The sequence below is a fragment of the Cinclus cinclus genome, chromosome 20, assembly GCF_963662255.1.
Source record: "Cinclus cinclus chromosome 20, bCinCin1.1, whole genome shotgun sequence".
NCBI lineage: Eukaryota > Metazoa > Chordata > Aves > Passeriformes > Cinclidae > Cinclus > Cinclus cinclus.
This window is the reverse complement of record NC_085065.1, coordinates 938,904-1,068,564: the sequence shown is the minus strand read 5'-3', so window position 1 is coordinate 1,068,564 and position 129,661 is coordinate 938,904. Positions and strand designations below refer to the sequence as shown.

The window sequence follows — 129,661 nt, the reverse complement described above, 5'->3', positions numbered from 1 at the left end:
AGCTTGTAAAAAATTGGATTGGCTTTTCAAGAAAAATAGCCCCAAGATAGGTTTTACTGGAATTGTATCTTCAACAGTTGGATGCCAAGAGTTTTCCCCCTAAGAATGCCAAATGGGTAAGTGATCAGAAACAGCATCCATGCAGAGGTATGTTAGGAGGAGGGCTGGGCTCTCCCTGGAACACAGAGTGTGGGTGAGAGAGGTTTTAACCACTAGGCTGGGAAGCAGTTGTGACTCCATCCTCCACACTGATCCACTAGCTGCAGCGGGTGCCCACGCTGCAGCTTGGCAGAGCACAGGTCACCTCCACTCCTGCTGCTATCTCAAGAGCAGGGCTCTAGCTGGGCTCAACATTTCCTCTTGGCTTCTGGAATTTGCTTGACATGCCCCAGGCAGCAGCTGTGGCAGAAGCATGTGTGCTGTGGCCACAGATGGGGACACAGGGCAAGAAAAATTTTGAAGAAACGGAGTTGGAAAGGAATGGGCACCAGAAATGCACAGCTGGGTATGCTCCATGCCCTAGAATCAGAGCAGTGGTTCTCTCGCTGGCTGGTTAATCAATAACTAATTGAGGTGTATCACTACAGTCCCCCTATCCTTTTCTTGATGATTATTGATTAGACAGATGGCACTGGGAAGGTGCAGCTCCTGACAAGGGGTCACGGTACCACTTAATGGAGCACTGCTGAGATAAGCCTGCAGAGTGCCCAGCTCTGCAAAATGAACTTGTTAAAGCTGGGCAGAAAGCAGAGAACCCAGCAGGCCTTCAAGCCAAGATGATGGCTGGCCAGAGAAGATGGGAATGTCTCAGTCCTGGAAGTGTTCAAGGTTGGATGGGGCTTGGAGCAACCTGATCTAGTGGAAGCTGTCCCTGCCCATGGCAGGGGTCTGGACGCGATGATCTTTAATGTCCTTTCCAACCCAAACCATTCTGTGAGTCTGTGATCAAATGCACAGTGAGGAGAGAGGAAGAGTGAGGTCTGTCAACTCACCTCCCTAACATCCACCCTGGGTGACTCTTCCCAGGCCATGTGTCCTACACATGCAGCCATGTGCTTTCCAGCATTTTCTTGGAGTCTGACAAGAGGCAGCAGTTTCTAATGCTTCTCCTGTCCTGTCTGGATACTGGGTTTCACATTATTATTCTATCTCTTCCCAGTCAGAAAATCTATATGTCCTTTCAGCAAATAATATTTTTCTGACACTGAAGAGGCCATTTCTGAAATGCTCTGGAATGTTCTCTCTTCTGAAAGATGAAGACTTCATGCACAGCTCTTCAGAGATCTGCAGGAACAAGCTCTGATGGGGTGATAAATAGGAGCAGGTACCCAAAAATCAAGTCAGTGTGCTCTTGGTCCCAACCCAGACAGAATGCAGTTTTCCTGACATGGTTAAAGTTCTGTTTTGAGAAAAGTAATTCACCATTTCATGATGGTAATCAAGTGCATGATCATGGGAAAATGAGTTATTCTAAAACATGTAACCCTGGAGTGCTCTGCCGTACAGTGACCTGGCCAGAGAGGAGTGACCAGCCAACACCACCCCCTTTTTGAGAACATACAGCACCCAGAACACTGAGGTGAGGGGCTTTGGTGTGAGACTTCTATGTTCCTCACCCACACATATGTATCTATAATGGGATTTTGTCCTTAATGCAATACTCTGAGATGTTCCTCAGTCACAGAACTGTCTCAGCCCTCTCCCCCTTGCAGAGTCACAGAAAGAGAAGTCCTGTACTTCTTTATTCCACTTTTTCCAACCCTAGGAAATCCTCATTGCTGTCTCTTCCTCACACCTCTGCCACACATATCCTGTGCCGTGCACCCTGTGCTGTTCCAGAGCACACAGGAGCTGAGGACCACTGACAGATAAATCTTGTGTGTCTGTCGACAGCCTTCTCTCCATGACTGCACACATCTGCACAATAGTGAGGTAAGAGCTGGGGGAAAGACATGAGGACATTTGGGATTTTGTCCTGAAAAACACATGTGCTTTAACCTGTAGAGGTGCAGCTTGCAGTGAGTGTTCTTGGATCAGGACTGCTGGACCAGCAGGCAGTGGCCATCCCATCTCAGGGAGATGGGTCATGGGGTGACTGTGAGTGCCATCACTGGGACTCAAAACAGCCACTGACAAGGCAAGTGCCCAGGGCTTTATGCAACCCCTCTGCACCCAAGTCCAAGTGCCACATAATGCCTTAGAATTTTCAGCTGTGGCTACATAACCCCACCACTGACCAGGGACATTTCAGGAACATCTAGGGAGAACCCCCAGTGTCCCACTGTGGTGTCCTGGGCACGCTCCACTGAGGCCATGGGCAACACTGCTATACAGATGTAAGAGGAGATCTTGTTCCTCTTAACCTGAAACCATTTCCTTTCCCCCACTGCCCTCCCTCCCCTTGCTCCCTAATTCATCCCTGGGGTTTTAATATCTATTTCTCCAAGTGCCACGGGCCAAATTTACTGCTCACATAACTGCACTGACTTCAATGGAGAAGAGCGTTTAGGGTGCTCCAAGGAGGTGTAAGTAGGAGTCATGTGATGGAATTCAGTAAAGGAAAATATAATCCGAGTGTCAAGAAGAGTTTCCTACCAGTGAAATCTATAGACTGTGGAAGTTTCCCATGGGAATGAGCAGAAACCAAGTTGCTGAAGTCATTTTAAACCAGCACAAGAGAATAGAAAATCAGCCAGCAACTGGCCAGAAGGAAAGGAGAGATGACATAATGCTACTTCTCCGTCTCTTATTTCTGTGGCTGCATTGCTTGGTCCATGAAATTATTTTAACACAACTGGATCGCTCCTTCTTTTGGGGGATGCGACGACCTTTGCTGCTTTGGAAAAGTTGCAATTCCTCTCCCCTGGATTAAATTCTACCCTGGATTAAAGCAATATCCACTGCAGCCCCCATTAGCTCTTATTTCTGCTGCTTTCAAACCCCTTCTGGGGTCTTCTCAGGCTTCTTCCCTGACTTACCCAAGCCTCTGGCTCCAGTCCTGTACTTATTGAGCTGTATAGAGTGGACCAGCCATTGGGAACAGTGGGAGGGTTCATCCAGGCCAACAATTGCATGTAGGGCTATGAAAGGTACCTGACATGGAGCTGTAACTCACTGGCAAGCAGGAGAGAGCCCACGGATGGAAATTTTCCTGCCTTTAGGGTTTCTTCAGGTAGATTCCTTGTGATAATTTGCTAGAAAATCATCAAGGAATGAGTTTCAGCACTACATATTTACATCATTATATATTTTCATCATTCTGTATTTTCATCATAAAGGAATGATTTTCAGCAAGGCACGTAGGGAAATGCTGCTTTCCCTGGTGACCTCTGGCTCTGGTAACCCCTTCCTGCCTAATTTGGGCTCCGTGGATAAAAGCAGGGCTGCAGATGCAGTAGCCATGCCCTGCTACCACCCAGTGGCTTTGGCAACCTCTTGCTCACAGAACTTCCTAATGTATTTATGAACGACGTAACATTTGCTCACTGTCTCAGCAAAGCTCTAGTTTGAGCAAGCTCCTACCTCACACAGTTCCTAAATAATTACAGATTAGAACTGGCTAATTTTTATTTTTGTAAAGCTGTCAGAGATCTATGTTTCTTATTATTGTCTCCTAGGTTGCCAGTTGCATAAATACATATGTAAAACCCCCTTTGATCTCTAAGTATAATGACACAGATTTATCAAATGTTTGCCTTTTTCTGTCTCTTTGAAAAGGCTGATTTGTGGAGTGCAGTCCCTACCTCCCTTCCTCTCTTGAAATATGAAGTGTTTGTGATCAGCCAAGGTAATATTTAGTATTCTGCCAAGAATCCTTTGCACTTCCCAACAAATGAACTACAGCCTAACCAAATGGTTCACATCTGTTTAGCCTCTTCTTTTTAACTAAACAAATTAGCATTAGAATACCTGGGAGGAACACAAGGTCCCTTTCTAGATGACAGAACACAGACAATTATTAGCAAGGGGAGTAACTGTACTGAAAGGAGCAGGCATGGACCTAGCAGATGTTTTCACATCTCCTGTAGTGTCCATGAATGATCTGCACCACAGTGGACACACTGCCACAGCCTTTTGAAGTGGGTGAGGAGTCCATTCACAGTCGCTTTCTGAATGAAATTAAAGGCACCAGTCCCAGTGAGTTAAGTGCTGCATTTAAACCACTTCTAGCAACGACAGGTTTTGCTGGGGGGATGGTTTGCCCCGTAAATGGCTAAAATAAAGGGCATCACCCCACTCCTCCCCACCCACAGGCTCAGGATGCTCAGGAGGCAACAGTTCTGGTTTTATTTCTGTTTTCACTAGTGCTTTCTTATCCCAAGAGCATCAAATCACCCAGCCTCATCACCCTTCCTTACTGGGAAATAAGGTGTGATGGGTTATTTGGAGTGTAGGAGAACACAAGACACAAATGAACATCTGAAAAGTATAGCTGGGATTATTACAGCCTCCTACAGTCTGCACGTGGGCAATTACAAGCTCACACCCCTCCAACCACACGGTGCCTTTCAAGCACCCTTATTCCCACTGGGGTCCCAAACACCTTTCAATCAGAGGCTCAGGACAGGCTCTGGGAAGGAGGCGGGACCTGACGGGGTAAGAGCAGCTCTCCACTGAGCACTCAGTTAATTGGTTTCATCACTGGAGGAGGCAGCCAGAAAAAACACATGTGTTATTAGGGCTAACACTTAGCTTTTATTGTAAATGTTTTGAAAAACAAAACACTCTAAAGCTTCACAGAGATACCGCCATTAATATATCATCCAAATAACAAGTGATTAAAACCAACAACAGCTACTATGAAAATGTGGCTTTGCAGTCGGGAAAATCATTATGAACAGACCAGCGGGGTGCAATTATAAATAAAAACAGCTCTGCAAAGGCTACAAAAGCAGCAATAATCAGTCTGGTCTGTGGTTTAGCGAGGGCTACAAACATTACGGAAGGTGCTATTTGTTACCGGAGCCAGGGACACCGCTCGGTGAAGAGATGCAACTTCGGAAAAAGTCAACAGAGGGAGTTGGGGCCACCGCGGCCAGGCGGGACTCGACCCGCACACGCCGGAGCCGCGCGGAGCAATCCCTGTCCCTCTGTCCGTCTGTCCTGGCCGCCTGTCCTTCTGTCCCTCTGTCCTTTTGTCCCTCTGGCCGTCTGTCCCTCTGGCCGTCTGTCCTTCTGGCCATCTGTCCCTTTGTCCCTCTGTCCCTCTGTCATTCTGTCCCTCTGTCCATCTGTCCCTCTGTCCGTCTGTCCCTCTGTCCATCTGTCCCTCTGTCCGTCTGTCCCTCTGTCCCTCTGTCCATCTGTCCCTCTGGCCGTCTGTCCCTCTGGCCGTCTGTCTCTCTGTCCCTCTGGCCGTCTGTCCCTCTGTCCGTCTGTCCCTCTGTCCCTCTGTCCATCTGTCCCTCTGGCCGTCTGTCCCTCTGGCCGTCTGTCCTTCTGGCCATCTGTCCCTTTGTCCCTCTGTCCCTCTGTCATTCTGTCCCTCTGTCCATCTGTCCCTCTGTCCATCTGTCCCTCTGTCCGTCTGTCCCTCTGGCCGTCTGTCTCTCTGTCCCTCTGGCCGTCTGTCCAGCCGCCCTTCCTGCAGTCCCCAGTGTAAGAAAGGCGGCTCCGGGCCGTCTCCAGAGCGCTGAGCTCTGCAGTCCGACGGCGTCTCCGGTACGGTCACGGCTCCAGAGACAGACTCAGGTCTGCAGGTACCTCGTTCAGCTGCACTCCTTCCAGCCTGCTGGCTCCTCACCCGGGGCACCTCCCGAACACCCGCACGGAGCGATCCCCGCAGGAACCAGGCGATGCTGCCCCGGCAGGAGGGTGGCACGCAGTGCTGGGTGACTCCTGGGGACCAGACCTACCGGACAGCACTCACACCACAGAGGACAGAGCCCCTCCATCCTAAAACAGAAGCGTTTGTCATCAATTGGCCGCCCTGAAGACACTGCCTGCCTGGCCAAGGTCCGTGGGGTCCCACAGGGTGGGGACCGATGCTCTGAGCAGCACAGGGAAGAGATGGCATGGGAACATCTGCCTGCAGATGCTTCCACTACTTCCCAATGCTCATTCCTGAAGTGAGGAAGGTTAATCAGCCTCACTCCCAACATATTGACAGCTCCTGCCAGTCCTTGCTCCTGCTGAAAGCCAAGCGCAGTGTAACAACCAGGCCAGAGCAATCAGATGAGTGAGAAGAGACCTAAATAACATTCCTCTCTGCTTCTGGTCACTGTGTGGCCCCAGCCATCCTGCTTCCCCCTGGCATGCCTGAATTTCCCTTCGGTGCTGCTGGGAATGGTTCAGTGCAGCAAAAGCCTTGGCAGCTCTGCAGCACGAACATCCATCCAAACCTTGGAAATCAGCTGATAAGCTCAGGCTGTTCCTTTCCTCAGTCTGGATGCCATCCAGCAGCTCCCCTGGAAGCACTGCGGAAATGCCTTAATTACTTTATTTGCATTTCTGTTTCAACTTTAATTTGATACAGTGTCTTCTCTCCATGGCAAAAAAAAAAAAATAAAAAAATCCCCAAACATCTCCCAGCCTTTCTCATCAGCAAAAATCTTGATCTTTCTCCTTGGTTAAAAAATCAAAAGATGGGTCTCTGGGCCAGACACTTCTTTGCAAATAAGCTTTGACTGCCATGTGTCCAATCCTGCACCAGAAGACATTCAGTGCTGGAGCCCGTCCTGCCAGGCTGGGAGATCCCCTGGAAGCATGGTCTGGTCTCTGTGCACCCTGTCCACAGATAGGAATCTTACCCTCTTCTCCCTACTTGCTTTATGGGTGAGGAAGATAGGCAAGATGTCCCCAGTCATCCCAGTTAGGGACACTTTGGTCAGTGTGGGAGATCAGATCCCTGCTGTTTCAAATCACCCAGGGCACTTCCCCAAAGTTTGTGTTTCTCTTGAAAAACAGAATCCGGCTACAACCGCAGTTGTGAGGGGCACAGGCAATGTATGCTACAGCACACGTGCCATGAAAAAAAATGTATGAAAGGGAATCTGTAATTACAATAAAGAGTGTTAAAAAGGAGAGCAGGGGGCAGAAAGGACCATGGGATGCATCTGGGACAGCAAAACCAAGGGAAAACCTCAACCACCAAACAGCCGCAGTCCTGGGGGCTGCCCACACTTTGGAGACACACGGAAACCTCCCTTTGGGTACCCCACTCACTGAGTGGGCAAGACTGAGTCAGGTGTCCTACAAAAATGGGAATACAGGCCATGAATTTAGAGCTGTTCCAGCACTAGTGGTGAGCATCAGGCACCCTCCTTTAGAGAACTCTTTTTCTGAGTTCTTGTGCTCTCCCAAATGGGCCATGGCAGCAGCTCCTCACCAGCTCCCCAGAACAGTCCATGCCCACCACACACAAAGCATCTCTTAGGCAGGGGCAGCAATGCTCAAACAAGCAATTGGGACCCACGACCTTACAGGCATCAGGAGAAACACCTTCCCAGAATGGTTTAATGCACCAACCTCAGCCCGCTGCCAAATCAGCAGTTCTTGCTCCAAGACCTGGGGGTGCCAGAAGTGGTTAGGAATGGTAGGAAAACATCTCCACATTGTGGGAAAGCAGTTTGTTTTGCCAACCCTGTGAAACAGATGAACTGTACTTTTTTGAAATTCTGGAAAGTAGCCTGATGTGCTGACCCAAGCTGGAAAACCTTCAATGCAAACAGGTGAAGTCTGGAAGCAGAAAAGCAGAGGTGACGGACAATGGTGCCAGACTCTGCCAGTGGAGCCCAGTGACAGCACAAAGAGCAGTGGCCATAAACTAAACACAAGAAGTTTCACTTCAATATGAGAAAGAACTTATTTCCACTGAGCATGGCAGAGCACTGGAACTCCCAGGCAGGGTGTGGAGTCTCCCTCTCTGGAGACATTCCAATCCCACCTGGACACCTTTCTGTGTCACTTGCTCTGGGTGACTCTGCCTTGGCAGGGCATTGGATGAGATGATCTGCAGAGGTCCCTTCCAACCCCAGCTATTCTGGGACCTGTGAACAGAACGGTTCAGAATGCAGCTCTCAAGCTCACTAGACCTCCTGTTGCAGCCATATAAATCTGTAGTACTCTTTATTTCAGAGGAGACTAAAAAACATTGAGGGAATCATCCAGAAGGGCACAGTCTAAGGGATCTCAGAGAGGAGGGCTGTCACTGATGACACTTTTGAACTTGCAACACAGTTATGACCTTTGACTCCAAACTAACCCCACGCTATTTGGGGTATGATGAACATTAGAAGCAGACTCTGACTTATCTTGGGCGAGGCTGACTCCTGGACACATACCCCTGGGGGACAAGCCCTGCCCTGCAGCACTGACCTTGCCACGATGGGAAGAAGGAATTGCAACACAAGAGGGAAATAACTGACTCAAGGTCCCACGGACAGCACAGGTGGCACCCTGCATCCCATGAGCCCTTACTGGGACTGGCTCTTTGCCTGGTTAAGAAATTCCATGACTCAAAATGCCACTGGGGACAGCCTGCAATGGACCATATAGAATTACCATCTCCTGCAGAGCTGCTTTTATGAAACAGTGCTGATATCTCTGTTTTAATAGCAAAGTGCTCTGTAGACACCCTGCATTTCCAAGGAAGAGGGAGTATCTAATCACCTCTGGAGAGGAACCAGGTCAACATGCTTTCTGTCTGTAATGATAATGATTTCTAACAGTATCACTGTTTCCATTCCTACTCTCCTGGGACAGTCAGAACTGAAAAGGACGTGTGTTTTCTGTAAGCCTTTAAATGCCATGGCCTGGCTGAGTGGGAAATGCTGCTGGAGCCAGGAGAGTGTGAATGTGTGACTCTGCTGGGGCAGATTATATCGGAGATTGATACAGGAAGTGAGAAAAAAAAAAAGCTCAGTGGGGGAAATGAGAAGGAAAGTACTGTGAGCACAGGGATGGGGTTTCTTCACTCATGCTGGAACAAAGAGCAGAGCATTTTTTCCACCAACTGCCTACTGTGCTGGGATGCCTCTCTGGCAGGGGTACCAGGATGCTTGCTCTGCTGGGGTACCACACACAGCTCATACCAGGCCTGGGGCTCCTTGTGAACCTGAGAGCTCAGGGCAACTCCCAACCATGTAGCTTAGCCCCCCACAGCACCCTGCCAGGCCAGTGTGGTGCTCTGTGATCTGCTGAATGTCAGGGCACAGGAGAGAGCAGGGCACCCAGTCTCCCTGCGACTCCTCAAAGCCTTACCCAGTGCTCACCTTGCAGGGCTGTTCAGAAAAACGGGCATGGGCTGACAGAGACATGAGCTGTTCCCTCCTCCAACCACAAGTATCTCCATCCCTATTTTACAGCTGGAGTGCATTTCTTCTACAGAGGTCTGGACAGACTGAAGATCTGAGCCTCAGGGCTACCGTTTTATCCACAAAACCACATAAAAGATTTAAAGTCCAAATAGATAAAAGCCAGCTTCATCCTCTTGAGTCACTGGTTCAGACTCCTCCATGAACTTCAGTGCAGGATTCTGATGGTGCAGAGGTGCCTCCTGTGACAGCAACACTGAGATGGGACCCTCTCAGCTACCAGCAGACCAAGGGCTAGGAGGGACACAGCACACCACCGCTATTTTGTTCACTGCCACATAAAGAACAGGTATTCCATGGTCAGGGGTTGGAACAAGATGGTCTTTAAGGCTCCTTTCAACCCAAACCATTCTGTGATTATGCAGGACCAGTTTATGGGGAGTTCCTGAGTAACCAGGATAAAAAGGGACTAGCAACCATATTCAAGTTATCCAAATGGGATAAGAGAAAAACAACACTGCATTTCCATGCAGTAACTGCTGTTCCAGGTTCAAGGAGCCCTCAAAGCCTGATGTTTGCACAGCCCAGCAGAGAGATGCAGAAAGCCCATGTTTATCTCCTGTGCAAAGCCATCGCAGCAAGGCACTTCATGCACCTCACCTGCCTCTTTCCCTGCAGAATTCAGGCAGCAATATCAGCAGTGCTGCAGGGGAGGACTGCTGGCATTAGTCGTCCCTGGAGGGTCACAGGGACCCTTGGATAAACATTCCTGGGTGACAGAAGACAGTTCAGGATTTTTCATTCTCCATAGTTGGACCAACGCTATTGAAAAAGAGACCTGAGAGCACCTACCACAATATCCATCTCCTGCAAAGTCTTCAGTTTGGCAAGGTGTCTATTTGCAAAGCACATGCAACAGGAAAACTTCCTAAAGGCATTAAAATGGCAGCATATTCTTTCATCCACACCTGACACATGACCAATGTGCAGCAGAGCTGAGAGCACTTTCTAGGTAAAGAAAGTAATTTTTTTTAAAAATAAGAAATTTCAATAAGGTATAATCTTACATTTAAATCCCAGATCCACTGATTCTAAAGCCATGTTTTCCCTCGAGGCCAGAACCACTGGGTGTGGAGATGTTGGTGCAACCCAGTGACCTGCATTTTTCAGACATTCAGTGATGATTACAAAGCTCCTGTCCAGTCCTAAACCCTGTAAATGTTACAAATTTTGTCCCAAGAAATGAAGATTACTCTCTTCAGAACACAACCACAGGCATGTCCTTGCCACCTTTAATCAGAATGGAATTTCTCAGCAGCAGCCAGGAATTGCAACACATCTGAAGCCTGGCTCTATAATGACTTAGGAGAAACCTACAACCCTCCTGCTTCAGCACCACCTTCTGCCTCTGGGGGGAAAATCTGTGGTTCTTTGTGAGCCATCTGCTCTCTTCAGGTTTGTCTCCCACCTAAAGGTTGATGAAATCCTTTGGTTTCACACAAGGCCTTTCCACTCACATGCAATTTATTTTCAGTGCGCTGCTTGCACAACAAATCAGTGTTTCACAAACTGTCCTTACTCTTGCAGTGGTCAAGAACATTGTTGCTGTGAGAAGTATCCTAAAACTACCAAATACCTTTGCAATTAACTGAACCCGACCAGAGTTTCAACAAGTGAATAGTTTAAAACAGATTTTGAGGACTCATCTCTTTTTGGACAGTATGCACTTTATTGCAGAGAAGACTGGATGCATTTTTAAAACAAATTAAGGAGTTGCACAGTTTCCATACAGTTCCACAAAGCGTCACCCACAGTAACTTGAGCACAGTGGAGTCTGTCAGACCATGAGGGAGCTCCATCTTGTCACCTGCAATCACTCAAGTCACCAAATCTTGAAGGCAATAATTTAAGAGCCATGGAAACAGGTAGCCCTGCTCCTGCAAGCACCTCTGCCAGAAAACAGAGGTTAAACCGTGTCACTCCTGATTTACACCAGTATAACTGAGACCAAGTGCCAGGCTTGGATCATGAGAGCAGCCAGGGAAGGTTTTATGTCAGTGTGATGCACCTGTGGTGGCAGATTTGTGACATCTCCTGATGGGCTTTATTTGAGATCAAGCTTGAGACAGTGTCTTCCTTTTCAGATACTGCTATATATTTGGATCAGTGCTCATCCTGCTGCCCAGTCCCTCTTCACATGGGAAAGAAATCTTGGCATGAAAACACATCAAGTCATAACAGGCACTACCACAATAAACTATCACTGTCTCTGTCTGCCCCTGATGCTGCTGTGTTTGGGTGCACACCAGCACCCAAGGTGGAGGTCACAGACAGCTCCAGGCAAGATGAGGGTGAGCCACAGCTGAGCAGCAGGATCACAAGCATGTTAAACTGTGACCAGAAATATTCTTCAGTGTATCATAACAGAGGTAATGCACTTTTCTCAGGAGACCATCCACAATAATTGCTTTGCAGAGACACCGGCTGCATTAGTAAGTGAACATTCTGTTACATTAAAATCCCCAGCCCTTTCTCTGTAAAATATGCTTCCTTACCTATTAATCACCCCCAAAGTGAAGCCTTTCTGAGCCACCACCCATAATGTGACATTAAACACAGCTCAAGCTCTTGATGCCAGTCCAGAGCTTGTCTAAGGATGCTGAGACTCAATGGGCTGGCCTAAGACACATTAACATGGAAAAGCCTTACAACCACCTGGCTCTGGGATATGCTTCCCACCTCCTCTATGCTTCACAGCCCCTCTGCCATAAACAGTAATGGTGATTTTTACCAGCTGAAGATCTGACACACAGGGCTCAAACAGTAATGATGTAAAACCACACAGGAGACAGAAGTTCCCTGTGATGGAAATACAGTAGAATGGCTCAGTGTGTGCAAGGGATATGCTACAGGAGACTGTTTAAATGCTTGTGTGTGTTGTGCTGAAAGACAGTTTTCTTCACTCCTTTAGCACTGTGCCAGGCGTGTGAGAGCTAAAGATCTATTGAGGTGCACGGGAACCTTGGGAAGAGCAGCTGATTGAAAAAAAGTCCCCAAAACTGAGGGCTTTGATGTAATACCAGTGCAGGGATGCCACAGATTCAGAGAAGTAGAGGTCACCCTCTCATGTGCCTCAAAGCTTAAATTAAAAGAAAGGGTGCTTGGGGAGAAGGGTGAGAAATCATTCATTGCTCACTTCTGGATGGCTTCACCAAGGCTGCCAGTACTGATGGCAGTATGTGTGTGCATGTGACTTCTTAACTACCTCAACTACCCTTGAGGACAGAGACCGTGACTCACAGGGACTTTGGAAGGCCATCCCAAAGTGATGTGCTTCTGGCACAGGCTAAATCATAACCTGTGATGAGTTAAGGGGCCTAAGGCCTTGAATGCTTTAAGCTCTCCTGACTATTCCCTTTCAAAAGAAAAGAGAAAATTATCACATGAAGTGGTCGCTAGGCACAAATGATTCTTCTTCAAACAGATTCCCACAGGATTCCCCCTTGCAATTACTAAAATACACTACCTGATGTGTCACTAGGATGACACATACTGACAATTAAGGCAATCTAATTTCCATGGCCATCTCATGACTTCCTCCAGGTAGATTGCCTTTGTCTTCTTTCTCCAGGACTGATTTCTTGCAGGTGAACATGACAAGCAGCAGCATTGGCAAGTGCCACAAACTGCAGAAGAAGAGCTTTCTGGAGCTGCTGCGGTCGGCATCCCTGTAGAAGCGAAAGCCGAGGTAGGAGATGTAGAGATTGATGGGGAGCGAAATGATGGGGAAAGTCCACGTGGTGATGTCGAGGACAGGAGCCACCGTTGAGAGTCCAATTAAGGCCAAGCAGTGTCGCAGAGCCACCCGCCTGCACAGCCCTGGGTGAGTGACAGACATCATACAGTATCCTCCTCGGGAGTAATCTTCCCGCAGACCCCAGCTCAGGGCATTGAAGTGTGGGAACTGCCAGGAATAGAGGATCCCTCCCAACAGTAATGCACCTGCAGTGGGAGAGAGAGTGTTAGAGGGTCCCTGCAGGAGTACCACATACAGAGCTCAGCTGTCACATCCTGTTTGCAGGAGGGCAGTGCTACCCACCTGTGACACCTGTGACACTGCACACTGGTGGCACTGCTCTGCAGAGGGACCGGGCAGCCCCAGGAGATAAGGATCCTCTGGTTTTCATGGTATTCACACAGGATTGGAGCACGGTGGTTTGTCTGGTTTGGGAGCACTTAATTTGAAAAACATTTCAGCAGTTGACTTCCTTCTAAAGAACTACTGCTAATTGGTTCCTGCACCAACTGTCTTTACCTGAGGGAAGACTGGTAGTAATGAAGTGAAATTGGGCAAGACTGTATTCCTGGGAACCTCTAGACTCTACTCTCAGGTTCCTGAGCTGGTGTATCCAGAGAAGAAAAAAGCCATTAGGCAGAGCAATGGTTGTACCAACCAGACGCAGGGAACCCAGCTCAGTGACAGAGGAAAAGGAGGACAAGCTGCTGCTTCTGAGACCTGGGGAAACACCACACCCTGGTAGGCTGGAGCAAGGCTAAATCCTCTGTCTGCCCACTGCATGAGGGAGAGAACTGCTCCTGGTACAGAACAAACACCACCAAGGACCTGGGCATGGGGCAGAACTGGCAGAAGCTGTTAATGAACTAACAGGAGATGGAGAACTTACTCCTTCAAACCAATTGCAGAAACTTCTAATCAGTTCGATCAAGCAACTCTATCCACACCAATTAACTACTTTTACATTTAAAAAGGAGCTATGGAAGCACCACATTTCCACAGCTCTTCCTGGGACAGAGTGCAGGGTTTATTGAAACAGCAGCAGCTCATGTGCTAATTTCAGTGAGCCTCCAGGAGGCCTTCAGACCAAATTCCCTTCACTAATTTCATCTGAAGACCCAAAAAATCACCCAAGGCTGTTGCAATGTTATGAGCATTCCTGGGTATTACTTTTATTTCCCCAGTTCCCAAAGCCTCTGCTGTTGCATTAAAATACTTTCTTTGTATCTCCCTGCCTCCAGGAACTCATTCTCTATGGAAACTTCACCAAATGGAGCCATACATCCAGCATTTTCTTAATGACATGAGAGAGTCAGCAACACTTATCTGCAAACATGCTAAGGTATATAAATTCTTCCCCAACAACTCTGATAAAGCCCAAGTAACTGTGTCCTCTGAATGGTTTCCCAGTTCAGATCTCCTCTCCATCTATTCCTTGGAGCTGTGCATGCCTAGTTCTTGTCTCTAACAGCACAACTCACACTGGTGCTATCATGCAAATAATAATGACCTTGGTTTTTGAAATTGCCTGTTTTCCCCTACCTTATCACCAGTGGAGGAGCTCCCCATTAGACTTCATACAAGGTTTCCAGTAGCTTATGGCAGTAACCACCAGTAGCTTCCAGTAGTGGTGTAAAAGACCCATCTCATTGCTTTTTTTGAATGAGTAACAAATACCCCTTGAGGTGAGTATGTACCTCTGGAAGTTGCTTACACGAAGCACAGAGATAGGACACACATACCTTGGGTGTGCAGCTTTCAGAACAACACTGCCACAAATTCCCGGTGATTTAATAGGAATCACAGGATGGTATGGAAGAGACCTTAAAGATCATCTCATTCCACTCCCTGCCATGAGCAGGGACACCTTCCACTAGACCAGGTTGCTTCAAGCCCTGTCCATCCTGGCCTTGGACATTTCCAGGGATGAGGTAGTCACAGCTTCTCTGGGCACCCTGTGGCACAGCCTCACCAGCCTCACAGGGAAGAATCTCTTCCTCACATCTAATCTAAAAGTATTCTCTGTCAGTGTGAAGCCATTCCCCTTTGTGACTCCACACCCATGTAAATAGTATCTCTCCATGTTTCTTTTAGGTCGGTTCTGGTACTGGAAGGCCACAACTGGGTCACTCAATTTCCTGGTCTATGGCCCAAAATGTTTCAAATCCAGCTACTCAATCCTTCTAAAGTCAATGTTTGGACGTGGATGTTAGCGCCTTTTCTCAATTGGAACTTTTTAAGACAGTTGAAAAATATGTACCCCAAAATTACCAATAATTTCAGAATACCATAGCCAGAAAAATAATTTTGGCCCTAAAAGAACAGTATGTGATTTAGTTCTGCTGAAATCTGAGGGAGCAGCTCTGCTGAAACCTGAGGGAGCAGCTCTGCTGAAATAAACTAAAATTAAACTTATTGAAGGAGTAGTCCTCCCTACATCAGGAGAAACAACAGGGAAAATGTTGCTGTAAGTAACTCTTTAGATTTCCCCATTCTTGTACAACACATTAACAGAGGCAAGATCCTGAACATGCTACACGTAAGAGAGCCGTATTTTTCAAGTATCACATCTGAAGTACTTCAGAGACACTAGCTTGTCATTGTTCAGAACTTAGGTAAAGGTAAGCTACAATTATCCACCAGCTGAAGACTCTCAAGCAGATGAAGCCAGGGCCTAAGATGTGGAGCAGAGGTTGTCCCTGCTTCCCATGGCCCTGGACCCGTGTCTGCATCCCTGTCTTTCAGCTCTAATACAGGTTTTGCTTATTCAGTTGTTCAAATGGTGTGTGCAGCCAAGCTCAAAACACACCCTAAACCTCAAACACACAAAGCCCTTTAACAGCTCCCTAACTATGACACCATTAAAAAAAGTCATCTGGAGAAACTTTTAAACACAAACAGACCAGCTAAAACACTTGAGGCTGGATTCTCATTTACAAAGCTCTGGTTTTTACATGCAAACCTTTGGAATTTAATTGCTTTGATTACATTACAACCATTGAGATAATTGATATTTTACAGAGAAGCTGAACAGCAAAACAATTTAATAGCCCATTATGAGGACTTTAACTGACCCAATCTTTTTGTTTGGTTCCCATGTGCTGGGACATCCTGTAATTTCCTTGGCCTAGGCAGAAATTGTTGGGTTGTCAGAGAATTTTAAGTGCCATGTAAGACTGATGACTTGCAAAGCATGGCACATGGAACAGTACATTTCAGCATCAAATGAGCTCACAGTAGGAATCCTGTCAAGACCAGAGCAGACACTGTAATACTCATTAATTACTAGATGAATGCTAACTATGTCATAATTAAGTCAGCAGTGTTTTTAAGCAGTATTACAGTGAGATGAACTCTGAAGACTAATCTGGTTCCAAACAGAGTTGAGTCTACTCTACGGCCTCTGTGCCATTCCCAACAGTTTGGGAATTCAGCTTAATCATTGCAAATGCTTTTCTCCACGGAGTTTATAATTAAGTGAGCACCAGACAAGGTTGTTCCCAACTGGAACACATGGAGCTGGCACAGGGTTCACAAAAGCAAAGCCAGTTGTTGGAGCAGAGTCATTGCTTGGGCAGCAGGAGACAGAGAGCACCCAGGGCCATCCAGCACCTTGGGGTCTCTTGGCTCCTCCACAGCTTGTGGAAATCTGAGAACAGGCAGACTGACAGGAACTCAGATCTCTGTGCTTTTCTGCAACAGTTCATAAATTGCAAAAGTACCTGGCTGGCTTGGTACTTAGTAAACTCCTTAGTAAACTTAGTAAACTCCTTAGTAAACTTAGTAAACTCCTTAGTATTTCTGGCCAAAATTTTAAGTGCTACTATTGAACCCATTTATGACCAGTTCATCTCTCCAAGTGTGAGAACCTGGGAGAGATGGAGCAGACTCTTAGAAATCCCAATAACTTGTCAGATCAGTCCTGTTTGATCTTGGAAAAACATGAAGTTACCTTAAGAAAACAAGGCCCAGGTCTCCAGAACTCTTTCACTCTTGTTTGCAAAATAGGTATAAAGTATCTTCTTCCTGAGTTCCTATTCTTTCATCTCTTTTCCCTGTCTTAAATCATCTCAGAAGTTCCAGGATTGCAGAGAACCAGGTAGGTCCTAAAGCACCCAAGGAGCTCAAGATAAACAACAGGTTTTATTATTCCTCATGAATTTTAAGGTTAAGCTATTATTTATTTTCTTAAATTCTTCTTCGTGATTTACTTAAATAGTAACAGACTTCCTTTTTAATAAACAAGAACAAGCTGAGATTTTTATTTTATTTTAATAACTTTTTTATTTTAATATTTTTATTTTAATAACTAAGATAAAGCAAAAATGTCAACTGGCATCAAAGAAGGTAGAAAATGGTTCTTTCTTTCTATATATATATTTTTTTATCTAGTGAAATACTGAAGCTCTATAAATTACACTTTTCCTAAAACAAACAGGACCCTAAATTTCACAGTCATTCAGCAACTGCTTGGATGGTTTGCAGTTCAATAAATTTGGGTAATATTTGGAAATAAATGTGAGATGAGACTTCCAAAAGCAACTAGTGACTTTGGGTTTGCAAACTGCAGCAGCTGACAGTCTAATTTTCAGAATTACAAGAGCAAGAAGCACACCCTTCTGAAGTTCTTCTCTTTAGAGTGTCAAGAGGGCCATGTGGCTTTTCATAAATCTTGATTAAAATTTCATGGTTTGTTCCTTTTAGAGCAATTTATGATGATCTCATTTGCTGGATGGTCCAAATCTCAGGTGAGAGAGCAACGTCAGTGCAGAAGCCAGACTAAGTCCTTGGGCAGGAAGAGTGCCTAAGAGCAGAAGGCTGGAAAATGGTTTTTAGGGTGTAAGTCCTTGCAGGCCATGAGCCCTGACCACTGGTTAACATCTGGAGAGGAGAGCAGAGCATTCAGGCAGCAAGAGCTCCTTGTCCTGCCCACGCTGGGCTCATACCAACATCAGTGACACAGTGACGAAAATCTCCAGACATAAATGCCAGTTGCCCAAAGTTCTCATATCCCATAAAGGATAAAGTGTTCAAGTCCATACAACATCTATTCAAGAAAGAGTAAGCACATACAGCTCCTGAGTTCAGTGCCAGCATACCTCTTTCTGAGCAAACTGAACAATCTGAGGACTGCAAACCTACCTTCTTAACCACTAAAAGACAGAAATAATGTTTGAATTCTGCCTGTCTTGTGCTGAGGATGCCACTCTCTTAAGCAACAATTTGAAATATGCCCCTTTCATGCTGCCGATACCTTTCATCATCAAAGAGCTTTATACCTGTTCAATTGACACAGGGAGCCACAGTGATGGTTTCACCTAGGTGAATTATTTCAGCGAAAATGAAGCACAACAGTTTGGGATGGTCCAACTGAAACTCTCAAAATATTTCTGAAGACAGGTTTCTCCAGCAAAGAAAAGTACTTGAGCTACAGGAGGGCACAGGCTGGAGCATAGCATGTGTGGGTGGAAACTCCAGCCTCAGGAGCAGGGTCTAGAGTCCGACCAGCCTGGGCAGGCAGGTGAACATGGGCCTGTCCACACAAGTCAGGACAAACATCCCAGATTACCTACAGGGACTGCTGTATCAACACTGTGCTCCTGAAAACACACTGCAGAGGAACAACATGTGCTCTCTTCTTGCCCTCCTCATTGTTCTGTAAAAGACACACAGTGCTTTCCCTCTGCATAGGGTTCTGCAAACCTCTCAGATCACGTTCAGGCTGCAGACAGGACAAACATTTATTCACTTAATCAATAAAAAGGAACAGGAGCTAACCTGTAGCATCAGTTCAAGAACAGATTTGCTCCTTCTGTCTTTGCTTTGGTGCTGCATATGTATAACAGGGAAGTGGCCAATCAGGCATTAAAATAAACATGGAATAGTTAAATATCAGCTCCAAAACAGATGTTGAAATCTTAACTGCATTTCCCAAAGCTGGTGTTTACTGCCTTGGCAACCTTAGAATGCTGTTTCGCTTAAAGCACAATTTTAGTAATTTTTCCGTCTTGAATAATGTGAAGGAATTTTAAAATTATTTCCAGACATTGGTAGCTGTGACTTAAGAGAGGAAAGCATGGGCCTTTTGTCCCTAGGAAATCGGTATGAGTCTGGCTGCTGTAGGGAGAGGAAGGCTTTGGCAGTGTAAGCTCAGCCTCTCAATGGACTGTAGTCAGGAAACAACCACACACCGTTTTACTTGATAGCACACAACTGGCTCTCTTCCCTTAAAAGATGTTGAACAAATTACTCTTCTTTAATCCAGACAAGGTAGATTAGAGCTCAGAGATTTGACTTGCTCCAGCTGCATCCACCTGCTTGTGAGCACCCGTGCTGTCTCAGGCTGCCTTTTCCACTTTTTCTACAAGAAATTTTAACATAACCAGTCCCAAACTCTTCACCACAGTCCTACATAAGTTTTACAGGATGTTACATTCACAAGAAATGTAGAGAATACATGCTCATAACCTTTATTTTCTGTCTTTTCTTTTGTGCTTATTCACAAGTTTAACACAGTAGTCTTCTCTCCAGATTTTTAACTATGAGCAATTCTGGGGGTAAAGAAAGAAAGAAAGATTTTAAAGTCTTGTCAAAGCCTAGTTGTCCACCTCAGGTTCAACACAATCTTAAAGGATTATTTGGCAGTATTGGTACAAAGATTCACAGTGGTTTGGAGAGTCATGGCCAGAACACACTGTGATGTCCTGATCCATAAGGACTGGTTTATGGGAGGATGGTTTGTAAGGACAGTGCTGAAGGCAGTTTTCCCCAAGGAATTACAGCTGTACTGATTATTGAGGAGTGAAAACAGCCTTGCCTGTCCAATGATAGAGTGGGTTAGCTGGCTCTCAGGCAGGTGGAGACTGCTGCAGTTCAGGATGGAGTCTGCTGGCTGTGCTGTGAGGAGGGACAGACAAAGTAAGGTTGTTTAAGGGACAGACAAAGTAAGATGATGTGTGAAGGACAGATGGTGTTAGGAGGCCAGGTAAGGGACAGGTTGGGGTTAGCTGGTCATACAGAAGGAATAAAGAAACTCAGAGAGAGAAGGAAGAAAGGAGTCAGTGCTGTGTGGAGTAGCTAATGAGGAAAGGAGTCAGTGCTGTGTGGAGCTGCCCTTGAGGAGTCTGCTGAGAGAAGGCATGAGAAGTTTTTAAGATAATAAAGGACTGGTGATGGTGCCACTCATGTCTGTCTCAACAACTACAGTGCTGGTTTGTTGAGCTCCTTGTTGCATTTTCTGTTTATGAAGGAGAGCTGGAAGGTACAATCATTATTGCCTGTGCTTCAGCTTGTTTTGGTGATGGAAAGTGACTGTTAAATCAACTGACCTCAGGACAAGTCTTCAAGATACTGTCCGGATACCATCCCTCCTGAAGAGAAATGTTACCAGATACTTAATTCTTCCCACTGTCTCTAGAATTAGGAACAGGATTGGCTCATCAAAATTTACATCTTAATTTAAATTATGAAGCATTCTCAAACACAAAGACATTTGGGAATTATCTAGACACTAACCTTAACCAAACTGATGTAATTCCCCTCTACTTTACCCACATCAGCACCATAGCAAGACAACAATCAGCACTTCAGCTTCCACTGGAAAATGAAAGTAGATGCTACTGCTTGTGTTGGATGGCACAAGAGTGGCGAAGCAGCCTTGAGAGGAAAAAGGGAAAGTGTCACTTCTAAAGCTCCACACAAGGTCCCTGGGTTGGGACAATGGTCCCGGCTGTCAGTGTGGGATGCATGGCCCAGCCCACATTGTGCCCCGCCAAGGTTACACCGTCATGGAAACCAAGGGCGACGAGGAAAACGCTGGAAAACTCAAAAGCTTCATGGTCAGGGGTTTCAATAGCTGTTTCTTTTGAAGGATGGCACAAAAGGCCTGTGCAGCAGGGGCTGCAATAGACTCTTCTGCAGCAGCACTGAAAGGGAAGGGGTCACTGGCCTTGTGTTTGGCTTGTTCGCAAAACAGAAGGATCCTCAGCATCCACCAGGAAGAGGAAATGAAGATGGCTGTAGGATTTTTCACCTTGAGAGAGTGTTCCTGGCTTCTGCCTTTAATAGAAGGAAGCCAGATGTCTTCAGGTATGCTCACCACATGGAAAAAAACTGTGTGTGTATGGATACACACAGGCATGCACAGTTCTTGGGTGACACACACAACAGGTTATTGCAGCCAAAAGCCTCACAGGGAAACACCTTTCATTACACAGGCAAGGCTGAGAAAATAACACCACCATATATAACTCGCCTCAGCTAACCCCAGCAACAGATGCCATAAAAGAGGAGCCTGTTGGGTAAGGTGAATACACAGCCTTCTGCAAATATGTTTAGGAAGCATTTACCAAAGGATCAGACTCAGCAGAGGATTGCAAGTCTTGCAGAGCTACACAGGGGTTCCTCATCAGCCACCTCTTTCAGGCTCTGGCAGGGCTGCCACTAGCCCGAGGGTGGGAGTCCCTCCTGCAGATCCTCCCGTCCTGATTCCTCTGTGGGTGTTGTGTTTCACACCCAGGGGCATGGGGCTGCCCCATCAGCCACACATGGGGTAAAGAACCAAGCAAAGGGGATGCTGTCTGTGAACTTGTGGGGTTGGTCCCCAGGTGCCTCAACAGCGAACTGCCATTTCTTTTGTCTCTTATGAAGATGGAAAGGAAGAAAAAAAGAGCTCACTGGCTTTTGTCCTAAATTCAGACCAGCTGCTCACTAGTATTGTCCCTCTGCCTCTTTTTTTTTACAGTTTTTACCCCCACAAAGCATACTCCTGGGCCCCCAGCTCCAAGTCTCATATGTCAGTGACATGAATATCTCTGTTTCCTCTGGAACAGACCACAAATTCTGCTCTTTCATCTGGGAAGTGAAACCCTGAAAAGCTGAGTTTACCAGTGGGAGTTTCCAGCCGAAGCCGCCTCTCCTCCAGCAGCAGGATGCTGGAGCTGCCCTGCTCCGGCGGCTGGCTCCCAGACCTGCTCCCACATCAAGGGGCTTTGAAAGCTCCAAGTGCTTAACTGGAAGGGACACAGAGATCTCCAAGCTTATTTTGCATGCAATTAAGCTGTTGTTTTGGTCTCCCTCTTACTGGCAGGCAAGTGCTACACCAGGGAAGGTATGAGAGACTCCAGCCTTTGGCAGGTTGGACACAGGCCCCCCTATTTCCTATTCTCCTTTTTTTGTTACTGAAACCATCCATCTGCCAAATGTCACTAGATGATAAGAACTCCCTGTTTTTAAATCTCCTTTTGTAAATAGACGCTGGCTGACATAATTAATGTCTACCATACAACACAATTTGAATTACAAAGTAAAGGCAATTAAAAAATCAGCCTCCACATGATTACAATTGATACTGAGTCTATAAATTCCATACCCCGAGGAATTATTTAAATTTCTGAAAATGAATGAAAATCAGTACAAGATGTCTTTCAGGGAAATAAGACCAGGAGTGGAGCATTTGATAAATTAAATAGTCTCTTGAGATAAACATTCTTTGGTGCAGCAATACCTATGGCTCCTGGGCCACCGTGGCTCTGTCACACTGTCAGGGCCCTTATCTGCTCTGCCACCACCTACTCAGAAGAAATCCCTTTAGCTGATAAGCACATTAGGTTGAGGAGCCCTGCCTGTCACTTCCATCTCACTGGGTGGTTTGCATGAACTCCGTGGCACCAACTGCTCTGCTCCGTGACACCGAATCCAGCCTTCAGTGCCTGAGCAGAGCACGGGCAGTGGCACAAGTACAAAAGTTCTTGGGCTCCCAGCCTAAGAAGGACATGGGACTATTGGACCAAGTCCAAAGGAGCCCACAACATTGATAAGGAGACTGACCCATCTTCCCTATGGGGACAGGCTGAGAGAACTGGGGCTGTTCACCCTGGAGAAGAAAAGGTTGTATGGAGACCTCACAGCACTTTTCAGGACCTGAAGGGGCTCCAAGGAAACCTGAGAATGACTCTGCATCAGGAAATGTAGTGACAGGACAACAAGGAATGAGTTCCAACTGAGAGAAGGGAAATTTAGATTCGACATTAGGAAGAAATTCCTGGCTGTGAGGGTGGTTATGCCCTGGCACAGGTTGGCCAGATAAGCTGTTGCTGTCCTATCCCTGAAAGTGTCTGAGGCCAGCTTGGATGGGGCTTGGAGTAACCTGGTCTAATGGAAGGTGCCCCTGCCCATGGCAGGGAGTTAGAATGAGATAAGGTCCCTTCCAATCCAAACCTTTCTATGATTCTATGAAAATGAACAAGGCAAAAAACAGGCTGTGGCATTTGGAGACATTTACTCCAGATTCAGTTTTCTGTTCACTAAAAATAACAAGTTTAAATGGACATTAGTCTGGGGAGAGGGAAGAGCAGTGTCAGGGTAATTTAAAGCATGTATGCTTTTATGCTGTGCCTCTTAGTCACCAAAATAAACAGCTCTGTTTCTTTCTAAAAATCCCTGTGGACAAGCTCAGCAGCACTGTGGCACAGCCAAGGACTCTTCTGCTTGTGGATCCCATGCAGGAGGGGGATCTGGCATAGAACAGGGGACACTGCCAAGTTTGACGTATCTTCCTGTCTCTCTGCTATCACTTAAGGTTTTAAGTGAATGTCATTATTTTCCTCCTAGTCTTTCCCTTGTAAAATAAATTTTAAGGTATCTTGATGTACTAGAAAAACAAATTTTTTCAGAAAGAAATAGTCCCAAGAAGGAGCAATGGAATCTGCTTTCAAGGAAGCAAATGTGTTACTGCAGATCACAAGCTGGCAGTTAAGTTCTGCATTAATCCTCCAGATATGTGGCAGTGATATCCATGTGATAAATTACATTTATCATGCACTTCTGACCGTCTCACCTGCAATCACTCCCCCAGCGAGGAAATGTTAACATTTCCCAACTTTCATCAGTTTCAAACAGCTGCCATTAAAAAAAACACAACTTCCCCAAACCCACAACAAAGAATTCCACATCTTCCCAGAGATAACCTTATCTTCTGCTTTTGAAATGGGAGGTTTTCCCTAAATTACGTTGGCACAAAATCCAGGTTTGGGGATGGGATGTTCAATCAGGCTTAAGAGCATATAATTAAAGTTATCTACCAGGGCAGAAATGGAACCAAACATTCCTGGGCAGTACCACTAGATTTGCAAAGATGTATAGTGTAAGAAATTGCTCAGAGGGAAATAAGGCCCTGACACAGGCCGGCCAGAGCACCTGTGGCTACCCCATCACTGGAAGTGTCCAAGGCCAGGTTGGATGAGTCTTGGAGCAACTTGGTCTAGTGGAAGGTGCCCCTGCCCATGGCAGGGTGTTGGAAAAGGATTGTCCTTAAGGTTCATTATGAACCCAAGTCATTCTATGATTCTGTGATTATTCCACAAATTACGTCATGTGTTTGCATCAGTGGAAATATGAGGGTTCCAGATTTCAATCTGTAAATACACAGTACTTGTTTCTTGTGCAAGAAACTGCCAAGGTATTCATCTTTGAAAGTCATAAACAAAACGAGGACAAATGAAAACAAGGCTGCTCCACTCTGAGATACATTGTTATTAGCTCTGAAAGTGGAAAGGAGGAACCATCTCCAACTTTCCCAAAGGACAAGATATCTCACAGCATCCATGTCATGGAACTCCTGAAGGGAGCACACATGGCTGTCCTAACTGCGGTACACAACAGTTCAACACTTAGCTCCCCCACAAATGGTAATGAAAGGGCTAAACTTAAATATTGTTTTCCCTATAACCAACAACATGTACAACAATGTGGATGCTGTGAGAAGATTACAAGGCGAGAAAATTCACAGGAAAATGTAAATTCAAAAACCCACCTCTTTAGCATTGAGAACTTATCTTCTTATTAGTTTCCTGCCTCCCTTCCTTCACATTCCTTTGTTATCAAGTAGAATCATTTTTTTAAAATGAGGTGCAAAGGCATTTTCACACCTCTACCTAAAACTAGGTTAAGCCTCCCCACTAATTACACATTATTAATGAGTTCAACAATTGAGACCACGCTGGTCAGGGAAGGGACACAGGTCTGCACGTTGTGTATGGATGCACACCTGTACTCTGCATGGATGTGATGCTGCAGGGACTGAACTCTTTTATTTGCAGAAGTAGAATGTTTAACACTGAAAATCATAGTCTACAATACCATCCTTTCTTTCTAGTTATTCCTTTTCTCTGTAAAAGTGTTTGTAGGGTTTGTGTTGGGATTTTTTTGTTTGTTTGTTTTCACTTAATACTGAAATGCACTAAAATATTAAATTCCAGTTCCTCTTTTCAGGACTCTCCCCAGGTGTCCTTCATTACAAACACCAGTATTGGCTCAATAACATTTATTTCTTTATTAAGTAAGCTGCCTGGCCTCCCTGATGCAGACTGGGATGTGATTATAAATAGTTTTAACTACACAAAACACACTAGTTATGCACCAGATTATTGTGTTCTGACAAAGTCTGCTTGGGTGGTTTAAAACTGTCATCTTCCACTGTGGCATCATTGCTAGGGATCATTCCCTCCACAGTAGGGCTGGCACAGGGGCACATAAGCACATTTTAGCTGCAAATTAGAGAGGAAGAGCTTCCCTGGGCACCAGTGAGGCTCCCTGATGCCCTCACTGCTGCTGTACAGGGACAGCTTTGCTCTTTGTGAAATAGGTCTCAAAGAACAAGTTGACAAATTAAAGATAATGGCAATCAGTGCCAGTTTAACATGCTGGGCTTTCACTGGCCTCTACAGCAAGGGCTTTTGGAGACATGCAGCTCTGTACTCCAGCTCCTCCAAGCTGAACTGTGCAGGTGAAGCACAGGCACATGAAAGTCATCCTTGGACACCAACTCCACAATTAAGTGGCAAAATCACAAAAAATCCCCAAACAACGTTAGAGTCAAGGTCTAAGAATCTGCAGCCAGAATGACACGGGTCTTAAATACATACATTTTGTTTTTAATTAATTCTACAGGATCAAAGAATCGTTAAGGTTGGAAACACCCTTTCGGATCAAGTCCATCCATCACCTCAGCATCACCACCATGTTCACCATTAAACCATGTGCTCAGGTACAACATCCATGCATTTTCTGAACACTGCCAGGAATGGTGATTCCATCACTACCCTGGGCAGCCTGTTCCAATCCCTGACCACCCTTTCTGTGAAGAAATTTTTTTCCCTAATATCCAGACCAAACTTCTCTTGGCACAACTTGAGGCTGTTTCCTCTCATCCTGTCCCTTGGTCCCTAGGAGCAGAGGTGACCCCCATCCTGGCTACCCCCTCCTGTCAGGGAGTTGTGCAGAGTCAGAGGGTCCCCCCTGAGCCACTTTTCTCCAGGCTGAGTGCCCCGCACCAGCTCCCTCAGATGCTCCTGGTGCTTCAGCCTCTTTCTTAGCTCCATTCCCTGCCCTGGACACGCTCCAGCCCCTCAATGCCTTTTCTGTCATGTCCCCTATTCTCTTCTAAAGTACAGAGCTGCTAATGATGTCTGTTATGCATTCCTTAACAAGACATTATACATATTCTTACATAAAATTTCTAGGTCTAAGTAACTTCCAGAGAAGCAAATATTTGTATAGAAGCAATACACAATGAAAAAAGCGCCACTACACTTTCCATCCTTGCTGTGGTTTAGATCTGTGTGGGAACATGTGGACACAAAGCCAACTCAGACTGACTTTTATTAGGAAGAGCATAAAGAACAGATTTTGCACAAATTCTGATAATTTCTGGTTAAAAGCCTTGTTGTTGAAAGTATTATTCAAGTCTTAAGTATGCCCCCCTGTGGGACGAGTGTACACTAAACCAATTCTTAACAGACCTATTAATTGCTTCAGACTGTTAGTTTGTGGAGCCACTTTGATTCTCAAGTTTCTAGCTGGCAGGAAAAACAAGGCCTGATTGTGTCAGAGTTGAGCTGCTGAAGAGATCAGTGTTTTACAAGGGATGCAAGAATGGTTCACAGTTACTAAAATAGAAATTCTCATTTGCTTTTCAAGAAGGGAGGAAGGAGCATTTATAACTTAAGAGTTTAGCAACGGGTAATTAAGAAATACACCAATAAATTAATCTTCCCAGGATATTTGCTGGCTTGTGGAAAGACAGTAAAACACATCTGGGAATTTTCCAGCTGAAAGTTACTTGCAAGTTGGATCTTACTGGATATGGTTTTAATCCTGAACATGGTTTGAATCCTGAAATTATGTAATATATTCTCCTATGTGAACACCAAAGATGCTGTTTTTCTTCTGGATTTTTTTTTTTAAGATGGTCAAAACACATATTCCATAGGACATGCTGCTTTATCAGCTCAGGTTTGCCCTGAAATACCCGTGTAAGGAGAATGTTACCAAAATTAGCTGCTTTGAAGCCTTACCACAGGATTGCAGAATGGTTTGGATTGCAAGGGAGGGACCTTAAAGATCATCTCTTTCCCTCCTCTGCCATGGGCAGGGACACCTTCAACTAAACTGGGCTGCTGCAAGCTGTGTCCAGCCTGGCCTGGTCAGGTCAATAAGCATAAAGAACAAAGTTTACTGCCTTTTGAGTAGGTTTTTTAGTTACCCTGATAACCACTGGTCCTGATGCAAGCGTTTTATACTCACCAGCATCCAGACTCCCGGTAGCTGCAGTCCAGCCCATGACAGGGGGAATGGCCCCAACAACAGCTCCTACCCATGTGTTGGCAATGCTCATTCTCTTCAGGGGTGTGTAACAGCACGTGTAGAGGAAGATGTTGAAGGCTCCCAGGGCCCCGGTGAGAGGGTTCACTCCCAGTGTGAGCAGGGCAATTCCTGGGATTCCACAGGAGGCGGCAAAGCAGACGGCGAGCAGGGGGCTGTGGGAGACACGTGGCATATGCTGAGCAGGAGCTGGCCTTAGAGAGCGGCTGTCGTCCCTTTCCTCTGCTCTCCCCCACAAAATTAAGACTGAATTTTTGTTATTGTTTTACTCGGCCATCCTAAACTGTTTGAGCCCCATCCCAAAAAAATGCTTTCCAAAATGTTAAAACAATCTCAGTACAGCTCTGCAGTGGAGGTGATTTTTAATCTTGTGATCATTGTGTTCACCAAATAAATCCAAGCTCTGCAGGTAATGGAAAACTGTTCTCCCTTATGGAGAGCTGCCGCTTTCAGCAAATTTTCCTCCTTCATTTTAATTTTAGCAAATTTAAACCTCTGGAAAAAGCACTCAGAGTCTAGAGTAAATTAAAATGGTTGCAGTTTGCCAGATTTTTAACTGATTGCAGTTATGCAACGGATCCTTCAAAATGCAACAGGGTTAGACACAAAATTAGGAAGCATTTATAAGAAAAAGAGTACATTTTGAAATTATATCAATAGGAATAAAGTATTCTTTGACTTTACTGAAAAAAAGTCTGAATGTTCTACACCCCCATTTATTTGATGCACTGTACTTAGCAGAGGAAGCACACCAAAACAATGCTAGCAGCAGAATCAAAACTGGCTATCTTGTAAGCATGATTGAAATTAACTGAATATATTTTAGGTTTGGCTGAAAGCAGCAAACAATAAAGATGCAAATTATCTCTGTGCATTTCTACCGCTCATCAGCTGAGAGTTCAGGGAAGGCTAGAAGCTCAAAACTCCCCAGAAGTGGTTGGAGCTATGTAAACTTCTGCTAATAAATTCCACAATAAGCATTAAAATAGGATGAACAAGGATTTTTTTTTTTTGGCTATGAGAACCACACTTGACAGGCAGCATGATGCCACAACCCTAAGGAAGCTTTAGTTGTGGCTCCTTGTGCCAGATCAACATGTTTGCTGCTGGTGCAGATCTCCTCTCATGTGCCTGTTTGAGGTGTTGGGTATAACAGAAGAGAGAACTAAAAGCCCCTAAGACATCATTTGGTGTGGACAACCTCTGGAAAGGAGGAAAATGCCATTACATTAGCTGTATTTAGCAACCCATGTGGCTAAATACACACTCATAGTCATCCATGTAAAAACAAAATACGTGTGCTTGCAATGAAGGTCTCTGCATGGAGATTAGCTTTATGCCTTTTGTCTAATTGAAAAACATGTAGCCTTTGTGTTCTACAATCCACTCTGCCCTCTGGTCAAATCCTTAACCCTAAAATACGTGTTGCAAGCACCGCTCCAACCTTCATAAGAAAACAAGAAAAAATTGCTGGTGGGGATGAATTTTATGTGAGTTTTATCAGCAAAAAATCCTACGAGTTAGATTTTGGTATTTGTTTGTTAGACCAATACAGTACAGAGATCCTAAATACCTGGAAGAACTAAAATGAGCAAATCTTATGCTAAAAATCTGCCTTCAATTTAAACTAAGTAATTTTATCCAGCTTTTCCAAACCATCAACAGATTTTAGGTAACACAGTGTGCACAGAGCACATTTCTGCTCAGCATTACCAGCCCTGGTGTTACCATTACAGAGATGGGGGGGTACACCACTGCCTTTCACTGACAAAGAGATGTATAAAATTTGAGGCTGTTTTTAGGAAAGGAACCATGCAGAGCTGTGTCCTCTGGTTCTGCAGCCTGTGGTGCTCCTTTGCAAAAAGACTGTACTGCCAGTGGTCCCAATGCCAACCACAAATACCAGAGTACACTGTAGATGTTGACCCTCTGTAGTGAAAACCTGACTGGGCTTGGTTACACAAATCTATCTTGACTGATTCTTGAATAAAATACAGTCAGACAGTAAACACCAAATTCACACAATACAAACTCCCGAGGTGACAAAAGACCAGTGTGACCCTATGAGGCTGGGCTGCCCACATCCACCCTGCAGGGCTCACAGACATAAATGAGGGCACAGTTTGATCTAATTCAACAAGAACATTTCTCACTAATCAGGAGTGAAGACTTATCTATGTGTCTCCAATTCAAATGAACACTACCCACCATGAGCACACCAGCCCTTCATGTCTCTTCTCAGACAGGAAGGCAAAGGGTAGGAGTGCAAACCCTTCCTCCATGGATGAACCTTGTTTTGCCTCTCCCCCACATTGCTTCCCTGCAGCACTGCCAGCCCTCACTGCCAGCCCTGATCCCAGGTGTCTGCTGCCTTCATTTCCAACCAATGGATGAGAAAAATACCTTTAAAAAATAAGACTTTATCAAAATGGAGGGGTGAAGTTATGTGGCCAAGACCTTCGAAAGATTTGCAGTGATCCTGGCAGAACACATTTTTGCTTCTTAGTTTCTTCCTTTTTTGCCTCTTTAATAGAAGTTCCTGGAGGCACAGTATGTAACCATAGAATCACAGAATGGTTTGTGTTGGGAGAGACATTAAAGCCTACCTTATTTCAACCCCTTCCTGAAAGGCAGGAACACCTTTTACTAAACCAGGTTGCTCCAAGACCCATCCAACCTGGCTTTGAACACTTCCAAGGGTGGGGCAGCCACATCTTCTCTGATCAATTTGAGGCAGTTTGACCAGCGTCTACAATTGTCCGAACGCTCTCAGGGGAGGGCTTAAAGTCAATGGTGTGGTTCCTCTTAAGCAGCTGAACCACTTTACTTTCAGATATCCTGAAAGCATCACGTTTTCTACTTATCTCTAGTGTTTCCTCAACAAAGAAGAGTAATTGTTCTGACTTACAAAGACCTGTTCCTAAAACTCAAACTGAGATCAGAAAGTCGAACTGTGATCTGATGACTCAGCTTAGTTATTTCTGCCTCTTAAAGTACTACTTGGCATCACACAGACACTGCAATCAGAAATCAAGATTTTCTTTCATGGTGAGACATGAGGTAGAAGAGAATTCAACTCAATCTCATGTAAACTTGTCATGTTTATAAGGTTTAAGAGAAATACAAGCAATTCCTCACTGTGAGAAAGAAAATATTTGAGAAAAACGTAGAGACATTTCAGTCACTGATGATGCTCTTTCTGCTTCAGTGACACTGCAGATTTTAAGATAAGACTGAGCCTAGGTTTAAATCACAGCAGTTTAAAGGATAATCTGATTTCAACTAGTTTATATCTAGGGATCATGCATGTCCATGTTCACGTTGTTTGTCAGTACTCAGGTACACGGGTTGACGTTCGCTGATTTGATGTACTCTCCATTGCCAGGCTGCCCACATCTCATCAAGGGACCACAGGAGACCAGCATTTTGTCCTGGAGCAGGAGAAAGGCTGAAACACTGAGCTGTCACTGAATTTACCCCACCACCTAATGTTCACACAACTCAGCCTCATGCCACCATGCAGCCCATGTCAGCCTTGGGTAACTCAGAGCCAGGGAATTCTCACATGGTGCTCAAAATTGGCTGAGGGGTCTTTGATGGTTTCCTCCTTCCTTGAACCATCCCATGCAGTAAGTGCAGGCTGGTGACAGATGCTGGTACATACGCCTCATTTCACTTGGGCGTTCGTGTTTGCTGAGGGAATCGCTCCCATGGGAAAGAAAGGCAATCTTCCACTGGAAAACTGGCCAAGGAGCTAGCTGAGAAAGCAAACATCTTGAGTAAGAAACTAGGTTTTATGATGGATTCTTGGGAGGAGTTGGTTTCAGTTATTTGGCTGATTAAAATCAGGCTTTGGAAAAATGCTACAATTGCCAAATGAGTTCTCTTCAAATTTCAACTCTAAAATACCCAGTATGTCACCATGTAGGGAACCTCCTAAAGGCAAACCAAAACCTAGTAGTTTTGCCTCATCCCTTTTTTCTCCTTTACTGACAACAAATATCTCAAAATCTACCTAATAAAAGTGCTAAGACATCCACCTTTAACTAAAAACTTTTGCGAATTTCAGCTTGACTTGTGAATAATCAAATGTCTCCTGCTGCAAAGGGAGTGTGTTGTCATTTCTTTCCCAGGGAGCTCACCCAAGACAGCCCCACCCCAGTCACACTCCACTGAGAGCATCCAAGAGGCGCACTGGAAGCAGGAGGAAGGCCCACCCTCTCCTCCTTCAGCTCTGGAGAGATGCTGTTGTTTGGGTTGAGGAGGATTGCTCAAGGACAGCCCAGAGCTGCTGGGGGGAATGGGAACATGCAGGAGGAATTCCAAATGGGTGCTATTCAGGTATCTCCTGCACACATGACCATGAGACATCCACGTGAACCCTCATCCAGAGAAGTGAGGAGGCCTTGGATGATGAAGCAGCATATTTTAATTCATGTAATAAATTAATTACATCATGCAATAATATAACCTCCAAACCAGTCACCACTTACAGATGTTCTGGTTATACGTAAATAATGAGCTCACACACATGTGCAGGAAATAAGTTTATTTAACAGGCTCTGGAACCATGGATAATAGTACTTACTGACTCACAGTCTTACTTGGAAAAATTAAGAGGCAAAAACAAATTAAAGCATTTGCCCATCCATAAAATTAATGTAGTATTTTACCTATTCCACAGCAACATTAGCAAGTTTCATGTCTGTAATGATCAACAGCAGGACTACTTATACAGGCTTTTTTGTGCTGTCTTTGCCAAAACATTTTGTGAAGACAACTGTCGAAGTAGAGTTTGAATTACAGTCTAAAAAACAGTGTTAAAAATGGGGCAAAAGTTAAATGAATTAAAAAAAACACAAACAACAAAAAAAAAAAACCAACAAAGAACAAGACACTATTCCCTCTTAAGACCTATGAATACTTGAAAATATGGAAATTCCTGTATCAGCATCTAATGCTTTAACCTATTCCTGTGAATGGACTGACACTCCCATACTAGTGCAGACACAAAGCACATATGAATCCTGAATGGGTGCATTCATTCAACCAGCAGTTCTATGCAATCCATGTTCAGATGTTATGTAAATATATAAGAAACTTAATTTATGACCATGTATTAATGGGAAACTGGGCACACCAAACATATTTACATAAAACCAGGTGAAGTATAAGTGCATATATTTGAAAATTAAATTCAAAGCCTAATACCAAAGGTAATAAACCCTGTTTTCTCCCTGTCTGTCAAAAACCCTTCATAGACATGTCACTCACTTCTAAAAGGGTAAACTAAAAAAAAACCCAAACAACAATGCTCTTTTGTTTAGCTGTAGCATGCCTGGAGTACCTTAATGGATTGGAACATTTAAATTCCCAGTTGATTATTCTGTATCAGATATCGTTAGTATGGGGGACAACTGTCCCTCAGGCCACAAGACCATGGATCCGTTCTGCCAAATGCAGGGTGATGCTCTAAAATAAGCAGAGCAGGGATGGTGAAGGAAGAGTCTAGGCATGGGCTTGTGGGACGGGGGAGGGGGGGGGGGGGGGGGGGGGGAGTGGAAAGAGAAGAAGCTTTATTTAGAGTAATTTCCATATCCAAATGAATACATACCCTTGTGTTCCTCTGTGTGGAATTTTAGTAACAGCAAATACTCTGCACAGACTCTGCCCTTTAAATAAATTGCAATTTACCTACTTTTTGATGAGACAAAAACTGGGTTTGGGTTTCGGTGAGTTTTCTGTGACATCCAAGAAACAGGTTCACCGAGACCACTGTGCTTCTTCCCCTTGCTCACCCACAGAAATAGTACTAAATTATTCCTGACTTCAGCACCTTCCAAGGTAAATAATGCAGGTAAATAATGCTCAGATAATAGAGGTGAGACTGATGGTTCAGATTTATTTCAATATTGCTACTCTGGGCCCAAGTTCTATCTGCATATAGTGTGAAACCAACCTGTTGTAATAAGAAGAGGGACAACCTAAACCAGGTTCCTGCCCAGACAGGCTGAAAGTAGCAGGAGCTCAAGAGAAGGTATTTTGGCAGACAAAGAACACAAGTGTGATCTTCATCTGCCACTACATTTCACCATCACAAGATGAGATACAAGTCCAGTGCTGTTCCAAAACCATAATTAAAATCAGATTTTAGGAGGAAGCATCATAAACTGCTTATTATTTCTGGAATCTCTGGGTACTAAAAATGTCCCCAGACTACTCAGTATGAAGCTGCTGGAGACAGCCCCCTCCTTTTTTCCCTAATTTTTTTCCAGGTCAGCAGTAAGTTCTTAAGGCTTCTAAAGCCACTTACAAATTCAGACAAAAGCATCAGTCTGAAGGCTTCACCCTCTTCCAACAACAATGAGAGGTTACACAAACAGAAGTTCAAGTACCACCCGCTTTGATGGTTTCTGTGGCTGCAGAAGCCCACAGCCATGAAAGGGAAAGGATGTCCATGGACATTTCTACCTACATCCATGTAGAAAATCATACTCCTCCTCTGCTGCTGGTTTAGTTTTGCTCATCTCCTGGCATCTTCTCAATTCCTGTAGCCAGGTAACACTAAGAGTTGCTGAAAACAAGTCCCAGGGCAGAAGCTATGCCTGTGGCCAGCATGACTGTCCTACGGATACTGGGCTATGGCTTGATCACCTCCCTCAGTGGGAGGAGCATCAGCCAAAAGTATTTTTTTAAACTTGGATTTATTTTCTTTAACTGAACTCTGCTCAGCAGCTTTTAGAGATCCACCAGAAAAATTAGGAAAGGCCATCAACTGCAGGAGTTAGAGCAGGCAATCCCATCCCATCTGGAGAAGACAGAAAAGAGCCGAGGATGTTACGAAGACAATAAGGAGCCTTCCTGCTCCCACAGCTGAGGTAACGGGGATGCAGGTCCATCTACTTTCAGCACACATCTGGACTGCATTTGTGTCATTTCCAGCCCTGCTTCCCCTGATGGACAGATACCTGGAACTGGCACTCAGGTCATCTGCTGGTGCAAGTGCCGCCAACTCAGCTGACTGCAAGAAAGAAGCCAGAAGGCTGGAAAAGGCATATTTTGCCCCAAATAGCAACGGTATTATACCTGAAATTATTTTTGATGGAAGGTTAAAAAAATCCCCTCACACAGTTTCTATGTTCAAGGTAAGGCCCAGAGCATTTAAAAGAAATTAGTAATCATGGCAGAATGCTGAATAATAGCAATCTACCAACTCCGAAATTAAATTTTAACTTTCCACACAAATCCTTTCAGGCTGTGTACTTATATATTTAGTAATAAAAACCATATCCATGACCACTGTCAGCTGTAAAAGTTCTATCATAATAGAAACACTACTAATGAGAACTGGAACTGAAACAACATTGCGTGGATCAGTAGGCTTCATTGTTGATGACTTTACCTTTTTCTTTACAAAAAAGATTAGATAAAACTCTGAAAGAGCTCTACTGACAGACTGAGGATGTACCTGATAGAAAAAAACCATCCACACTTTGATGTGAGATTCTGAATCAAAGTGGTTACACGATGACCTGATCTACTGGGTGGCATCCCTGTCCACGGCAGAGGGGCTGCAATTAGATGGTCTCTAAGGTCCCACCCAACACAAACCATTCTGGGATTCTGTAATACATCATGACCCCTAATTAGTATAGTTTTGAGGCTGCGGTTTTTAAGGACTCAAAGCAAAATATTTTTACATTTAACTACAACTTTCAATTACAGATTGGATTAGTCTCAAGGAAAGATTTCTTTCCAATTAAAAGGAAAAAAAAGAGCTGTGACACTGGCTGAATGGACATACTGCCAGACCTCTATTTCTTTCATGTATTTCTGATTCAGCATCGCTCAGCAGCTTCACTTAACACAAGCAATTCATGCTCTCACTTTTTGATACTCTCTTTTACAGGTACGTTGTGGCTGAATGTTATGAAAAGCCCAAGAACCTGCTGACTGAAACTTAAACTTGCAAAGTGCCAGAATTACCTTAAACCAAACAATATGTACCCATGATCTAAAATGGTACTGTTTTAAGGGAGAAAATGTTGAGAAAGATCTTAATAGCTATTAATTCTCTTTCAGTCACACAACAAATTTCATGAGTCATGATAAGGGATGAAGGATGATACAGTTTCAGACTAAAACATGAGACTAAACTATATTTTTAATTGAGAATTCAATTTTTCTCCATCAACTGCAAATACCAGAATACAGCTGGTCTATCATTTAACGCTGAAGACAGACAAACAAATGGGGAGATTTGTCAAGTCCTTCTTTCTTTTCTGTAATGAATTTTTAAATTTTGTCTTCACAAGTTAAGATGTAGTATCTACGTTCTGTCAGAGTCTGGCATTTCATCCCCAAAAACATGTTTCTGTGGCAGATCAGACTCTACATGTACTACAAATATTGATTTTTATATAAAATTCCCTTTAAGTGGATGTACCATGATTTTTAAGACTGCCAGAACACACTTGCTGCAATTCTGCCCACTTGTGTTTGTGTCTTTTTCTGTGATTTGATTTCTGGTAATGACTATGATAAAGGTGTTGCTAATCTCAGATTGGACAGTACTTTTCCCCAAACGTGAAAAAAACAAAACAAACCGAGACAAGTAATGGAAAAGTTCTAAACCTAACTTGTAGCATAAAATCTGAGCTGAGTAAGAATTCAGTGTTAAGAGGAAGTATGACAGTGGTAGGTACTCCCCAAAAATTTAAGGAGCTGGGTTAACAGGGAGCATTTAAACACACTTGAACACCACACCAATTGTGTCTGCAGAAAAAGTTTACAGACTCAATCCTCAAGTAAACCTCTTTAAAATTCAAATCACTCTGAAAGGAATCACCCCTAATACCTTCTCTTTGTCCATAGGGCCCAACCAGGACCATCAGCCCCAATCTGGACGTGATTTTGAATGACAGCTGGACCATCCACAGGGAAACAGGGAAGCATTCAATGAGTGATGTTTAAATCTCCCAAGGAGTGTTATACAGTGAGAACTTAGCATAAACAGAGTTCAGTGATGGATAAACATCTATTATTGCTGGCTAAGTCTCATCATGGAGTTGCCTTTTTTGAGTTTTGCCTCTAAATTGCCACCAGCTCTGACTGTGCCATCAAATATACTTGCTCAGAAGTGTAATTAGTGTAAATAAACACAGACTGGGATAAAGTACTGCCTGTGTCAATTCAATTCTCTCCCAGAGAAGAAACAGTCCAAGCATGTAGCCCAGACTGCCCTGCCACAGGTGTCTGTCATTGCATAAAAGCATAATCAACACTGTATTTTACACAAAGTCGGGGCAATTTGTTCCCCTCACTCCTCAAGAACCCAAGTGGCAGATGTTCTATCTCCCCTGTCAGATCGAGGTGCTTTAAAACTATCATAAACAAACACAGATGATTTAAAAGAATCATTTCATCCTGAAAGGGACACATCTCTCTTTTTTATGCTTCAGTAACTCAAAATTGGCTTGATTGATTTTGCTGAAGGTTTCGCTAAGGTGAGGCAAGAATTTCAACTCAGCTAAGGAAGGAGAGATCAAGCCTAACCTCAGCATTGAGGTTTCTCCTACACATCTTCTGCTCTCATTTTGACCGGTTTAACTCCCTGCAAATGATACCAGGATCTGTTTTTTTCATGCTTTCAGAAGCCTGCCCTGAGGTCTGAGCCCAAGTCTGGGATGAGATAGCTCAGTGCACTATAGGGAGACTTGCAGTTCAGACAAAAATAAAACCTTTATGCTGCCATTTGTTATTAAGCAGACACTCCAATTGGGCCTCATCACTTCACTTGGAAGTAAAGAATTACAAATGAGAAAGACCTATACTTACAAAATGTTTATGCATTTATTGCACTTGATATCCACAGCAGAATGTTAATCATAACAACCCCAAGCAACCCTGTGGAGCATCAACACGCTTGTGGTATATGGTTTTGTTAGGTAGGAGTGAAAGGGTGACTAATAATATTCAAAGCCTCCCCGCAGTCATGAAAATGTAAATATTTTTTTAAAGTGCTTACAAGACAAACCTATAGTAAATCTGAAAAATGTCCCCCATAATATTTAAACTACATCCTCCTCCTTAATCTAACCTTAGAGCATGGCAGTTAAGTGATCCATTCATTCTACTTCAAAATCTCAGTTCTCTCTTTGTTTAAGAGCCAGACACCACCTGACTAACAGGATGGATAATTTGGTCTCTCCAGAAACATTTTTTCTGATTTAGAATGATTAAATATAACATGTGCTTCTGCTGAGCCCTCAGCCAACATTTGGAAAGCAGCAGTAAAGAAGTCTCAGGCCAGATCTCAATCCCATTCAGAGAAAACTGATGTTCAAAGGTATTCATCAACCTGCTCTTCAAAAAATTGAAGAGAGAAGACAGTCCAGTCATCTCAGCATAGGAACACTTTCTAAATACATTTCCAGGAGCAATGTAAATTAAGCAATTAAGTTATTCCGTACATCAAAAGAGACCAGGACAAGAAACAAAGGTTTGCCATGGGAAGAGGATGAGTCTCCAGACACCAGCCAGCAGAAGAGCAATGGAGCAGATTGAGCCTGACAAATTTCAAGTTCAGCCAGACCCTTTCTGCCCATCTGCAGATTCCCCTGCACCATTGACAACATGCCTTTGACACCCACAGCACAGGAACACTCTATAGAGAGCTTATCTGCCAAGTCTCATGTCAGAGGTGAAGAAGATGAGGATGGCTGTATTTTGGGATTCCTGTATTATTATCTAGGTAGATTACCTACAATCACCATCTGAAGTTATGGGCAAATTTTTTTTAGGGGAAAAACAAAATTACAAACCCTTCATATACCATCAAACTGCATTAATAGAACATAATTATTGTCACACAGGCAGCAATAGGAGTCACTGTGGCTCCTTTCCAGCATTATTTATACTTTTTATTCCTTGTGAATTTACATCCCTAGCAAAAAAAAAAAACTAAATAAAACATACCAAAGTGGTTCTCCACATATCTCAACCTCAGCAATGCAGCTTTTCTAGTCACAGACACCAGAGAGCAAGCACCTGTGCTCACACAGCTAATTAAAGTGCAAGAAAAACCTCTTTTATATCTGACTTGAGGAGCTGATAACATGTAAGTTACAACTTGTATGAGACATGATAAACTCTGTCCTTCACAGAGAGAAATGCACTTCTAACATGACTAACTGTAAACAGACCTCAGAGTATAGCAGCTTCTAATCAGAGGCAGTTCCATAATGGACTTGTTGAGCAGTGACATTTCCTACACCACTAGGCACAGGGTGAATGATGACGCTGTTGTGGGTAAACCAGATAAGGTTCAATACTAATACATGGAACAAAGTGTTGGGGTTTTGACTGCATTAAGCCAGAATTTACTAACACAAACCTGAAATGTTTGACAGACATGAGAAGAAGAGCCATCAGGAGAACACTGCCCTGAAGGTAGGGAAAGGATCCTGGGCTTCGAGCTTAAATATTGTTTGTTTATAAAAACTCACTTCAACATCACCTTTGGAGAAAATGACTTATCACTAGTCAATTAAAGAAGAAAAGAGGCAATGGCTAGAGTCAATGTCCAAGAGGCTCATTCATATCAGACACAAAGATGGCAGGATTAGTGCACAATAGCTCGGCTCCCTCTGGCTCCTGTGGCTCTACCCCCCCAGCGAGGAGCTGACATGACAGGATAAGACAACTCCATTAGGAACCCCTATCACTTCTCTGCAGTGCTCTCCACAAGCAGATGGAGCAGTTATTTAGCCAAATGCACCGTGACTCCAGCTTTATACATGAGCATGTGGGATGTTTCCTAATGTGGGGCAAGGCACAATGCACTCTGATTTATCAACTGTCCCACATGCAATTAAAGATTCAGATAAATAATTTGGGCGTAAATTTTTTCAGGCTGAGCTGAAAAGCGGCAAGGCCTGAGGGGTCAAGTGTTTCTGAAAGATTTACATTTACCAAACAGAGCTGCCTGCAAAGGAATGTCTGTGTTGAGCTGTGGCAGAATGAGGCCTGAGCAGGAGTGAGCTGCAGAACCAGCGATTGCTTCATTTCAATTGAAACAAATTTCAATGTGAAGTTAATAAAACAACCCTCTTTATTGCCCTAAGAAACAAAATAGATATGTAGTTAGAGCCATATAATTTCCTCCTAACACACATTTTGATCTGAGGATAATGTGCAGTATCACCATTTATCTGTGCATTCTACAAAAGGCCTCTAATACCTTAGAAGCATTTAATCAACATCCTATGCAGGCAGTGCAGGCAGAATAGACAATTGAGATATAAGTATTGTCATCCATACTCCCTTTGGGAGAGAGACACCAGTAAGCATTATATCACTGCATTAGGCTATCCTTTGATGTGGGTTTTATTCTTGTAAAATTATGTTTTAGCCCCAAGGCCTCTCCCCCCCCACAACTCTCTGTGATATGGCTATGCCAGGAAAAAAAATTTAAAATACCCCACTGTTCAAAAGGCAAGAAGTACATTTTTACAAGCAATTTACATGTCAGAAATAAAAAGCTGCCTTTTAAATTTCTTGTTTACCAAACACAGTCAATGACAGCTCCTGAAAAACACAGGGTAGAAAAAAAATGAAGGCAGGAAGGAATGCATTTAGTTGTTTTTAAATAATAAAGCCCGAATACAAGCAGGAGAAGAAATTCTTGAAAAGGCTGCCATGATGGTGTCTGCTTTGAATTGTGCCCTGTTTAAACAAGAGGAAAGCCTCCCACTGAAAAAAAGAAACATTTTTATCACTGAAAAAGATCTCAGGGCAGTCCCTTTAAAATTAGGTATTTTCTAAACAAAGCATCAGAATGTTCCCCTGCAGGGAATGAACATCTGATCTCTTAAAAATTATCATTCTTGAAGAACTATAGATTTATGGAGTTTTTGTTTTATTTGTTTTAAGCTCAGTAGAATGAAACCTGCCTGAAATGACCACCCAAGGGAGCAGAGCCACTAGCTAAGCAGGGGATGAGTTCTAAAGGAGACCCAAAGTTATACCAAGACCCTTGGGGAGGTTTAAAACCTCTGAACTAAGCAGAGCTAGCAAAATACTTAACACAGGTCTCAGTGTAAGCCCTGGACATGGATTTTCCTTCACTTACATCCATGCAGCTCCACTAACATCAGTAGGAATGTTCCTGATTTACATTAAACAAAGAAACAAGCTAATTACCCAGGATTATCCACAGTGATTACAGGAGAAATTTTGTTTTAAAATGCATTTCTTCAGCGTGAACTGGTTTTGTGACACTTGTAACAGTAGGTCTGCTATAGGCAGCAAAGTGGAAAAACTTAGCTTTACATAGAAATAGTCTGTCACAATGTGCTTCTGAGTAAATAAAATTTCACATGTTGCAGTTTTCTATTAGTAATGAACATCCAACTTCCATATCTGCAATTGTGACTACAATTCATAAATCTAAGCTATTGGTGAGAAACAGTACTAGCATAGTCCTTTTTGGTCTGACTCTTCAAGAGTTTGGCTTACTTGTAGTTTAAACAGAGCCAAGTCAACACTGCACTCAGAAATATCAGTAAGTAGAAGTGTTACTGCCTCCATTACTGCAGTAACCATCAACTGTGAACATGAGAAGTGGAAAGCTCGCAGACAGAACAGCTCCTTGGGCATTGCTAAGGGAAAAGGTTAATGGGATTCTTGGAAAATATATTCATCAAACAACACAAAGATTTATTTTTGTTGAAGCATTCACTGCATTAGCTGTGTTGTGCCGCCTTCTGTCATTTTAATAGACTTAAACTTCTTAAATGCTTACAGAAAAGTAGCTTGAATACCTATAATCTGCATAAGGAGAATATCAATAAATTCCACAGCATGTTAGTTTTATCATAGAATCCCAGAATAGTTTGGATTGGAAGGGACCATAAAACTCATCTTTTTCCATCCCCCTGCGATGGGCAGGGACACCTCCCACTGACCCAGGGTGCTCCAAACCCCATTCAACCTGGCCTTGGACACTGCCAGGGTTGGGGTAGTCACAGCTCCTCTGGGCAACCTGGGCCTCACAGGGAAGACTTTTTTTCCTAAGAACTTACCTAAATCTACTCTTTTGCAGTTTGAAGTCATTATACTGAAGGGTTTTGAGACAAGATCTGGAGCAACCAGGTCTGACCTCAGAGCTGAGACTGCTGTGAGCAGGAGATGGGTCTTCATCTCTCCTGAGGCTTCTTTCAGCCTGGACCACCCTCTAAAGCTCCCTGAACAATGCTTCATGGTCCAGGTAAGCAAAGGAGAAGCCCCAGGCCCACTTCCAGGCAGCCAAAGCCAAAGCACTGGGTACAGAAAACAGCTGTAAGTTGCGAAATAGTGCAGGAGCAGAATTGAACAGTGTCTACATGGCTGTGAATTGGTTATTTAGAACATACTGCTCAATGTCTTCTTTTCTTTCAAGATGAAAAGCCATTCCTTTACAACTATGAAGACCTTTATGAGTGATTAGCACAGCAGATCCAGCAGTACTCCAAGTTTGTCTAACTTTCACTTTTTAGGAGTGTGTGCAGGTAAAGGGTGATCAAACCTGTCACTTTGAACAACATAACAGAGCAGGACACTTGTCACCCTTGAGGCTGATCTCACTCAGCTACTGCAGCTCATACCAGAGACTTATTAAAATTAATCTGCAGGAAAAATAAATCCATTACCTTAAAAAGCAAGGGAATAAATCACACCAACAGGAAATCAGGAAAAGCTGCTGACACTTAAGACAAATCTAAGATTGTATGAGCACATGACATTTTTTCTCATCAATGACACAAATTCATAGAAGGAAACAGTATCAGCTGTTATTATAATGCAGAACACAAATAAGTTAAATGAGTTTAACACTGCAGCCCAAGTATAAAGAACGTCTCAAGCTGTTTGTATTTCTAAACAAGACTTGAGGGGTCAGAAGAGGGAGGAAGACATGTGGGCAGGCAGGATGATGGATGGCACTCACTGGCATGCTGTGCTTGGGTCTACTCTTGTTTTTGCAACAGGATGTCTCTGATTACTCTCTGAATAGAGAATGAGGATGGTTACATCTCATTGCACAAAGAGAACATTTTTTCGGAGCCCTACAAATTAAACAGAACATTATAAAGCAAGCAGTCAATGAACTATCTAGTGATGTTTGTCACAAATCTCCCAACAGCGTCAGATAATTCCCTGGGGACACCAGAAGTGGGTTTGGGGGATGGCAAATAAGGTAAATGTGCTCTTGGCCCTATGCTCAGCAGCCCCAGCTCTGCAGAAGCCATCTGTATCACTCTTTTATGGATTGTCCAGCCCAAATATATAAAATATAAAGCAGGGCACAATGAGCCCCTAAGTGATTGTCTCAGCCACCAAGATGATGCAATACTGAGACTTCACGAAGGGTGGAGAAAAATTACTTTTCCAAATCCCATCCTTCCAGAGATCTTTGCAGAACTGGTTCCTGGCTCACAGGGAATGATGGACAGGCCAAAGCTGCCCAACTGAGACATTTCTTGAATGTCACCAGTAAGAGAACAATACTGTCTCCAGCCAGACCTCCACACCTCTAAGTGCAGCCCTGGCCACAGAGCCTTTCTTTGAAAGCTACTGAGGCTCTGCCATTGATGACAAAGGAAACTGCAAGTCCTCAGAAGCTCACAGAAAAGGGTGACATTGAGGGTTTGGGAACCACATGAATGCGTATGCAGTGAAATGAACCCCTGAGCAGGACTCGTGGCGTTTTCTAAATGTGAAGGCTCAGGCTGAAAGGAAGGGGAGAAATGTTGTTGGAAGCACGATCACTTAGAACAGACAACTGGTCTTAACCCTAAACAAACTGAGGGCTGAAGCTGCAGAGGCCACAAAGCAGAACACAAGGAAACAGTTTCTCTACAAAAGCTTAACATTTCCTAAGGAGTCACCTCTGTGAACTACCTTACTTAAAATGGAGACACCAGCACATCCAGGGACTGCATGACACACTAACTCCAAGAACCTCTCACTGGGGTTACCAGGTTGATTCTGGCCTACATTCAAAGCATGTAAGAATTCTCTTTGTGATGGCACAACCTCTAGAAAAACTTTCACTGGCCTCAGTGCAGTTTTCAGTGGGCAGAAGTCACATCAAAGCCAGTACTCACAACCTTTCCAAGGAAGTGCAGAGGCAACATGATGGAGAGTTAACAGCCTTCTCTCTTCAAAAAGGACCTTAGGACAAAAACTGCTACCCATATTGTCCAGTTATGTAACAACGACCATGCCAAATAAGTAAAAAGCAAGGAAAGCAAGAAAAAGAGAATAAATTTACAAACAGTGCAAATGAAGATGGATTAGAAAATGATGTCTTATTTGCACTGGATAGCACAGATGTTGTAACACAGCCGAATTAAAAAAGCAGCAAATTTTATGTTACATGAAGTAGCAAAAGAAAAAAAAATGTCAAAAATGTCAAATTTTGGGCAAGAACTCCCCAAACTCTCTGGATTGTTTCCCAGAGCCAAGACACCAGTCTCTTATGTACAATTTATCCATCCCTGTCTTGTCTGGTTTTGACTGGTTTTAGCATAACCATCTATAGGTTTTATTTAATCAGCCAGGAAGGAAAGAGTTCAAGGAACACCAGGAAATATGTGGCAAAATACAGCAAAGTTAGATCATTTGCACTGGATTATTTTCCTCTGGCACACCACAGAAGAAATAACCCCAGACAAGGTCTGCATACTCCATGGTCTGCAGGGAGCGAGAGCAACATTATTCAAGGGAAGCAACACTTTAAAGAACTTTAAATTAGCTGTTGAGAGGCAGGTAGACAGATTGATGAGTGATTGCCCAATGTCCCCAACATTAGCATTTTGTGGTGAAAGCAAATATGAAAGGGGGGAGTAAAAAAATCCATGAAATACGGTTTTGCCAATCTGTGGTGCATTCAGATGACAGTGAAGTTCATTTAAGGACACTGGAAACATAAAATAAATTGCTTTCTCTGAATCCAAAGTTGACAGAAATGTTCCTAGTTTTATTTTTTAATCCAGAAGCACTGCAAGCCATGCTACACAACTACAGTAAAAATAAAATAACAATAATAAAATTAAAATCCCCCCGTCATTTTTCTTCCTAATAAAAGTGTTCCTTCTCCCAGGGCCCAAGGACCACATGCAAGGGAGGCAGAAGTGCTGGTCCCCTGAACCACACAATTAAGTCAGACTCACTGTATATCCAACAGACGCCCTCACTGCAGTGGTCCCTAAAATATGTTTTTAAGTAAAATTAACTCGGGAATCTGCAATTAGCACTGCCTCTGAGAACAAATCAGAACAAGTTTATTGAAGTGCTCTAACCATTTACCACACAGGTGAATTTACCCCCAAGGTTCACCTGAGTATTTTGTCTCAGTTTTCTTGTAATTTCATCTATCATGCTTTTTTTCAGTCCTCCAAAGGTGATGGATAAAACACAGAAATAAATAGGACCAACTGTTCACAGAAGCCTAAGGGAAAGCATAATTTTGTTATAAATACTCTTTGGCACAAATCACGGAAAGGCAATACTAAAATTGTTTGTTGAATCATTTATGAATTGGGCCTTCAGTTTCAGTTTGCAAATAAGTTGGAGGATTTTTATTGATGTTCTTTTTCACTTTGCTTTTAGTTGCCAAACAGCCTTTAAGAAACTGAACTGATAGATAATCAAGAAAACAGAAGGAATGGGGAACTTTTTTTTTAAAGGAAATTCCTATGCTAATGCAGGACTTCTTTTTGTTGGTGGGACGAATTTTCTTATAGATGATGATAAACTTTATGATGACAAACTAATTTCCTATGATGCCACAATTGTGAGTTTTCAACGAACTAAACATGTAGAAGCAACACACGTTTTTGGGTTTGTTCATAGGTGGGAAATTTTTAAGATTTATTTTTACAAAACAAAAGTTCAGTGGAACGTAAGTGCATGCTGCCACACCATCCATAGAGTCATCACACATGAAAAAATAAGCAATATGAAGGGAAATTCTACTGTATTGAGAAATTCAGTATTTTACAGCTGTGAGCACCCAAACTCCGCACATGAAAGATATAAACATGAAGAAATAGCAAGGAACGGATAGGTGCGTTTCTTTCTTAAGTGTTTTGTCTCAAAGTGCTACTTTTCATCATCTGAAGAGGGAGAGAAACTTGGAAATAGATAAAAGATTTACTTCTCCTTAGCCAGAGCAGGTGTGCATTGCCTTACCTGATCTGCCCTCGCACCAGTGGTCTGTTTTTAGTCCTGTTCATATTTGAGTCAAACGGAACCTCAAAGAACTGTAATTAAAAAAAGAAAGCAAGAATCAGAATGAAAAGATACCGGAAAACATGCCAAGCATGGAATGTCCTGTCTGCGTCTGCAGGTGCTTTCATCTCTGTTTTTGAAGGTTCAGGGACACAATGAAAATGGTAAATGGGTTTTATGGAGCTTTGATAGTCTGTGTTGACGCTTTTGACATCCTCTTAGAAAGAAAATCACCCAGAGGACAAAAATACTTTGCACAAGACCCCAAAAGTTCATCATTTGAAGTGCAGTTTGATTCCAAGTTCTTTTCTCAACAGGTCGGACACATCTTTTAGACGTACACAATTACATTTGCAGACACACATGGAAATAATGGAATCGTTATGGTTGGAAAAGATCTTTAGTATCATCCAGTCTAACCAGCACCACCACAGTGTTCACCATTAAACCACATTCTCAAGTGTCACATCCCCGGGTTTCCTGAACACTTCAAGTATACGGTGACTCCTCCACCTTCCCCTGGCAGCCCCTTCCAATGCCTGACAAGCCTTTCAGTGAAAATATTTTCCCTAATGCCCAACCAACACCTTCCCTGTCCAGCCTGAGGCCGTTCCCTCTCCTCCCGTCCCTGTTCCCTGGAGCAGATCCCAAATCCCCCCCGGCTGTCCCCTCCTGTCAGGGAGTTGTGCAGAGCCAGAAGTTCCCTATGAGCCTCCTTTTCTCCAGGCTCAGCCCCGCCCCCACCAACTCCCTGACCAGAATTTTATATTAATACGAATTGTCTTTGAAAATGTTGCACTTCTGGTCTTTAAAAGACAAACACTAAGGTTTTTTCCAAGATCAACTACCTTGCCATAACCCATAACCCACCCCAAAAATCAATCAATTCTTGTAAAACGCTACTGGAACTGCTCTGAGCCTACGGTTGGAGCAGGACAGAGTGAACACACCATATGGTGTTATTCAATGTCACAACCCAATCTGACTTTAAACATGGCCTATGGGGAAAATTCAGGCCGCTCTATCTGCCCACTCGGAATTCCCTCAGGCTTCTGCAGGATCTATTTTATAAGAATATTACTGGAAAAGCTGAATGCACTTTGCCATCCAGACAAATCTAAAGCCATTCAGTTTTATGTGTGCAAAACAATAATACAAGTAATAAGCACAGATTTACTTACAGAAAGAGTAAAACCTATTTACAGAACGAATATATTTTACGGATGTTACGTCTGAGGGCTTGAGGTGGGATCTCAATTATAGTGGATATGCAGGAAAATTACCACAAACAAATCATAATTCCAAACAGACAGACTCGCAGTAAGTTCAGTGTCTCCAAACTGCAGACAGATTTTAGGTGATCCTACAATAAAGGACTACATGATAAAATCTATTCTAGCAAGCTGATACATTTTATGCTACAAAATACTCAATTAACAAACATTTCCATTTTGTCAGTCCATGTCACTGGTCCTGCAACTTACTGAGCACTCCCATGGGAATCCCAGTGGACAGAGACCATGGGAGCAGCAGGAACCTGTCAGACCCCTCCGGCTGTACATCAAAGGAAAGATGCTCAATTTCCAGTCACAAGATGTTTCCACGAACTATCTATTTCATGTACCTTGACATAATGACTATAAAATGAATGGCAATCTCTTCCTTCCAATTTTATTATAGATATTCCTCTAGCAAACTCAGGCTGCTCAGCCAGGAGTTGGGAGGAAGGACGGACGGAAGGAAGGACGGACGGAAGGAAGGACGGAAGGAAGGAAGGACGGACGGAAGGAAGGAAGGAAGGACGGACGGAAGGAAGGACGGACGGAAGGAAGGACGGACGGAAGGAAGGAAGGACGGACGGAAGGCTCATACATCTTCTGCTTTGCCTGAACTCTGTGGCAGAGCACTGGGCAGCTCCTATAGTGATTTTTAGGCAGCTGACAGGGAATTTTTCATTCACTATTTGCTGTGGCTGATGTGCAATGATTAGGGTCATTCCCAACAACTACCAGAGCTGGTGAAGAACCTGGTTTGGAAGAAAAGCACTGAGGGGTCCTTGACCTCCACCTTAAGCTGGAGGGACAGGTCAGATCTTCTCAACTACAACACTACCCTGGAAGTGTTAGATGCTTCACAAAGAACCTCCAAGATACAGACATAACTTCCTTTGGAGCAAGGAAAGCACCCCATTCCGAGCTGAAACCAGCTGATTGCTTCTGACAGCTCAGTGTTTTGCTAATGGTTTCTTTCACTGTTATATTTCAGAGGCGATTATGGCAAATGAAGAAAAAAATTGCATTTGGCATCAGATAGAGAGAGCAATACAAGGGAAAAAACTCTATAGGGCTAAAGTCTGTTCTCCAGAAAATATCTGGCCTACAATTACTTTTTTTTTTGTAAGCCACAGGTTTTATTTCTACTTACAAAGGTCTGATTGCTCTGAGTTACTTCTGGTTTAAACTTGTGCATGTGAAGAGATTTTTGCTTATTTGACAGTATTTAAGTTTATGCATAAAGGTATCTGTGTGCAATGGATAAAAACAAAATAATGTGCAAGTTTTAAACTCAATGTGTCTCAGACACAAAATGGCTACAATGAAGAACAGTTGAATAGTCAACACCTGAACAAATTTAAACTTACGCAGTTGGTTATCAATATAAGCTGATGATGCCATGTTTACTGTATCAAATATTTCCATATATTTAATATTGTAATCAACCTCTGAACAGAATATAAATTTTGAACACAAATTTCCTCTGCTGACTTAAGTAGTCATAAATGTCTGTGTCTATTGTATACAGAGATGGTTGCTCCTGAAATTAAGACTACTGCATGACTTAAGACTGAATTTTTCTGCTTTTTAAAATCTGACAGTTGGAATAATCTGTTACTGTCAAGCATATGTATACAGCATGTCACCGTACTTGCAACTGAACTAAACTTAAAATCCTCTTACCTGCAGTGCCCTAGATTCCTTCACTGAGCTAGTTGCCATTCCATGTCAGAAAGATGGCATTTATCCCAACTTTCCCCATTTTGCTCCCAGTTGTTCAGCAAAATTCTCCCTCCATTTGCAATTATTTTCCCCTTGGTAATCTAGAAAAAGTGAGAAAAGCCATGCATCTCAAATATCATTCCATAAGAATGAAAGAGTGAAGTCAAACATATTATCTCATGCCAGGCCAACAGAGTCCTGCCTGTTTCAGGAAACAGTAAATTCAGTAAGATGAAGTCTAGATAAATAAATATTTTAGAAACACTCAAGAGGCTTTTTCCTCAGGAAGTCTGAATGCATCAGTTCAGCTGGACATGCAGAATATTATCTGCCCTCAGTATCTGGGAAACTGGCCACCAAAAGGGCAGACTGAGGGTTAAATCTACAGCATCTAAAAAGTCCTGAGTGACAAAACTTGGCAACAGCTCTCAAGAACCTAACCTAAATTTTAATCAGTATGCATGAACATTTAAAACATGATGATGGCAAAAAAAACCCAACAAAACAAACCAAAACCAAAAAAACTCAGGCCAGCCAGTACTCTGTAGTTTATTTCTCTGGCAGGCTTATCGTGCTTTTTGTGCAGAACTCATCTCATTAATATACAGTAATAAACATCTCACAATTCCTAGCAGAGCTATCACATTACTGCTCAGAGCTGTTTACACCCATGGGCTTTCTGTCCTTCAGCTTCTTCACATTGGTTTTCACTTCGTTTATAAGTGAAATGTTGAAGAACATTTAATTTCCAGCTAACTCTTGGAACCAGCAGCACCTGCAGAGGGTGGCTGAGCACTCAGACCTTCGGAGGGCTAACAGACTAATAATTTTCTTAAGCCTATGTCAAGATTCCTGTAACACCTTGCAGATGCAGATTATACTATGCCGGCACCTTCAACGCTTTTGATAGGGAAAGAGGACAGCGTATCCTGTGCCTCTGCAGGCAACTTCCACACCTTCCATCAGTCCACAGAATCACAGAAATCTCCTAAGTGGGAAGGGACCCACAATGATTATCAAGTCCAACTGCTGCCTCTGCACAGACATCCCAAGAATCCCTCTCGGTGCCTGAGAGTGCCGTCCTAACATTCCTTGAGCTACAGCAGCCTTGAGCTGTGAAAATTCCCTGGGGAGCTTGTTCAGTGCCCCAGCACTCTCTGGGTGTTGAACACCAAGATCACCTATTAAGTTTCCCAAGACAGTGGCATGACAATTTTCAGTTAATTAGGGCAGTGGAGTTCTGAGCACATGCTGCACTTGCCATCCATGGTCCTGCAGGAGAGATCTCATCTACTGAATTACAACAGTCCCACACCTTTACTCCTGTTCACATAGAAACACCAACAGAGTGCACTGAGAGGAACAATATGCTGTAGAGTTTATCAAACAGATCTGCCACACTTCAGCTAATAAACATCTTTCATAGACCATTTGGGATTTCGAGTGTATCAAGGGCCAGCCTGGCTGCTGGCCCAGCTCTAAACGCTGACACATGGTAGAAACAGCAGCAGCTGAAACAGGCAACTAGTGTGCCATGTACTGACATAACATTTTACTCTAATGCTAAACACATATTTACAGCAGGACCGATAATCCCAGGAACGTAAAGATGGAATGGAACACTGCCATTAAAAGACAATTTAATTCAAGGTAACTCTGAGATCCTCCCATTGCAAAACCACCTCTGAATCAAAGCAGGCTTCCATGTGTTCATTGCCATCAGAATTGCCCTCTAGATCTACATAGTTCTCTTCAAAGTCTCCCAGAAGGGCAGTTCAGGTAAATTTTCAGCACTAGTGAGTGAAGCAGTCACCTCCTCCTGCTGGGCTCCAAAACCCTCCCTGTACTGTACCACATGGGGAGGTGGAGATGAGCTATAGGTGATGGCCAAAGCTCCTCCTCAGCTAAAATCTCTTGCTACAGACCCAAGCAAACATTAATACAGTACAAATAAAACCCACTACAGCTAGATGCTCCACTAGAGCACTTCAACGAATATCTACAGCCAGAGGTGAAGCAGGGCTGCATAGGGCAAGTCTTGCAAATATTGATCTGGTTGAGTTAGGTGTTCCTGGGGTTCTCCAGGTCCCCTGAGCTACAGTTTCTCTTTGACTTGTACTTTGAACAGAGCTGTTTCTCTCTGGTTTTCTTTGGTATTGCCCAAGAGCAAACAGTTAACCAGAAACACCACTGAAACATGCTGGAAGCCAAAAAGGTTCATGAACCAAGAAGAAGTAGATGGACCAAAACTGTGTGGAAAGCACAGTGGCAGAGCAGACTGTGGATATCTGGGCAATAACCTGCAGTTTCCTGGGAAGGTGACATCCAGAAAGCCATTCCTTTCACAGCTGGCCATGCAGCCCCCAGATTCATCAGGTTTCAGCACTAGCCTTTCACATGAAGTCTCCTGCTTTTCCCACACAGTCAAAGCAAAGTTGCTTTAAGCAACACTGGAAACCCACCAGCCCATGAAGCATCAAGTATTCTCCTCTGAGACTGTTCTTCCTCTCCACATTACCTAATTATTTATATTCCTCATGTTTTCAGTTATTTTTCTTACATTGTCATAAAGTAATATATAATTACATAAATGGAGAAGAAAAACATAACATATAATTAATGGTAAGTAAGATCAAAATCAAGATTATTGTAGATTTCCTTCTGGTTGCCTTTCAATCACTTTTATATGAAAACGATAAAGAATAATTAAAGCATATTACAAAAGTCTTTTTATTCAATTGTACACAGATGTGACTAAAAAAAGTGGAGGGAAGGATTTTCCAAAGCACTCATGTGCTGACCTAACACAATTCTCACTGAAGTCAATGTCAGTATGACTTCAATGAGAGCAGAGACAGACCAACACTGAGTGATTTCGAAAATCCCACCCTAATTGTGCAAACAGGGAAAGGCTTTGGAGACTGCTGGCTTGGAGATTGTATATTTGAGTATCATAAAGGGCACACAGCACCTGTTTGTCTTCAAGATATGAAAATAAAGCAAGGCAAATATTTTAAGGATTAGAAATAGCATTTTTTTCAAATCACTATCTGAGAAGCCTCTGGCTGTGAAGTTCCCAGTCTTACTATAGATCTGCTCTGATATTTTCCATCTCAAAGAGGCTTCTAATTAAAAATGAGATTGATGCAAGGCTGAACAATGTTACTTACAGACACAGGAGGGCAGCTAAACCCTAGACTGTCATGTCCCACAAAACTGGAAAGGTCTGCCACATAAAGGATCTAACACAATTCAATTTTTTTCCCCCCACAAAAGACTCATTCATATTATTAGCCAGTGTTTAAAAGCCTGTCGCTTTGCAGATGGAATACAGCAGGAGGAAATGGCTAAGAAAATGTTGATACTTGTGACTTCAGAGATTTTTAGGATAGAGAAGACTCACTGGGATGCACCCATCTGACCTGCTGGACTAACAACCCATCCTGCCAGATCTGCTTTCAAGTGCTCAAGATGTGATGCTGTTATTCTCTTGACCATTCACAAGTGTGGCTTTCCAAGGATTCCCAGAAACACTGTCCCCAGAACAGGGCATTTTTTAGGCTTCACATGGCATTTAGTATTTCAGTATCCTTAACTGGCAGCAGAGGCTGGAGCCGCCAGCATTCCTGGCACAGTGCTCCGTGTTTGTTTTCAGCTCATCCAAGTCCTTTTAGTGGCTCTGACAAACAAAAGAAGTGGTTACTGAACTCTTGCACCTTGGGCCTCTTCCTCAGCACTTTGGCCAAACAACATCCTTTGCTGATACCACAAATGCCATTCCAAGGAGCTTGAAAAGCTTATGGCTGTGATAACACAGAATGTCACAGCAATGTGTCCCTAATGCTGCTGCTGCTGCATCTCTGAGGCTTGTCACAGTGAGGGGTCGGGATGGAGGAGAGGATGATGGACACATCCTGAAACACACTGCTGGTAACTAGGGAAGCCCAGCTGGATAAACCCCTGGCTCTGCAGGTGTGGATGTGCTTGTAGCACTCCCTTGAGGAAAAGCGGTGAGGGCGGAAGAAAAGACCTCGGGCCTGCTGTGTCCAAGCCTGCTGCAAGGAGCAAGGAATTACCAATAATTAGGGAATATATATCTTCTTCACAAGTTAAATAATATGGCATGTGTACCAAAATTCTTTATCTACTTTATTCCACATTTAAAAATTTTCCTGTCTTCATTTTGAATCAAGTTTGCTAGTACCAATGCATGAACAAGTAGCTCATTTAACCTCATTTTTTTTAATGCACCTGATGCCCAACGCTTGAAATGGGAGAAAATACATGAATCTCCTGGTTTAGTAAATGAGAAACAGGTCAGGTGAGCACCAGTGAGCCTGGCTCTTCTCATAAAAATCATATTTTGCTAAGAAGATAGCATAATAAAAATGAAATAATAATAAAATAAAAGCAGCCTTATAAGCTGTTCCATCTTGGAAACTGCTGACTTCAGGAGCTACATAACTAGTGTATTCCCAAGACCTCACGGAGGTCATGGCTTCAGGGGAAATGAAAGCTGGATACCACAGACAGGCTTCACCTTACGTGATCCACACTGGAGAAATAACCTCCATGGGAAGGAATACTGCTTTCCAGCCAGTTGCCAAAGACTAATAATATTATATATTTACCATCACCAAGTCCTTTTTATTTAGCACACAATTAATGCATCCACAAACAAAGCCCCTTACTCCAAGCTTTTCTTGAGCCCCTGTTCCAGGAGTACACTTGTCTACCAATGCTTTTGGGCTCCTTGATCAAAGGAGGTAATTTCCAAGTGCAGAACATGCTGGACTGAACATCTTCTGATCATTTCAGATTTTGTTGCTGTTGGGCTCTTCCTTTTCAACTTAAAACAAAAACTGCTAAAAATGTGTTTCAGTTAGATGAACAACTCATGCCCTTCCCTTGTGCTCACCCAACCAACTGCACCCACAGAATGACCTTATCTGGCCCAAAATCAGCTAATTTCCCTCTGGATATTTCCATTTTTTCATCTGTGTTACTGGGCCAGGTCACCCTGGACACAAAAAGAGGAGAGGGAAAGGCTAAAGCTGCTAGACAGCTCCCACCTCTGTGCTGGTGCATCACATACCCCAGGAGAGAAGAAGCACACAGTGGTGTGTCTCCCATTGAGGGGTTAAAGCATTCTTGTTTTCCAGGGTCATGGAGACAAAGCAATGAAGCAACATTCATTTCTGCTGCCCTGGAATAAGAAAGGAAAACTTCACTTCCCCACACACACTTCCACAACCGAGCTCTGATCACCCCACATCTGTTCCCTACTCCTGCAAGTTTTTAATGATGAATTATCATAATTAAATAGATGTCGGAATGATCTGACATCTGTAACATGGTTTCTTCAGGAACTCTTTTATTACTATGTATTTTAAGAACCATTATTAAGGCTGAAGAAAAATACCACCTTTATGCCAAAATATCCCCTGAATCACTTTGCAAAGACATTTTCTTCAAGAGATTCCTTTGCATTAAATAATATTTTCACAATGCCAGCATGCCATGAGTGCAGCATATAATTTAAAAAAGCAAACAAAACTTCAAATAACAATCTCTTTGCTGAAGATAGGTATTGTACAAGGTCAGTATCTGGTTTAAGTTACTATATGTCCTAAAATACATCAGGCCAGGTCCTCTGGACACAGTGCAGCTGCTTTGAGCAATACTGCAGATAAAATCTGATACTGAAGACGGCTTAGACAAATTCCTGTGCTGGAATAAAGTTGTTACTCAGGAACTCTTGGGGAAGTACTTCTGCTGCTCAGTGCAGTGCTTAAGTCAATCAGGAGATCCCGAGTCAACCAGGAGACACAAATCTCCTCCAGAGGACTGAGAACAGAGGCAGGAGCGGCAAAGACTTTATTTCCCCCTAGTAACTACAGCAGGATCCTAAGCTCCTGGATTTAGCCAGGGCAGTTGTAGAAGGAGCAGGTCACTCAAGAGCCCTCCAGACCATCAGTATCAGCTGCTTTCAGTCCCCTGTCACTACTAGAGAGCTATAAAATCAAGCGGCCTCACTGTGCTCTGCTCTTGCCCAGGAGATTGCAGCAGGGAAGTAGGAAGGTGAGATTTAAATCACTTCCACACATCTCCTGGCTCCAACCCATGTGTCCCAGATCCAGGTCATTTTAATCAGCTTTTTATAAATTGTCACTCAAACTATTAGAATACTAATCCACCTCAGTGTGCTTCCTGCCAGGAATGTGAATATTAATCCATAAACTGCTCTCTTATATCACACGGAGATGTGCTGGTTTTAACTGCTCATGGCTGACATGTCCTATTAGTAAGGCTTTTTTTCTTACAAGACAGACAAAAGTAGCATTGTGCATACAGCAGCAGCTTGCCTGCTTTCAGGGAGGCAGTTATTTCAGTAGGTACAAACAAACTGCTTGTTCAAAATATCTTTTCATTTCAGAAATAAATTAATCTTTATACTTGAAGTTCCTGGCATCTGTGAAAGAGAATTTGCTTTGGTCTGTCCATATTTGGCAAAATTAAAATCTAGCACTCCTTCTGGGCAAAATATTAAAAACCTCAAAGCCCCAAAACCCACAATGGATGAAATGCAGGAATGCTGTAACAGAATCAGTAAAAAAGTTTAAATGTGACCCAGGGTGTGAAGTGGCACAGGCCTTTACTGATGTCCCTGAGCAATGCAGCATGCTAACATTGTCCAAATGTCACAGAGCTGATCTGCTCCACTTACACACAGCTCAAACCTCCTAATAAAATCATTCCTCAGGAATTACTGCTTTTATATATTAGGAGATGATATGAAGGAGACCATCAAGTCATATTTTTATATACAGCACACTTAGGGAATTGATCAAGTCTACAGGAGAGAGTTTATAACAAAATTTAAACCCAGCTTTGTCCTGTTGTTCCGATGTCTAAAAGGAGAGCAAGAAAACCCTAAGGGGCATTTCAGGATTTACACTGCACTGGCAGAACAGCCTCATTGCTCCCCTCCTCTGTGTGCTCCAGAGTCAAAAGGAGCCCAGTTTCTAATATACCGAAGAGTTTTAATTGTTAGGGGAGAGTACCACAGGCACATTGATGAGTGCAATATTTTAACTTCATTTGTATGACAATGGGTTAATTTAGTTTTAAATCTTGGCAATAAAACAAATTAAATCACTCTCTCCCATCTGTATAGAACTTATCAGAAAGACATCAACATATTAATAATTCATTTTTTTCTTTTATTAATTTCACAGATATTTGATGTGGCAGGCCACGTGTGGTATTTTCAAGGCATTCTCTCCTCCTAAGCTATCACAACTTTGCAGATCAAAGGACAAGGAAGAGATACTCACAAGTATCTATATATAAAGACTCTGGTCAAGCCTAAGGACTTTGCCCATAGGAGGTTAGTTTTGGTAAAGGGTTTTTCTTCATTAAAATATAATTTTATGCAGAATGTGTAGAACCACCAAATAAAGCAACAATACAATATAATAACAAATATCCAAGGTGTAGCTAATCACTTAGCACCAGCTTTGCAGTAAAATCTAGTAAAATCCAGTAACCATCTTTTCTAAAAGCAAAATGCACCAACTGGGATCATGAACTGGGGATGACCATTACTATGCTCTTCTCTGGAGGACTTGATGACAAACCTGTACCCTGAGAAGTCACATTACAAAAGACATCTCAAACACATAACTAGGTCTCACCTTTCCTTTCCCTTCATTAAGAATGAAAGTGAAGCAAGAGTCTCACGATGACCCACTGAAAAGCACAAACACCCAAACTTGTTGCAGGGTCATTACACCATCCATCTTTGTAAAGCTGTCAAAAAATGTTTGTCATTCCAATACTGCTTGCATCTCCCAAATGCTATGATAATACACCCATCAATCTCAAAAGAGTTGAAAAATAAATAGTTCTGAGGCATGTTACTAAGAGGGATTCCACACACTATTAATTTTAGCTTGGAAACCAATTAAGACACCAAATCAAACTACCTTCCCTCTTTTTAAGGTATAATGACCTATTCACTTGCGTAAATTTATTTATTTTGTGCCAGTGATCCTTTTGAAAGCCTTAGAAGCTTAAACAACATTAATTTTAATCTGACTTCTGGCAACAGGAAGATTTTTGCCAAAAGGTAGACAGAGAGAATGATCCTGTTTCATTCCTATCTTAGAAGGCTATTCTTAAAATATAAGCATAAAAATAAATATAATGACTTATAAGCAAGACTTGTTCTAAGCACTGCATGAGCATCAATATGTTGTAATAAACTAGTGCTTTCCACATGAAACCTGGGGTAGCTTTTGTTCCCTTCAGCCCCACTGCAGCTTCTTGCTCACAAGTGTTACAGCAACACTTTTCCACATCAAAGCATGTGTCCAAAACTGCACACAAGAAAAGGGTTATTAAAGCAAGAACTCCCTCTCCAGCCAAAGGGCTCAAGCTCCTGCAGCTCATGCCATGGATATTACCAGCAAAAAAAAGCAGCAAACTCCCAGCAGTTTTTAATATTGACACGGAAATGCCACTCTTCTTGTCAGGTCTGTCTTCCAGGTGCCTTAAATGTCACCTTTGTTTGCTAAGTGTTAGTCCAATATGAAGTTTTCTGAGTATCTATTGGGGAAAAAGAAATAACCAACCTTGCACCTCAGTGGCCTGATTTCTCCCAGGTGCCAGTATCCATCCATTCACTCAAGAGCTTCTGGGGACTACTTCCCCATTTCCAGCTCCTTCCTGTTGGTGCCACCATAGGGATGTGGAAGACTTGACTACATGGGTCTTGCTAAAGCTGGATGGCTGGGACCAGTGCATTGTTCAATCACAAGAAAAAAAGGGGAAAAATCACCTGGATTCAGAAGGACACTTGACTGAGGCACTTTGTGCAAGGTGTTAAAGCCAGACTGCACCACGGGAGTTTTGGACATTGTGTTCACCTTCCATAAAACTAAACCCAAAATCATGAAAAGTTCTTTGGTGGTGATGGAAGTGCTTTATAGTATCTCACCCTGGATCAAAACCTTTACTTAGACAAGTAAGAATACATACATAAAAAAGGGACTTCTTCCAAGGACATGGAGGGCCAGGACAAGGGGAAAGGGCTTCTCAATGCCAGAGGGCAGGCTTACCTGGGCTATTAGGAAAAAATTCTTCCCTGTGAGGGTGAAGAGGCCCTGGGATAGGTTGCCCAGAGACGTTGCAGCTGCCCCATCCCTGGCAGTGTCCAAGGCCAAGCTGGACAGGGCTTGGGGCAACCTGGGATAGTGGACGGTGTCCCTGCCATGGCAGGGGGTAGAACTGGATGAGCTTTATGGTCCATTCCAACCCAATCCCCAGCCTGGGATTCTGTGTAAGAAGAAGAAAACAAAGGACTGGCAGTCTGGCATCAAGGAACCACTGATCATTGCTGGCAAGTAGAGGATAAAAAAAAAGAATTTAATTTGCTTATCCCTGAGCCCAAATCCATATCTGGTGCCACCCAACACATACATGCACCTATGGAAAAGGAAAATCATATAAAAATAAAACCATAAAAACAGTTATTAGGTCCTCTGAAAAGAAGAATTGCAAAATCAAATCGCTCACTGCAATGGAAACTCTTGAAATTAAAAAAAAAAAAAACAAACAAAAAACACATTACAAATTGAAACTTAAATAAATATTGCCATATTTCTATGGCCAAAAATATATGGTGAAACATCTACTTTTGATTGGATTCCAAGTTCTTCAGTGAGGAAAGTGCATGCAGATACCTGAGAAACACTATCTTTGCAATTCCAAAACAAACTTGTAACAAGTAGTTCTTACTCCAACACAAAACCCATAAAACACATTCCAAGAAAAAAACAATATGCTTAAAAATTCACATCATATTAAGGTTCAAATTAATTTCCCTATGTAGGCAAGTCCTTAAATGTATCTCTTCATTTAATTACATTGTAGTTCCTGTGTAGACAAGTCCCAAGATGCTCTTACATGATAATAAATATGAAGTTAAATATGAAGTGGTGAAATGAATTGCACCATTCAGTAATGCTCCCTATGAACTAAGATTTATAGAGGAAGCATGAAATAAAATGATCAAAGCACATGGTTACTATATCTGTATGTTATTCTGGGAAAAAAAAATTCAAAATAATCATTGAAAATTATAAATAATATATATAATATAATTATAAATATTTATATTACCAAAACTGCTGCAGAAGGGAATGCTCAGCCCACCTACTTATTTAGTTGAAGCATTAAACTTAGAAAGAATTCTAAGTGCATTTTACAAGTCATTTAAACATTGAACAAATCATGAAAATAAGTGAATCGTGGTTTAGTAAACACAATTTTTTTATTAGCTCTACCCTTAGGTGCTTTTCTAAAAAGTGAGGTAAACTCTTATTTTCACAATGAAAAAAAAAATCCAGCTTTGAAAAACAATCAGAAATTACACAAATAGACCCAGTTGTGGTCTCATGACCAGCAACTAGGAAAAAAAAAAAAAAAAAAGGAGTGCCATGAGGAAAAAGGAACTTTGCATCATGTGCCTTGTCCCAGTGGAACACTGGGCATCCGCCCCCGTCACACTCCTTGGCAGTGTCTCTCTAAACATATGCTCATACAAATAAAGGTTTAAAATATATTTTCTAAACTAAACCATACCCAAGGGAGCTTTGGAAGACTGCTCATAGGCTTTACAAGCACTTCATTTACGCACCACCATATGCATTTATATATAAATATTTATAGTTTGGCAGCTCCCTCTCCAAACGCGCACAGGTTTTCTCTGTTGGGTTTCATCAGTGATATTTCTTTTGAATTTCCACATTTGCAGATGCTTTGCTCAGACAGCCTTGATGGAAAACAGTTGCCTATTGGCAAACAGGCTGCTGACAACTAAGCCAAGCTTCTTAAAGGAGGGGAGGGTGACCTGCAAATACTGAGATGCCACAAAAAGACCTAGTCAAGCCCCGAGCCTTTCCTTGAGGTGTTTCTCCTCTCACTGCAGTGTACTGCAGTCAAACCTCACCTTAGCCAATCATCCTGCTGCCTAGCACCAATCAGTTCTTAGCAAACACAGCCTTTGCTTAAAGAAAGGAAAGATAACATTGCTCCAAGAAGTTATAGACTGCAAAACAAACAATATTTACAGATACAGAAGTGTAGAATCACAGCATGGCTTGGAAAGAACCTTAAAGCCCATCTTGTTCCAACACCTTTCCACTGGCAGGGACACCTACCTCTAGACAAGGTTGCTTCAAGCCTCAACCAACCTGGCCTTGGACACTTCCAGGGCTGGGGAGTCCACAGCCTCTCTGGGAAATGTGTGCCAGGGCCTCACCATCTCTATATAAATATGTTAGAAGGGCTGTTTATCCTGCTTCACTGCTCAAAATAAGGCAAAGACAAAAAACCCCACCATTATTCAATTTTGCTGTATCCTTCTGTCTTTCCTCCCCACAAATATTATAAGATTATTATTAGATTATTATAAGATTATTATAAGATTATAAGTAGCATTTTACAGAAGATACTCTTTTAGGAAAAGAAAAAAGGCAAGTGGGACCAGGAGTGCAGGAGACGTATATCTGCACCTTCCCTGAAACTCTCTGGATACAGAGCAACAAACACAGAACTCTCTGTACACAGAACATTGGCATTTCCACCATCACCAAGCCATGGTACTACAGGAAAGCAGCACAAAATCAAACCAAGTACAAACCAGCAAAGTTGGCATGCAGCTCCATCTCACCCCTGTGGGGTTCCAACTCATCCCTCACCTGGATTTCCACACTGCGCACAGTCCATGATGACAGATTTTCAGAAATGCCACAGCCAGGCTTTGCCTTCTTATCCAGAGGACAAAAAGTAATTTCACTGTGCATTCCCAGTGGAATAACTGTAATAAGTGTAATTCCCAGTGGAATTCCTTAATGACACAGTTATCTATTTCTAGGGTAACATCAGATTACAGGGGACTTGGGTGTTATCTCAATACAAACTGGCTGGGGCAGGTCAGCACAACCAGCATGGGCACACCAGGAGCTGCTCCTGTTCCTGCCCCAGCAAAGGCAAGTTCAGGCACATTGTGCTTCACCCATCCCAACACTCACATCATCACCACCTCCCCAAGGAGAAGCCGCACCAGTGCTTCCCAGCCCTGTGCTAGACCAGACAGTGGTTTTATTCAGAGAGTGAGTTTTCTTTAGACAGCACTGGAATTCTTCCAGGCGAGATAAAATCTATTTTTTTTCCATGCAAAGAACTAAAATACTCATCAAAACCACAAAACCTCATTTATGTTCTGATGCTCCTCCTCAGGCATTCAGTTTTGGCCACTGTTGAGACAGAATTTCTTTGTTCTGACCCTGAATGACTTTCTCAATGCATCTTACAGGTGAAGGGGGTTCCAGCTGCTGCCCTCCCACCCACTCCTTAATTAAAGATGCACAAGTCTGACATAAACCACGTTACCGATTAAAACTGGACAGTGATACATGAGAAGTATGTATGTGGATAGGTTTTGGAAGATGTACTGTTGGCAATTATTTTGGTGTTTATTTAGAATCTTTAAATTGGTTTAAAATTGGTAACAAGAAGAATTACTGCTATTTAACAACTGAAAGAGGAGAAAAGAGCAAGGAAACCCATTTGTCACTTGCAAATAATTGCCAGGAATTGTGGATCTCTTTAGGAACGCAACTAATTACAAAAATATTTTCTAAATAACATGGAAAGGAGTTCAAAGAGCCATGAGAAGCAGGAGCAGCACCCTTGTCCTGACACCCAGAGGCTGCTGCTCTCCCAGACATCAAGGCACTAACACAGTCAAGCTGCTTCCACGGTCAGGTTCACCCAAACACCTTTCCATCAAATAATCAGAGAGGCCTGAGGAATATGCAAACCTAAGCAGTTTTATGAAGGAGTTTTTCCCTTCTTAAAGAGTCTCAAGACTTTTAGTCCAGAAGGTCTTAGATTATCAGGCTACAGCCAGACTAGTACAAAGCATCCTTGATGTCTAGACCAAATGAAAAGATTAGCAGGTCTGCCCCAGTGCTGATTCCACCAGGCTCATACTATTTTTCCAGTGGATGCTTTCATAATTAAATATCAAGTAACAGGAGGCACTTTGACATTTATGTCACCCTCACCTATGAAAACAACATAAAGCTTCTTTGCATTGAGAACTGTAAAGTATTAAAAAGCATTCTACGGCTGTAACAGCAACCTGTCAAGCTGTAAAGAGAAATATAGATTTTAGTGAAGGGGATCCCTTGGGAATGCCACGTATTGGCAAAGCAGAGCAGCAATCACATTATGCCTGTAACTAATATGGACAAAGTGGAACGAGTAATAAAAGCCAACAAAAAGCAACCTTCATTCTGATTAGCAATCACAGACGAATAAGGCTTCAATTGCAATTTAAAATTAGGTGGCATGATCAATCACTCAGGTCTCTGCAAGCAGCAGCTGCGGGCACCTGCAGAAGAGGCACCAGGGACACCCTGGGGATACAAGAGACTGTAGCTCTGAACTCTGCCAGGGAGCACAGCTCCTCAGACACAGCAGTTGTGTTGATCTGGAAGATGCGCAAAACCCAAAACCTCGAGCACAAGAAAGGGGCTCAAGGGAAGCTTCCCCAAGCTCCCAGTTTTTATCTAGTTGATTCTCTTGGTCCAGGCAAGTGCATCAGCTCTTTGGACTGAAGAAACATGACAGGTTTTAGCTGTTTGGAATAGCTATTGCTCTGCATGATGCAAATACATTACATTTTAAATTCAGCCCAGGGCCACTCACAGGAGAAAAAATCCACAGAAAATAGATTTCCAAACAGAATGAGTCCTCATTAGAGGAATAAACAGACAAATAATGGACCTACTGAACAACTTCCATACTTTTTTGGTAATTTCACTGAAAGAAAAGACAAGCTAGGCATCTATGGGAGATTTTTGTTTCAAACAGCTGGGTGTAAAACTCAAGCAGGTTACTCAACCTTCCTGTGGAAGCTGAACAAAGAGAAGGTGAACAAAGTGTTAAATAAGTGGATGGGGGTCACACTACCCCTGGAGCACAGGCAGTGATACCCAGGGATCACTGGTTCATAAATTGCTGAGAAGTTAATGATACCTGGAAACCTTCATCCCATTTCCAGCTTAAATTTACACGCAGCTAATTTCTGCCCACTCATTCTTTTGCCAACACTGCTCTCCAGCCACAGCAAGGTCCTTTTCCTCCTGGTACTTACCCCTGGACATATTTCTGGAGCAATCAGATCTACACCAGCTTTTATCCTGCCAGGCCACAGAAGCCAAGTTCTTTCAGCCACCCCTTGTAAGCCTGTCTCCTTGTTCCCTCTCACATCCCAGCAAGTTCTTTTCAGCACCTGTTCCCATTTGAATTAATTTTTCTTGCAGAATAGTGCAGTTTTACAGATGACTATCTGCTAATGGCATTAATGGTTCCCAGCCTCCATGGAAATGCCTCGCTTGAGTCAAGATTGCATTTGCCTTCTTCGCACTACTGCACAGTCATGCTCTAAGAAAAGGAGACTTTTTTTTCCTTTTCTGATCCTTCTGCCTGAGAAACCTTCAGGCTTGATCCAAGAGTAGATAAAACTTCGAACTAAAAAGCAAAAAGTTCAGCTTTTGACCTAGGTCAGGTGTTAATAACCCACAGAGTGATCCTAAATAAGTCATTTCATGTTCTTATTTTTTTCATTCCCACACTTACCTATTTAAATCCGAACTCATTGAGGCCAAGCAATACCTCTTAATCTAAATTACCCCGGTGCCTTAAAACAATTGTGCCTGTGGCTGGAAAAAATCCTCATGCCTCCTAAGCTCAAAAGTTTCATGAAACTATCTAGATCTCAATTATTTTCCTGGTTTGTCATTGTTTGGAAAGACATGTATTTTAATGCATAGCCACACAAGTATATGTAAATAAAAAGCAAGCTGCTAAAGGTGCAAGCTGCTAATGGCTCACTGAATTATGGCAAAATCCAAAGGCATTTCCAGGACCTTGCAAGTTTTCCGTTGTTTTTGAGAACGTGCCCATAAACGTCCATTACTGAGCAATCTTTGGCAGACTGCAGTGGCTGTGAGATTTACTGAAAATCAGAATTCAAGCTGAGTTTGGGGAGACACTGAGCACTTTGCAATGCCTGCTGAAAAACCAGAAGAGTCAGGGACAGCACTCATCAGGATTACTCCAGGCTCCCAGCAGGCTGTTCCATCATAAAAATGAAATTATGAAGAAAGGATGATCTTCAATATTGTTCAGAAGTTTTTATAAATTATACAAGTTAACAGTCAGTCAGTCAGTCATACAGGGCCCGACAGAGGCCATGGCCCTTCCCTGGAGGAAAAGCCCCTAAGTCAGAAAGCTCACAACTCCCCTGCCCTGCCCTGCTGAGAGAAAGCCCTTAGGCAAGCCCCTCTCCCGTTTATGGTAAAAGAAAAGTTTCTCCCACAGTACCCTTGGTTGTATATAAATGTTTTGTACCCCATTAGTCCTTTCCCTTTGTTCTGCCCCTGAACCTTGGCCCTGTTGCTCAACCTTGCCCCTGCTTTCCTCATATAAACCACTCAAGACCTTGTTGGTCACTCTTTGTCCCTGGGCCCCTCTGTGGAAGAAGAATAAAGATCTCTGTGGGACCCCACATGAAGGCCCCTGTCCCTTTCTTCAGCTCTCCCACAGCAGCTCTCACAAGAGCTGAAATCACTCAGGCCAAGGCAGACGTGGCCGTGTGCCTAAGGTGTGTTTCTCAAGATGCTTCCTTAGGAAGGTTACAGCACTCCACCACCCTCGCCCGCCACGACAAGTCATCACGTGGAAATATGGAAAAAGTGAAAAAACCCCTCGGCATTAGAAAAAGCCCTCATCCAAAGGTATATTGAGGAGAGGAAACCAATCCTTCTGGACTTGCCATAGGGCACAGGAGATCTAAGCATTATCAGTAATTGCAGAATCCCAGAACGGTTTGGGTTAGAAGGAAACTTAAAAATCACGACATGTCAACCCCTGTCATGGGCAGGGACCAGGTTGCCCAGTGCTCCATCCAACCTGGCCTTGAACAGTTTATCATAAACAAATCATATCCTACCAATCAATATCCAGATGGGAATTTAATTTCTCCTAGGAAATTAAAGCAGCACTACCATCACTCACATAGGTTGTAATTTAGGCACACACACAAACCCCCCCATAATTCAGACAACTGAAACCCAGATTAGGTCTCCACCAAATGCAGCCTTTAATACTGCTAATTAAAAATATAATAGTATGTGATGTATAATTATACTAGATAGAAACACTTCTGAATTAATAAAGTTTTAAGAGCTAATACTTTGAGCGGTTTTTTTTGTTTTAAGTCATTTAAAACACAAGTTGAGTAGCAATAGCCAGCAAGGAGCTTTGGAATTGCCCAAGCTTTTGCTGGCACTTGCACCAGCACCTGAAGATGAGCATTACCAAGAATCTGAGCTGAAAAGACCCTTCCTACTCACAGAGCTGGGCAGGATTTCCAAATGACACATTAAAAACAGAACACATATGAAAAGATTTAATTTTATTATTGGAGCAAAAATGTATCCTGTGTGCTATTCATGCCATGGTGCTTCAGCTGTAACAGAGGGTTCAATCCCATCCTCAGCCCAGACATACTGGAGATGCTGAGGAACTCGGTGGGAGCAGCACGAGGTGCCAGCAGCTCTGCCCAGCTCCTGCAGCACAGTGCCTGGTACAACTGCAACACATGCAGAGTGTCTCTCTAATGGTAAAATAACACTTCTCAGGATGGCAGGAACATTGAGAAAGAAGCTTAAGGAGAAGTTTCAGTGCAAGATTTTAGTGAAGGAAATGGCTGATCCTCATCCTTCTTACTTATCATGCCTACAAGCCCCACATTTCACAGTCACACTGTTACACTGCCCTAGCTTGGTGCTTTTGTGAAAGGGCTATTTGATTTTAAAATACACTCAGGACTCTAGTTGTCTGCCTCAGCAATGTAGTGCCCTGAAATATGGATAAAAAACAGAGCCATGCAGCTCCCCACCACTTGTCTCTATGGCTCATCTCATCTTCAGTATTCACCCACATTCACAGTTATTAATTTAAATGCCTGTAGGAAAGAAAAGTCTGTCAGAAAACCTAACACCAAGTGCCTGCTGTGGGAACAACTGCAGAAAGAGCCAGCAGACATCCCAATAGGTATCACCAATGGGATAATCCCAGTACGGCAACCAAAAGCTCAGCCAACCCTAATCACAGTGAAAGGTTAGAAATTAATTACACTGTAATGACAACTCAGTGGTTTGGGCATCAGCTTCCAAATAACTGGACTTGTTGGGAAGTCAACAGTTGAGTTCCAGGCAAGGGAGGGCCAGATAGTATTAGTGTTTTGAAAAATACATCATTTAATAGTGAAACACAACTTGTTCTGCCTGTTTTTTACAGAAACTGAAATGAATTTTTCTAACTGGGTCTTTCTGTCAGATACATGACTGATATATTTGGTAGCTGCAGAATTTCATTCCTTTTCTCAAGGTATATAACAAGATAACCACTCCACTGTGGATATCAGGAATGATTTCAGGAAATAATTTTTAATTCTCATTAAATGGAAGATTACCTGAGCAGTTGCTATTATTATGATTGGCAATTAGCAATTAGCACCAGACAGTCATTTAGAATTTTCAAACTCACATACAAATATTAACAATTTGTCAAGAGAAAGCCATGTGTTATTCCCATTGCATGGGAAACAAATTACAGAGTTCAAGTGATCTCTGCCTTTACAATTGAATTGGGAAGCTTATACAAGAGTTATGCAAATAGGACATTGGGGACAGTTTCAGTAGATTACAAATTATTCTGAGTCTCTGACTCCCAAACAAAATATTCTTAGTCTGAAGTCTCTTACATACAGACTTTACTACAAAGGATGAAAAACTTAAGAAACTGCTCAGAGGAAAACACTAATAAAATTTTATAAAGAAAAATCACTTGTAAAACCATCATTATTAAGAATTATACTTTGACTCCAGGCAGAGAACTCAGCTGATGTAAGTCTATCCTAATGCCATTTAATTGAGTTATAGAGAGGTAAACTGCAAAAGAATCTGCTCCCAAGCCTACCAGGAAAACAATCCCTGCTCACATTCTCTGCAAATGCTGGTCACTATAAATACAGAATAAATATATAAGGATGAGCCACAGATGCAGGGATTTGGATGGACTACTATGTGCTCATAAGTACAGATATAATGCTTGAAGCAATTAATGTATCTTTGTACCATGGGAAACCAACTTGCCCATGTGAGTCGCATTTCTAACCTCCCCATACAGCCAAGAGAAGAACAAATAAGAGTCTGGGTTTGGGAATGCTTTAGAAGTGGAAATAAACACTGATTTCCCAAACCTCTGCAAGAATCCAGGCTAAGGCTGAAGGTGCACCTCAAACACCACCAGCCTTGGTGAGCAGAGCCGTGTGGGCTCCTCCTCCTCAGTAGGAAGGTTGGGCTCTCCAGCACGGCCATGGCAGACCCATAGAGGAGCCACTCGTGGGCTTGGGATGCAACCCGTGCTCCCGGGCTGATGCAGAACCACAGCACCAACATCATCTCAGGCCTCCTCCTGGTGCTTCTGCTATGTCAGAGAGCAACAGCTTCCCAGGGAGGTGGGAAAAGCTGCTCTTTTAACAATAACTGACTGTGGTACTTCCAGTAAGCAATAGCTTAAACAATACTTTTCAGACGGAAGCAAAACATCTGACATTTTGTCTCTTTGAATGCCTAGCAAAAAGCTGAATTTTGGAGTACAGACAAGTTACAAACTGAACCACTGATGAATAGTAAGGAAAAAGCCTATACCAAGGGATTTCTCAGCAGAAGAATTATATACTAGACAAAAATAAAAGGATATACCATATGTTGAGTAATAAAATTGGCAAACCTAGTAAGGTTCAAATACTGCTATTATACACATCTGGGCAAAACGGGAGGAAAAAAAAATCATTAAGCAATCTGAGAACCCCCAAACAAAGAAACTGTAAAATTCTGAACTGTAAAGCAAAGGAAACACACTTAATCCCTCAGGAGTTTAAGTATGTATTTCAACTGGGTTATACCATCCCTCACAAGGACATGGAAGCACACAGAAACCTAGAGACACAATATAGCCACTGTGCGCTGCGGGCACAAAGCCAACTGGCTCCAGTACCCACCAACCCTGGCACCTGTTGGGTTTATCATCAGCACATGCATTACCTCCTTGGGGCACCCAGGGAAGAAAAAGGTTCAACCAAATGCCCATTTTCCAGAAAAATGCAGGATTGTGTACTGACACTATTTTAAAACAGGATTTCCAGCTGCAAAACAAGGCACCCTTAATGCTGAAGTTGTTGTGACTTTTGTGTATTTCAAAGCAGTAAGCAGACATACAGAACCAAGAAGTTAATAATATCATCCTGGCCTTGTGGAGCTGTTTCATCTATAACCACAGATGTAGCCTCTTCCTGGCCTCCCCTGAGGCTAATTTATTTATGAATGTTCCTATTAAAAATAGGACTACTTATGTAGTCGCTTTCACTGCAGGGCGAGTAGGGGAGGCAGGATAAACACAGTTTAATGAATAAATGTCTTGGGACAAGATATCTCTTTCTCTGAGTATGTAAGGTCTGGATTCACCCTGCCAGGCTGTTATGGGATGCCCTATTAACACTCCCAGCATACCATGTAGGCTGGGTATTTTGGGGGCCTTGCCTTGTTGGGTTTTTTTTTTTTGCAACTCAAAAATTCTGTGCCTACATCATAAGTTTAAAAGGAAACTGCACACTGGGAGACAGCTACTACTGCCTTGGATTATGATATAAATAATAACATATATTTCTAATGCTACATCAACACAAACTCCTTTTTTCAGTTTGTGGTTTTTTGTTTTTTTGTTTTTTTTTTTTACGGAGTGGTTTATAAACTAATCCAGTGACTCTTGGCAACCTGGAAAGGTTTGTAATTGACAGCATTCTGCTTGTTATTAAAAAGGAGGAGGAGGGCATTGCTCTAACAGGCAAAACAGGGTAAGCCAAAATGGGAGCAGGATATGGGGGAAGATTATAGCTCATTTCAAATTGTACTTTGAGAAAAGGGAGTCTGGGAAGATCAGGGGAGATGGGGGAAAAGAGAATGAATGTGGCTGTCCAATAGCACTGGGTGAAGCTTTCCAGAACATAAGAGATGGCATGCAATAAGCAATGGAAGAGCAAACTGTGGTAACATGATGTAAAAGGACACACAAAGGTGGCTTTGAACAATGCCAGGGTGTGTTCAGATGAGACAGGGCTAAGATTCCTTTGAAGGCCAAAAGCACAAAAGGGAAAATCTCCACCATGCTTTTCATCCCTACAAACTCCTGTTCAGGGCTTCTGGCAATTCATGTAGTAGAACTGGAAAAATCTCTAGCCACGAAGAAAAGACCATAATGGAAGATCTTCATTTAGGGGATGAGCTGGCAATATCCTGACAGCTTTCAGCAGCTGTACTCAGAGTCCCACCACCCGCCTGCGGCCGCCCTCACTCCCCTGCCTGTCATTCTCAGCCCATATCAAATGATAGAGAGATGGGGCAACCTTGGCAGCCCGCGTGACAGGCGGGCAGGACTGGGACCACAGGAGGAGCTGCTGAAAGGTCTGAAATTGCTGATGTGTCCCACAGCATGAACGATACTTGCCATGCATAATGGATAGGATGCTGAGTATTTTCCCAGTATTTCAGTTGGCCTGTGCACTACTTGATGCCTGCTTCTCAAAAAAGGAGGAAAAGAATAAAAAAGAAGTAAGTCCCTGTGAAATTCTATGATGTGGTATCAGAACAGCTTCTGTGTTTTGAAAGAGTCAGTTGTGTGTTGCAACCTTCCAGAATGATGGGAAAAGAAGAAGGAGGGCAGGGGAAGGTTCTTCTGTTTGCAGTGGGACCTGCCCAAAGAAGGGATGCACCAGTCCTGGTGCCACTGGCATGGACCAGATCTTGAGGTCACATGCTGAGCTTTTTAGTGCCTCAAAATAAGGCATAACCACTTTTTATTTAATATCATGTATAAGAGATAAAATACAAACACTACCTAAAATAGCCAACACAATTAGCAGCAGCAGCCAGGAGCTTGCTTACTGCCTGAAATCCAATATCCAAAACAACTACAAGAATCTGTGAAATTTCATAGACAGTTCAGGATCTGACCAACACCAATAAAATAATATAAAGCTTTTCGCATTCTCATAATGGATTGGAAAATAACTTGTATAAAAAAACAAATTAAGCAAACAAAATTGAACTCAGGCCTTTCAAGGGGAATACTAGCATTTGTACTTCCCAGTTCAACAGACTCACCGGAGCTGTAGCAGCCCTTACCCTGCCATTCCCAAATAAAGCAAATCATGATCTGAAAAGTTTGGGGACCAGTTTTTACATTCAAGGTTCCAAATATTTGATTCAAACAACTTTGCTGGAACTGGAAAAGCTGCTCTCAGCCACGCGTGTCTCGTGCTCTGGTTACACGCTGCCGCGTCTCTGCCCCATCCCCTGCTACGATGAAAACAGTCAAAAGCACTGGGTTAAAGGATCAGAGGAATTATTGGAAGTCTCCTTGTGTACCACGGTAGTTTGGACAAGTAGCAGATACTGCAAAAAACTGATTATTGTTTGTTTCCACATAAGAGGAAACCAGAGGTTTTTAAATTAAGCCCAAATGTAATTAATTGCATGAAAGTTATGAGGAAATGGAGTCAGTACCACATACTAACACTTAAATTTATAAGCAGTGGAAAAATACACAGGGAAAACACATTAAATCCTATATATTAATGTAACAAAATAAGGAAGGAAGTGCTTAATAAGTTATGCTTTTTATGCCATCCAGTTACCCAAAACAATATTTAGGACTCCAGATTTTCAAATCCAAATCAAATAAAAAAAACTCACAAGAGCAAGGTTTAGGTTGGATCAGTGTCACAATGTGGAAGGAAGGAGAACAGAACAGATTTTGAGAGTGATAAAATACTAAAAACTAAATTAAATTTATATACACTACCACTCAAGTTTGAAAAATGAACTAAAAAGAAGAGTAAAACAGCACCAGGCAAATACACGAGATTCAAGATTCTAATAATAATGTTCCTTGATGATGCAGAAGGGAAAACTGATTGAATTCACAATGCCTTTTTGTGAAAGCTCATTCCCTCAAGAAAGTATGATATGTTTATGATATACAAAATACGATATTGAATTTTTTTCTTTATTACAGACACACAATTTCCCATATCCTGAAATGAAGTAACACACACTGTTAAATCCACTCCTGTGCATTCAAAGCAATCCCAGCTTATGGAGAACATATTTTGGTGTTCAACCATTGAAATGATGATCAAAGATATTTTAAAGGACATCTCATCGGCTGTTCAGCCAAAACAAAGACTTCTTTGGCACTTATTTTCCTAAAATGCTTCACCTAATGCATTCAACTCTGCATAATTTAATTGATCTCATGAAGTTTTCCAAGAGGTGATGCTTCACTCCCAGAGATAATCTTCAAGTTGAACATAATACTTTATATTACTGTTCTTCTTATTTTTTCCATTTTCTTTTTGCTTGTTCTCATTTTGTAAGATTTCAGAAAAATGCAAAGAGCACGTGATGTTAAGGAACAGGAATCGTCAGAGGATTGCTAAAATATTTGATGACTGTGTCCTGAGGCTGCTACAAATATTTTTAGTATATTATTTGTATTGAGTGAAAGCACTGTTATTTGATTCAAGTGCTGAAGATTACTTGATGCAAAGCCCTGTAGGTATTTCATTAAAGACAATAATAAAATACAATTATTATTGTGCTCATCAGGTTTCCAATTGTCAACTGCAGTGAAGAAAGACTCATAAAATTCCCAGATGCAAGATACTAAAAGATCTCATATATAAGGACCATTTGCTAGTGGTCTTTGTTTTACTCCATGACATTTTTCAAGGCTACTTTGGACAGCTATTTCCTACATATCCTTTGCAATAGAAGAAGGTACAGGAAACAAAGATTTTAAGATAAAGAGGGAGCACTATCCCTAAACCCAATCCCTGTTAGCATCTCCCTCAAAAATGAAAGCACATGAAATCTGGTCAGTCAAGAAACCAGAGCTGTAGATGCCTTGCAAGAGCACATAAGAGCAAACAAACAAATCTGTTGGTTTCAGGAAAAGGAACGTGTAGGAGGAGGAAAGAATATTAGTTACCCTGCAAGGACCATTTGCAATTGGAGTAGGAGCAACTGTGAAAGGAAATACTGTAGCTCCAGAGGTCCCCAGAGGATTATAAATCTTTTGGCCCTTGGGAGCAGGTAAAAAAAGTATTTCAATCATTAAATAATGAAGAACAGTGTTGAAACCTTCCTGGTGATGGCATGTGCGATCACGTGTTGGCCAGACAGATGGAAAGTGATTTACAGCCAAGGCTTTGGTGAGGAAGGAGATTTCTCTTTGTAAATACAAGAAGATGTATCTAACTAAGGAGTATTAAAAATCAACATGTAGATTTGGATAAATTCACTAATCTTGCAATAGATTTTATCATTTTAAAGTTCTTGGCCAAGTCACTGTGGTTTCTTCAAGAGTTTTATGAGGTGAGGGAAAAGGATGAATGAAGTTTTTCAGCTGTAGGAACTGCAACAGTTTCAAAGGTTGGTTTCAAGCTAGAAAGGAATTATGTCAAACATGGCACACCCTAAAGAAAAAACTGCTAATTGCAAGAAATAATATGGGAGAACAGCAGCTTACCCATTAAGCAATTCTTTGTTGTAGTCAGCTGGAAACAGTTACAGACTAGCAATGAAATTATGTAGAAGAAAGAGCTATCAATAATATATGATCATCCATAAAAGAATTCAAAGCTGAAAGGAGGCAATTCAAATGTCAGTTCAAAAGTAAATTAAAAGATCACTCTGAACTACACTTGGATTGGGATTTATGCCTTACAACACGATTACAAACCCTCTCCACTACTTCACCACATAGCACCTTCACAGTATAATCCCCTGCATACAATCATTGCAGTGAAATAAAAATATACAGATATAATAAATTGTTTATAACAAAGCAGAACATGTGAAACATTAAGCGGCAGATGTTGACAGGAACAGTAGGTTCTTATATATTTTTGAGAAATGCTGCAAGTTGCTGACAGAGAAGATACAGAACAAAATTCTCCTGTTAGCTAATGGAATTCCCAGAGCTCTTGCTCAACAAAAAGGGTTTGGTTTACTTAAAAAAACCCTGTAGTTAAAGACACTTTTCATACAAGCACATATTCTAATGACCTGATAATGAATTATAATTTTGACTAAATTATTTACCATTCTAATTAAATTTCACTGCAATACAGGATTTTGGCTATTGATTTAACTCATCTAAAGCTGAATGACAGATGATTTGACTGCAGGCAACAAAATCTCTTGTTTTCAAGAGTTTTGTATACTCTAAAAGCCCTAGCCTTAAAAACAAACTTTGCTCACACCTTTCAATCACTGCCTAGAAGAGACAGCAGTAGTAATCTTCCCCTCAGTAAAATCATTTAGCCTGTAATCTGATCATATTTCTGGGTTGAATTGCATTGATTTTTCAAGATTATAAATTTTACAGATATCATTGACATAGCAAACATGTTTATGCTCCCTCACATCCATGCTTTCTTCCTGGAATTTCTTAAGCCTTCTTAAGCCTTGATAGAAAAGGGAGTGGAAAAACAGATGACAGGAAAGGTGCTACTGAAGTTACACTATTGGCTTTTTGCTCTGAGATACAGAACCTATAATTTTCAAATTTTGTATCAGTGAAAATCAAGAGAAATAATCTCATATTAGCCAGACTGGGAAGGCAGCTTAAGCCATTTTATTCATTATCTAGTTTCTTATGCAAACTTTCAGGAAACAAACATAAAAAGATATATTTGCGTTTTCTAGGTGTTCATAAAACATCAGAATGAACAATGGGTAATAAAACCTGAAGGAAATCTCACATAGAAGAGCACATGTGAGTAACACACATATTTAACTTCTAAATAAAACCACCAAAAGTTGGTGGGATCCAACAGTGGCTTAAAGACATTAACTTTGTGGAGCTGTATCCTGCAAATACTCAGGGATAAGCAAGCAGAGCTGTTTTCTGCAGACAGGGTTACCCTCTGCCATGACCTGGCTGACAAGTTCTCAGCACTGAAAACGTAGTTGAACACTATCATACACAAAAAAGACCCAACAAAAAACATTTTGTATGTATGAAATTGTTGTGTTTCCATAAAACCTTCTCGTAGATTTACATCCTTCTCAATACAGCTTACTTGCAAAAAAAAATTAATGCAGGGTGTCTCTGCAGCAATTAGCTCTATTGCACAGGGGGACACGTCCACGGTGCAAACCATGATTAAGGGCCAGAAATTGGATTGATTTTTCTGTTAGTTTGATTGCCTACAGCCACCTTGCCATCCAGAATGGTGCTCCTTACCCTGCTTACTACCCAAGGAACCTCAGCTTCTCCAGGAATATTTGTTTATACAACACAAAGCTGCGCTGCCATCAATTCCTTGCAAAAATCCAAAACTTAAATTTATGCTGTTCATTTAGGTGTTTATTGCTAGAAATGGGCACCAGCACTGACACGGGCTGGTCTAGACAATATCACCATCAAAAGTAGAACCTTCACTGCTCTCCCCGATAAAATTACAGCCACATTTTAGAACTGATTTTGAAGCTCAGCAGTCAGTGTAAAACCTTCGTGTTAAAACAGACAAAAGGCAGGGTTAAGTCATACTAATGCAGAGCTCAAAACTCAGTAGACGTTTCATAAACAAGAGCTTATGCCCCATCCCTAATCAAATCCAAGCCCTGGATAACACTACTAAGAACTGATGGGTTTTTTCCCCTGGTGTCTCCCATTTCAAATGAGAGGAATTATTTTACAAGCCACACAGTGGATTTAACTGAAAATATGTTCTACATAGGGCAATCACAGCTACCAGTAAAAGACGAGGGAGAGAGAAAGAAGAGAGGGAGGGAGAGAGAAAGAAGAGAGGGAGGGAGAGAGAAAGAAGAGAGGGAGGGAGAGAGAAAGAAGAGAGGGAGGGAGAGAGAAAATCTTTCATGTCCATCAACTAAGTCCCAAAAATCCAGTCAAATCAGCAAAAGCAGGTAGAGAAATTTTTAAAGTAACCACTGCATTTTGTCTGACAAGGTCACCAGAGCGAACAGCACAACAACCAAAGTTATTGAACTCTCCTGACAAACACAGTTATTCAGTATTATGTATTTTCTTAACCAATCCTTTTACCAGTATTTTACCTTTCACAAAGAAAAGCAAAAGGAAACAAAGAAAGCAATAGAGAAAAATATGAAAGTTGTGTCAGATATATTAAAATTTTTAAGTAGAATGGAGCAAACTAACAACAAAAGGAAAGCTCTGACTTCAACAAATCAAATATCTTTTAAAAAAATTAATCCACATTTATTGCAAAGAAAATATTTAACACTTTGTGCATTACAAAATGCTCTTACTGAACCCTCCACTCAAAGACACATATTTCTCCTCTTCTGTCAAGCTTCATTCTTCCTACTGAATCTCAATCCTCACTGAGCCAAATATTTTTTTGAAATTTATCTCTACTTGCCTCCACAAATGTATGGTTGTCTGAAAAGACCTTAATGTTCTTACAAGGACAAAGATGCTGAATAAATACCAGACTGGTTTTTATTTATATGAATGTTTAAAATAGCTCTTAAAATATTCGAGGAGAGATGATTTTTATTTATAGGTTAGATTTTTGTGTGTCACATTTATAAACAAAAGGGAGAAGGGAGCAAAGCTCTGCTGTTCACATTTGGCAGCCGGCAGGCATCATAAAGGTGTGCCATATCAGAATAGGAAAGACCAAATTATAATGTTGTATTTGCTTGTATCTGACTTCTCTCTCTCTTATTATAGCTAAAATTCTGTGTTGTGGCCCAGGATTTTCAGGGCAACACATACAGCTGAGAAATCCTCAGCTGAGAAATCCTGAGCAGCACCATGGCAGCTCAGAATAAGGAATTAGAAAACATGACATTTGACTGGCAGCAGGTAACAAGGTGCAAAAGCTGCAAAGTTCCTGTAGGTAGAAAGAAAGCAAAGCAATGTAGTGGAAGAAAAAATTCCTGACAGCTCTGACACTCGGGACCTATTTTTCTCCTCAATGCACATGTAGTTCTGCTACGAGTATAATGAGAGTTATGCACGTAGGTAAAGAGGAAAGGTTACTCCACACAATCAATTGCCCAGCCACCCTGCTTTAAAAATATTACAGCAAAGAAAGTATAAAGATGTTTTAGTAGCTTTTTAGGCAACTAACCTGTTTGGGAAAGCCTCTAGGTCACTTCAAATTAGAAGTAGGAAAAAGTAAATATTTATAACATTGCGTTGAATGTCTAATGCCTAAAATCAATCACTTGTCTACCCAAAAGATAACTCCTCAACTTCCAGTACCCAAAGTAGCAGCTACATCAATCTAACAGAAAGCAAGGATAAGAGGATTGATTGCAAAAATTCAGATTTCAGTGATTAAAAAACATTGTTGAATAGCTGAATTACTCATATGCCTCCATTTAATGTCATCAATGTATTACTTCAGGAATGCAGATAAAAATTCCTTATTACTCCAGAGCAGTAACAAGACCTTCCAAGGAGAGTAATTGAAGCACAATAGCATACTACCTGTAATTAAAATACACTTAAAACTACAGAGAGGATCAGGCACAGCCATGTGTTACTCCAGGTGTGACAAACACATCTGGGCTGACAAACCAGGGCTGCCACAGCAGCTCTGTGATTCAAACTCTTGTGTTTTATCCAAGTCACAGCTATGGGGTTGAACTTTCAAATTATGAAATACCAGTAGCTATGAACATGATTACCTGGATTTTACACAGACCTTTTCCTCCTGAATGATAAAAAAGCCACTCTTCTTTCCTCTGCAGAGCAGCACAGGTCCCTCAGCACTGAACATTTTACACCCCAGGAATGTAAAATTCCTTCAGCCATCAAACTGACACTGAGAACATACGTCCATGCTTAAGCCAAACGTGATGATATTCAGAGCTGGTTTTCAGAGCTTTAAGCTCGTTAAGTTTTTTAAACACACCCCTAGGTACAGCACCAAGACGTTCCACAAACTTCATGTCCTGGGTGCAGCAGCATTCCTTTTCCAGGGCTGAACGAATCTGTGGTACACAGAAAGGAAACCCAGGTTCCCTGCAGAGACCCACTGTGCTCAGAATCCATGTTTGGGAGAGGAACTGGCTTTTCAGCTCCATTGCTGGACACCCAAGACACACTTTTTCAACACCATTCCCTCTCACAAACCTTCAGCTCACACTTGCCTGCACACACGCGATGTGGCATGGTAAAGGAGATGCTCTCCAAGCTCTCTGAAGCCCAGCAGGATTTTCATCCCAATTTTCAGTGGTCCACAGATTGAGTAAGAAAAAGGCTCCAGTCTGGTGGAGGTGTGGAAGTTGGGCATCCAATCATAGGTCAGCACTCTGAAAATTCAGAAGCTGTTCTGCTTAACTGATCTTGACACTACTTAATCAAGGGGAAATATAAGACCTGTAGTTGTTCACCACAGGACTGCCCCAAGCAAGTCCCCTCATGTTCAAATCTTACTTCTTATAAACCTTTAACAGGAGACTGCAAAAACATCACCATCTCCCAGCCTACAGCTGCAGAAGAACAAAACTCATTTTCCAGATAGATGTTTACAGAACAGAGCTGACGTTGATTAAATGTCATTTCTGTATATTTTACAGATGTCAGAACTTGAAGTCTCCATACAGCATTCTAAGTTATAGGATACATCTATTATATTAATTAAAAACATTACAATGCCACCTTTAAAAAAAAAAACCCTTATATTCACACATTTTTGAGCTAATTCTAAGAAATATTTCTCAGCTTAAATGTAATTTCATGCTTAACAAATAATTCTTCCCAAATGAGGAAAACAAAATCACCAAGGGAAAAAGCCCGCTGTATATAACATAGATAACTGTCTCCTTTCCAAGAAGATGTGAGCTTAGTTTACAAAGTTCTTTAAAAATGAAGCAAATTCATTCTTAAAGCAATTATTAAAATGAAAATTATATAAACTTATATAAAATTATATTAACTTCATCAATCCCTACACATTCTCTGTCTGCAGAGTTTTCCCATAAATAGATTAATTTTCTCAATAGAAATTACACAAACCACAGATAGAGGTTTCATTGTCCACAACCCAGAGACATCAAGCCAGGATGTGAAAGAAAGTAAGGGAAAAAGCAAAAATACAGTAGAAGTTACTTAAAATGGCAAAGTTTTCTAAAGGATTTGTTTCAAAATTGTCACTGGCCATTCTGGACTTCATTGTTGTACCACACCTGTGAAAATTCAAGGCTGTTTTGAAAAGTTTGCAATGAACCCCAAGTTATTTAATATTCTCCCTTTGTAAAATAGGTGGATAAAGTTCATGTTGGCACAATGCATGAGAAGCTGGGACAGGCTCCAGGGAGGACATGCTGAAGGATCTCAACTCCTGCCACCACTATCCTTACAAGTCAGTCATGACTGACTCTGCCTGTACAGCCCTAAAATCTAAAATATTTTCCAGACTGGATTCAGTTTCTCAGTCCAGACAATCCCTCAGATGAGCTGATATGAAAAAAAGAGGGTGAAGATTCACTAGTATTCTGGTCCTTCAATAGGCTGGTGAATGTGTGTTCCCTTGAAGCCAAAAGGGAAACCTGGTTCTACATCCCACACGTATGGACCTCCAAGGACACATACCAAAGTATTTACACATACACATCCTGCTCCCTTAAAATCCCCTTTAAAGCATTTTCAGAATTTCTCCTTTCCTCCTCTGTGATTAAATGACTAAATTCCCAAGTATTTGTAAATTAAAACTCATAAGGATTTAATAAACTGGGCTGGTATAAGGATATAACCAAGGTGGTGGTCTGTTTTTAATCCTACACCATGGCTGTAATAAAGAAATCTGGGTGAGTACCCAGCTCTCATCTAAAATTCAGTCCTGTTTCAGCAAGCACCCAGCGAAGCAAAGCCACAGAACCCTGAATGATAAATACTTTGGTGCATCTTTTATGCATTAAAATACTATCTTTCACATAAGAAAATGAATTTTATAAAAGAAGTCAGAGCACAGACAAAATAACTTTCTCTTCTGAAGTTTATAATTAACATGGTTAATTTGAAGCTGTGCACTTCATTCTATATAGAGCTATCTATGATTTAAAGGTTTGCTGTAACCTGTCCCTCCCAGCAGCCTCAAAAACACACACAAAGATGGTTCAAATTAACCATTCAAAACAGCCAGAGTCAGTGCAGAAATCCTGGCTCTTATGAAAAGTACATAATCCATAATATCCTTTATAATATAACAGTCAAAACTGCTATATTACTGGAATATGAGAAAATGTTATCATATGTGAAGATTAGCATTTCTATAAATTAAAATGGAGAAATAAAGTCCTGTAAACAATATACACCAGCGTGGTCTAAATAGAAACTTTGCAACTGCCACGCAAGAACCCTGTTAATTTGAATTAAAAGCTGACCCCATCCAAGAGCAGGGTAACTGCTGACAGCAGCACGTCTGGCTCACGCTGTCCCCTGCCCACAGCCTGGTGTTCCCTGGCTCTCATTCCCTGCGCCCGGGCCCGGCCCTGCCCCAACACCGCAGGTGTAGGACACAAGCATCATCTCCCTGCAGGGCAGCACCTTTGGTATTCTAACCCGGCCAGCTCATGATTTTCATCCCCAGTGTCGCTCAGATTTGAATCAGTGACTGTTATCAAAGTGCATGTTAGAAAGGCTGGTTAGCTGTCAGAGTCGCCACGAAAGGAGAAGGGGCTGCCAAAGAAAAATACACAAGACTGGATCCAGCATTTCATATTGCTAGAGCAAAATAGTACTGAACCCATCCTCACACTTCTGCCTGCTGCAACCTCAGCAAGAGATATCTGGGATGGAAGAAAAATTCCAAGAATTGGATACTGCAGCTTCCCACTCAGTGAGGGCTCCACGGGGATCACAGCAGTGCCAGCATCAAGTGCCACAGCAAGTGGAAACAAATTGCATCTGCCAACTACAACTCTGCTGTAGTCTTAACAAGCCACTATATACATGAAAAAAAGCACTTTTAAAATTAATTTTTCAATAAAAATAAACTTAGGACTTAAAAAAAACAAAACAAAAAAAACAGCATAGAGTTTTCTAAATGTGTAGTATCCTACATGCCAAGTTCTCCTGATCAGGTAACAACTTCTAGTTCTTACTGCTGAAATAATAAAGTCACGCTACCTTTTCCAGCAATCAGGGGCTTTCCAGCAGCACATGATGAACTTTAAGCAGTAGATACAAGCTTTCCTTGAAGCAAGTATTAATTTAAAAAAAAATAATTTTGAAATGTACCTTAAGTTTTAAAATATACTGAAAAACCCCAGACATTAAATACTCAGCAGAGCGTTTCTGGCAGTGTGTGTAGAATGTTTGGGTATTTTAACACAAATAGGGAAAACACTGCTAGAAGCCCTGACTTTTCTCATTCTGGATTTTGGATCCAGGGCAGTTTTCTCAGTTTCAAACAAGCTCCAGCCCAGATCCAGCTTGCGCAAGCACAATATTCAGTTCCCCAGCTCCAGACAGAAATAGGTTTGTGGGCACCTCCACAAACCTCTGCACACTTACAGCACAGGTAATAGGTGACAACACACCCCAGCGCCTTACAACAGTTTTTTAACCAAGTTTTCCAAACTATTGGAAACTATTTCCAAATTATTCCAAACCAAACTGTTCAGGAAATCACTTCTTCCTCCACCACACTCCACAACCTAGATTGTGATCTGAAGTTATTTTGACAAAATCATTTTCAAGCTCTCCACTACAGAAAACGAGGGAAGGCAGCCAGCTTTACATCCAGGAATGGCAGGATCTGGGCTGGGAGCTTTTGTCTTTGTGGTTTGCTGCTGTAATTCCAAAACCACACACAGTGCCGGAGCTTTAGACCAGTGTTAGAAATGTGACTTCAGAATAAATTAAGAACACTCGTGGGAAGGAGAACCAAACTTTTATGTGGCTTCCTGGAGGCTGTTCTGGCACTGGCGAAAAATCAGACACTACACAGTAGTGGATTGGTAATAAACTAACCCAGAGCAGAACTTCCAGCCACTGTCAGGCACGTGGTGCCAGGGACAGAAAAAACATGTAGGATGAAATCACAGCCCCACGTCATTCAATGGCACAAAGCAGATTTTTCAGCGTGGGCATAAAGATTCAAAAACATACACCTGTATTTGTTCATAGGGGAGGAAAATTGTAAGAGTTTTATACCAGGGTTTCGATTTGCATCTTTCTCCCTATTATTATTTATTGCCCTGAAGATAACTGTTCATTTTACAGGCCCCCATATTCACTACAGTAAACATCTCATTATTCCGATAAGAAATGAAGAGCGTAGGCATAATGCAAATCATAAATCTGTGAGACAAAGCAGAACCATTCAGGTCTCCAAAATCAAGAAGCGCATGCTGTTTGCCAGCCATAAAAATACAAGCACCCCAAAATATTTTTAATACCTAAAAGTTCTATTTCTAGCAATTACCACACAGTTTTCACAAGTTTTCCATCTTTTTGAACAATCAATCATTTAATTCACATTTTAATTATGCTACAGGGAGATTATTATTCTGTAAGAGATAAATAGCATTAAGTCAGTTAGAAGTCATTTCAGGCATTACAAAATTACTGAGACTCCCTGCTAACATGTTTCATTTCTTTTCCAATTTTCTCTGTCCCTTACTAATATAAGAAAGGCCTACACAATGAAATGGAAAATACAGTACATACTTCTCAACAGGAAATCAAAATTGGCTACACACCAAGCACATCAGTATTCAAAGATCTAAAAAGAATAAAAATATTAAGTAGACTGTCTGCTAGCAGTTTTGATTACTCCAGTTATAAAATCAAAGCCGTTCCCATGTTTGCATTGATGCCAATGGGTAGATGAATTAAATATGCTTTCACTGTGAGATGTCTCCTTTTGAGGTTCACTGCCCTCCCATTTTCTAGCAGCACATTAAAATACTCATATTTAGCGCTGTAGGATCAATCCTATGCCTGTTAAATGCAGCATAAATCTACCACTAATTTCTGTCCAAACAGACTTTGGCTAAAGCAAGTGCAAATACAACAAACTAACGCACTACTCTGTGCAAAAGAATAGAGCACAGCACTACACAAAGCATAAGTACACTTCAAACATTAAAAAAACCCATCATTTTCTCAGACCTTTCACATGATACAATCAAATGACAAGGTTAATTCTTTTATTAAAATCTTATTTTGCTGATTAAAAGTAGTTTATTTTATATTCCACCTCTCCAAATCATTCCAAAGAGCATCTGAAAGCTCAGACATGTGCTATTCAAAGGATTTAAAAGTCAATGCTAAAATTTATCTAGTTTCTAAAATATTATCCTATTTGTTGGCAGAAAACTGTTCCAGGCATGGAGGCAATTAGTTCAGATAGCACACTTCAGAAAGGCTGGAGAATCCCATGAGATTTCTAGGCAGAAATGGGAATGCTAAGGGTATGTTGTTCAATGTGATCCAACCCCCCCCCCCCCCCCCCCCCCCCCGCCAAACACAGATGTTCAATTAAAAGGCCAATTAAAGGAACATTAACCTTTAACCAAAAATATAACAGTAGTTTAAATTAGTCAAGAAAGCCAGAGCAGAATGTTATTTCAAACTCCTTTTCCTCCGCAGACTTTCTTTAAAGTCTTATCCATTCATTTTTGTTTTATGAGGGCAACACTGCCCATAAAACTAACATTTTTGAGGTTAACACTTGGCTAACTTGGAGAAACAATGCTGTCACAGGAATGTTAAAAAAATTAAAAACAAAACAAAACAAAAACACCTGACTGCAACATACATTTTAGGCCTTTTGAACAATAAGGTGGGGATGAAAGTTTAAACCAGGATTCACTGTGGAGTAAATTTATCAGCAAAGTACCTACATGTTCATGTAGCACAGTCTGCCACACACTTTTAACACTCAATCCTGTAATATTAAATTTTGATTTCAAAAAACAACCATAAATACTCAGATCCAAGGGTTATACCACCATTTAATGGTTAAACAGAGGGTGTACAACCATTTATTGCATTAGGCGACTAAAGGACATACTACTTCAAGTAAACTTGGAGTAATATCTACAAGGGAGATAAAATAGCAAAATGCACTGAAGTTGCTTAAAACAGAAAAAGCAAATTGGTGAGAGACGCACAAAACACAGGAGTGGGAATAAACCCACCTATCCAGGAATCAGCAGAAGCATCTCTGATTAACTGCAGCGCCCCATTACTGGCATTTTTCTAACTGACACCAAACTAGCATTTACTAATTCAGAGCTCGGGTGTGGCAAACCCTTGAATGGGGGCTCCTTGACGGCTTGGCTCCTGCTCGAGGTGTAACCAACAAGATTTAGGGAGCTCCAGGCTGGGCTGGCGCTGGCAGGGAGCTGCACACGCTGTCCTGTGCCCCAGCCCCGCACCCTAAAACAATGCATTAATTCTGCATTCCCTCGGGCCTCGGAGACTGTGCTTAACATGATTAGTGCTGCTGTCTACCCAACTTAAGTGCTGACCCTGCTTCAAAAGCTGAAAGTAGAGCAGATGTCTTCTGCTACCCAGAACATTAGAGCTGAAGTCTTCTCAGAGGGCAGAGAATAAAGACGAAAGCTTTTCACAAGAGGCACAGAAGAAATGCCAATATTCTTGCACACACTCTCTGTAGTACAGCTCTGCCTCGTTTTCTGCTAGGTTGGCTTTGTTTTCTTTACTATAACCAGCAACAAAAGCTATTTTCCTGTAATTTTTTAGTCAAAATTATTTTATGGTTTTGTGTCTCTCTGACACTCCCTAAGTCTGACATCTAATATATTTTCTCTAGCTTCCCAAGTTAGTTTTCAAAAAAATATTTTAATAATAGTGACCAACATTTGCTTTTTAGACTGCATTAGCTGAAAAAAAGAGTAAGTAATTAAATTCATGACTTGAATATACCTACTGTAATTAAAAGGACAGAAAAAAATCACAAAAATGGCCTTTAAAACTATTTTGAAAGTACTTTTGTGTTTAATACTGTACTTGCTATCATGGTTATTTTAAATACCTGTCAAAGGAATGTTTTATTTGCGTGCATTTGCTTGCAGCTAATCGCTGAGGAGAGTTTAAGGATGAAGCTAAATGTTAATTAAGGCTGGCTTTCCAGAAAACAAATTCTACAAACGTCTCAGGAGTAAATTTATTATCTGACTTTTTGAATCTGTGATCTGCAGAAATAACTAGCACAGCCGATGAAATTATACCTCAAAGGGAAAACCTGATGTTCCCAATCGTTTCAATAAAATGAAAGAAAAAGGCTATTTCAAAAGTTCCTTTTATTAACTGTATCCAGGACCCCTGAACAGCTCCTCGGCCACACGCTCTGGCTGGTGCTATCTTACATGATCAATCTGTGGTGCTGAGCCCCACGCTGACAAGACCCGTGGTGTGTGCACTGATTACGGCTTTGGAAGGACCACCCAGAAAGACAACCTCACTGAACACCTCTCCTCCAGCAGCCCCAGCTAACAGGGAATATACACACCAAATACACTGCCTGAAAAATTAAATCCTTGCAAACAATTTCAAGCAGAAATCTATCTATTGCAAAAAGACAAACTAAACCCGCTTACCTCTCAGCGCTGTCGGATGCTCACGCTACTGCAGTCCACCAGCAAATCTGTTTTTGTCCCCGTTGAAATGGTCTTTGGCAAAACTAATATTCCAGAGTGAGAAAGCAACTTGCCTTTTACATGCAAAAAAAGTATCCATGCTGTGGAAAAGCAGTGAAGCTCTTTTCTGATTGCTATGCATTTCCACTGCAGGAAGAGCCTGTTTGATGACTGGTCCCATCTTCCATGATATTTATGCTTTGTTTTCACTGCATGTGTTTGAAAATATCCCAGAAACTTGGTGTTGAAAGTGACTGACTATACAAAAACCCCGTTCTCTCCACATTCAAGTCTCACCTATGTTTCTCACTCAGACTGATGCTGAAGCACTTTTAACAGCTCTCCAGTTCCAGGAACAGGCTCATTTTTGTGCTCTTCAGTGCATCACTCACAACCCCACAGTTTCCCAAACTAATGCCTACATGAAAGCAGAAAAGTTGGAACAGATCACTGTGCACTTTCAGTACCTGCAGCTGTTACTCTGCAGCACAAAGATTAAAATTTCAGCAACCGGGTCCTTCCTCCATCCCACTGCTGGATCCTGCAGGACACTGAGCCACAAGAGCACCAACAGGAGAGAACAAGAAAAAACAGCACTGACACATATGGTTTAACTTACCATTAACTGAATAAAGGTATTTTGACTAGTTCCACAGCTAAATTACAAGCACCTGTTACACACATTAGCAGCACCTACATCCTACTCCAAACACAAGGATGTGGGCCAGCAGATGTGAGACTCAAGAAGATTACATTTCACATGTTTAGCACTGGAACAGACCAGATTTATTTATTAATTTCACAGTTTCCTTGAAATAAACCATTTACATTAAAATAATTCCACCTAATATGCCATAAAAATAACATCTGAATACTCTAATTTATACCTTTTTATATAAATTTACTGTTAATTTTATGATCTGTGCAAAAATAATTTATCAGCATCCAGTTTGTAGTATGGATTTCAGGGTCAAGTCAAATGAATCATGAGAGAAAAATGTTCCTGCCTTTCTAATACCTTTAATTTCCGTAATTAACCATAACAAATAGAGCCAGTCTATCTAACATGTCTAAGCTTTTCTGATGCTTTCATTTTTTCACTCTGTCAGCAAGGTCACCAATGGATATGCTATTTTTCTGCCTAGAACATGTCTGGTCCATTGGTTCACATCCTATCCTGACAATGATTCAGCTTCAGTTTTGGGTCCATTTGGAGTAAATAAAGAGATCAAAGGTTATGGTGAATACAAACATGGTAAACTGTGTATTGGAGGCACAACAAAACAAGGTAGCTAGGACACATTTCTCAAATTCTTTTTGCCTCCAAGTTACTATAGAATAGCAGAGAGAAGAAAAAAATCAAAAACATTTTATTGGAACAAATTATATAGTTCAGGGAGAAGAAAAAAAACGGGCTTCTGAGCACACCTGATCTGAAACAGATGCAGCTGTTCAGCTGGGTATGGGAGGAGAGACACTTTCTGTTTGAGTTTCGTGAGAAAAGTCAACACAAGGGTGAGAAAGATGGGATGAGAGCAGTAACACTCATGAAGAAAGCTAAAACGTGTGTATTTCCTCCAGCAAATAAAAAACATTCTGGAATGGGCACTAAGGACCAAAAAAAAGACTGCAGTGAAGCCATTCCTTGAGCCAGCCACAAGGAGCACATTTTGGATCCGTTAGATGATGGGTTAACCTTGAAGTCACCACACTGAACCCTACTGAACCTCCCACCACACAGCAACTGAACAACTGACTTCACAACAATGACTTAAAACAAGAAATAAAATCACTGTTCCCACATGTCACAACCAACATTTCAGTCATTTTTGAGCTGCAAAAGCAAGGAACACCTTCATTAGGATAAGGCTGTGCACAGTTATCTGTATCTTCTGCAGCAGACTTGGGCTCACACCTCCCAGCTGGCTGTGCTTTAGTTCAGCACAATGTTCATGTTCAGCCATCAGCCAAAATCATATCTTTTATTGGCATGATCACATTGAAAACACAGGCCATCTAGATGTGTAATTAGTGCCTAATTTTAAAATATATTGTTCTTAATGCATAAAGTACAGGTTTGAACAATGTTCCTAAATGCTTCCATGACATATATGGAATTCCAGAACTTTAAGGGTGGAAGCTGATAGTGAAGAATTCCAGAAGTACCTCTGATACCAACTGAGAGGCAGAAACTGCTGTGTAGGTATAAATATCAATGTTCTGTTACCCGTGAAAAAGAAACCAATCAAGTCCAACTTTTTCCTGGAGAAGGACACCAAAAGGTAGGAATAGATGGGTCTATGGAAGTGTCAGTCATTAATCAGAAATTATTTTTAAAAAGAAAAGAGAAAAAAAAGCTAGAGGCACCATACCAGAGACTGTTGATTGACAGCTGTCCCAAGAGATCTTATGACATTTTAATTATCTTAAGGATTTGATTAATCAAATTTTCTTTCTCAGCTGCACTCACTAACAGTGTGTGTGCATACACACAGACGTGCTTGTTGAGGGAGGGATGCTGCCCTACACATACACAACCACTATATAAACCCTCCCTGCACTGCCCTGTATCTGGGTCCCCACCCTCTGAGGATGCAGTTTGGGTCCACCTTTCCCAAAGAGAAGCTCACAAATCAAGCAAAGGTGAAGACAAGCACAGAACAGCTCCATAGAGGAGAACCAAGATGGAGCAGCTTTCCTCAGCCTGGAAAAGGAGAAGAGAGGAAGAATACAAGAGATGTCCACAAAATCATAAAAGGCATGGAAAACCAACTGGGAGGTGAGTGGCCATTGCCTCTCCCAGTGCTAAAAAGGGGAAATGGATAAATCCACGGAGGGAAGCTTGCACAGATACAGACACTATCATTGACAAAAAAAAAAAACAGCTGGAAAGTCTTTTAGAGACTTATCCCCTCATGTCTGTACACGTCTTAAGGTTCAGTATCTACTAACATACAATTTTGTTATGGAATTTCACCTTCTAAAGAAAAATACCCTTTTCCATATCCACTCCAAGCAAGTGTTGCAGGGTAAGCTCAAGGGTCAATGAAAAGGAGAAGGAACCTCAACAGTGCAGAAGTGGGAAGAGCTGGAGGCACCAACCAGCCTTTTCCAGGCTCTCACTCCCCAGGAATTCCCACTATCCCTGTAGGCACCAAGGGAGTGGGTGGGACCTGCCCAGTTATGCTTCATGGAGGACAAGAAGAATGTCTCAGTTCCTAGGAACTCACAAGTCCAGCATGCTCCTTCCAGTGCTACCAATAGGCAACACTCTGCTTCCTGGCAACCAGTGCTTCCTGGCAGGGCCAGAAGAGATTTACGAGAAGACTTAATGGGTCTGAGACAGAGGGTCATCCATGAGTCCTGCTGAATAGAGAATCCTTGCATCAGATAGCATTTGGCTTGACCATCCCCAGGATGGTCTTTCTTCTGTGAGAAACTAAGAAAACAAAGCTTGCTTATGATTTAAAACAAGTGGGGAAGGCTTTTTGAAGTACTGTTTATGCTCACTGCTGAACAAGTGCCAAAAAGTTAAGCTGTCCCAAATTTTTCTTAGGGAACATTAGGCAAATCAGCCCTACCACTCCCCATGTCCCAACTGTGACAAGGACAGAGCCCCAGTTTCAGAGATGCTCTGCAGATTCTGGAGTTAACTCTAGTGGTACCTGGAGCCATTAAAAAAGACTTATGAACAGGCACTGAAGCACTCTGCATCCTGCCATTCAGAACAACTCAGTAGCTGCCCTCAAATGTAAAAACCTGTTCATAAATAAGTCGGAACCCATCACAATCAAGCTACTTTCAGTATTGAAGATGATAATTGAAATCAAAGAGATGATTTACTATGAAGATCTCAAGTGACATCTGCTGAAATAAAAATATAGTTTGGAAGAAGACTGTAAGAAGATGAGTAAGCTATTACCAATAACTTTTACATCTGTCATTAATTTTCACTTGGTTTTATCTTCTCTCCTAGTCTGCATGCAATTTCACGTTGACTTGTGTTTTATTACCATCCCAATGCGGCTCCCATCAACTGAAAAGACGAATAATGGCCTATGAAATGCCTATGAAACGCAGCAAATAGCACAGATATTGTTCCCCTTTCCTTAGCAAAGCACAGTGTCTTGAGGTGACTGGCACAAAGGAGGACTGACAGCCTTGAAACAATCTCTCTGCAGAATGTAAAGCAGCTACAAATACGTATGTGTAGACCAGAATGTTTCCCCTCAAACCTGGAAAGAGTTAATCAAGTTACACTGTTTGAATATGTTAGTGAATGATGTTGAAATGGCAGGAACATTCTCTAGCCTGGCATATCCCAGACAAACTTCCCCCAGTGACCATAATTTAAGGCAACATTTTAAAAGAGCCTTTTAAATATCAGCGCTATGGGGAACGGCTGAGGTCTGCAACAGAACCTCTCTTGCCTTGCTCCCCTGACAGCACCCGGAGCTCAAAAGTATATGTTTAATGCCCAAGGGTCCTACCTGTCTTTAAGGAATTTTTATAAACTAGATGGCTACCTCGGGCTATTTAAGTACTTTGTAGTAAGACATCAATGGCATGTACAGAGATATTCCTTTGATCATTACACCAGTGGAAATAAATAAGAAAACAACCCCTAAATCTTCACCATATAAATTTATGCTTGGAACTCAATGACATAAGAATCACCATACCACAAAACCACAAATAGTATTCTATTTAGTCTCTGTGTTCTCACTCATGTGATAGCCTTTGATATTTCCTATGATGAAAAATGAATACATTTTAAAGCAAAGATGATTTGTGAACAAAGCCCTTTTTATTTTGGTTTCCTACTGGAGAACAAGAAACCTAAACTTACAGGAGGAAATCAATTGCTGTGCTAATACCAACAATAAATGAATGATATGGAGATTTTCTATTTTGTAATTTCTAGCAGAACATTTCAAAACTTCTTTTTTGTTGTTCTGTTTCTCAGTTCAAAATTCAAATTATCATTAACATAAGGCAGAATTTAAACTGTTTTCATTTTCATTGCCTGCACAGAAGATACAGAATTGTCTGCCTTTCGCTATGTATAACTAAGCCTCACCAAATGAAACGTTACACAAGTTTTATTTTAAGGTCTGCTCTTGAAGAAAGAGAGGATGTGAACATCTGTGAAAAACAAGTGCAGAAAGAAGACTAAGATATGTAGATAAATCATTAGTTATATTAAGATATGAAACAGGCACCTAAAGAATGGCATAAAATATAAATGAACTTTGGGATCTGGTCTCTTAATTTGACAGCTGTTTGACAACTGCAAAATGGAAAACTGACCTCAGACAACTGTGTATAAATGAGACTATTAAGCAGAAGAATTTCATATGGAATGATACAATATACACTGCAGTAACTCCTCACATGGGAATAGATAAATGTAGACTGGAATTTTTATTGTCTTTGAAGGTGGTGATGTTAAAAAGACTTGAATTTCACAAAGAGGAGCTCTATGCTACATTACCACAATTAATGCCACTTTCTGAAATACAATGACTGTCGCCTGCAGAAAGAATGCTCACAGAGAACTCACAGGCACTTAAAAAAAGCATATCCAAGGATATGTGTCCAGTATGTCTCCATTGTCTGGAAACACAGAAAAAAAAAAAGTCTTCTGCACTTCAGCTGCAAATCCAAAGTCAGCAAAATTATACAATGAATAGGTCATGGCATAACTCATTTGAGGGATTTCTTTGGAAGTGTTGCAGGCAGTCACAATTACTCATGGAAATTGTATCACCAAAGCAGCACCAGAACAGATGCTGATCCATGGAGAGAGTGGTTTAAGGAAATACTCTGCAATTTTGGCCCCTATGGACAGATCAGATTGGAAAGAGTAGCAAAGCAGTAAGGGGAAGCTTCTACCATGACTGCCTGAAGCATGGTTAAAATTTTGTATTCTCAGCAGTAACACAGAATTAAATGTGAAAAAGAGAGAAAGCCTACTTTTAGATGTAACCAACCATTTTGACTCATTATTCTGCTCTAGATCCCAATGAAAAGGGCAGATCTTCCAAAAGTATCCCCAAGCACCACTTCTTCACATTCTCCAGCAATATAAAGAGTCCTTTGTAATAAGTATGTTTGATTTCTAAGCAGTTAAGCATTTGGCTCTTTATTTTATTTCTCTTTGGGACAAATACATAAAATCAGCCTTTCCTACCCCTCTTTTTAACCACAAAAAATCCTACAGAAGTTGCACAACCTGTAATAGAAGAGACAAAAAAAGCTACCCAAGCATTTGCAGCAAAATCCAGACTTAAAAAGAAAGGTTACAGCTTTCCAAGCTAACCTAACAAAGGGTTAGCGGTGACAGCAGCAGAAACAAAGATTTTGTAAGTCAAGTAAATCCAGTGGCTTGACTTTTGGATAGGAAAGAAATTTGCTGTCCGCTATCTTTAATTTTCAGTAGCAGCCTGTAAGGGGTGGGATTTGTTGGGGGTTTCAGGTTTTGGTTCTTTGGGATTTTCTTTCTACATATTGTGTCCAGTTTTTATGTCTCTATGTGGTCAGTAACAGAATCGAAGCTGAAAAATAAACAAAGCAAATCCCAAAGATTTTAAATGAGACATGAGCACCATCACCAAAACCTTTAACATCCAAACCTCTCGGAGTGAGGAGTTGCACTGTCTGAAGAATCAGAGTTACAGAATATCCTGAATCAGAAGGGACCCACAAGAATCATGGAGCCCTGGCCCTGCACAAACACCCCAACGATCCCACTCTGTGCGTGGGACATTGTCTAAACACTCCTAGAGCAGAGGCTCCAGGAGCAGCCTCAGGGTAGTGACCATTCTCTGGGAAGCCTGTTCAGTGCCCAACCACACTCTTTTGTTCATTTCTAACTTGCCTTTTCCTAGATCTTCTCATTCTTGTTTTCAAGAGACACTAAATAACCATCTTCTAAACATCTTCCCCCAGCCAGCTGTGTTTTTACAGCACTTCATGGCACTCTGCCTCACTGTAACCTACTTAATGCTACTCAGAAACTAATTATGACATCGTAATAATACTACTGATTTATTCTTACACAGTCCTGGCACAAAACCAACTCTACTCCAACTCTACTCCAAGTTAATCCCAGATATGACCAGAGCTATGGAATCACATCTGTATGATGACTTAAAAGAAACTTTGTGCTTTACAGATTATCCATTTTCTAAGACTCTAGCAGTAATTCTAATAAAATGTTTGAAATCTCCCTACAAAACTTGCACTGCTCATAAGCCTCTGCATCACCTCTTGGCCCCACTTCAAAAGAAACTTTAGAAATATCCAGATCACTAGAGAGTTGCAGTCAACTGTCATTTTACAGGGGAGGCAAGAATGATTTCCACCAGGAGTGGTCCTTGCCCTGAAGACTTTAATCAGGGATGAAGAATGTGAACTCAACACACAGATCACAGTTTAACATCTCCCCGTTACAGCTGGAACTCTGCCAGGTGATATCCTCCATTTGTCCCTTCCAGACATGCCTCTGCTACTTACCCTCACACCAACAGGAACTCTCCTCACTGAGGAAAACTCAGCTAAGCAGAAGGAGCCTGCCTGAAGCATGGCTGGCTCTGCTGCACACTCCCACTCCCAGGAAGAGGCCAAGAATAATGGTAAAAAAAACTTTGGAAATCAGGCTGTAACCAACACAAGCAGCAAGAGAAACACAGCAGAGACCTCTCTTCATTGAAACTTTATTTTCTATTCCCAATTCTGCTCCCTTGCTGCCTAAGGCCATTTCAGATAAATACTTTTTAAATGGATGCCCTTCAAAGATGTATTTTGCTTTTAATGCCCTTTAATAAACACAAGGCATTCCAAGTATTTAAGCAGTTTGTAAAATGTTATTATTTTTAAAAGTATCTAGTTTCAGAATATAAAAATGAGTTTGAGGCCAAACTATCCAGCCTGCTCTCAAATGCCAGCACCTTTATAGTACACTCTGAAGTTACAATGGATTGTCAGGTCTCTGTTGGAAGCACCAACATAAATCTCGACTGTAATAAGAAGGCTTAAAAGGAGAATTATAGGGACAGATTTTCATCTTCAAGAAGTCTGGTTTACTTCAAAAATTTACATAATCTATACAGATCCAGGCAGAGTTAGCCTTTAGTGACCTGAGAATACCAAACCTTCAAGATTTGCAGACATGTCTGGTTTAAAGTCAAAGCTTATATTATTAAGCTGCTGTAACTCTTACATCTCCATCCACGTGTCCCATTTTATTTCTTGTCCTAGTTTAAATTATACTTCTAACATATACTTCTAACATGATACTTCTAAAACCCTGTGTTTTTTAATCTGGACGATGTACCTAATGATTTTGGTATTAAAAACTAACCTCCTCCTTCAGTTTCCATACAGATCTCATAAAAGACAGAAGAAATGGATTACTGCCCAGAGCTGTGGTTTATTTCTTCATTAAACAGCTTATGCTTAGAATCCTCTTAAAAAGTCACTTAGAGGCAAATGGCTATTCACCACTACAAATAAAAATTTTCTGAAAAAAAAATTTACTTCAGCTTTCTGTTCATACCAGTATTATAATCCCACCAGGGATACTGCTGAATTTTTGTGCCATTTGCATGGCCATTTCCCACCAGAACCCAAGAAACTGTGGAGATAGATATAGATATAGATATATGGATAGATATAGAATCTTCCCCTTCCCAAGGAACATATAATGAATGTTGAATTTTAAAACAAGAAATCTAGCTGTTAGCAACAATGGGTCAGGTGACGTTTTTAGGACAACTGACAAATGCCCCAAGAGTTGGCAACATGGATGTTGTACATGCCATGTCTGTTCATCCTACCACAAATTAGGCAGATCACATGTTGGAAAGCTCTTGCACGGTGGAGGCACGAATTGAAGATTCAGCATACCTTGCTAGTGCCTAGAGCAACATCCAACCCAATCCACGAGCAGCAGTACAGGGAAAAATTAAAAAACATTCTATGAGTAGGAATATTAATCTGCATAAATCAACTCTCTGTGAACTTCTTTCTTGTAGCATGTGACGTGTTGATTTTCAACTTTCAGCTGCACTAGTCAGTAACCACACCAACACTCACAAGCTTTGACAAATCTTAATACTTCCTGCAGCACTTCCAAGCTTCAGTTAAGTCATGTCCAGAAAGAAGATGGATGGTCCTTGAGTTTTTACATGCTTAAAGCAGCTTGTTTCCATTCAAGACTATATCCCTCACAACAATAACTACCTTCTGTGATTTTTACAGACTAATCAGCTCAATTTTCAATCTTCTCTCTGTGCTCCCCTGAAAACCTGAAATGTGTGACTCGCAGAAATGTTTTGGTTTTTAGAGGCAAACCCACACACTCTCACACTATAACTTTCCAGATTGCAAACTCTGCAGGACATGCATCATTACCTTCTTCTACTGGAAAACCACCAGACTCTCAAGACACTACTGCAATTCAGATAATAAATAAGAAAATTCACGGCTACCACCACAGACAAGAAGGGAAGGCTCCTCTGTTACGTGTATCCACTATAACCCACACACTCTACTCCAAAGACCTGTTATGGTGCCTTCAAAAATGTTTAAATGAGCACTGGCACAGGAACAGATAACTAGTATTGCACATGACAGGGAGTTTTCCAAACTGGAACCAAACCCACCCACTGGTGCATCCCTTCACTCAGAGAGTGCCTTAGCACTCTCCCCATGACCTGCCACCGTGACAACCCTAGAAGGGCCTTTCCAACAAACTATGGAGTTTGAAGGAAAAATCAAAACAACCATATCGCTGTGATATCTGTGCCAAACAACCAGGACAGTGAAGTTTTATATTAAGATAAAAATGGATCAATGTGACAAAAGAAACAAGAATTGAAATAATGAAGAACTTCATACTAGTGTCATCACACTTTCTGAGTCAGGGGGGCTTAGGTTAGATATTTGGAAAACATTTTTCTTCCAGAGAGTAGGCTCCCCAGGGAATAGTCACAGCCTCAACGCTGCCAGAGCTCAAGAATTTAGACAAAGCTCTCAGGCACAGCATAGGATTCTTGGGATGTCCTGATGTTGCAGTTTTACAGTGACCAAATGCCAGGCACCCACGAGAGTCACTCACTCACCCTCCCCTGCCACAGCTGGGCAGAGGAGAGAGAAATTTAATGAAGGCTTCATGAGTTCAGGACTGGGAGAAAACACTCTAAAGGCAAAACAGGTTCAACTTAGAGGTACAAAATGAATTTATTATTAACAAAATCAGGAGGATAATAAGAAGTAAAATAAGCCCTTAAAATACCTTTTCTCCCTCCCCCCCCCCCCCCCCCAACCCCTCCCTCCTTCCCACTGACAGCACAGGGAGACAGGGCATGGGAGGTTTGGTCACCCAAGTTCTTCCTCTGCTCAGGGAGGAGTCCTTCTCCTGTGAGGCCATGGGGTCCCTTCCAGGGGAGACAGTTTTCTGTAAACTTCTCCAATGTGGGTCCACTCTCAAGAGCAGCAGTCCTCCCAAAACTGCTGCAACATTAATTCCCCCCACGGGCAAACAGTCAGCCCACAATTGCTCGTGTCGGTCACTCTTCCACAGGGTGCAGTCCTTCAAGGACAGGTGCTCCAGCCTAGAAACACGGGCCCTCTCTCTCCACTGGGCGTTCCACTGGATCCCAGCCTCCTCCAGGCACCACCTGCTGTGGGTGAATCTCTGCATCCCCATGGATCCCCTGGGCTGTGGGTGGATCTCTGCATCCCCATGGATCCCCTGGGGCTGTGGGTGGATCTCTGCATGCCCCATGGATCCCCTGGGGCTGTGGGTGGATCTCTGCATCCCCATGGATCCCCTGGGGCTGTGGGTGGATCTCTGCATCCCCATGGATCCCCCGGGGCTGTGGGTGGATCTCTGCATGCCCCATGGATCCCCTGGGGCTGTGGGTGGATCTCTGCATCCCCATGGATCCCCTGGGGCTGTGGGTGGATCTCTGCATCCCCATGGATCCCCCTGGGCTGGGGGTGGGTCTCTGCATCCCCATGGATCCCCTGGGGCTGTGGGTGGATCTCTGCATCCCCATGGATCCCCCGGGGCTGTGGGTGAATCTCTGCATCCCCATGGATCCCCCGGGGCTGTGGGTGAATCTCTGCATCCCCATGGATCCCCTGGGGCTGTGGGTGGATCTCTGCATCCCCATGGATCCCCCTGGGCTGGGGGTGGGTCTCTGCATCCCCATGGATCCCCTGGGGCTGTGGGTGGATCTCTGCATCCCCATGGATCCCCCAGGGCTGTGGGTGAATCTCTGCATCCCCATGGATCCCCTGGGGCTGTGGGTGGATCTCTGCATGCCCCATGGATCCCCTGGGGCTGTGGGTGGATCTCTGCATCCCCATGGATCCCCTGGGGCTGTGGGTGGATCTCTGCATCCCCATGGATCCCCTGGGGCTGTGGGTGGATCTCTGCATCCCCATGGATCCCCCTGGGCTGGGGGTGGGTCTCTGCATCCCCATGGATCCCCCTGGGCTGTGGGTGGATCTCTGCATCCCCATGGATCCCCATGGGCTGTGGGTGGATCTCTGCATCCCTGTGGATCCTCAGAAGCTGTGCATGGACCTCTGCATCCCCCATGGATCCCCATGGGCTGCAGGGGCACAGCAGCTTCACTACGGTCTCACCACAGCCTGCAGAGGAATCTCAGCTCAGTGCCGATAGCACCACCACCCCCTCCTTCTCCACTGACCTTGGTGCCTCCATGTTGTTTCCCTCACATGTTCTGACCTCCTCCGCTTCTCTGACTAGAAGAAAAACTGTGTGCCCTTTGTTTTGATTTTCTTCTTCTTTCCTCTTCTATCACAGAGGAGTTACCACCATCCCTAATTGGCCCAGCCTTGGCCAGCAGCACGTCCATCTTTGAGCCATCAGGGATTGGCTCTGTCAGACATGGTAGAAGCTTCCAGCAGCTTCTCACTGAAGCCACCTCTGTGGTCCCCCACCTCCAAAAATCAGGCTGTGCAAAACTAACATACCTGTATACAACTCCATGATCCTGATGGGGCCCTTCCAACTCAGGATACTCTATGAATCTATGATTCTGTGATTACTGTACAGGCCACAGAGACACTTACCCACATATATACCAGACCCCTACAGAAAACTGAAATGGTCACTTTGAGTTTCTTCACGTGAAAGATCCTTAGAAAACAGGAGTCTTATTTCTTTAACCTCACAGTTACAGCAGTCCCAGCAACTGCACAAGAAAGATCCTTTCCCTTTTCAGTGGGGAACATTCATACCATTTGCTCTTTCACTCTTCCCTAGGAAAAGGTGAGCCAAGACCCTCTCTGTCCCTTTTCTCATATCCTAGAGGTACCTCTTCTTCCTTCTCTCTATTACAAGCTACAGCAAAGGGATGATTCCCTTGGGACACCTGTCTGTCCCAAGCTGTGGCAGATCAGGTCAAAAAAGTCAGCATTGCACTACATCTTCCTCTAAAGCCTTGCATCTTTGGAAAAAAATTAGTCAAAAGCCACATAAGGTAATGGAATTTTTGCAGCCCATACAAACAAGAGCATTCGAGTACTTGCTCCAGCCCAGGCTTGCAGTAAAACACAATCAGCTCTCTCCTAGGCAGGTCAGCTCTTCACAGGCAGTTGACAACCAGAGTGTGGAACAAAGTCAAAAGTCAAAGCAGAATGAAACTTTATCTTAACAAAGACAACAGTCACAGAAAATTAAAGCAAGAGGACTTTAACTAGGTTTTACTGCACATAAATCCTTTCCAATGCTAAGATGATGAAGTAGAATCTGAACTTGTGGTATTTATGTAGTATTTTTTAACAACGGAAATTTGATGAGAACCCTAAAATAATTAAACAGGAAAGGGACTGCAAGAATGCTCTGGATTTGTGTTTCAATGAGCTATTTCCAAAATAAACGGTATCGGTAGGCTGTTTCAGGGAACCAGGAAATAATTTTCCTTAACCCTTCTAAGTCATACTTTACCACATTGTTGCTATTTTTCGTACAGCACAATACACTAGGTCCTGTACTGCTGTTTCTGAAACTGTCAAGAGTCTAATTCAAGGCAATAAACAGGTTGAATATAGTACCATTTAAATTACAAAAAGAAAGTGACATTTCACTACTTATTAGATAAGGTTAGAATTTAATACTTGCACTGCTGAAGGAATTCTGAGCTACTTGGAAATGTCAAAATATGTACTTAAAGACTGGCAAAAAAGAAAAGTTATTTTCACTCTTCTAAGCTTAGAAAGGCAATACCCCTATGGATCAAAAGGCCAGATAAATCTTATGAAGTACTACGTTTTCCCTTTTGTCTAGTCCTCTCTTCACATTCCCTCATTTCAGCCCTTTGAAATTCCTTTGTTCTGCCCGTGATCAGGGCATCCAGGGGAAATTTGGCATTGAATCTAAAGAGAATCCCACATCACTCAAGTATCCCTGATAATCCATCACTTGGTAAATTATTTCTTTCTTACCCCCTACCTTGCTTGCACCCAGCATTTCCACAGAACCTGTGAGTATGGTGCTAATGAGACAAAACCTCCTGTTGCATCCAAATGCATAATCTCAAGGATCTCAGTATGCACAGAAGTTAAGGGACTTCTGAAGTTGCCATCCAAAAGCTCCTCTACATCACACTGGTACTTCAGAATAACAGGAATCTGTCCACTCCCAGCCCATGTCTATCTCCAATGCATGTGCAGATGAAAGGACAGTTTCAAATGGAAAGAAAACAGAGGACCATGAGTCCACTTCCTTTGCTCTGTCCCAGCAGGACACAGGAGACTGCAGTCCCCACACTGACATCTCCAAAAATTCCCCTTTACCACTGTACTACTTTGCTTGTGTTCATTTAGGAAATCAGCTGCTCATCAACAATGCAACCAGGGAGAGAAAGCGAGTCTACCCTGTTAACAATGGCACATCTTTCTCTGTGCATCCACAGAAAACCATCTTTATCAAATCAGGAAGCAGCATGATCCAAAAAAGGAGACACAACATTAAATTATTTTTTTTATCCACTGTTTATATCATTGGTTGATTTTAATATATAGGAGATGCAACACAAGAGTAAGAATTGAATCAAAACATTTTTACTTAAACTCCCTAGAATCTCAAGCTTTATGCCAATAGTGAGAGCCACAGAGAGCAGGAAAGTAATAACAAAGGCATCATTATACTCATTTTTATTGTCTGCTAAACATCACAGAGGTGACTGGGGTCTAAGTCCCTAAGGGTTACGTGAATCCATCAACTTTAAGACTCTTTGCCTACCATACTCACACAATATGCATGTGAGCATATTTCTTGCAACAATGATATGCATTAGAGTATTTTTGAAAACCCTTTATCAAGCTTCAGTTGTAGGTCAAACGATTCATGCTCTGCAAAGATAATCTTTGAAATTTATCAGTCCTTCAGAGGCTGGTTCTCATTAATGCTCATCATGCTCACTGCTCATGAAATACACCCTCACAAGCTGAGTTAGTCCTATTCCACATCAACAATTTCATCATGCTAACTTGATCCAACTGTTGCAATTATGAATCATCTGTTGGAACTGTAAGTTATGATCTTCAATGACCACTAATGAAGGCTGCCTAGCAGTTAAAATATCAAAGCAGAATATATCAACATACTTTAGAGCACAAGACAGACTTCCAGTGTTGCACTTTTCTTATATTTATTATCTACTGTAAATTACATTCCAGGATGCCTCTGCCACTGACAGTCCTGAAGTGTGGAGTTCAGCACCAGGTTTTAATAACCCCTCCTGCCAGTTGTTTGATCACTAGCAGGAATGGGGAGAGGGGGCAGATGAAAGGCCAGGTGGCTGCTGGAGGCAATCTGTTCAGCTCAGGGACTTCAGAGAGAGACAGAGATGCATCAGGTATGAATCCCAAATGAGCGACTGGGAGTGCAGCCTGACTGACACTCACCATGCCCAGGAAAAGGGTAAGCAGCTGCCAGTGCTATCATTCCAGAGGCAGGAGAGGAAAGGTGCTACAAGCTAGGCATGAATTACTCTGATCTGGAAAGCCAAAACCTTGGCTTTGAATGAAAGTCATTTCAGATTATTTCTAAATCACTTCAATCATTCAACTATTATCATTTTGACATACATTGTATGGAGCAAAACTTGTTGACATTTAAAATGAGTTCTCTCATTCCAACATGACAGTACAGTTTTTTGGAAGGGAAAGGAGCAACAAAATAAATTTTCAGAGATCTCAACAGTGGGCAAGAAATAACTTTGAGGAGTTTACTTAGCAAAAAGCTCCTGCACTGAGTGGAGGTGGCTGCATAATCTGACAGAGGTCAGTTCCTCCATCTTGGAGCAGAGCATATTAACACCATTAGCACCAGAATAAAAAGTTCGCAATCCACGGACATTAAATAAAATACTTCTTTGGTAGAAGTTGGGTATGGAGATAACACCAAAAACACAGCTGGTTTTGAGGAACAAGACTATTTGTGTTAAATTTCTTTACTGGGATTAAAGAGAAAGGGGACAGGGGATAGAATCATGCTATTGTTATATTCCACTTCATCAATAACCCAGGTATCTATCACTAGCCCCCACTTTCTATGTATTACTTTAACCCTTGGGGTAGTGGGTTTTTTTCCTGTAACAGAGTTCTTGATTTTTTTTTTTTTTTTTTTTTTTTTTTGTGGGCAGCAGGTCAAGGGGAGATTCTGCCCTTCTGCTCGGCTCAGGTGAGACACCACCAGCCAAGCTGTCTCTACCTCTGGGGCCTCAGCACAGGAAGGATGTGGAGCTGCTGCTGGAGCAAGTTCAGAGGAGGCTATGGAGATGCTCTGAGGGCTGGAGCACCTCTACTCTGGAGAGAAAGCCTAGGACTAGGAAAGGTGGGGACATTCACCTGGGGAAGAGAAGGCTCATGGCTGCCTTTCAATACTTAAAGAAAACTTGTAAGATGAGGACAGACTTTTTCAGCAAGGCCTGTTGTGACTGGACAAGAGGTGATGGTTTCAAAATTCAGAAGACAATAGATATAGATAAGATAAAAAAGACCAGACTTCTTTTTCAGTGAGGATAATCCAGTAAGCAGACTGACACCTGGAGGAAAGTTACTTTATTCAGCCTTCTGCAGCATCCAAATGACCTTCATAGTTTGTCTCACACCAAATATCACATGCAGGTTCCCTGGGCTGGTAATTGAACTTGAATCCCAACTCCATTACTTTAAGAATAACCCATCCCTCCCACTCCTTACAGCTACACTTCTAAGGAATCACTGTTATCAGGAGAAGATGAGACTTTAAGAGCAAAACACAGACATCAGATCAGACCCCGAAGGGACAGGGATGTTACCTTACATTTGTTCTCTCATGCTGGATAACATATTTATGGTATTCTTCATTTTCAGCTCTCTAACTTCAGCTAAGACATTCAGCCCAGTGTACTTCCTTGTCAAGGTACCATCAGTCAAACCCAAGCACATCATTTTATCTCTCGGTCACTAAATTCCAACCACTTTAAACATCCTGCTTTCATCTTTATAGTTCTCTCCCACTTTTTAACCATGCCACAGTTACAGAAGAATGTACTTGACATAAAAAATGTGCATGTGATTCTTTTAACATTTCAATGCTGTGTATTGTGTCGTAAACATCTCTTCATGTTTTATCTCCTCCTCCATAAATCAGAGGTGACTATCTTAGAAGTCTCAAAAATGACATGTTTTCTCTCTAATATAAACGCAAGCTTCCACTCCTTGAAGCTTGAGTGAGCTTTCAAAAACCATCAAAAACCAGAGCTATAAAATAGCAAAAGATTATTAACCAATTTAATATAATCTTCTCCCACTCCACTTCTTTGACAGCCTGGAGTATGGGAAAGAAGTTGTTACAAAATTAGTCTTCACTAATCAAAAAACCAAGAGTTTACTTAATGTATTTGCAACCTGTAAGAAACAACACTAAAGCATTTATTTGTTTGATTCAAGATTTACATGCAGTCTTTACAACACAAAACCCCAGAATATATTTCCATTTCCTTACCCTAACTGCAATTAATAGGACTGATCTCCTCTTATGAGATTTTCTGGAGGTTCTGGCTATCTTAGTATTGTTACAGACACCATGTATCTCAACCCAGTCCTTGGTAAATGCATTACCTGATTTTTTTTAATTAAAACCCACTGTAAAATAACAGTTATTTTCAAAAGAATACCAATAAAGAACACCTGTCCCAAATAAATTTAAGTTACTTCAATGATGGAAAAAAGCAAGAATGCTGCTGGAAAGAAGGGGGAAAAAAAAAAGACAAAAGCCATTTTAGCAGGTGGGACTGAGAAGTGGTGACATGTTGTAGTACAATTCCAAAGGGCCAGAGAGCATAATGTGGTGTTGGATGATGTGGAAGAGAAGCAGGCAACGCCGGCTCTGGGAGACACTGCAGTGCTGGATTAGGTGAGAGGTACAACTCTGAAGTATTGTGATAGGAAGGAGTGAGGCACAGGCAGAAACACTGCTGGAGGACAAGAGAAATAAAACACTATCTGTTCTCTGGCACCTTCCCATAGGAGTTTTCTCCCCCACAGCCCACAGACCCAACACACTCCACAGAAAAACCCAAGGACCCTCTGATATTTATCCAGATCCCCAGAATTCTCAACATTTTCCACCAGCCCGAGTCTGTTTCTCTAAAACTTCTGTCTGACATCAATTATTCCAAGGTACTCTTCTTGACATTTTCTAAACAAATGTTTCTAGAATTACCTTGTTGTACTGCAGGCACCACCACTCCTTTTTGTACTTTTTGTCTGCATTTTCCAATATGATTACTTCACTCTCAAGTCACAAAACAGTAAGTCACAAACTCCTTAAAAATTACTGACCAATTTCACAGGATCACCATCAAAATGCATTCTATTTGCCTTGGAAAGCACTGCAAGAATTTAGACTCTAGGGATTGTGAAACTTTTTTCTAAATACACGTCTGTATAAATATCCAGACTGTACTTCTATAAACAATAAAAAGACAAAGCTGTCTATTTGCACCAGTTTTTTTTTTATTGCCTTCTTGTTAAAAACAGTGAATGTGGGGCAAGGATCTCCTCTTAAGTATATTTTTGTAACTTTCTGGCTCCTGCAGCCAGCAAAAATAAGTTAAAAGTATGACAACACAACCATCTGAAAACAAGGAGAAAGTGATAATTAGATTATTTCAGACCAACTGTGTAAAGAAACAAAACACAATGTTTTGGTGTCTGCGTACAACTTAGCACAGGCCTGGCTCCTGCCCCCACACTTTAGTCAACTCAAATAGTTAATTCAGCTTAATTCACTGGGGGTAAAACCATCCCAGCTCCTACCAGATTGCTACAATCAAGCATCTGAGATAAAGAGAACAAAAAAAAAAAAAAAAAAAAAAAAAAAAAAAAAAAAGCTTCCATGAATTTTGAATTTTACAGAATCTTCATTAGATTTTCACAGGACCAGGGTCCTCACATCCTGTCCTAAATTACCAGGAAGAATCTTACACAATTCACACTTTACCTTTCCATGACATATGGGGGGAGACTGTAAATTGTGCACATAGATTTATCAGGGAAACGAGGAGTGGGAAAGATGAGTTTCCCTTGAAGATGTGGAGATTTACAGCAATATGGGAAGCGGAAAGATGGTTATCCTATAAAAAGGTCCTTAAGGGACAGCGAGGAGCAACAGGGGAAACATGAGTCATGAGCTGCCAGAGAAGTGGATGCGTATGGGGAGCAATGGACAGAGCAAAGTAGCAATAAAGGAAGCTCCAAGTCAAATGTGCTCCTTCCCAACAGTCGAGATGGATTACCCAAGCTTTAAGTATTTATGGAAAATTAAATTCCCAGCCAATTCAGACATGGCAACACTGGGAAAAGGGCACTCAACAGCTGAAAGGATCCACTGATAAACAACAGATCAAAATCACAGCTCTTTCCTTTTGCTTCCTTACCAACTCTACTCCTTTATTTCTTTTAGTAGGAGTAATCTGCCTTCAAGGTATCTCTACACAGGCAAGTGGCTCGACATGAGTGAGTGTGAAAATTTCAAGTCCTCAGCTGAAATTGTGGAAGGCAGTTTGACACACCGTGAGGCTGGAGTAACTTGCCGTGAGTAAAGAGTGAATTACAAGCCCCAGCATGAAGTTACTGCACTCCTCCTAACTTCCCTTTCTTATCCCAAGTGTCCAATTCCAAATTACAGCACAGAATTCCTGTACTCCTGAGTAATTCAAGAGTTCAAAAAATGGCTTCCAAGAGTTTAAAAACTTTTCAGACAAAATACAATGAGCAGTACATGGAAGCTGAAGACAAAGAAAACCAGTTATTTGTGTGTGAATATAACCTCTCAGAAGATCTAGCAAAATCAAGACAAGTTGCAGAGGAGTCTCTAAATAAACAATCATTACATAGTCCAGTAATATCCACATCAAAAGCCAAGGTACATATGGCAGTAAGCATTGCAAAGGATAACCCATATATTTCATTTTTAATATTAGAAAGGTAGTAAAGAAAAAAAGGGAGGAGAAAAGGGTGCATCTACAACTGTATCAAAACCCAGAAAAACAACCTTACTTATGACAACCTTTCTATCCAGCCATTGTGTGAAAAATATGTACGTGCAGAGAAAACAGAGTTAGCTGCCTGCCCCAGTTTTAAGCTTAGTGAAATAAACACTAAAACCTGTAAAAACAGTAAATAGGACTTACTTCAGGCTGAGCAAAATGTGTGCTGATGGGTGCAATCCTGAAAAACAAATCACATGCCTACAACTGAGTTGTTACAAGGTGTAAACATCAAAAAGCCCAACTCAACCAAGCTGACTCCAGGGTGTGGATCACAGGAAACCTCCACTACTGGAGTCCCAGGACTCACAAGTGATTGCTGAAACCATGAAGTGCTCTGAAATGTGTCACTGCTGCTGCTCCTTTTTCCAGGCCACATTTACAACTGAAAATGACTGACCACAGCTACTACACGTTGAAACTCCGTTCAGCACCGCAAGTGTTAGTACCTGTTCACTAGTTAGGCTTTCCTTTGAGAGGCAGGGAGAGCCCAAGAGTCACTGTACTTCAAAACTGAGTGCAGGAGAGCCAATAACAGCATCAAGCTCCAAAGGCATGTTGACACAAGCAGGGAAGCCCAAGTTCAGGCACCCAGAACATCTCTGGCATGGAACAACCTCCATACAATGGAAATTCCACTGCGGATGTTTAAAGTGGATCTGAGCCACTCTTAAGACAGACCTACCAAGGTCATACAATAACACAACTGAAAATCCAGCCCATAAGGCTGGAGCTCCACTGCCTATTCCTACACTCCAACTACCCAGTACTTCCTGTCATTTCCAAAGACCCAGGACTGGGTATAACCAAGATAAACATTATTATTGTGAGGCTTAAAATCTCATCAACTCCATTCTATACAAACACACTGTGACTAGCAACTCCACTTCAATTTTCAGGCACATATTACTTTTGCAGTATCAGTTTTAGCAGCTCAGAGCTCTGGCAGCAGCTGAAGGCACAGCACTCTCAGCCATCTAGTCACACTCCTGGCAGCATTTCAGAAGCCAGGACAACACCAGTTTGCTGTACAGATGAAGAGATGGACTGACCTGATTGATGGAGTTGGCTGCACAGGATGCCAGGCCAGTTCCAAGGGATGCGAGCAGGAAACAGGTGAGCTCAAAAGGGACCGGGGCCATGGCAAAGCCAGCAGATGTGGTGCTGATGACCAGAGCTGCAACACAAGTGAGAACACAGTTCAAAGCACCAGCAAGAAACAGTCTTTGTGCATAACACCAGAATTACGGCTTTCAAACCCTGAAAGAAGTCTTGTGCAGATTAAGTTTTTGCTATTTGTATGGCTCACAGTAGCGCTAGGAACTGGGCACAATTAATAAGAACATTCTAGATAAAGAAATCAAATACAAGAACGAGAACGGCCAGAGATGAAATAAGGAACCCAAAAGCAGCAGCACATTAGCAAAAGATATGAGGATACAACTTGTGTCTCTATATTCCCTAACATATGGATTTGCTACAGGACCAAACTGCTCCACACAAAATGCACAGGGCAGATATTTGTTCCAGTAACTCAGACATCACTGCAAAGTCTAACACGGAAGAAAAACAGTAAGAAAAAAATCCCACACTGAGATATATGCTTTATATCAAATTATAGCAGGAATTTAAGCAGTGCAGAGTCAAAAACAGACTTGGGGCATGTAGCTACAGTAATTTCACTGCAGTCTCTGTTCCCATTGCTCCTATTTGACATGCCCACTTTGGGCTTAAAGTACAATCACCTCACCACAGAGACCCAACAACACTTAATGGCTTCAACATTGGAGTGGGTTCATAAAAATCCATTTCAGTTTTGTCATGCAAAATTAGAAATTTACTACACTACTGCAAGTTACATCCTTAAAATAAAAATTGCCCAGGTTTCAATCCTAATATTGTAATTAGCCAAATAATAGGTTTCAAAAACCTCACCTTTGGCAAGAAATAGTATGACATGACAAATTTTTTATACTACAAAACTCAGCCCACTTATGGAACATCTTGCTCATGACCTTGAACCTTACAATCTGAAATTATTAGTTGTTAAACAGAAGGTATTAAAATTGTATTCTGATGTAGTTACATGTTTCAGACCTCAGCTACCTTAAATCAAAGCACCAAAATGTTCTTAATTTTCCTGATTCCTACAAAGTCTCCTTTTTGTCTGAAATTAAATGACAAATAAATAATCTTTGCTGACTGAAAATACCTGGATTATCCATTAAGCAGCACTACTTGAGATGAAAAACTAAACGTCATGGCAGAGACCTGCCAATAAGGATGCACATGCAAAGAGCTCATTTCAAGAATTGTGCCTGCATAAGAACCTTAGGATTTAATCCTGAAAACACAGTGGAGAAAACTTGCTGCTCATCAAAACTTTTCTCTTAAGTATTAAAATCCATTGATGGCTGAATATTATTATAATAACATGCATATTACAATAAGTAGTAATTATTTAGCCTTGTTATGGATTCACAGGCTACTTTACAATACAGTGGATCTAGGACAGAACTTTACCCTTCTGAGCAGCTCTGAAAGAACCACAGATTCTGCTGCTTCTCCAGACAAATGAGCATGATGGTACTGATAATTCTAAATTATTAGATTACATTTATTATATAAATACAACACAATGTTAGTTTCCAAACTCTTGAATCCTCCTTAGGAATGCACAAGAAAACACAAAATGCATTGGTCCAACTGAGAGTTAAAAAAAAAATAAAATCACTGAACATGACAGTGAACAGTGGTATTTGCATTTCCAAGAGTGATTACATTCTTTTTTTTTTTTTTTTGCATAATAAATCACACACTCACTTCTAGACAAGAGTTTAATTAAAGCTTACCTTAGAGAGCACTTTACACCAATTTATTATGGGAAAACACCAACTCATTTACTGGAGAAGAAAGGTGGAATGGATTGGCAAACAGTCAGTGTAACATTACCACTACCCTGACCCCAAAGAAATTCTAACACTGTACAGTTACAGCACTAATTAAAGTCCTCATTGATTTCTCCAGATTAATTTTAGCCAGTCATTTCAGCATGACTTATCAGGATCTCATTTAAAAAGGCTGCAGTACATCCCATTAAAGCAGGTATTTTTCTTGTTTGCCCAGGGTTTGCACACCAGGCATCCCCTGCTTCCCTCACCACCCAGATATTCCAATACAACACATTAGCAGTAAATAGGAAAATGCTTCCTTTGGACTGGGAAGTTTATTTTCTTTAACTGTGAAAGCAATAATTTACTCTTCAACTTCCCTCATGGAGGAAAAGTATATTTAACTGAGATCACATCAAGGGAATGAGGTCACTGACTCTGTTTGTTTTTTAATCCCTGTTAGTTTAGTGTGTTTAGGGGCCAAGTTAACTTCACCTTATTGCATAATAGATGAAATCGATCCTTTCAAGACTTGTTGATGTCTGCTGGCATTATACACGCTCTTCAAAAGGAAGCCAAGATTTAAAATTATGATCTCAGCCTAAGCCTTACTTTCAGTCTTTTAAGCATTTTTAGCTTTAACAAAAATTAACAGGGGACATTTGTCTCCCACGTCAATGTAGATGAAAAAGAAAATGCTAATGGATTGGTGACAAAGAGTGAATTATAATGTTTCTGGCATAAAAATATAGTCCAAAAGTTTAGTGTGTTCTTTACATTCCTTTTACACTTCATCACAATGTGTTCTGCCTTTATAAACCCTTGTATTTATAGCATGTGAATCACTATGCTATATTTTGTTTGCCTACTATTAAAAAGTAGCCAAGCCAAAATAAAAGCACAGAAAGCCAAAGCAAATCAGTCCTGCTCTAGAATTCCCTTCTACTGCTGTACTGGTGATATATCAGTACCTAAGGAAGGAGAAAAGCGAATGCATTTGTGCTCTTTTCCTCAAGAAATAATTTCACTGCTTTACTGCAAATTTTTATATAGCCCTTAAAGAAAGTAGTTTTCCAAAAGCTGAAGAAATTTTCCTTCCTGACTTTTCACACTTTGGTTTCTGGAAAGCCAACTGTAGCAGCAGTATTTAGTGCTACCCACCTGACCATCATGTCCTTTGTAAATCCAGGTTTCTTTAGACACATCAGTTTTGATACAGATTATATAACCTGGATGCTAAATAAAAGTCTAGCTGCTGAAGCAAACTTAAATTTGGGACAATGATTTGAAACAAATCTGCACCAAATCATGCAAAATTCAACTGCAATATTACAAACACAGCAGATAACCTCTTCTTACCATTAAACAATTTTAATACTTTGCTAAAAATGAACTGTAATAATGGTCTATTTTTATTTCATTAATTTTTTTGTAGCATAGAAAACCAATCGCCAGAAAGCTACCACTATTCAGCTTTAGTTTCTTTGATGGGATAATAACTGGTTTAATAATCACAAAAGAACTGCTTCGACAAGTATATGAAATATATTTACAACTGTTAAAAATGTAGACCAGCAATAATCAGACAATAACAACCAATAAATCTTTGTCAAAGTTTCTGGCTATACTGAAGTTACCATTTAAAGAATAAATGCTATTATTCCAGAATTATTTGGGAACATACGGGAACTCCACTAAAGAAAATGCATTTTTTTACTATAGCCACTGTTCGCAGACTTTCAGCCTACAAACACAACACAGGCCCATTATTTAGTCATTGCTGCAGTTTGGCAAGAGTCAAGAGTCATTATCAAAACTGGATCTTCATCATCTTCTTGTTACCAATACAAAAGATGAAGCAGGATGCTCACAACCACATCTTCAATCAGTACCAAACATCTCAAACTTCTGATTTCAGGTTCAGCACATTTGTGCTAGAAGATCACTATTCCACAGACACAAACCTATACAGAAGCAATTCACAGATTCAGGTACATTGGAAAAGACCTCCAAGATCACCCAGTGCAGCCTTTGACTGATTACCACCTTGTCAACTGGACTAGAGCACTGAGTGCCATGTTCAGTATTTTCTTAAAGACACATGGTACTGTACATCACAGAATCACTGAATGGTTTGTGTTGCAAGGGACCTTGAAGATATTCTACTTCCAACCCTGTGCCATGGGCAGGGACACCTTCCACTAACCCAGGTTGCTCCAAGCCCCATCAAACCTGGCCTTGAACACTTCCAGGGACGGGACAGCCTGTTCCAATTTAGCTACTTGCCCTCACAGAAAGACCAACATGCTACAGGAGCAACAACAAGGAAATGTTCACAAACCATAGAGCATTATCTAAGGGAATACTCGGCTTTTTTCATGTCATGCTTTCATCAGTTTGCCCAAACTACAAACTGAACTTTGATTTTCCTGTGGTTTTCCATATAGTTCATCTGAGTTTTCACCTGCAATCCTTGGAGAGAACATTACTTAAATTTAACTTCAAGTTTAGATTTAAGATGAGACAATCTGAAATTGCTAGTGTGTGCGTGCACATTATGAATTGACAGAATTTCCTCCTATTCACATTCCTTCCCTTGTCCCTCTCCTATTTTCAGTTATACATCAACTTTAGGATCAAGTCGAAAACAATGCATTTATAATTCTGAAAACCTCTCAGACAGATGCATTAGCTTTCCAAGTGCCAGGATGGTAGGATACAGCTGTTCAGAGGGCAGCCAACATAAAACACCACAGAGACAGGAACAGATGGAAATTGATTCCAAAAAGGAAGATTATGTGACATTTAATTAAATGTTTCCTAACTATTTTCTATGACAAAAGAATATAAACAAAAACCTATTTCTGTTTTTAAGGCAGAGATTCTAATGGCAGTCACAAAAGCTGCAGTTTACATGAAGCAGGAGGGTATGGAAATAACAAAACTCATTCCTTTCCCAAGGTGAAGTACAGTTCATACTACAAACAAAAAGTCTCTTTCCAGGAGCAGCAGGAAAAGAACAGAGCATAAGGAAATCCCATTTTAGCATCATGCAGAGTTTGGTTTTTTGTTATTTCATACTCTAAAATGTAAAAATGAAGTGTCTGCCAAAAGAAACACACAGGACATGAGATCTATCAGAACTTCACGGGCAAAAGGAACAAAATATTGAGTTTTATGACATTTGCAACTTAAAAACTGACCTCAGAAAATTTTTTCTTCTTTAAAAAAATAAAATGAAAGAACTACAACACCACTGTCTTTACAGAATACAGAATTTGCCTAAACGATTATACAAGTTGGAAAAAATTTTCATTGCTCTACATATTACACACAATATTATTCCTGCTTGTCTCCTACACTATCCCATGATCAATAAAGACCAACAAGAGAACTCCTCTCCTACAGAGTCCTCTTCATCCAACTTACTATTTTACACTTTCCACTTCCTAAAAATCTGCACACTAACCACAAAAAGATCACAACGAGAAACAGGTTAAGTTTTTTCTGCATCTTTCTATACCCTCTCAATGGATAAAGTTTACCACACTTACCTTGGATCAAGAACCCTTCCTGGCACAGCAGAAAGAGAGAAACTAAAATCACAGCCCCTTTCCCAAGAGGCTTGCAAGCTGGATTAAAAACTGTACAGCTGTTCAGGAATCAGCAGTCAAGCTTACACCTCAAAAAGCACTCTCATAGAAAACAACAGTCCCGAAGGGAATGAAATTCCTTAACCTTTCCTTCTATACCCTGTTTTAAATCCAGAGTGGTGCTTGCCTAGTTAGAAGAGGCTACTGGGAACTGTGGAAGAGTTTTGCAGCGACTCCGATGCCACGTAAGAAAGTTATCACATGAAATTGCTTCCTCTTGAAAATGATATTCTCACATCTTGCCAAAGCTGTTGAAACTACTACTCTGAAGGAGCACCAGTAACACTGAGATGTGCTACAAGCACTGAGCTTACCCATCAGCAAACATAACAAAACATTTAAAGTGCTTTCAACAGTAGTTAATTTTCTCTCTCTGGCCCTTTAATCATCACATTGAAGTTTTCATTTCTGGATCTAGTGAAATTTTTAAATTTAGTTCTACTTCAACAGCTAGCACCGCATTCAATTCCATGTAACACACACTTCAATAAAATCACCTCAGTGAAAATATGCCTCCCACGGCACTTCAAAGTTACCTATGGTGAGCCCAACAGAAACAAAGTATTACTAAAACTGAAGGGCATGGGGAAAAAAAAAGGCACCACGCAGAAAGAAAGATGAGGCAATGACTGAGGCTGCACCTACCACAGAGTTGCTGCAAATGATCCCCATAATTGCTGAATGTGGTAGTGAGAGCTTTATATAACCTGAGTTTGAAATTTCCAAGTCTGGTATGTTAAAGTGACATAGTAAAATATCAGAATACATGTTTTAATTTCATTAAACTCTTTACCAGCACAAAATAAATGCCATCAGGATTTCTAAAAACAATGAGGAAGAAAATTTGGATGTGCAAACAAGATCAGTTGTTTCAAATCCAGAACATGAGATGCATCAGCAAGACTGAGATGAAAACGTAAATTACCATTATACGCTCTATGTGGTCAGCAAGACTTTTCCACAGAAAAACAAACAATGAAAAGTTATATATTGCAAGACAAAAAAGTTTTTAAATGTAAACTGAATTCAGGACGTTCATTATAACAAAGTTTATGGCAAAGAACAGTCTTGTCATCAGGAGTTCACTTGACCCCCTGGACAGCATCCAGGCAAGGACTTAGGAAATTACATTTCTGTTCTTGGACTTTATATCATAGACAAGATGTAAGGCTTTGGTCAGATCATTAGAGCTTCCTTAGAAATAAAATATACAAAGCACTACCTATTGGCAAAGCAGTAACTTAGAGTTGTCAAGTATTACCACTTGAACAAGACAAAATGTAGTTAAGGCTACAACGCAATTGCTTAACAAATCGCTAGTTTGAAGAGACAACACTATCACTGACTGAAAAGTAAATCAGATCTTCTTTTATAAAATTCAATTGGTCAGACAAACATTTTCCTTTCTAATACAGGAAACTACTTGTATTATCTTACATTGGGACTTCTAGTGCTAATTTCACAACCAGCAGTGAAAGGTATGTGGCTGGTAAACTTAAGCAAGACAACTTCAAATACTGAACACAATATTCGTAAATTCACTTCCTTACCCAGTTTCACTGTAGTCTGTCTACTAATGCTTGCTTATTTCCCAGGAACTAGCTGACAGAAGAACGAAAGCTCCTCTCATTGTTTTTAAACAAATTTAATGGGAAAACTATTAACGCTTCCATGAAACAATTTTCATAGCACATACTTGATGAAATTGATCCTACTCAGCATCAGTAAAGCGGGAATTATCATACGCAAACCTAAACCATACCAGCAAGGTCCTAAACAATTCTGCTATCAAACAGAATGCAGAAAAATGAGGAAGAATGACCAGTAATACCTGTAAGCTTGATTTTGGACAAGCGTGCCAAAATTCCTGGTAAATCCTCCAGCCGTAGCTTCATTTCTTTCCATCGTCTGTCTTCTTTGGATTCAGTTCCCACTGGTATGACTGAGACTTCAGTTTCTGCAGCTGATTTAATTTCTCTCAACTCACTTCTGCTTGATGTCTCAGACCAAGACTGATGAACAGGTGAAACTGGGCTAATTTTGTGTACAACCTTTTTTTCCTGATCCAGTTGCTGAAGCTCATGAAAAGGAGACACAATTGAACTGGACTTGGGTTTGGCTCGCTGGCTGAGGTCTTTGTTGCACCGTGTTACATACTAAATACAATGAGACATGTTAAAATAATTAGATAAAGATATTTCTGTGCATTTCACTTTATTAACACCAACAATATTATTGCTATTTTGTTCCTGTTAGGAGAATTACTTCCGTAACACAACTGAGTTAGTCTGAATTTCACACACTTATTTCACACACAGAAAGGCTTCTGAAGTTGGCTTAGATATTGCAAAAGCAGCTTTAAAACTCACAGCTGAATCAATAATGTTTATGTAGGCTTGGAGAATTCCATTTGAACAAGTTTGCTTCCTCCCCCATAGCTATGACAGCAAACTCTTGTTCATATTCAAAACCACCAGGTAACACGACTTAAAACTAATGAATTCCACAGAATTATAAAGGCTGGAATGGCCTAAAAGATCATTTCACCAAACAAAATTCACCTTTAAACAGAGAAATATACAAATGCCCATACAAATTCAGTTTCCAAATATAAGTACTAAACTTGTGCGTATTTAAGAAATGAAAAAAATTTAAAATGTGCCAAAAAATACAATCTACCATCTATGATTTAAAATCATCTCCCACATCAGTCTATTGTTTATGCCAGACTTTTTGTTCACTAATTAAATAACGAATTTCAAAGGAACATATACAGAACAACAAAATAGGAGAGAGTTGTTTGCTCTCTTTTAGAACTCACAGAAGGAAGATGGAATAAGAAAAACAGTATTTAGATTCTCCTTCACATTTTCTTCCCCAAAATACTCTATATATTTCAAGCACCAGAAGAACAGAAAGACAGAACTTTCAACTAATCCTGATTTCAAGTACACAGTAATAATTACAATGAGGAAGAGTGGTCTGCAACTCTGAATGAGCAATGTGAATACAGTTCAAATCAGCAGCACAATTTAAAAAAATTACTACCATCCACTTACATATGATACAACTCATCAAAGAAGAAGATGCAATTTCAAGGGTTTGAATGATAATTGCAGCTCTTTTAATACCTAAAACTAACAGCACAGTGTAGATGTAACCTGTTAACTTAATGAGCTCAGGAACTGTGACTCAAACTGATTAACTCAGAACACACCACCTCCATAAGTGAGTTCCATTAGTATGACTGCTAGCCTGAATGTGACTTTATTAGCATTTTTATACATAATAATTTTAAAATAATTTGTCATGTTTCTCAACAGGAGATAAGCACCCTATTTCAAGGGCACAGAAGCCTCCTGTCAAGCAGAGGAGACTTTGCAGCACATGGCACTGTCCTTGCCAGAAAAGGTTTCCTCCAGCCTCAGATGTTTTAGGATACAAAGTGCCTTAACTCTGATTTAGTGAAAAACTGAGATGCTTAGAATTGTCTGAGTTTGGCTGAACAAAGAACATTACTTTCATCAACTATTCTCCATTTTGACTTATCACACGGGATGAATGAGAAACATAGGATAACTACACTTGACTTACCATTCGTTTAAGAAAGTTAAAGTACTGAAAGGTAATCAATCTGTCGTTGGCCTCATGGTAAAGGTGCACAAGCCGGCATGGTATCTGCCATACTCCAGTGCTTCTCAGATGCCAAACAAGTAACCCTGTTTAAAGGAAAACAAGAAAAAAGGTATCAGGAGATTCCAGTTTCTTCTCTGCCACCGAGTTTGCTTCTAATTAAGACTACAGTGCCTATTGTCAGCTGTGACACAGAACACTCCAACAAATGGGAACCAGGGTCAGGTGAGAGAAAATGTTTGCTGCTCCAGGTAAGTTAAAGACCTGACAGTGCAGAATCATGGAATCATTAAAGATGAAAAATACCTTTAAGATCATGACTGAATACTAACCCTGCACTGCCAGGTCCACCACTGAACCATGTCCCTAAGTATTACATCCACATGTTTTTTGAACCGTTACAGGGATAGTGACTCCATCACTGCCCTGTGCAGCTTGTGCCGGTGCCTCACTACCTCCTCAGTGAAGAAATTTTGCCAAATAGCCAATATAAACCTCCCCTGGCACAACTTTTGGCCACTCCCTTTTATCCCATCCCTTGTTCGCTGGGAGAACCCAAACCGCACATGGCTGCACCCTCCTGTAAGGGAATTGTGGAGAATGGTAAGTTCCCCTGAGCCTCCTTTTCTTCAGGCTGAGGTTCCCCAGCTCCCTCAACTGCTCCTGGTGCTCCAGACCCTTCCCCAGCTCCGTTCCCTTCCCTGGAATAATTCCAACCCCTCCTTTTCTTTTTTATTCTGAGGGGCCCAAAACTGAACTGTAGGCATGTCCCAATAATTTTGGGTGTTTACTCCAAATTCCTGAGCTCCAATAAGCCACGTTTTCACAGAATATCCTGAGCTGGAAGAGACCCAGAAGGATCATCGAATTCAATTCCTGGCCCTCCACAGGACACCCTAACAATCCCACCCTGACCTTGAAAGCACTGTGCAAACGCTGCTTGAGCTCAGGCAGCCTTGGTCATGGAGCACCGTTCAGCATAGTTCTGTCCCGCTACCACATACACTACCCACAAGATTATCGTGCCAGAGCAGCACTGAGAGGAAGCAGCTGCCATAGGACAGCACCAAAGTCAAACACCGGTGGAGGACACACAGCGCAGTGCGGCACACGGGGACACGCACAGGCATGGCCGTGAAGGCTCCGGGGACCGCTCCACAGAGCGACCCCGGCCGGGCCCAGCCCTGCCCTGCCCGCACACCGGCCCTGTCGCCCTACGGCTCGGCGGTACCTGAGAGCGCCCGGGGCGGGCGGCAGCGGCGGGCGGCGCTCATGGCCGGGGCTGCTGCGCCGCTCTCCCCTCACCGCCTGGGCGCCGCCATCTTCCCGCCGCGACCTTCGAACGCTTTCCGGGTCGGCGGTGCCGGGGAGGCGGAGCGGCCATTGCGGGGCTGTCCCGGCGGGAGGGGCGGTCGGGGGTGTCGAGCCCGCCCTGGGGCGCTGCTGTGGCTGCCCTCCAGCGAGGGGCGGCCGAGTTCGGAGCTGCTGAGAGGTTTTTATACCCAAGTTTGGCATGCCTCAGGCCACTATATAAAAGCGGCGTGGAAAGAGTCAAAATGCTTTTCGCCTCTCTACTAGTACAAAATAAACGACCTAAAATAACAGAATCCAAGAATGGTTTGGATTGGAAGGGACCTCTGGAGACCACCCGGTCCAACGCCCCCTGCCCAGGCAGGGATCACCCAGAGCCGGTGACACAGGAACACACAGAGCAGGTGACGCAGAATCCAGGTGGCACTGGGATGGCTCCAGAGAGGGACACTCCACGCCCTCCCTGGGAAGCTGTTGCAGGGCTCTGGCCACCTCCATGAGAAGAAGTTCTTCTTCCTGTTGAGGTGGAATTTCATGTGTTATGGTTCATGGTTATTGCTCCTTGTCCTGTCACTGGGCAACACTGAGGAGAGTTGGGCACCATCCTCTTGGCATCTTTGTTGCTATTTATATGCATTAGTGAGATTCCCCTCCAGTCTTCCCCAAACTAAAAGAGGCTCATCTCCAACAGTCTCTCCTCATATGGAGATGCTACAGACCCCTCATCATCTTTGTGCCCTCCAAGGGACCCTCTCCAGTAGTTTGTCTTTCTTCCACTGAGGGAGCCCAGAACTGGACACAGCACTCCAGATAATGAGGAAAGAAATTTGTATGTACAAACAAGATCAGTTGTGCAAGTCCAAAACTTGAGATGTATCATCAACACTGAGATGAAAATGTAAATGACCATTATACACTCTATGTCATCAGCACACCTTTTCCATGGAGAAAAAAAGTAATGAAATAAAAAGTTTCAAAAACTAAACTGAATTAAGGACTTTTTTTATTATAAAAGTTGTCGTGGCAAAGAACAACAGTTCTTGGGGAGAGATGTGGGTGAGATTGTTCCTGCAGAACAAGTGCTAGAGCAGTTTCCCACCCAGCAAACCAGACAGTGACCCTGAGGGAAGAGGAACTGGGGTGTAATTTTTGGGGTGCAGGAACAGGGGACAGCGTTCAGGTGGGAGCTGGGGCCAGATAGGAGGTCTTGGTCACCTTTCTCATGAGGAAGTGCCCAGAGCCCTGCCTGGAGCACCCCCACAGCCTCTGCCAGGCTCTGGGGCTGTTCCCTCTGCTGCATCCCCAGGCTCATCCCCAGGAAACAGCTGTGCCCAGGATGTGATCTCTGTCACAACAAGAGGGTGACCAGGAGTGTGTTGGGACATTGCAGAATCCTTGTAAAACAGCCAAGGGCTAATACAAAATGAATAAATTCTATAATTCTATGAAGTCTCATTCCCAAAAGGAGATTTAAAGAGCTGAATGCCTAATTAAAAAAAAAAGAAATTTATATATATATATATATATATATATATATGTATGTATCTGTGTTTAGTTTCTAAAGTCATTTTTGAAACTGAAAGTTTGGTTTCTAGACTTCCTGGGTAAAAATATGCATTTCAGGGAGTCACATTGAAGAGCTGTTGCAGCTGTCACCTCATCCTGCCCTCATAGATGTTCTGGGGATGGCTGGATCCTTTGCTAAGCTGATTCAACTCAGTAACCTGAATGGGAGAAATTGCTAATTTTGATGGTTATACCGTTTGAACTGGCCCGGTGCATGCACTGTTGGAAAGGTTGAAAAGCTAAAGCAGGGCACAGAGGAAGGGCCTTGGACCAGAGTCTGAACAGAGAGGGAAGGTAATGGTTAGGACTGCTCCAGCAGTAAGGCGTAATTGCACCCCCAGGCATCTTTAAAATGTTTTCTCTTAAGAGTTTATGTTCAGACAATGTCGGCTATAAGTCACTTAAATGCTTTTGAAAGTCATTCTCAATATTTTTTCATGGAAATATTCCTCAGAACCATCTTCCTCCCAGGCTTTCATTTCTTTATAGCACTTAAATTCATGGAAAAGTCATCTTAAATCATTATTAGGAAGATAAAATGAAAATACTCACTCTAATTCACTGAGAATATCCTACTTCAAAGCATTTGTTTCCACTCTCCTATCTGGCGAGCTAGGGAGAAATTAGGATTTCACATTTCTTGCAGTTAATATCCGGTTTTACTCCAGGTTCTCATCCCTGAGCATATATCGCTTTGCTGTTCCTGTTTGCGTATCTACTTTTTGCCCTTTTTTCTGCCCTCAAATTTACACCTGCAAAAATAAAACATCACACAGCAAATACACACAGCGGTTGCACAGAGGTCCAGAATGGTTAGTTGGGTTTAGGGCAGTTTGTGCCAGAGAGCAAAAGATTGAGATAGTCAAGTGTTCAGTGTCAGGCCTGAGATTTAAAGTTTAATGACTTTTATTGCCTTTCACTTGGGCAATGAATTGCACCCCAGGAGAGAGGAGATATACGCTACTTTTCTAATTAAAGAGAATGTTATCCATGGACATGGAGACAGAGCAATATCACCTTGTGAAACAATAATGAGTATTTAGGGCAAACAAAATGCCACATACCCATTTGGGTTGAACCACTAAAGCTACTCATAGAGAGAAAATAATCTTAGGATTTTTAATGGATGCAAGTATCCAAATGTCAGGGTTGTATTCAAGCCCAAAAGTTCTCCATAGGCTTTGTAACTCATTACTGAAGGTTTGGCTTTGCACATCACTGATTACACAGGACCTGGTCCCATAAAATACGCTAGAAAACACCAGGAACTATGGAGTACAGAAGGGGCACATGGACCTTCCAGCACCCTCCCCCCTCAGCTCCCACCATCTAGTTCATAAAAGCCCAGAACCTCTGTCACAGGACCAGGGAGAGAGTTGCTAGAGACTCATTTCTTGTCACGGGGCTCCAAGGTCACCATTGTGGGTCAGAACAATTCCTGAAGCATCTCTAACATTTTGCTAGCTGCCAAGGTGGGCAGTTGCTCAGCACCTTCAGCAGGTGCTTCCCTTGCTTATAAACTTTGCACCTACAGGTTTGTTCTCAGGCTGATGCAAGGGGCATTTAACCACACAACTGCCATTAATGCTAATTATAGAGCACATATTAACAGCTTTATATGATCTTTTTTCCTATTAGTACTGTCATAAATCTGATTGGTGGGGCTTAATTAGATCTCAGCAGCAGAATGCAATAGTTTGATACACAGAAAGACAAATTTGTGGAGATGGTGAACTATTATTATACTTCAATGTTAAAATTTCACACATAACACCAACAAGGCTTCTTGTAAATTCATTTGTTGCCTGAAAATGATTTAAAGACCGACTGTAACAATATTATGTTCTTCTTGCTTCACAGAATGTGGCATTAATGTTACAGCTCCACAGAGACTTGATGTACTTTCAGATAGGGAACTCTGAAAGCCAAGTGCAAAATACATAGCATGGCATCCTGCTGTTATTGTGGTAACTTTTGCAGATCATTTAAAAGATGGTGACTGGTGTTTATTTTAGTATTCCACCATGAGGGAAGCTGGAGCTCAGAGCAATCAGTTGGTGAAACCCAACTGTATTTGATTTTGGGGGCCCAGGATGTAAAGTAAGAAATGTTGTCCAAAGTGAAGGGCACTAGGACATATGAGAAACATGGAAATAACAAATAGAAAGAGCTAAGGAAGTATTAAAGGCCAGGCCAAACTCTAACTATAGAAAGTTGATTGACTGCTTAAGGCATCTAGATTGAGCCAATGATCTCTGCTCAACACCTCAGTTACACCCCTCCTGAGATCTTGAGTCAGGGCTTGTCACAGCTTCTGCCGCTGAGAGACTTCCAGTGATCCTGATGATCAGTTAAGTAGTTCTTTGAGTTACTCGTACTGCCATGGATTTGGGGTTTTCAGGGACTTTCTACAATTCAACACTGTGATGCACTGATGTTTTTACATCAATCCAACACTGAAGCATAGCAAGTACCCAAGGCCAGATTGGATGGGGCTTGGAGCAATCTGGTCTAGTGGAAGGTGTCTCTGCCCATGGTAGGGGGTGAAACGAGAGGAGCTTTGAAGTCCCTTCCAACCCTAACCATTGTGTGATTCTGTGTATTGTATAAAGTTTGGTCCTCAATAAAGAAACCTCACAACCAGGAGGAAAATCTACTGATACCAACCAAGAACTTGAAACATGCCACTCCCATGTTATTAAATACTTGCCCTCAGCAAATAACTCTGCATGGAAACTAGCAGGTAAAAAAAAAACAAACATCAAAAACATGAAAACTCCTAAACCTTCCCACCATCCTGATTCCAGTGTTATGGAGTAGTTAAAGCTTCCAAGAACAAGTGAAGTAGTACTTCTGGTGGATCAGGGCTCAGTCGCTGTTCTGAAGTGGTATGCCTGACTTATTTCTTTCCCAAAGTAGAGTTCAAATACACCATAGGAAATCAGCAGAAGCTAAAATCTGCTGCCTCTTCTGAGCTGTCCGAGGTGTCCTTGTGCTGAACCTGGGGGATATAATTATTTGGAAAGTCCTGTGTTTCTTGTTTGCCACCTGCAATGGACGATAAGCTATAATCACTCACTTCAAGAGAAAAACTTCCCGCCTTTCCTTAGGTAAAGCTTTGCTGAGTAAATTCAGCTGCAATCAGATTTGGAGTTAATGTCAAATCTGGTAATGTTGGTGATGGGGAGTAAACAGCAAGGTGGCTCGGGATGAACCCTGCTGAAGATAGCAATGAGGGGAGTCACTCTGAATAAATGGCAAAACCTTCCTTATGGCAGCAGCAACCAGCCACACAGATCCAGCAAGGAGCTACTTAACCCACTACAATGCCCCATCACATCAGCCAGCCCTCTTTAACTCACCCTTACATGGCTGCTTCTGACCAGAAAGGATACTTTTTATCCCTAAATTCTCAGGCAGTCAACAGTAACTATTTCCAGAAGCCTTCTGCCCTTAAAATTACTTTCTGAAGAAAAGGACCTGTGTCCTGTGCTCCTTCTGCTGAGAATTGGTGCTTAAATATCTCCAGAACCCCTTTCTTTGTTTTTTTCATGCCTTCTTTCAGAGGTCTTTCTTTTCGTAGAAAATCTACGTCAAGTTCCCAAGCTGCTTGGGACTCAGAAGATCTAGAAAACACAAGATTTATTGAGAGAGGAAATCAGATTAAAACAAGAAACAGCTTGCATAACTGATCTCCTATACCAGCAACTGCTCAGGAAGTTCTCAGTACACACACATTAACTATTTTGGGGAAGTGTCTTTCACTTTCACTTTTCAAGACACTTTCATTAAGTGTCTTGAAATTATTTCTTGCAATAATTTCTTTACACCTGCCTCACTGATGAGCACAGCCTTCCCAACTGGGAGATGCAAGAGGAAGACTGACTGGTTTCCCTCCTGCTCCTGGGTGTAAAACTGGACAAGTCCTCATGGAAGAAGAGTGAGAAACTACAGTGTGTCTCCTTTCTGTGACGAGAAGAATGCTTTCTATTTTTTGATTTGTGAGAGAATCAATTTAGTTTCTGAGGAAAAGAATGTCACATGAGAGAAACAGACTAGCATTCATAACAGGAGGTGTGGAACAGACCTCTCAGCCCTACTGCTCTTAGCAGTAATCTGTGTCCTTCCCTATTATCTTACAGCCTGGAATGCTACATGGGCAAAGTTAATTAATGCCTTGCTTGTGTTTCCAGTCACAAAATGCACCCAAGCCACGCCAAGTTTCTTTGTTTTGAGAAATACCATACATGCCCTGTTGACTGCAAACTCTACAAGCTGTTTCTGGCCTGCAGGCTGCAGATCCAAGCCTCTAAGCAAGCAGACTCCAGGAGAAGGCTGTCATGGTCAGGACAATTCATCTGCCTGCAGACTGTTCCCCCAGGTCCTCAGGAAAGGGAGAGCCTCTGGTTGGAATAACACATGAAGGAGGCTGCAGGGGTGCAGGTTGAGCAGTCCTGCTCCAGGAAGCAGAGCTGTTGTAGAGCACCTTCACCACTGACTTTGAGCCTCCATGGAAGAGTTTCTCATGGAGATGTCATCAGACAGTGCAGAAACCCCTCCACAGGGGAGGGCATTTTTGTGCCAGGCAAGTTACATAATTCAGAGTCTGCCTGTTTGGACTCCTGGCTGCTGCAGTAGATCTACATCTCTGAAAAATATGTGGCAATACTGCTGACTCCAAATGGAACCCATGAGGTACATCATCCTGAGAGACAAACCAGGTCCAGCACACCCCCCCTCATCTTAAACAAAGAAGACTGAGGACTTCCTCATCATAGAAAAGCAGAATACACATTCTCCTTATTTATGGACATTTAGGGCAGAGTTGTTATAAATCATTCAGCCAAGCAGTCATTTTTTGACGCTCTCACATCCCAGCCCAACTAAACATGCTTACATTAGCCTCAGCAGCTGACAACCATAGCAAACATCTTGGATAACATTTATGAATATATCAAAATGATTCATAATGAGCTATCAAAAACAGCAAGAGATGGAAGAGATAGCCTATAGAGAAGCCATTCTGAGATCATAAGTAATTCAGAACGGTTATTAAAAGTCAAGTTTTAGCTATCACAGATGTGTCCCTGCTGCTCTGCAGATAACAATGTAGGGTGTTCTGATCAGGTTGAGAGCTCTTTTCCACCTAGGGCTCTTTATTTCATTCTGGCAGTTATTATATCAACATTGGAACTAGCTCAATGTAAGTCACAACCACCTTCATCTCCTGAACAGCCCCAGAGAGACAAGCCTTAGCACACATCAAATCCAGCTTTATTTTCCCTGGGCTGGCTCTGCTCAGTGTTGCCATATTCCAAGGGTTAATTTTGGCAAACAACAGTAGTTGGTCAAGTACAGCACATGCACCCCCTGGGAAGTTTTCATAGTCTGTCAGGCATTTGTTAACACACTTCCCCATTCAGCTTGTGATGAAACTGTGGCACATTGGAGACGAGCCAGAGGCTGAGCAGGGAATAATATTTATTTATATCTATGCACAATATTTCATGTCCGCCCAAATCATGCACTTTCCCTTAATCCACAGTGTTTCAAAACATTTGCAGTTCTCTCAACTAATTAGCGTCAGCTTTGCTTGGCCTGACCTAGCAGAAAGAAATGTAAGACTGTAAATGCAGCTGAACGTTTTAATTCACTGATCAAGGCTGACATTTCTTCTCTGCCTGGCCTACCAGTCCATAATTTAAAGATTCTTATAAGGTGTAAAATGCTGTGTTTTGTGCCATGACAAGCAATACGGAATGTCCCGGCCTTGTTCTGTTGAAGGGGTCTCACCAAATCCCCATCTGAACAAGGGGATGGTATTTTTGTGGGTCACTGAAACAAAACAAGAGCCTGAAAAATTGCTTCTTGAGAGCTGTTTTCTCAAAGTGACTCACTATCCACATTCCAGAAGGAGGGACCTGATGGGCCCTACCTCATCAGTGTGAGGAATCACAAAGTTTTTGTTGTATTGATTTCCAGCCTATGTGCTGAGCAGCATGAAATATGAAACAGTGTTTGGGCTGAAAAGTGCACAGCAGTATAGGAAGCTACTGAAGATATCAAACGTATCCTCCATTCATTCAAAGTGCAAGAGGGGGGAAAAAGAATACAGAAAAGATTAAAAAAATATATTCAGAGGTTTCTTGGTCATTTGGAGAAAAATGGAGCCTGGGTGCAACCAGATTTAGTGTCCATTAAAATTGGAAAGAGACAAACCTGCTGAAAACAACTGAATTTGTGTGTGAGCACAGCCTGATGTGGTACCTGTCGATGTGGAGGGATTGGTGATTGTGCAATACAAAAACTGACATAGCACATTTGTCTCAGAGATCTGAGTTCAGTGTGATCAGCCTGGTCACATAAAGAGGGAAATTAAGCTCAGACCCACCCAAAAGACCATGAAGAACCCTCAGTGGCCCATTAGACCATTTCCTATACGTATAACTACCCTTGTTTTAAGAAACAATAATCACTGAGTTGCCCTATCTGAACCTCTGAGAAAGAGACAGGAAGGGGACAACCACACTTCACAGTGGGCAATCACAAGGGTCAGAGGTGGAACAACAAAGACACAAGTTTTTATAAAGGAAAAACTATTTTCCACTTATTTGTGCTGAATACAGAGACTGAGAGAACCCAGTGTGGCCATCACCACTTATTAACCAGTCTTGCATCATGTTGTCAAGGTATTCTTTGTTTTCAAAACAGGCCAATGTGACTTATTTATATGTCATGGTGGCCCAGGTCTTTTTGGTTCACATATTCACCTTCAGGAGATCTTTGTAATTTTCCATGTCATCCAAAAGGTTTGTATTTGGTGTTTACCAACCAATTATTTGCCATTTCTGCAAAAATAAGTCAAGTTTAAGCCTGATTTTGTTACATGGAGAAACTTGAAGTAGTTGCATCATTAACATTAGCAACTTCAGCAATCTGACCTGAATTTGGCTACTGCATAACTTAAATCTCTTAAGGCACCTTCATTGCTGCAGCATTAAGGAAGCTTTCTGGGTTTTAAAAAATCCTCAAAAATGTTATTTTAAAACTACTCAATAAATTCTGCTTTTTACCATAAAATTTCCCTTCCTATATAATAAAAAACAACCCTCTAAACTTATTCAGTCTATATCATGACAGTGTTTTAAAATACATTTCAGTACTCATGAAATGCACTGCAAATTCAAGTCTGGTGTCTGTGGGCTGTGTCAGGGTGGGAATGTTTTGACTTTGGCCAGGGCTTTTTTTATTCTTACTATATATTAGCTGAATTAGGCTTGCTAGCTGAGATCAAGATCACATGGAATTACGTGCTCTATAAATATAGTGTAAGATGCAGCCCGGGCCACAGATAAGTAAAATCAAGCAGATAAAACCAAGGGAAGAGGGAAGTGCTGTCTGTTATCACCCCTTTACAGATGGGGAGCAAGGCCACAGAGAAAGGACTATTTACATTAAATTACTTCAGGCACAAAACACAAGAGCCCAAGCACAGAAGACAGGTTTCCTCCACCCTTAGTGAGATTTTTCCAGGGGCTGCTCACATCAATTATAGGTTGAGAGCTGAAGGAGGGGATGGTAAGAGAGGAGACCCCAGTGAGGGTCTGACTCTGCTCCTTTCAGTTTTGGTGGGATGGAGCCCACCACCCTGACTGTGGTGTTGTCTCAGTACATCACTGAAACCTCCATTGATCCATCATTATTGTTCTCAAAAACATCATGGTGGGCTTCGACCTGTAAGAAATAATAATTTAGCTCATGAAAACACTCCTGCCAAGTATGTGAGTTAGTGTAGAGACGGATGCAGAGTACAAGGGTCAGTGTAAGACATGCTTCACAAACACAAACATGCCTATGAGACCTGGAGAGATGGGGATTGTGAAGATATGGAGTTCTTAATTAGCCAGCTCAGGAGACAGTCTCAAATATCTGCATCCCCAGGGAAGTGAAACAATCCCTATTCCAGTTAAAGGCAGTCCAGCCCATCACCTCCATAATCACAGAATCATTTAGTTTGGAAAAGATCTGAAGATCATAAAGTCCAGCCATTACTTCAGCACCACCATAAATGCCACTAAAACAATATCCCCAAGTGCCACACCCACACACCTTTTGAATGCTTCCTGGGATGGTGATGCCACCATTTCCCCGGGGCAATACAGAAATTGATGTTTCAGGGAGGAGATCCAGAATGTCCTTCTGAGGAATTTCAAAGAAGAACAGTGTTAGAGCAAATGTACCCTACCACGAAAGAGGGTCTTGGAGGTCCCCCTTGCAGGGTACAAAGGCAGGCTCACTGTCCAGCACAAGCATGGGTACAAAGCATACTCAGAAAAAAACATCAGGGCAGAACAACAGATACCTACAGCTGGGTAGGGAAGAGAAACCTTTCTGATTTGTCCTATAAGGCATTTAATCAGAGTTTTCTTCTAACTTTAAGAGAGAGAGGATTGCGAGGTGCCACAGCTTCCAGAAGGGGAGCTCCAAATTCATTGTAGAGTACTGCTTTCCCTTATTTTTCTTGTTAACAACTGAATTTTAATAAGAGAGTTCAGTTGCTCAGCCATTTCAGAGTCACTATTAATTTAATCTTTCTCCTTTTTTTCTCTCTCTTGTCTTTTGTGTTCCCATGATATAGCTCTAAAAACCTTCCTGATGCCTCCAGGAGCAGTCACTCATCTGGCTGCCCTTGCCATCTTCCTGAAAACCTCCTCTCCATGGCAGAAAATTTTGTGCTATTTCCAACTACTCCACCTTTTTTATTTTTTCTGCTCCTTAGCTATTGGATTTTCCTCTTTCCACATAAAAATTTCCCTAAGGATGGGAATGGAATGACTACTGGAAGTGCAGCCCTTTCCCCTTGAAGGGATTTGGGCTAGCAGACAACAGGTCTGCATCTGTCCTACTTTCATCTAGACCATCACTCACCTTTGTTTTGAAAAGTTTATCCTTCCCAGCACTGTGTTCACCAGTATCCCCAAATCACCTGCCTGAAATCTAATTCTCCTACACCTCTATCACAGAACTGTAACTGTAACTGTAACTGCAGTAATTTAGTATTAATTAGCCATCCTGTTATTTAGTTCAGTCCTTATGGACCTCACAGTGGCCCAAATCTGATGTGTCTGGCACAGACATAGGAGGAGACAGTCCCTGTCCCAAAGCATTTACAGCTATAGATGATCCAAAAGGGAAATGTCTTTTTCCCAGTATGCCAAAGTAAAGCAAGAAGGGGTTTGTGAGGGAGTTCAAAATCACCTCTAATGACTGAGCTCCCACGCACAGCTGAGTTCATGGCACTGCCTTTGTTAATCCTCCTTAGGTGAGTTGGCGCAGGTCACAGAGGGGCTGCAGAGCCCTTCGGCCCACGAGCAGGTAGCACATGTCATAAGCTGCCTATGCTCCCCCTCTGCCAGCCCTGGTGCCAGATGCAGCCTTTTGTTTCTGCTTTGTGAATTTCTGAAATGCCAGGAAGGTTTCAGTTTGCTAAAGTTTTGGATTCCTCTTCTGGATCCACTCCTCATCCTGTTGAATTATTTTATCCCTTCCTAAAAAAATGGCCTTTCAGCACGACAACCTTCTATTTGGCCAGGGTATCTTGTGGCTGCTCAGAAGATATCCCAGTAGCAAACTGATAGTTGCTGAATTTCTCTTTACTGTGCAAAGATATGTTGCAAGCCAGAGCCAGAGAATATTATTACCTGCTCTAGTAGGAACGGATTATTGTTTCTTAGCTGAGTTAAAATGGGTTCATGCATGTGAGTGTGTGACCAGATGGGCTGGGTGTGTTAGAAATACACACTTGCTATAGAAAATTAAATGTTTTCTTTTTCTTAGTGGAGCACCAACTACTCACTTAACAAAATAATGAGGGGGTTTTTGTTTTTCTTTTTAAAATATGAACCGGAACAAAGAATGGTAAATAATGGTGCAGCACCTCCCAGCAACAGGTAAGTGCCTCTGCAGCACTCACAGCCTCACACAGCATATCCCCACATGAATGCCCATGGCCAGGAGCCAGCACTGGCAGACAGTGACTGTGTGCAACATTTGATTTCTTCCATGTCTTTGTGAGTGAGAATTTTTTATGGCAGTGCTTCTATGGGAGATAGATAGAGGGTCCTGCCTCCTGGCTGGAAAACTCTTGTGCTGCTTGGCAGAGCTGGAGCACTCCTGCTTCCCCCCTGTAGAGTAGGTTGGGATGAAGATGGCTCCCACTTCTACACAAAATGTTAGGAAAGCTTCCATTGCAGCCCAGTACAAAAGAGATACGAATTCAGAAGTCTGAAGAAAATGCTTCTTACTGCCACCTCCCGGAACATGCAGACCCCTGATGTGGGGAGTATCTGGTTCTCTGAGGTGCTCGTGTACGAGGAGGATTCATGTCCCCTTGGATAAGCATGAGAACTAATAGCGGCATAAAATGCCAGTGTATTTAGGCTGGGTCTGATTTCCATAATGTAAGTTAGAACACACTTTTGCTGAGGTCAGTAGAGCTGCAGTGGGGAAAAGCCACCAGTACAAAGCCTGTCATAGTAATTTGCACAGGTATGAGAAGGTGTGTGAAAGATTTCCCTGCAAATACACCCTGTAGCTCCTCAGGGTTGATGGATCCATTTACACCTGCATAAGGAAGATAAAGTAAAACAACACCAACCCCAAGTGGTAACCTGATTTACTGTCTCTGCAGTAGAGTCAGTGTCACAAAGAAAATTCAGGAAATCTGGCTGGAGCCATTTATCAGTAGTTTACTGCATTATTGAGTCTAAGCTGGAGTGATAAAAACAGGGAACTCTAGAGTTCATGGTAATGCCCATCAAAAACTAGGTGATATTTGGACTTCCTGAGCTCCTTTGATGTCCTTTTGTTCAACTTGCAAATTAGACTGTGAATTTGGGAGCCTGACTTTAGATAATAATTTTTACAAAGACTGTTCTGAATTTCTAAGAGAAAAAAAGAAATTGCCTCCCCTGAAAAATAGCCATTCCAAGAAAATTTCCCCAAATATTATCACTAGGGCTGATAAACATCCACAGCAAAGGGGTGGGGCGGGTGGGGGTGAGGATGAAGTGGGGGAAGAAACAAGATGAATTAATGTTCTTTTAAAGAACTTTTTGTAACTGATTTCTAGTGAGGAATTGCCAGTGTTGTTAATATGCAATTGGATCTTCTACAAGTCCTGGGATGACTGATGAACGGACAAATTCCAGGGCTGGAGACAAGGTGCTGCCTTCCTCTCTCAAAACTCATCACTTCTCCCACAGACTATTTAAATCTCCACCAGAAGTTACTCAACTCTGTATTAGTAGTTTAATTAAAAGTTTCCATATGCAGGTTGCCTTTGGTCTCACCAGCCTCTATATGGGGAAATTAAAAGCATAGCAACAGGGAAAGGCTTTGAGTTCGTTTTATGAGGAGAGCTGCTAACCCGCTGCCCTGGTGTTTACAACACACAGACTGTGCCATAACTGGCCTGAAAGACCTGTGCCTACATAAAGCAGCTCTTTATAAACTCACCTGGAAATAAACATCTATTTTTTTATCCTAAGATGTTGCAACAAACTACAGAAACAAGAGTGGTGTTACTGGCAGGAGCTGCTCTTTTTAAAAAGTCATCCGTGTTTGCAGATCAGATGTCCCTTGTGCTTTAGTGATACAGCAAGGGGAACAGTTTTAAACTAAAAGATGAGAATTTTAAATGAGTATTAGGAAGAAATTCTTCCCTGGGAGGGAGGTGAGACCCTGACACAGGTTGCCCAGAGAGGCTGTGGCTGCTCTATCCCTGAAAATGTCCCAAGGCCAGGTTAGACAGCGCTTGGAGCAACCAGGACTAGTGAAAAGTGTCCTTGTCCATGACAGAGGGTTTGGAAACAAGATGATCTTTATGTTCCCTTCCAACCCAAACTATTCTGTGATTCTAAGCTTCTTTTCGGGGAAAAGACTGAAGGTTCGACCAATTCATGTGCAAGAGGGATCTCACTTCTTTCTAGGACTGAAGCCCAGTGCTCTGCGTGTTCATACAACTACATGCAGGCACAGCTTCAGCTCCCAGCACTCAAAACCAAGCTCTTGGCTGGAGGTTACCAAAGCCTGAGTTTATATCTTGCTCTTCTCAGCCAATCCACTAAAAATGTGTGGCTGTGCAATGCTCCATTCATC

The 129,661-nt window shown here is 41.9% G+C and overlaps 1 protein-coding gene across 1 annotated transcript; it reads right to left on the bottom strand.

The window, feature by feature from the left end:
• Positions 1-11,005: 11,005 nt before the first annotated feature.
• On the bottom strand, positions 11,006-115,953 carry LOC134052028 (protoheme IX farnesyltransferase, mitochondrial). The gene is made up of 7 exons (XM_062506214.1): positions 115,857-115,953; positions 114,587-114,711; positions 112,824-113,148; positions 105,501-105,625; positions 45,946-46,016; positions 27,634-27,866; positions 11,006-13,256 (listed from the first exon to the last, which is right to left on the bottom strand). The coding sequence occupies exons 1-7, from the start codon at positions 115,897-115,899 to the stop codon at positions 12,814-12,816; spliced, it is 1,365 nt and encodes a 454-aa protein (XP_062362198.1). The 5' UTR covers positions 115,900-115,953; the 3' UTR covers positions 11,006-12,813.
• Between the last annotated feature and the right edge of the window lie 13,708 nt (positions 115,954-129,661).

Bases quoted from the DNA above. Each gene is read 5' to 3' on its own strand.
- LOC134052028 (XM_062506214.1), bottom strand. From the start codon at position 115,899: ATGAGCGCCGCCCGCCGCTGCCGCCCGCCCCGGGCGCTCTCAG. The intron at 114,712-115,856 runs GTACCGCCGAGC...TCCTTTAAACAG, and splicing joins CCCGCCCCGGGCGCTCTCAG to GGTTACTTGTTTGGCATCTG. The intron at 113,149-114,586 runs GTAAGTCAAGTG...CATTGTATTTAG, and splicing joins TTAACTTTCTTAAACGAATG to TATGTAACACGGTGCAACAA.